The 144179-nt window shown below is 44.5% G+C and overlaps 1 protein-coding gene across 1 annotated transcript; it reads right to left on the bottom strand.

Moving 5' to 3' along the window:
• Nucleotides 1–38674: 38674 nt before the first annotated feature.
• LOC148505526 (NXPE family member 2-like) lies at nt 38675–99761 on the bottom strand. Its single transcript, XM_088448152.1, has 6 exons — nt 99703–99761; nt 74729–74834; nt 73543–74279; nt 69308–69369; nt 64532–64750; nt 38675–39849 (listed from the first exon to the last, which is right to left on the bottom strand). The coding sequence occupies exons 2-6, from the start codon at nt 74804–74806 to the stop codon at nt 39305–39307; spliced, it is 1641 nt and encodes a 546-aa protein (XP_088304278.1). The 5' UTR covers nt 74807–74834; nt 99703–99761; the 3' UTR covers nt 38675–39304.
• Between the last annotated feature and the right edge of the window lie 44418 nt (nt 99762–144179).

Genomic DNA, 144179 nt, shown 5'->3' with positions numbered 1-144179 from the left:
GGTAAGTATCGGGGTGTTAGGGTGAGGTTAGTGTTAGGTAGCAGGGTTAGGGTTAGACATTAGGGGGAGGGTTAGGGTTATTCACTGGGTAGGTTAGGCACCGGGGAGGGAGTGTCATGATTATGGTGCGGGGAGGTTAGGTTTAGGCACTAGGGGGGAGGTTAGGTTTACGCACCAGGTAGGGAATGTAAGGATTAGGGTGCGAGGAGGGGGAGGTTAGGTTTAGGCACTAGGGGGGAGGTTAGGTTTAGGCACCGGGGAGGGGGTGTTAGGTTTAGCGTGCGGGGAGGGGTAGGTTAGGTTTAGGCTCTGGAGGGGTTAGGGTTAGGCAACGGGGAGGGTGGTTAGGGTAGGGGTTAGGGTAGGGGTTAGAAAAGTATTCACCGTCACTTCCTATGGATGGCGGGATTCTGGCTATCGGGATGCCACTGTCCGCATTCTAATCAGCGGCATCCCGACAGCCGGGATTTCATACCCAACCCCTTTTTCTGTATATGTTTATTATTACATAGGTAACAGGTACACGTGCAGTTCTAAATTTGGACGCACAATGTGGGAATGCGCAATACATTACATTTGCAGCCAGATGCACCTTTATGTTGACAATATGCACTCAAGTGCAACGTTAGTTGCCCTCTCTCCCAATCCTCACATTACTCCAGCTGTGGACTGCAAACTGTCATCATGATTGAGCATCAGAGCCCTCCTGTACAGTGAGATCTGACGAGCATGCTCTTCTCCCAGATGTTGTCCCATCCATCTGTCGCATCAGTGGATGCTGTTGGCGCACACTTTGTCTCCCGCTTTGCATTATGGAGACGGGACATCCATTCACAATTATATTATAGATTATACTCAAATGTCAGATGCTCAACCAGTCAATAGGCTGAATCAGGTGCATGAAAATATAAAATGATTGGAGGAACTGGATTGGAGGAACTGCATTGTGAATCATTGTCTGAAAGGCATATATGTAATCAATAGCTGGCTGGGAGTGCTGATCCTTTTAGTGCCACATTGGAGGATTTTTGGATGTCTCTTTGTAAGTTAGCTCTCAGTTTAAAAACAAATGTATGACCCACTATAGGGACTGTCAATGGTTACCGTTAGGACCACCCTTAGCAGAAGCACCATGGATGAGCAGCATATCTGTAACTAACACACCTTCAGCTGGGCCCAGCTAGTTTGTTGTTCATAGCACGCCATTCAGGCTTCTGGGTCGCAACATGGAACGTTACGTGATGGCTGGACTTTGGCGTACCGTGGTATTCTTCAACGAATGATATGCTACAGGATGTAATACAGGGCCTGATTCAGACCCGCTCACGAGCGCACAGCATTCGGAAGCGGGTCGATGGTCCCTCACTGCGCATGCGTACGCTGGAGCCGGCTCCGGCATGCGCATGCGTGAGACCCGGCCAGTGACAGCGCTCCGTCGATATGGGTCTTGCACTAAAAGGGGGAGGCTGTCGATTTTGATTGACAGCTTGCCCCGTTTTTGGAGGCGGGCAGGGGGGATGGCTACACAAACAGAGGCGTTCCCGAAGGAACGCCTGCCGTTTGTGAGAGGCACCACTGACATCACTAGTGATGTCAGTGGATGTCAGTGGAGAGCAGTGAAGTCAGTGGTGCAGGAAGCTTTCTGGGACTTGCGATGGACGAGACCCTACCACAAGGGTCTCATCGCAAGCCCCATCACGACCATCACCTGGCCGCTTGCAAAAGCTGTGGGTGGCCACTCACAGCTCAGTGAGCGGCCAGGAGGCCGCAACAAAAAAAAAACGCCCTGATTCAGAGCGAGCGCTCTTCAAAAGCGTCCGGCTCTGAATCAGGCCCACAGTGCTTAACCGCTGGGTGGTGAGTGCTCCACTGATGTCATTTGTACTGAATACCATACTGTTAAATTGGATGGATATCACATTCACGCAGTGTATTTGCATATTGCATGTTCGCAGTAGTGTAATTGCCGTGTTCTTATGACGGTATAACTGATACTATACATTAATGAGATGCACGCACAGCTTTCAATGAGACAGGATGAATTATTCTCTAATGGTGGGGTACTGTGTATATACTGTATGTACTAGTATAATACTTTGTAAGGAAGACACATTTTGTTATTATTAAAAACAGCAGCGGGTGGGTGGAGTGCACAAGGATGAGCCCGCTATTGACAATGTACGCAGTGCCTGCTGTAATTCGCAGATGTCACATCACATACACAACAGGTGCAGCTCTTGATATGGCTGGCGTGTGGGCTAGCGGTTAGGTGATCGCCTTGCTACAGTGTTAGTCCCGCGGGTTCAAGACCTGGAAAATATATATATATATATATTCATTTTTTTTTTAAATCTTCACTACAGGATTAAAAAGACATCACTTGGTGGTGTGTGACTTCTGTCATTGATACAGATATCTGTGTTGACCAAAAAGACGCACTCCCAGCATTGCATAAAGACCAAGCTATTGAAGTTCAGTATTGTTATCCAACCCTTACTGAACTCAGGGCCTGATTCAGACCCCTTCGCTATATGCGTGCGCTCACAAGCGGCCCAATGTTCTGCATACGTGCATGCGCACGCTTCGTTCTGCGCGTGCACGAACTACTCACTGCAATCGCATACCACTCACTCGCCCTGCAAAGACAGCCCAGTGTAATAAGTGACAGGAGAGGCCGTTTGTGGGTGGTAATAGGGGCAGGACACTAATAACGGGGGGTTGGAGATGTGAACGCAGGCGTGCCAGAGTGTTTCAACGCCGTTTTAGAGGTGTGCATAATTAACAGGCAGCGTCATAGTACACGTCACTTGCCTTTATTTTACACTGATTTCCTTGCAATGCTTGCAGTAGGGCAAAGCTACCTCAAGCACTGCATTCATTTCCGATGGTGCTCGATGTACCAATGTTTTAATACACTTCCTGGAGATGACGTGGTGCTGGTGGGCGGCTCTGCCTGTGCTAATGAGCGTACGCATACACAAAGTGGCCGCTCGCTAAGACATGGTGGGCGTGCTTATGCCTTGGCGAGCTATTGCTTCCCGTGGCGTCACTTTGACAAATTTGCATACGCATCCAGCGAGCGTACGCAGATAGCGAACAGGTCTGAATCGGGCCCTCAATACATTATCCGCAACTTCCCACCACCTGGCATTTCTATGCTACTTTATGCCACTGTGTGCTCAAGAAAGTGGTGTACGGCGCTCCAATACAGTACCCACGTAGCGCCCTGCTAGCAGCGTTATGGCATTTATAGTCTCATAGTACTGCACATGCCCAGTGTGTCGGGAGTCACGCACATTGCATCCCAGACTTAGACACTACAGTTATTTCATGACTTTAGAAACTCAGTCACAGGTTGGCAGAGTAAAGGTGTCAGTATCTTTAAACATGCAGGTGACAAGCCACATAGGATTCATAGTAGAGATGCTTGCGCAACATGGAAATATTAAGCACATATTATCTTTGGAGAGATCACAGAGCTACTACTCTGAAACCACTAGTTGTCTAGATTTCCAGCGCTGACAATATGACACATGTACTGTAATTACAAATGTAATAAATAACCGATGGTAATAAATCAGACATAGGGCGGGATGCATCAAGCATCACATTTTAGTTGCGATAGGTTCCACCAATGATTGCATGCATACCGGCGTTTAATAACAATGCGCATGCACCCCGATGATTACCGTCAGCATTCGCAGATCAAATTTAGATGCAGAGTGAAGGAATGTCAGTGGGCATTTCTGGGAGGTAACAGGGGGGTGCCTAGCCAGGCGTGTGCGCGTAGCGGGCAGCAAATTTATAATTTTGCTCAGTGGCACTGGCACCAGTGACCGTGTTCAGACAGACATTCTGAGCAACCAGGGGCGTATCTATAATGGGTGCAGGGCACACGGGGCCCCCAGGTCTGGGGGGTCGGGCACCGCACACCCTGCACCCATATTATTTAAAACTCACCTGTCCGTGGTTACGCATTGGGTGTCTCCGGAAAATGGCCGCCAAGCATTCTGCGCATGCGCAGTAGACTATTGGCACACTGCCAGAGTTTACTGCCTCTGCGGTGGCCGGTCAGCCGCATCAGTCAGCTGCCTGCTGCCGGGGAGAGAGGAGGGGGCCCTGCACGGGGAATGCACATGGGCCCCCTCCTCTCTTAAAATGCCCCTGTGAGCAACTATAGGGTTGCTCTAATATCCGATGGTGCAACTGATGTGCTTACGATGGTGGTGATGTTTCAACTTGTCACACAAAGTGGAAGATTTGAGCCACAGCCGGTGGGAGTATCTGTATAACTTCCATTGGCTGCTGCATTAGCATATATTTTCAGCCACACTGAGCAAAAAGATGCAGTCACGGCTGCAGCAGTATTCACCTCTGAATCAAGCCCCGCCCCCTGATGTGTGATGTTTTGGGGGCATGGATGCATGACACATCCCTGTTCTCATCACTTCTGCAGCCCCCCGCCTTTTCCAGCACAGACATCCATCACCACTGCTACGCTGCTCAGTGACACCATCCAAGGGGGTGACAACTAATAGCAGAGCAGCTCTGCTATTTTGGTGTCACTCCCTCAGATTGTTTCACCCATTGCAGTCCGAATCACCTTCATCTACTTTGTGACTCCACTGGCTGCAGGTGATCTAGTAGTAGAGAGCCAAACCATTTATTTCATATATTTTTTATATAGAGATGAGTGCTTCTGGTTCTCAGTGCACAGGACCCACCCGAACATGGCAATTCCGAGTCGGATCCAAGTCCAGTTCGGGTTTTCCCCCCTGACGCGGATCCCAAAATGACGCAAAACGCCATCCTCCTGCTGTCGGATTCTCGCTGGTTTTGGATACTATAACGGTACCCGGTCATCGGCGCCATTTTACTCCAGCTGTGGAGAGTGTAGTGAGCTGTGTCAGTCCAGGGAAGGGGCTGCTGAGTCCATCCAGGGGCTGCTGTGTCCATCCAGGGGTGCTCTGTCTGTCCAAAGGTGCCCAGTGTAAAAAGAAAATAAAAGCTAATAATATAATTTTAAAAAATGATATTTTTTTTTGTGATGTACCCTAGTGTACTATATTATTTATTTTTTCCTGTGACGCTGCCAGTCATAGCGCAGTGTAACATTCATACACATATTGTGACACTGTAAGTGTAACCGCAGTGTAATATAGACGTATTGTGACACTGTAAGTGGAAATGCAGTGTAATATTCAACACGTATTGTGGCACTGTAAGTGGAAACAGTGTAATATACATACACATATTGTGACACTATAAGTCATAGCACAGTGTAATATACATGTATTGTGACAGTAAGTGGAAACGCAGGTTAATATTCAACACGTATTGTGACACTGTAAGTGGAAATGCAGTGGAAATTCCACTGTAAGTTGAAACACAGTGTAATATTCATACACATATTGTGACACTAAAACTCATAGTGAAGTGTACCATTCATACACGTATTGTGACACTGTAAGTAGAAATGCAGTGTAATATTCAACACGTATTGTGACACTAAGTTGTACCGCAGTGTAATATAAACATATTGTGACACTAAGTGGAAACGCAGTGTAACATTCAACACGTACTGTGACACTGTAAGTGGAAACGCAGTGTAATATTCATACACGTATTGTGACACTATAAGTCATAGCCCAAAGTAAAATTCAACACGTATTGTGACACTTTAAGTTGTAGCGCAGTGTACTCATAAAAAATATTGTGATACTGTAAGTGGTAGCGCAGTGTATTATTCATAAAAAATATTGTGACACTGTAGGTCATTGATACCACAGTGTAATACTTAAAATTATTACAAATTGATGTGTGTGCTGTACCCCACTTCATTCATGTTTGTTGATAGAATGATCAGTTGAGAGAAGAGTAGGAACCACATACTAGTGCTGGAGTTGCTGAGAGAGGCACCAGTCATGACAATACTAGTTTGTCTACGCCATCTACTAAAACCAATGCCCAAGGGCATACAGGGCTTAAGTCAGGGCATCTAAAATAAAAAATGCAATCTTTTACAGTGGTTAAGAAAAAACATCAAAGTGAAAGTGAGCTGCAGAAAGACATAAAATTGCCAATATGCCATTCACCAAACGAAGTGGAAAGGAAAGGCTAAGACCTTGGCCTTTAATTATGACTAGTGGTTCTGCCTCTTACGTTGATGTAAGCCCTTCTCCCTGTAAATGTTTGAAAAAAATTAAAATGATAAAGGCGCAGAAACCAACTGTGCACACAGAAATGTTGCAAATCCCTGAGGAGAGTCTGAGTGTGTTGGCGGGTGCCATGTGTGAGCCCGACCTTTCCAAAACTGTAGAGGAACCTCCTTCTACCACTTGGGCATCCTCTGAAAATGTGGGGATGAGCAGCACAAGTCAACATGCTGACATAGAGATCAAGGATGCTTCTGTGGAAGTGCACCAGGTTGAGGAAGATATTTGTGTAGCTGATGCTAATAAGGATGTTGATGATGAGGATGTTGTTGATGAGGAAGTTGTTTGTGTAAATCAGGCCCCAGTGTAAACCGTTGTTACCCATTGTCATGCCTGGGCATAAAACAAAAAAATCCACTTCTTCTGTGAGGAATCATTTCTACCTAAATCCGGACAACAATTGTCAAGCCATCTGTACCCATTGTCATGCAAGAGTAAGTAGAGGTAAGGACCTTAACCATCTAGGAACCTCCTCCCTGTTAAGTCATCTACAGTGCATCCATCCAAACTGTTTGCAAAATTCAGACACTTTTGCTAAAAAGTAACAAGCATTCCAGCATCAGCTAGCTCCCTTCTCTCTGCTAGATCCAAGCACCTGGCCTCTTCACCACCAACACCTTCATCAACAATATCCTCAATCATGATTGAAAGTAGCCCTGCATCCAATTTGCTAAGGGTAACTCAGTCCTCCCCTATCCTGGATTCCTAAGAAGAAACCTTGAGCGCTACACCTGCTGCTGCTGGGAGTGGATCTTCATCCCAGAAGGGGACCAGGAAGACTACTAGTAGTAGTTAAAAAAAAACAATTGACTGTTAAACAATCCTTTGCAAGGGGGAGCAAGTATGACAGCAGTCACCCATTTGCACAGTGAATCACTGACGCCATAACATCTATGCTGGTATTAGGTGTGCGTCCGATATCTGCCATTAGTGCATTGGGTTTTAAAAAGTTAATTGAGGTCCAGTGTTCCCGCTACCAAATACCATCTAGATTCCACTTCACTAGAAAATCAATTCACAGCTTGTCCAGGGATGTTAAAAAAAAACTTAATTAGTGTCCTCCAAAATACCGCTGTACCCACTGTCCACTTAACCACAGATATGTGGACAATGGGACAGGGCAAACACAAGATTACATGACTGTAACAGCCCACTGGGTGGGTGTATTGCCATCAGCGCCACCAACAGCAGCAGCAGCAGCATCTAAGAAACAGCAGCTCATGCAAAGGCAGGCTATTCTGTTTATCATTGGTTTCACTAAGAGGCATACCACTGACAACCTCTTAGAAAAACTTAGGAAAGTCATTGCAAAATGGCTTATCCCGCATCGACTCTCCTCAGGATTTGTGATTTCTGATAATGCCACCAATATTGTGAGAGCATTACAGCATGGTGAATTCCAAAACGTCTAATGTTTTGCTCACAAAATTAACTTGGTGGTGCAAAATTTTTATAACAATGATAGGGCCATGCAGGAGATGCTCTCTGTGGCTCACAAAATTTCTGGACATTTTCATCATACAGCAGGTGCATGGAGAAGATTGCAGCACCTGCAAGAAATGTTGAATTCGCCCTGTTACCAGCTAAAGCAAGAGGCAGCTACAAGGTGGAACTCCGCCTTTATATGCTTCAGCGGATGGAGGAACAGCAAAAAGCCATCCAAAGCTACACAACAAAATATGGCATAGGAAGAGCAGGGGGAATGTACCTTACTCAAGCTCAGTGGAAAATACTTTTCAAAGTAGTCACCTGTGAAGTGAGTTCAGACACTTCCAGCTTGAGTCAGGTAATTCACCTAATAAGACTATTACAAAAGAATCTTGAGAAACTGAAGGAGAAGCTGAAACAAAGCGATTCCGCTAAGAATGGTGGACTTGTAGGTCAAGTCCTTTATTCGCTTTCCAAGGGTTGTCAGGATCATACAATCGGATCAATACATTTTGGTGACCATGCTGGATCCCAGGTTTAAGTCATATGTCGTGTCTTTCTTCCCAGTGGACACAGATCTGAAGAGATGACAAGAGGTGTTTGTAAGGAAAATTTCAGCTTAAATAGCACGTGATGCAGCGATGGCTTTTCCCTCAGTTTCTCCAGCAAGTGCAGCTGTCAGGAAAAAACTAAACTTTTCCCAAAAAAAGACCCACTGGTGATGCAGATGGGTCAACACAACCAAGCTTTGACATATGGTCAGGTCTAAAATAATTGCCTACAATTAATGAGACCTCCACTGTGACTCCATCTAATATGGTCACCATTCAAAGAATGTTTGAGGACAATTGTAATGATAGCATCCAAATAGGTATGTCAGACAGTCCGTTTCACTACTGGCAGGAAAAAAAGGCAATTAGGAGGCCCTTGCACTAACACGCTTTGCTTTACTTGAGCTGCCCACCCTCCAGTGTGTACTCAGAAAGAGTTTTCAGCACAGCCTTGTCAGCGATCAGCAGCGATCGGCATAAGAGGCAACTTCCTCAAAATGTGGAAAAGATGATGTTCATCAAAATGAACTACAAATTTCACATGGAAGACCTTTATAAGCAATTACATCGAAAAATTACAGAGGCACCTCTGGCTTTAATGATGGATTCCAGTGGGGACAAATTAATATTGTGTGAAGATGATGTACACGCTGATGAGGGTGAGGTAACGTATGATGATGGAGTCAACATCTTGCCTCTGTAAAGCCAGTTTGTGCATGGAGAGATCATTGCCAGCAATGTCAGCTACCCGTTGGTAGCTTGTTTTGTGGGTGCCCAAACAAATCAATCGGTTCAGCCACAATTGGCAGTCCCTGTCATTGAGGTGATTGGTTTGTTAAACTGTGCATGTTCTGTTAACTATATAAAACATAAGTGTGGGTGGAAGAGCCCAAGGACATTTCCATCTTGCTCTGTCCCCCAACTGGACCCACAAAGCCACACCCTCAACTTTTATTAGCTCAATGGTCAGTGAATAATAAAGCAGGGATGATCATAAGTGGGCAAAACCATCCATCAATGGTTCCCTGTTGATGGTTTCGAGGTTAACCACCAATGGTATCCTCAATGTTTAACCCACTGATGGCCATCCCTATAACAAAGTCAGAATTAATACACCCCCAAGCTACCTTCTTTTTTATAGCTTTATCAGTGTTGATAAGTGTGTACTAATTAATGATGGTAAACAGAGTAAATAGTATACGCCAGCAGAATCACCAGATACACTAGGCAGTCCAAGACATAACCTGTACTTTGGTTTATTATACAGCAAGTTACATACAATTGGTATCTGTATGCAGCAGAGCTTGGGTGGAACATGCAAATCACCAGAGCCAGTGCTACGATTAGGCAACGGCCATTGGAGGGCGCCGCTGAGTCCACCAAAAAAAAATGATTGGCTTAATTCATGGCTGAGTGGCATATAATGAATTTGTGGCACAGCTGTATGGCATATTATGAATTTGAGGCAGTGTTATGAGGTACATTATGATTTTGGCGCTCTGCTGTGTGTAATATGCTGTATAGTATATTATGAATTTGGGACACTGCTGTGTGGCATGTTATTTAACTGGGGAGACTGATGCGTAGCATATTACGAATTGGAGGGAGCAGGGGCATTTGGTAAAATGTTGCCTAGGGCGCCCAGAAACCTTGCACCGGCCCTGCAAATCACCAACCGGTGATGTATGCAGGTAGCCTTCATATAAGCAGTATATGCTTATCTCTCTTTGTTCCTAATTCAAAGATGTAATCGCAGCTGCTATCTCGTACACAGCGGATGAGAGAAAATTTGCAGCCGCTGTTGAAAATCATTCGAGAATCGATGTTTGACTCTTATTTTTCTTCCAGACCATACTGCTATTGGTGTCTTGTCTTAAGGCAATTGTGGGAACAAGGTTCTTCAGATAAACTGCCTACTGCCTACAACATGCTTCTTCCCAAAATTGCATGTTTAGGCCAGCATCTTCCTGCACACATCTGGCTCTCTCCATTAATGCACAATTGGCATGCTCACGTACAGCATTCTGCTCTGGCGTGCACAGTACACGATGGTCAATTGATATTCAGTTCTATGTGTCTTTAAGAATTCCACATCTTTGTTTAGATATTCTCCTCCATTATCAGACCTCAAGACTTTAAGGGGTCTATTTACTAAGCTGTGTTAGTAGATAAAGTGAACGGTGATAAGGTATCAGCCAATCAGCTCCTAACTGCCTGTGACATGGGAGTTAGGAGCTGATTGGCTGGAACCTTATCACTGTTCACTTTATATCCTAACACAGCTTAGTAAATAGACCCCTTAGTCTGTAACTGGGTTTCATTTTTTACCAATTTCTTGTAGTCTGCATCAATTCACTCTTTTCTTCGATGAAAGAAATGTGTGTCAAACAGAAACACTGGTCTTCAGTCAACTCTCTGATCAGTTCCTTGTGTCATGCAGCCACATAGGCAGGTACAGTATCAGTGAGGCCAATTTAACAGAATTGATATAAACTGTGTATGAAATGGCTGGGTGGAGTTTACAATAGGCACAGTGACTTAAACAAAGTTGGATCCCACCAAGAAGTACAGGCAGGTAACAAGGAGATATGATGTCTAAATTTAAGATAAACTCAAAACAACTTGGACGGAAGATCAAATGAAGGTCTTTAAAGGACCGCAACCCTGTCGCACTTACTAGATGTCCCAAACTTCAAATACCTACTGAGCATCAGACAGAAAGGGGTGTTAATAACAGCCCAGGTGGGAAATCTAGGTTGCATACTAGGGGTGTAATTAACGAGGCACTTGGATTAAAAGAGGGGAGGTGTCTAAGTTTTTCCAGCACATTAGAGTAGGATCTCATGTGGAATGATGAAAATGAGGAATTATTTTAAACCATGGAATAACAGAGGAGGGACATTCAACTAAATGCTCCTCAATTAGTGGCAATTGCTTAGTGGCTTGATATTTCCACAATTCTAGCCAAATGTGACAAATGATAGTAGCTAAGAAAGTGAGGGAGTGGAAGGCCCCTCCTAGAGTGGCTTTGAATGAGCACTGCTTGTGCCAACCTGGGTCTACCATTACCTCCAAACAATCTTCCCCGCGATCACCTGCAATTCTCTATTGGGACCATAATTGTGAGTGTGTGGAAGAGGTTGAGTATTTTTGGTAGGACATTCATTTTTACTGTATTGATCCTATGTAGCCATTAGATACATAATGATGACCATTTCTGAAAATTAGCTTGAAACTTATTTCTCAAAGGGGAAAACTTAAGCTAAAATAAGAGTTATCGTTGGACAAAATTACCCCAAGATACTTAAAGTGAGATTGATGCTAGTGAAATCAAAATGTCCGCTGAAGCCCCGCCACGACAGGGCCAAGCATCGAGATATTCAAAGACACCAATTTAGTGTAATTTTATTTAAGTTAGACAAGCACGCAAATCTTTGGAACTCATGCATGAAAGCAGGGATAGAGATCATTGAGTTGGAGATGTAGTCAAGAAGATTATCGGCAAACAATGCTAATTTGTGTTCAGTATTTTCCAACTGAACCCCCTTGATATCACCATTTGCCCAGATCGCTCTCCCCAGTGCATCCATACAGAGCACAAATATTAGAGGGGACAGAGGGCAGCTTTGTCGGGTATCATTTTGAAAAGGGAAGGCACTCAAAAGGGCCCCATTGATTCACATTCTCACAGAGGGAAAACAATAAAGGGCAAGTATACGATGGAGACAATGTGGAACCAGGCTCATTCAAGTAGACACTCCATAAAATGCCAATCTATTCTATCCAATGCCTTCTCCGCATCAGTGATCAGGAGAACCACGTGGGATTCACCATGTCTGGCAAGATGGGTAAGATCGATAATTTTAGCAGTATTGTCTTTGGCCTCTCTACCAGTGACAAATCCTATCTGGTCCCCATGAACCAAACTGGAGAGGAGAGGCCCCAATCAATTGGTGAGTAGCTTAGCGAACAGCTTTAAGTCAGTGTTCAAGAGGGAGAACAGCCTGTAGCTCGAGCACTGAGCAGGATTTTTCCCATCTTTAGGGATTATAGAAATATGAGCATCAAGACTCTGGGAGGAGAAATTAGTGTCTACAGAAATGGTGTTACATGTTTTCAAGAAAAGGTAAATGAGGGAGGAACGATATGTTTTGCAGTAACTAACTAGGAAGCCATCTGAGGCCAGACTTTTTCCAGTATGCAATACCATCTCCAATTCTTCAATAGTGAATGGCTGTTTAATTGAAGCTAGGTCCTCCTCAGTAAAGTGAGGAAAATCCACAGAACAAAGATCTCTAAATGTTTCCTTAAAGGAAGTTTGTTCAGAAGAGGGGTAGTCTTTCACTGATTTGTAAAGGTTCATATATTAAGTCTAGAAGGCTTCAGCAATTTTAGGAAACCTATGGACATATCTCCCTTAAAATCTCAGATAGTGAACACATGACTGCACCCTCTGAGCCTCAATGCCCTAGCAAGCATTGAACCAGGCTTATTGTCCCATAGGTAATATTTATCTACACTTATGCATGTCAAGCTTGGTCCTGTCATGGAGGAGCCTGTTAAGAGCTATTCTCGCCTCAGTGAGTTCTTGTAAACCATCCACTGAGAGCAAAGATTTATGGAATGTTTGAACAGTTTTAAAATGAGACAGAAGTTGAAGTCTCTGGGTCATTTACTCCCTTTTTTCAACTGGGAAGCTAACTGTATACATTTACCTCTTATCACACACTTAAGCACCTCCCAAACTGCAACCACAGATGTGTCCTGCTCATTGTTGAGGGATATAAATAATAAGAGATGGCAGAGCCAAGCTTGTCTTTCAGATGGGGATCCGTAAGTAGGAGTTCATTAAATCTCCAGGTCCACAGTCAGGGAGGCACAGTGCAGTCGAACAGATGCATAAACTGGAGCATGGTCAGACCACATAATATGACCAATCCCACGGTGAGGATAAAATTGCAACAAGAAAGTTGTCACTCTGGGAGTATACCGAGAGAGGGGTTGAGTAATAAGTCTAATCTTTAACTGTGGGATGGTGTGTCCTCCATAAATCTACCAATTGGTGCTTGTGAAGGAGTTGCTGGACTCTATGATTGTCATGTAGGGGGAGGTGAGAAAAAATGAGAGAAAAATCAAGGACAGGGTCTAGAGACTAATTGAAATCACCCCCTAATATAAGACAACCATCCCTGAGTGGCTCCAAAAGTCGAAAGATCTTGCTAAAAAAAACTGCTGTTGGTTACAATTGGAAGAGTAAATATTAACAAATGTATACATCTGAGTAAATAACTTACATTTTTGGTCCTGACACCTACCTTCCTCTAAAATATGGTGGGAGACCTTAGAAAATGGCAGTCTATGGGAAAGTAAGATAGCCACACCTAGCTACTTTCCCAGAGAGTTGTCATTACTACAAAAGGGCTGTGGGTAATAGTAGTTACCTACTTTAGGAGAAGAACATGTTTCTTAAAATGTGTTTCTTGTAGAAATGTAACATCTACCCTTACTGTTCTGAGGTCCCAAAGTAAAGTGGAACATTTTTCTGGAATATTAAGCCCCTTTACATTTAGAGAGTATAATTTTATATCAGCACGAGCAGTGGAAGCCATGTGAATATTATTGGGTGGTATTATAATCAGGGAAATTGTAAGGCCACGGAAAGTTCTAACTATGAAATAATCCCAATGGAAGGTAGATATGGTGACTGTTGCAGGAGTGGGTTAGGAGAGGGGAAGAATAGTAGGAAAAAGAAAAAAGGATGAAAACTAAAGAACAAACAAAATGTATAAAACATAAAAATGTTGAACATGTCTAATAGAGCATCAAAGACAAGAAACTCTTATGGCATAAACGCTATATTTATTAAAGCCCTCTGAGGGAACTGCGTAATCATCAAAGAAACATATAAATCAACCACCATTGGAAACAAGTGCTGATCACTGAACAGATCAGTCCCTCATCCTGAGAAAAATAAGTAAGCTCACGTACAGTCAAGTACAGTCAAGTACAGTCATCAGGTACTGGCCTCTGGGTGGTCAGGATATGGAGAAGGTGCACCACGCTTGTGGCCTCATGTCAGTGTAGGTCACTGGAAAGTCAAGGCAAGAGGTTAGTTGAGTCAAGTCAGGAAGTGTTGGCATTGAGATATCAAGGGCAACACATAATTTATCCAGATCTTCATGGTCTTGTAGAGTGGTTGACGGTCATCATGAGTAGCCTGAATGATGAGTGGGAAGTCCCAACAAAATCTGATGCCCTTTTGTTTTAGAGTGTCAGTGAGTGGCTTAAAAAGGTGCCTCTGTTGGAGGGTGCTCCATGAAAGGTTAGGGAAGATATGAATTTTAGCACCTTTGAACTTGATTGCCTCCAACTTAGTATTGAGGATCTTTTTATTAACATTGTGGTAGTGTAAATGACAAATAATGTCTCTATAGAATGTAAGCATCACAGAAAACGCCTTGTGTAAAGGGTTCCCAGACTGTAGTCACCGCACACTGTAATGTGCTGGTGTTTTAGTGGGTCTTGAACTTACAAGAAAGTAAAATATCAGCCACATGCATATAGAAATTCAGTTGCAGGTATATGTGTGGGAAGTGGGATTTGAGAAAGGCCATGGTTTGAGCCTTTCCTTGCCAATACATGTGGTTTATAGCATGCTGGCAATTTTATGTTTTTCAGCAGTAAACTTTGCCTTTATTATAAGAGGTGATGTTTTCCTTAAGATTGCAAAATATTGTTTAGATTTCACTTGCCCTTTCCTAAACCTTTTTTCCCATTGGCCACCTTTAGTATATGTTGAAGTAGTATGACTGGCAGCAGCTGCAGCACTAATACAAGGTTACTGCTCCTGTTTTTCTATCGACTGATCCATGATTGATTTTATTTTTTACACCAGGACTTCCTACAGGAGCACCATAGAGACAGTGCAGCCATATTTCAACAATCAGCAGCTGAGCACTGATTACATCTGCATGTATAAAATAAACAGTTGAGAACAGTGGTTGTAATATCAAAATGACACATGTCTAACACCCCTCAAATGGATAACTAAGGGAGTTATGCTTCTCATCGATATGTTTGGTTCTAGCATTCATCATTTCACTGTTTGATTTATACATCCTTGATTGTCCTCAAACAATACTGTCAGTTTAGCTACTGACTCTCCAAAATCCTGTAGAAGCTGATGTAACCAAACACCTTAGGCTACTACAATGTATTCAGCTTCTGTTTGTGACAAAGCTACTGACATTTGCTTTTAACTGGACCATGAGATTGGACTATTCCCAAGTTTGAACAAGTGGCCACTTGTTTGCCGGCAATTCCTGCAGTCACCTCCCAATCTGCATCTACATATCCTTGCAATTCAAGTTTGCATTCTGCTGACAATAGGTCTGATATAAAGATGTACGTAAACTCAATATTTGCGTAAATCTTCTCTGTTTGTAGATCTGTGCTTGCGCCGGAGCTGCACATGTGTAGGTCTGTTTCTGTGATGTTGCTCGCAGTGCCCCAAAAGCTACAACATGATTGACATGGCATTTGGGGATGGAGACTTTGGCCTTGTTCTCTTGCTGTGCCAAAGCCGGTGGCTGCATCCATGGATGCAGCTTTACTGGCCCTGGCAGTGTGATTTCACCAGACCTCCTGAGTAACCTAATGTCGGACATGATGCATCCATTGGTGTTGTCGCATCTTTTGCTTCTAACATTTCAAACTGATTGAGAATTGTACTCATTTTAGTAGACTGATTGAGTAGAAGACTTCCATCTTATTCTCACTGTACGTGTATTCCTAGGTAGTATATCACCTCTCCCAGGTATCTAAGGGGTCTAATTACTAACCCTTGGATGGAGATAAAGTCAATGGAGATAAGGTGCCAGCCAACCAGTTCCTAACTGTCATTTTTCAAACACAGCCTGTGACATGGCAGTTAGCAGCAGATTGACTGGTAACTTATCTCCCATTCACTTTATCCCCAACCAAGGCTTAGTAAATAGACTCCTAAGTGTGACTATAGAACTAGTGTTGTGATGTCTTCTTCTTTATGGACAACAATGAAATCATTCACATATAAGAACTAGAAATGAGCGGTTCGGTTTTGCTAAAAACACGAACACACCCAAACTTTAGGGTTCCGAGTCACACTGATTCCTGATTCGGAGCACTATTTGGAATTCCTAGTACAACTGAGTCCCGCCTTGGGTCTTCCCACAAGTCAGTTCTCAGATCTAAAAGCCGGATCTCTCATGTTTTTGATTGATTGTATAAGTCACATGATTTCAGATGCCAAAATTAATAAAAAATGCCTGGTAATTAATGTACTGATGTTATTAATAGGAACAAAACAGGTCCAAGTTACATGATTTTAGTTGTTTTTATCAATTTTAAAATCCAAAACCAACACCGAAACCAAACCAAAACACTTGAGAGTGGTTTTGCCAAAACCATAACAATTGAGGGTAATTATACCAAAACCAAGTGGTAACTGAATCCAAGCAGCAAATCGCAGGCCTCAGATTCAAGACAGAGTAAAGCCTAGTCGAAGTCGATAATTATTAATTATATGATTTGATGATAGTACTCTGTGTCTATGGAGAATCTGTAGGCAATAGGCCTGTATGCTTGGATGTAAAGCTGGTGATGGATGGCATTGCAGAAGGCAAAAGAACATGAATGCCTTAGTAAAGTACAGTAATATACACTGCCTGTCAAACATGCACAAACTTGGCAAGGCACATAATGAAAAGTGGTGCACAGTGGAATTGTCCTTTGATATGTTGTATATCATAAAGGACATGCACAGTTTAACAAACCAAGCACTTCAGCGACAGGGCCTGCCACTTTTGTGGTTGAAGTGCATGGCTTTTTGGGACCCCCAAAAACCAAGCTACCAAAGGGCTTAAGGCAGTTAACAGTGTTGGTAATCATTGTCACAGTCGGAAGATGTCATTATCATCCTCACACTTATCAGTGTTAACATCATCATCACATAATAATAGCTCATCTACACTGGAAACCACTGTTACAGAAGTTTCTGTACTTTGTTGTAATTGGCAGCTAAGCTCTTCTTTATAGAATTTGGTGTTCATTTTTATGAACATGAGTTTTTTCGCATTTTTTGGAAGTAGCATCCTACGCCGATCACTCACAAGGTTCCCAGCTGAGCTAAAAACTCTTTCCAAAAACACACTGGACAGTGAGCAGCTATGGTAAAGCAAAGCTAGTTTGTGCAAGGGGCTTCAATTTTCACCATTCTATTGATGCTTACTGTATCAGATTGAGTGGTAGAGGTATCAATAATTGTGGGCAATTCTTTTAAACCTGACCAGATGTCATAATGTATAGAACCAAAAAACAACTTGGTGCCTAGTCTGACAAACACCTGTATTTAATTAATCCAATTATTGCTGCAGCTAACTGTTTAGAGGAAATTGCCACCCCTCACGGTAATATAAGATTAAAAAAGAACAATGTGACAGAATGTGCTGCAAATTGGTTAAATTAATCACACTTTTGGTTCAGATAATTCTAAGATGTTTAATAAGATTAAAAAATAAAAATTATCATAGATTGTCCAAAATAGACAATATATTGGGATATACCCCTAAAAATTACAAATACAGCTCACATACATACAGCGATGGCTCAATATAGTTGGTAATATATTTGAACTGCTATTAGTTCTTATAACCACAGCATAAATATAATAACTGCAAAATTGTTACATAACAGCTCCACACTTCTTATGCCAAAACAATGAAAAGCAAACATACAGGTTTAAATTGCCAATTAATATGTTTCCTTATTTGACTAAAGATGTCATAATGGTATTTCACTCTGGTGTGCTGAGTTGACTCATCCTTATCACCACACCTTATTTCCAAGATACAGTGGGTATCTCTGAAAAATTTCAGTTTTTTCCTGTTAGCAGTATTTGCAGGAGAAACTGAAGCAGGAGACATTGATGGGTCATGTGCTACTTGAGCTGACAACTTGCTCGCAAGGAGCTCTTTGCATCTTTTGAGATCTGTGTCAGTTGGAAAGAAAGACATTACATATGACTGAAATCTAGGAGCAAGCATGGTTTCCAAAATGTATTGATCCAATTTCAAGATGTTGCAAACCCTTTGGTATTTGTGAAGCAAATAAAGAACTAAGGGCCTGATTCATTACCGATCACAACTGTGATTATGCACACATTTGGCCAATTGTTGCATTCTGCACATGCATATGCATCACAGTGCACATGTGCAAAGACTTTACTGCGATCAGGACTGTGATCACAGTGACTACACAGAACAATCGCAGAGTGATTAACAGGAAGTGAACATTTGGGGGTGGTGATGGGGGGGTGGTTGGTGAAATGCAGATGTGCCAGTGCATTTAAATGCCATTACAGGGGTGTGCATAAATTAGCCATTGTGATGCCATATGCAACTTGGGCTTTCACTGCGCACAGTGAGGTTAGCAATTCCTGCGTAAGATCAGACCTTGTGAAAGTGTGCGTGAGGCTCCAATTGTACTTGATGTTACCTATTGTTTCACAGACTTGCTAAGTATTATGGATGTGTGTAAGGTAAAGTGGGCGTCCTTATGTTAGGCTGCGATGGCATTAGCATATTTTTGCAGTGAGCCTGCATGCGTAATCACTGCTGCGATCGCAATAGCAATCCTTAATGAATCAGGCCCTAAATCTACAAGTCCAACAAACTTAGTGGAATCGCTTAGTTTCATCTTATCCTTCATCTTCTCTAGCTGCTTTACCAGTAGTTTCATTAAGGGAATCACCTTCATTGGTGACAATTTAAAATGGTTTCAGTAGCTTGCATAAAACAGAGAGTATTATCCACTGTGCTGGACTAAACCTGGGTACATGCTACAAGATATATCATATGATATATCATTCCAATGCGGATTTAAATGATATATCGTACAGATTGTGCATTGTGTATGCCCGATTACGAGTTTACAAGGGTTATTAATCTCATTGTCCAATCTGCTGTGCTGCACAGCAGATTGTACAATGCAATAAGTGACCCAATACTGTTAGATGCACCATCCTACACCAGATTGTAAAGATTGAATGGCGCACGCGATGTATTGTGTGTACCCAGCTTAAGGTACAATGCCACTTCTCCCAGTCTCTATGTGAATGCTCATTGTGTCCATTTGGATAACTTGTTGCTGTTTCTCTAGTTGCTGGAGCACATAAAGGATGGAATTCCATCTGGTTACTACATCTTGCTTCAGTTGGTAGCATGGCAAATTGAACTGGTGTTACAGCTGCTGCATTTTTCTACACGCAGTTGCTGAATGTCAAAAATGTACAGGAATGTTTCAGGTCTCAGAAAGCATGTCCTGCATGCACCTGTCAAGCCGGTGATAGAGTAGCCTGTCTGTGGCACAAGGCTGCGTTTGTACCCCATTTGTCTCTCCAGCTCCTTTTTTAAGCTGCAGCAACAATAAATAATGTATTACTAACCATTGAATGTTATAAGTCTGTGCTGGAAAATTTATATAGAACTCATACAGAGTTCTTTACCCTACTTTTTGGAAATACCAGTAAAAATTCTTGAATACTATTTATTGAATTACTATGATTGCACACATTTATGGATAAAAGATAGGAAGTATTAACAATTGCGCAATGAACCAGTGATCTGCAGCAATTAAAACCGTATGGGAGTAAACATTGATACTCCTGGAATCTTAGAATAAAATAAAATGGATACAATTGCGCTGATGACTGGAAAGATGTAAACAATTTTTATTATAATAAAATCCACAATTTAACATGAAATAAAGTGTCAAAGTGCATCACTTCATGTAAATAAATAAATAGAAAAGTGTCAAAGTGCTATCAGAATGAAGATTGGTCCTATAATCCTTATATCGTATCATGGAGAAATGATAAAATCCATCCAATTGTAACATATATATATAGGATGGAGAAGACATACCATATGGGAATGGTGGTGTGTGAGAAAATAACTGTCCAAGGCATCCAATTAGGCCATTCATCGAAACACCACCAGACTTAGCCCAAAAATGTATCCTTTGGAAGTCCAGGTACCACAGCACGGCATGGAGCACAACGAGTTTTGGATTTGGATCCTTTTTCAGGTGCATGCCACTGTGAGTGCAAATGGTGCTATTTATTTAAGTAAAGTGGAAGTGGTCATCCTCGAGTTCCGGCGTTGATTCCCGACACTTGCGTGTCACCTGAGGTTCCCAACAACGGAAATATGCGTTCCAGTGCAGTCATCATGAAGCCGGAGGTGGATGCCGATGACGCGTATCTGCCACTCGCGCCTCACCGGAAGTTCCAAAAGCCGGAAAAACTTGTTACAATGTGGTCATCTGGAACCGGAAGTGAATGCCAATGACACGCATCTACCATTTGCATGTCACCAGCGTTTCAGTACCGGAAATACTCGTTCCATCGTGGTGACCCATAACCGGAAGTGGATAAAAGTGGCTTTTACTTGGTTTCCATAAAAACTTCTCAAATAAAAGAAATTTAAATAATTTTCTCCATAATCTTTTATTTGTATCCTCCTGACCCATTTCCAATAAAAACTACTGTGGTACTTAGTATTCCCACACAGTCCAGCCCTCACAAGGAAAAGGGTCAGTTTAAGGGGATGCCGTATTACATGTAAAATAAAAGAAACATAAAAACAATATGGTTATTATGTGACATGAGTACAATAAAAAGTGATAAAATAAATAAGCATAAAAATGTAATTAAGAAACCATTTTAACTTGAAATCTGAGTTAAGGCCATTAGGAATAAGGCTATCTACAGTATAGATCCATTCCATCTCTTTTTTTGCTAATTTGGTCTCTAAATTCCTAGATCTACATGACTCCTTCACCTGTTTAATACCTATATAGTTTCTTATCGCGGACTTAGAACTGTTATGATGTATTTTAAAATGTTCTGATAATGGCTGATTTAACAAGCCTTTTTTAATGTTATATATATGTTCCGACATGCAAGGTTTTCTTTTAGTTTTGCCTACATAAAGAAGACCGCACGTACACTCTAGTAAATATAACACATTTCGTGAGTGACAAGTTATAAAGCTATTAATATTGAATGTTTTACCATTAGCTTAAAACGTGATGATTTTTTTAGCATGTTTATGATGACTAGTTGACTGACACATTAAACATGACCCACATCTGTGGTAACCCTTAGTTCTTTCACTTGTGGGTTTTTGATCATATAAGGTGCTTTGTACTAGTTTGTCTTTTAAGGAAGGTGCTCGTCTATAAATAAACACAGGCTTATCAGGTAGAGTATCTTTTAAAATTGGATCCTTCTTCAGAATCTGCCAATTTTTTAAGATACTCCTTTCCAACTGTCTATATTGTGAGCCATATTGGCTTATAAATGCCCATTCAAAATTTGAATCTAGAACAACATCATTTTCAAATTTTTTTGTTAAATCCTTTCTCTCAATTTCTGATATCTTATCTTTTGCTTTCTGAAGAATACTTTGGGGATAGCCTTTAGCTTTAAATCGTTTTTCTGTCTTTTCGATCTCTTCTTTACAGACTGTATCTTCTGTGCAATTCCTTTTAATTCTTTTATATTGTCCTAATGGAATACCTTCCAACCATTTATAATGATATCCACTTTCCATATCTATATATGAATTGGAATCAGGTTCTTCCCTTAAAAATCTTTTGTATATATTGAATTATTTTTAATATAAATGGTTAGATCCAAAAATGATAATTCAATTGAACTAGTCTGGAAATTAAGTTGAATATTAAATTGATTTTGATTTAAAATATGGCAGAAATTATTTAAATCTTCTTGATTCCCCCTCCATAAAAAAAGACATCATCTATAAAACGGTACCAGCACACCAGGTTTGCCCCCTTACTTAAAATGGGATCTATATGTAAATGTTCCCAATATGCCATGTATAAATTTGCATAACTGGGAGCAAACCTGGTGCCCATAACTGTACCCTGTATTTGTAGATAAAAAGAATCCTTAAAATAAAAAGAATTATTATGAAGAATAAAAGCGATGGATTCAATAATAAAATCTTTTAGAGAGCTGGAATATTCACTTTGATCAAGAAAAAATGTTACTGCTTCAAGTCCTTTTGCCCATTTAATAATGGTGTAAAGACTGCTAACGTCACCACTACCTAAAATGCATTCATTATCCCATTTAATAGTTTCGATCTTTTTCAAAGTGTCCAAAGTGTCTTTTAAATAAGCATTACTTTTGACCACTTAAGGTTGTAGATAATGATCTATTAATGCCAAAAGATTTGATGTTATACTGTTTGATCCAGAGACAATTGGTTTTCCAGGAGGATCTGTGGCATGTTTATGAATTTTCGGGAGAATATACAAAGTCGGAGTGGTTGGATTAGATATATTTATATAATCTTTTTCATTTGTTGTTAAGACTCCATTTTCATGAGCTTTTTCCGTTAAAATCTTCAATTTTTCAATGATACTTGAAGTGGGATCACTTCTTAATTTTTTGTAGTTTGTTGTGTCATTTAATTGACGTTTAATTTCCTTGATGTATTTGTCCTTATCTAACACCACTACCGATCCACCCTTATCTGCAGGTTTTATTATTATTTGGTCATTATCTTTTAATGTTTTTATAGCTTAAAATTCTTTTTTTGTAAGATTATTTTTTCCTTTGTATATTAGGGTTTTAATATCCTTTTCTACTAATGTGCTAAAACAATCTATACAATTGCCTTTAACATGTTTAGGATAGAAGGTGGAGGTGGGTTTGAATTTGGAAAACTGATTCCCAAAATTATGTCATCCTTTTTTGATATAAAAAGAATTTCTTTACACGTAACTTCCTAATATATTTTTGTAGGTCTATATATGTATCAAATACTTTTATTTTAGAAGTCGGTGCAAACTTAAGGCCTTTTTGGAGAATTTTAAGTTCATCTTCAGTTAGTATGTGGGAACTAAGATTGAAAACTTTACCTATATTTTCAAGATCATCATTATTTGATTTATTAGGTTTAATTTTTGTCTTTTTCTTTTTTATACCACCTCTTTTCCCTCTATTCCTATTCTTTGCTAAACTCTCCTGTCGGTGTTCGGACCCCACTTTAAAAAAAGGTGACTCATAGTCATCCTCCTCTCTCAGAGGATTGAAACATTTTTTTGTTAAAAAAAACAGGAGATCTTCGATCTTCATGTTGATAATTTTGGGAATTTGTATTAGACCATTTGTCTGGAATGTTTCTTATTCTCCTATTCTCTAGCCTTTTTTTATTTTGGGCATTTTAACATTTGGGCAGACTTCTCACTCATTTAAATAGTCTGAATATCCTAATACTGTAGGAGGTGAAATAAAATATTAGTTTAAATTTACAACTAATTCTTTATATTTACATTCTTAAGAATGATCTCTAAAATTAATCACTTTTTTATTTGCCTAGGCTAATTTCTGTTTTGAGGATATTCTTTTCGATTCCAGGGAGCACCAGGGAGCACCATCAACTGTGTAATACTATTTAGCAGGTGCTATATGATACTATTTGTACATATTGGTTAATACAGTACACATCTGTTTTGAGACACAATCTAATCCTTTGCAGGATCAACCTCCAAAAAATCCTCCTGAATTTTATCAACTTCTTATCCAACATATTTATCATCAATATCCTTATTAACGTCAGATACATAAATATCCCGATCATCCTGTTGTATTTCCACAGTAGCATCCTCAACTTCTATGTCATCATTATTTTTACTAATACTCCTCCTTAAATTTGCAGAGGGTTCAGAAAGGATGGAAAAGGGCTTCTCTATGATAACAGTGTCAGAAATGTGAGATTAGCACATAGCAATCATGGATTCTTCTCAAAGATTTGTGAAGCTTCTGAGCACACATTTGTTCTTTAGCCTTAGTGCTCTTTTGGTCAACTAATTTGTTTGGTTTAAAGGTGACACCTCTAGACTCAAAGCAAGAAGGTATTGCATGTGAGGTTATAGAAGATACCTAACTGTGTTTGGCCTCAGCTTTCACAATAGGCATTCTAGCACATGAAACAGCAGTAGCAGGATCACCACTTGCAAATAAAGGTCATGGTCTGAGCCTATCCATGCCACTGCATGTGGTGTATGGCATGTTGACTATTTTACATTTTTCTGCTGTAAATTTTCCTTTTAAATTTAGAGGTGATATTTTCTTTAAGATTGTAAAATACTGTTTTGAGATTTGAAGTGCCCTTTCTTAAACCTTCTCTCCTCTTGACCACCTTTTGTAGATGTTGAAAAATTACTATGACTGGCAGCAGCCGCAGCACTAGTACTGGGTTGTAACTGCTCTTCTATCGACTGATCCACGATTTGTTTTATTTTTTACACCAGGACAGGAGTACAATGGGATAGGGAAAGCAGGGAATGTTACCTCTACCATGCATGGTTTTTTTTGACACCAGCAAAACATGTTTTTCTTCCACTTATGATTTATGCGTGTAGATTATGGGGTGATACCACCTCACAGAGTAGCTGCCACTGGAACATTATGCTATTTAAAAAAAAATGCCTTTGCAAAACACTGACAATTTTGGTTTATGCACCAGTAACAGAACAGGTCTCCTTTGTGAGAATTATTTTGGGGTACAGATGATGGGGATACCACCACACACAAGGCCTGCTTTAGATATGTAAACTAATGCAATTACAGCTGTGATTCTGTACACAGCTGCTGTGCAACAAAATGCAAACACATGTAGTCATCTGGAAATGTAGAAACACCCAATGGCAGCTTTGCATATCTAAGTAAGTGCATACAAACATGCAGCAGTTGTTACAGATCCTTTGATAATCAACCATCTGAGAAATTCTATTGTCATGTGGAATGGCCGTGGGAACTGAGACACTGGTGCAAAGTTTTATGCGTATGGGATCACAGTAGTAGGCTAAAGCTGGCCACACACTAGACCAACTTTCATCCAACCATCCAACTTGTTGATTGGTTGGAATGAAAATCTGGTAAGGAATGAAAGCAAATGACAATCAGCAATTTACTCCCAAATGCCGGAAAACGGACAATAACTGTTGTTTGAACAAATTGTTTAGATCAAACATTTAACAAACTTGTCTGACGACCATTTTCATCTGTTTTCTGGCAAATTGCTGATCATCATTTACTCCCATACCTTGCCAGATTTTCATTCCAACCAATCAACAGGTTGGATGGTTGGATGCAAGTTGGCCTAGTGTGTGGCCAGCTTTAGACATGCCCCAAAAACTGCTGCGACATGCCTGTGTTTTTGCTGCCACTCCCGTAACTTCCCCCAAATGGACCCTGAATGTTGATCACTGTGAAAAGAAATCCACATTGCAAGGGACATCGGTAAGTTATCTTTGTGCCTCATAGTGCGACCACAATGCATGCGTAGTCGGCCGATAATCGGTCAACTGCGTAAATAATGGGATTGTGTCCACATCTGAATTAGGCACACAGAACAGTAATACATACTGCATCTCAACTCACCACTTTTGAAATATACAATAATTTTACATTTAATTAAAAAAATACTACAGGGTTTTTTAGACAGCAGGAAAAAAATATTTTTATTATTTAATTTTTTTTATAACAGGAAAAGTAAGGCAGCTCAGACACAGCAGAGTAGTTTTGGAAATAATCTTGAAATCAACAATCTCTGCTCTCATACATAAGTGACAAAAATATACTGTAGTGCAGTGTAGATTCATTTTCTTGAAAAAATTATCAAGAGCCTATTTTTTTTTTGGGCAGGACAGATGGTGTAATGGTTAGCATTGCTGCCTCACAGCACTGAGGTCATGGGCAGGCCTGGCGACAGGGGGGGACTATGGCTACACCCATTCCTGGGACCAGATGTCCAGACGGGCACAAAGCAGGCCGCGGATGGCAGATAGCTCTGGCCGGCAGATTGCTCCAGCCAGCATGCTGCGGCCACCGGTACCCTGCACCCAACTTCCTTGTAGTCTGGCCTGGGCAGTGCTGGGCTCTTCTATGTGGCTCAGAAGCAGCCCAGGCCGGACATGTCCTCCAGCAACGTGGTGGCATGATGTCATAGGTCACGCCACTGCACATATTCCCTGCCTGTCAGGTATGCTGCGGTAGAGAGGGGAAGGGGGCAGGGGTTTAGGGCTGAAGAAAGTGAAGGAAGTTGAGGGCTGAAGTTGGTAAAAGGGGCTGAGGCCTGGGGAAGGTGAAGGGAGTCATGGGAGTGGGACTAAGGGCTGCGGAAGGTTATAGGAGTCATGAGACTAAGGGCTGGGGATGGTGATAGGAGTCATAGGACTAAGAGCTGGGAAGGTGATGGGAGTCATGGAACTAAGGGCTGGGGAAGGTTATGGGAGTCATGGAACTAAGGGATGGGAAAGGTGATACGAGTCATGGGACTAAGGGCTGGGGATGGTGATAGGAGTCATAGGACTAAGAGCTGGGAAGGTGATGGGAGTCATGGAACTAAGGACTGGGGAGGGTTATGGGAGTCATGGAACTAAGGGCTGGGAAAGGTGATGGGAGTCATGGAACTAAGGGCTGCAGAAGGTGATAGGAGTCATGGGACTAAGGGCTGGTGATGGTGATAGGAGTCATAGGACTAAGAGCTGGGAAGGTGATGGGAGTCATGGAACTAAGGGCTGGGGAAGGTTATGGGAGTCATGGAACTAAGGGCTGGGAAAGGTGATGGGAGTCATGGAACTAAGAGCTGGGAAAGGTGATGGGAGTCATGGAACTAAGGGCTGGGAAAGGTGATGGGAGTCATGGAACTAAGGGCTGGGGAAGGTGATGGGAGTCATGGAACTAAGGGCTGGGAAAGGTGATGGGAGTCATGGAACTTAGAGCTGGGGAAGGTGAAGGTGATGAGGCTGAGAAAGGTGATGGTGGTCTGATGAAGGTGCTGAGGTCTGAGGATGGCGATGAGGGTTTGAGGCTGAGGAAGGTGATGAGAAGCTTTTGGGCTGAGGATAGTGATGAGAGGCTAAACTTGAGGAAGGTGATGGCTGGCTGCAGACACCATCCCTCCTACCCCTGAGGCATCCACAGCACTATCATCAAGAAGACCATGGAAAAGATGGCAGACAAGAAATATAGCCTGCATCATCAGTGAAAGTGTGGTAAGACATAGTGTATTTTTAAGTTATTTAAAGGCTGGTATATCTGTCAGTTAACATTATCATGCTTCACATATCACCCATGCAGGGGAGGTATGTATGGGATCGGGGGTGGTTGTGAGAAGGTGGGGCCCCCAGAGACATCAGTGTACTGGGCCCCGAGATTTCTGTTGCCGGCCCTGGTTGTGGGTTCGATTCCCACTATGGCCCTAACTGAGTGGAGTTTGTATATTCTCCCTGTGCTTGCGTGAGTTTCCTCAGGGTACTCTGGTTTCCTCACACACTCCAAAAATATACTGGTAGGTTAATTTGCTCCCAACAAAATGAACCCTAGTGTGTAAGTATGTGCATGTACATGTGGTAGGGAACATAGATTGTAAGCTGGGGCGGGGACTAAATATTTTCTGTAAAGCGATGCAGAATATGTGTGCACTTTATAAATAACTGGTATTAAATAAATTACCACACACAGTAGCCTGTCTGTTTGCAGTGTGTGTGTGTGTGTGTGTTACAAACACACATACACTGACAATGATGCCTGCAATCACCCTCCCCACACCCATTGCATCTACCTACTCAATGAAAGAGAGAAAAGAAAATCTCTCTTTTGTCCTGGGGTCACATTTTTCGTTGGTCCACATATATCTGTGTGAATTAGGGCTAGACTAGATGTTCCCAAACGCAGTCCTCGAGGCTCCCCAACAGTTCAGGTTTTAGTGACATCCATGGTTGAGCACATGTGACTTAATTAGTACCTCAGTAAATTTGATTTAGCCATCTGTGCTCAACCATGGATATCTCTAAAACCTGAACTGTTGGGGAGCTTTGAGGACAAGCTTTTAGTTACCTCTGGGCTAGACACTTCTTAGCTTTGCTGTTACTGGTTTTTGGAAAACTTCCTTGTCATTTTCTCTTGCACATTTCATTACTTGGGTGCAGGGATCAATCTTTATACCATTTGCATTTGGTTCTTGGGCTAGTATTCTTACAGATTCTGGATTTCTGTGCCCTAGATGATGGTGCCATACTTAGCAGTATTAACAGCTTCATTACACTTTAACTAATACAGTTGATTTGTGATTGCTCCTTCTGCAGGGGTATCTTCCATTTGTAATAATGCATTATTCACCTTTAAATGTCATTGCTTGGTAATGCTTTTCACAGACAACAAATTTGTATCAACATTAGGTGCATATAAAACATTTCTGGTATATGTTGAAGAGACTGGTCATTAAATATAACCTTCTCTTATTCCACTGAGATGATATGGAAAAACAAAAAGAACTGAGACTGCTGAATGATACTAGTAGTGTCTAAATTTAATGTATGCAGATATAGTCATGAAATCACAAAAATACATATAATAAAATTCACATATTAAATAGACCTTAAATCAAAACTATAGATGACAAAAAGAAATAAAAATAATAAAATATATCAAAAAATATGAAAGGAACCACTGTGGCCACAGAAAAACAGACAAAAAAATCGGCATGCATAAAAAAGGGGGATATTTCCCAATGAATAAATGTTAGTATAGATATGTGAGTTTTTTCTTTTTATTTTTTTGTCTCTTTATCCAGGATTGTATGGAAATGAATCAAAAAGTCTGTTGGATTTGACTTAAATAATAAAAAATAAATTCAGTGTGCACAGCCACCGAATGATGGGATTATTCCACGAAATTAAAATCAATTTGTAGTGGGAGTGAACATTAATATAAGTCACGTCCGGGGATATATTGCTGAATCCACTAAATCGTGACTAACACAGTCTCTGTGTAACTAATAAACTGGTACCGTATTGCTGCTTTACAGTGTAGATCTTGGGAGAGGCCTCTCCTAAAAGCATCCAGCAAAAGAATCCTCAGTGCCCGACATGTGTCCAGAGACGCCGACCATGGTGCAGTTCACAGACTGCTGTAGTGCATACCGCGTGCTGGCTAGGAAATCGTCAGTCTCATCCTGTGGTGGAGCCGCAGTCAGCTGTGGATTCAGTGGGATGTAGATAGTCGTTTCTCAACCTATTAATTATTAGATGTGGCTATTCTATCTTAATTACTTTGGTCTAACTGAGTAAAGAAATTCTTATAATTTTTAATATGACTTATAAGCTCCTAAGTCATTACACCAAGCATTCATCACTGTGCATATACATAAAGCAATCATCACTGTGCATATACACCAAGCAATCATCACTGTGCATATACACCAGACATTCATCACTGTGCATATACAGTACACCAAGCATTCATCACTGTGCATATACACCAAGCATTCATCACTGTGCGTATACACCAAGCATTCATCACTGTGCATATACACCAAGCATTCATCACTGTGCATATACAGAACACCAAACATTCATCACTGTGCATATACACCAAGCATTCATCACTGTGCGTATACACCAAGCATTCATCACTGTGCATATACACCAAGCATTCATCACTGTGCATATACACCAAGCATTCATCACTGTGCATATACACCAAGCATTCATCACTGTGCGTATACACCAAGCATTCATCACTGTGCATATACACCAAGCATTCATCACTGTGCATATACACCAAACATTCATCACTGTGCATATACAGTACACCAAGCATTCATCACTGTGCATATACACCAAGCATTCATCACTGTGCATATACACCAAGCATTCATCACTGTGCATATACACCAAACATTCATCACTGTGCATAAACACCAAGCATTCATCATTGTGCATATACACCAAGCATTCATCACTGTGCATATACACCAAGCATTCATCATTGTGCATATGCACCAAGCATTCATCACTGTGCATATACACCAAGCATTCATCACTGTGCATATACAGCAAGCAATCATCACTGTGCATAAACACCAAGCATTCATCATTGTGCATATACACCAAGCATTCATCACTGTGCGTATACACCAAGCATTCATCACTGTGCATATACACCAAGCATTCATCACTGTGCATATACACCAAGCATTCATCACTGTGCATAAACACCAAGCATTCATCATTGTGCATATACACCAAGCATTCATCACTGTGCATATACACCAAGCATTCATCACTGTGCATATACACCAAGCATTCATCACTGTGCATATACAGTACACCAAGCATTCATCACTGTGCATATACACCAAGCATTCATCACTGTGCATATACACCAAACATTCATCACTGTGCATGTACACCAAACATTCATCACTGTGCATAAACACCAAGCATTCATCATTGTGCATATACACCAAGCATTCATCACTGTGCATATACACCAAGCAATCATCACTGTGCATAAACACCAAGCATTCATCATTGTGCATACACACCAAGCATATACACCAAGCATTCATCACTGTGCATATACACCAAGCATTCATCACTGTGCATATACACCAAACATTCATCACTGTGCATAAACACCAAGCATTCATCATTGTGCATATACACCAAGCATTCATCACTGTGCATATACACCAAGCAATCATCACTGTGCATATACACCAAACATTCATCACTGTTCATATACACCAAGCATTCATCATTGTGCGTATACACCAAGCATTCATCACTGTGCGTATACACCAAGCATTCATCACTGTGCATATACACCAAACATTCATCACTGTGCATAAACACCAAGCATTCATCATTGTGCATATACACCAAGCATTCATCACTGTGCATATACACCAAGCAATCATCACTGTGCATAAACACCAAGCATTCATCATTGTGCATATACACCAAGCATTCATCACTGTGCATATACACCAAGCAATCATCACTGTGCATAAACACCAAGCATTCATCACTGTGCATATACACCAAACATTCATCACTGTACATAAACACCAAGCATTCATCATTGTGCATATACACCAAGCATTCATCACTGTGCGTATACACCAAGCATTCATCACTGTGCGTATACACCAAGCATTCATCACTGTGCATATACACCAAGCAATCATCACTGTGCATAAACACCAAGCATTCATCACTGTGCATATACACCAAACATTCATCACTGTACATAAACACCAAGCATTCATCATTGTGCATATACACCAAGCATTCATCACTGTGCGTATACACCAAGCATTCATCACTGTGCATATACACCAAGCATTCATCACTGTGCATATACACCAAGCAATCATCACTGTGCATAAACACCAAGCATTCATCATTGTGCATATACACCAAGCATTCATCACTGTGCATATACACCAAGCATTCATCACTGTGCATATACACCAAGCATTCATCACTGTGCATAAACACCAAGCATTCATCACTGTGCATATACAGTACACCAAGCATTCATCACTGTGCGTATACACCAAGCATTCATCACTGTGCATATACACCAAGCAATCATCACTGTGCATATACACCAAACATTCATCACTGTGCATATACAGTACACCAAGCATTCATCACTGTGCATATACACCAAGCAATCATCACTGTGCATATACACCAAGCAATCATCACTGTGCATATACACCAAACATTCATCACTGTTTATATTCACCAAGCATTCATCATTGTGCATATACACCAAGCATTCGTCACTGTGCATATACAGTACACCAAGCATTCATCACTGTGCATATAAAGAAAACACCAAGCAATCATCACTGTGCATAAACACCAAGCATTCATCATTGTGCATATACACCAAGCATACATCACTGCGCGTATACACCAAGCATTCATCACTGTTCATATACACCAAACATTCATCACTGTGCATATACAGTACACCAAGCATTCATCACTGTGCATATACACCAAGCATTCATCACTGTGCATATACACCAAGCATTCATCACTGTGCATATACAGTACACCAAGCATTCATCACTGTGCATATGCACCAAGCATTCATCACTGTGCATATGGTTGTACTGAAAACACATTCAGCATTAGAATTATTTTCCAGCTTTTTCATAGCACTCTGCTTTTTGCTTTGCATCTGTTAGGACTACACCAGCACTATTGAGTTAATTGCAGGCAGGCTAGACAAGGCAATAATAACTGCAGACAGACTTGCCAAGGAATGATGACTGGATGAACACTGAATACACGGTAAGGAAAGGGTTAACTGCAGGAGCAATCAGGTGTATACTGGAATCTGAAGTAAGGCAAAGTGCTGACAGAATGAAATCCAGCTGCAAGGGAGACTTGCTAGATCAGTGGTTCTCAAACTCAGTCCTCAGGACCCCACACAGGTCACGTTTTCCAGGTCACCCAGCAGGTGCACAGGTGTAGTCATTACTCACTGACACATTTTAAAAGATTCACAGGTGGAACTAATTATTCAAGTAATTCTGTGAGGAGACCTGGAAAACATGCACTGTTTGGGGTCCTGAGGACTGAGTTTGAGAACCTGTGTGCTAGATGAACTGATTGACCAAGCTGCAGTCTGTAATAACAGGAGATATAACAAGGTGGCAAAGCTGTGACTTGAGTACAGGGCCAGGAAAACAGGAAACAGTAAGCTGCAGACTTGCAATTACAGACACAGCTGGGCTGAATATACTTTGCTGCAATTGACAACCACAGGCTAGATGTGTACAGAACCAATAATGCAGGATACGAACAAGGTTGTAGCAGGGCCAACTACTCAGGATTCCAGCTGGAGTATAGCAGAACCAGCTATACAGGATACGGGCTGCGTTGTAGCAGGGCCAGCTACTCAGGATGCAGGCTGGAGTTGTAGCAGGGCCAGCTATTCAGGACACAGGCTGGAGAAGTAGCAGAACCAGCAAGACAGGATACTAGCTGGAGTTGGAGCAGTGCCAGCTATTCAGGATACTGGCTGGAGTAGTAGCAGAACCAGGACTTGATATGATTGAACTGGCAGGGTGAATCCACAGGAACTCACTGGGACTAGACATAGGGCCTGATTCTGTAAGGATTGTAATTGCAAAGCTGCACTCAGACAGCTTTGCCATGGCGATCCTTTGCAGATATGGTAATGCAGCAGGAGGCATCATGCCTCCTGTGCATTACTTAACCGAGCTGTGTCGTTCAACGCAGCATCGGGTAATCTGCGTACCATCGGCCGGCTGCGGTGACCCATAGGGTCCCGCAGCTGGTTGCGGCAGTTTACAGGAAGAGGCCAGGAAATATCTGTCACCTTCTCCCCCCCCCCCTATTGGCGGCAACATGCCTAAGTTTCGGGTAACAGAGGCTGTCGCTGCCCCCTCCCCTCCCCCAAATGGCAGCAGACTGTCAATCACTGACAGTCTGCTGCCAGTTTACAAGCGGACTCGTAGACCCATTCTGCACATGCGCAGAATGGGTCTAGCACTGCACAAATTCTCAAACATCAGGAATCTGCATTTAGCAGTGCACTGCTGAATCAGGCCCACAGATTGGAGGTGACACCAAAGCTGGAGGGTCATGGCAAGGCACAAACACAGAGCTGGGATGGACACAGGGTTCTGATTCAGACTTGGGAATAGAGTGAGATATCTCTCTCAACTGTGAACCTGAACAAACCATATTGCAATGCAAAGGGTGTAAATACAGACATTTTTTTACATGTTGGGTAAATATTGGTTGCTTTTGCATGTAGCCCACAAATACTGCACAGCTTTATTATTACTCTACAATTTTGGAAACACTCCACCCAAATCTAAATCTCTCTGCACATTTTAAATCTGCCCCACCAGCAGTGCAGCATGGTTTCACCAAGATGATCAGTTGAGAGAGATATCTCTCTCAATTCCCGAGTCTAAATCAGGCCCACAGGACACGGATGCAGGGCATATTCCAGAAAGACACTGGAGCAGGACTGGCAAGGACTACATACAGAGGACTGAGGCATGAGGATGCAGGTATACAATAGCAGGATACCAGGACACAGAAACTGAAGGGGAGACTGGGAACTGTACAGTGACTGTGTGAGGAGCTCACTAGAAGCAGGAACTAGGAAACATCATCAGCAGGCAGGAACTGACCAGAATCCCTAATGAAAGGGAGACAGACCAATAACAGGCATCATCAGGCTGGAGTCGGGTAATGAGGTATCCAAACAGGTGAGCTGCTGCATGTAGCAGCCAGCATTCTAATACTTAAGAAAAAGTCAGAATAGAAGCAGAAAAGAACAGCAACGGCCACACATAACAGCATCTTGTTTCTTTAGCTGATTCATTCTGGCTTTCCAGACTGCAATCTACCTATAAGTGACTGCTTTTAATAATACAGTCCTGAACTCTCAATGTTGTATCATGCTTATTTGCACTTTATATCTTGTAATTTAATTAATCCTCAAGTTTACCTCTAAAATACTCTGTCAGTTCATCATCTAGTAGTGCATTGAGTGCTGGTACAAGTGTCTCATAGCTGTATGAAAGACAACTGAGTACATGCTAGTCTTTTATTTATTCTACTATGCAGCACAGACATACTGCCATTTCTAGTGTACATCTAATATAATCCTTCATGTGTTGGCCTTTAAGCAGTTTGTCTTGCACTACTTTCTTATTAAATACAGCATATTAATAAATCAGCTCTCTCATGCACTTTCTGCAGCACATCCCACATTTCCCCACACTAATTAATATTGTACTCTGGGATATCTAAGTTCATTCCTCTGTGACTGCATCAGGCTTAGCCACATATCTTCTCTTATGAGCAGCATCTTTATTTTTAATTTCAAGTCTGATAGTTCTGGTTAGCAGTTATTTCATCTGGGCTCTGGGCCTAATTCAGACCCACTTGCAAGCGCTGAGCGCTCGCAAGTGGGTCGATGTTGGCCAAGTGCGCCGTTATGGGTCTCTCACCAAAGGGGGCGTGCTGTCGATGGTGAGTGACAGCATGCCCCCTTTGGTGGGCGTGCCGGGGGCGTGGCTGCCCAGACGGAGGCATTCCCATGGGAATGCCTCCCGTCTGGGGCCGGCCCCACTGACATCACAAGTGATGTCAGTGGGAGTGCTTTTGGCTCTGATAGAGCCAAAAGCACTCCAGGGCTTGCGGCAATGAGACCCTACCACAAGGTTCTCATCGCAAGTCCGATGGTCGCGATGGTCTTGACCATCGCGACCATCATTTTGGCCGCTCGCTATAGCTGTGGGTGGTTACCCACAGCTATGCGAGCGGCCAGGAGGCCGCTCTTAAATTCAGAGGGACGGCCCTGATTCAGGGCGAGCGCTCTGTCAGAGCGTCCGGCTCTGAATCAGGGCCACTGTCTTTTATTTTGCTGAGGTTATAACTTTTATAACTTTTCTTTCTGCAATCCTGTTAGCAGATATGTTATGTAGGTGCAGTAGAAAGTATACTCAAACATTTCTCTACAGTATAAACAGGATCAAACACATGCAGCTTTCTTAAAATGGATGAAAGGAAAGAAGGAACACCTTCTTCAATAACATAGTCTGGATGTAAACACGCCCCCAGCTACATTTTTCTCTATCACTTTATCAACAGTTGAACACTGATGACATCTGCATGCATAATAAACACAGTTGAGAACAGTAGTTGCAGTATCAAAATGGCACATGTCTAACAAACTGGTTTGGTTTACTCTCAGGCAGTGGTGGGAAGCAGAGAAATAGTAACCAGGAGAAATGGGTGAGCAGGAGGAGCCGGGCAAGAGAAACCACCCTGTACTGACTGCGGAAAGGAGTGAGGCTCTAATGTAAGTAACATAGGAGAGATGGGGGGTTCTGATATCAGAAGACTACTGACAATAATGGGGAAAGTTATTATAATAACAGTAGCAGTATAAAAAATAAGTTGGCACAAATTATATTTTTAACTATACTAAAGGGAACATTATATTTATTATTATACTGATGTCTAAAAACTTTAGTCTAATAATAATAACCTGTGACTTGTTTTGTAGAATAATAATTTGTAATTTGTATAATAATAGCAATAATAATAATACCTTTAGTCTAAGAATAATCTTTGTTCCCATTCATTTTACAATATTAATCTGATCCCGTTTAGTAAACTAATAATAATATTTGCCCTCTTTACTATATTAAAAGTAATAATAATAATAATCTGTGCCGCTTTTAGGACCGGATTCAATTAGCTTTGATAAAATGAAAACATAATGCCAGAGAAGTTTCCGCACTACTTGTCAGTTTTGGTGCGATATTTTTGCGCCTCTCGGCAATGCGTGCTCTCATTTTTCGCTATATCGTATTACAAAAGATGCGAAAACACATACGTGCGAAACCTATGCATGGCAAAACCAGCAAAAAGTACAGCATTTTTTGAGGAAATCAGCCTGTACCCCATAAAAAGCCTAACAGACATAGGAAATCAATATTGAAGTGTATTAATAGCACTAATAAAAGTATTTTGGGTTCCTAAATTGTGTCAAATGGCTGTTATATGCATATTTGCATAAGTGTTGAAAAATTATAAAAGCTATATATTTTAGAGGAAAGAATTAGTATAGCTAATTTAGGGGTACATTAAAATGGGTGCTAGTATATTTTTATGTCTATAAAGTGCAGTTTTTAAAATAAATGTAAAATACACCTGCTGGTGCCACCAGCAATCCTAAAAACTTTAAACCCATTTTCCAAAACTTTTTTTTAAATTTTCACACCAAATTTACATTAAGGGGAATTAAGCTAATTAGTCATTAGGGGGGTGTCCCTACATTTTTAGCCAAAAAAAGGAATATTGCTAATTTATAATTTAGGGAATAGGATTGCACGATACGCATTTAGGTGCGAAAAATTTGCACATGTGAAAACCTATTGCAAAATCAGCTTTTCGCATCTAATTGAATTCCCCCATAGTCTACTAATAATATGTTTCTCCCTTTAGTAGAATAATAATAATAATATGCACTTAATATACGTGTGGTGGTTCAGCGCGCTCTTAACACAAAGCTTTAAAAATTGTAAAATGGTGATAATGAAGTTACAATGAATATCCTAATGCCGCCTCAAAATAACAGTGGCTACCCTATGCCACTCAAGACTAAATTGATAAATGATAAGCGTATATTCAAGCAGAGGAAACATTGGTTAAAGACTCAAGCCACCAAGCTTTTCTTCATCAACCACGCAATATATTAACTCTTAGTTATTCAAGACTTAATAACTGATATTTACTGAAGGATTTCAGCAACCACTTCACTGTTATTTTTAAACCACCCAAGTGCATTTTTTTTTGCTCAGTCTGGCTTTTGTGAACAATTTTTATCATTTTAATGCTACTATGTTATTTATGGTATGCATGGAGGTGTAAGTCCGCGGCAGCAGCTGTATTACACATTTTATGGATATATTCTTTATTTTATTAATGCATTGCTGAGTAAATGATTTAACAATTTTATTTTATTTTCTATTTTCATATTTTATTCTACATTAATAAAACACTTGTTCCTATTTGCGCCCTATACGCTTATCATTTATCAATAATATGCACTTACTTTATTAGAAAAGTAATGAAATGTGCAACCTTTAATAAAATAGTAATAATATGTGCCCCTTTCTTAGACTTGCAATAATATGTGCCCCCTTTAGCTTTTAATATAATGTGTATCCCAATCAGTATAATAATAAATATAATGTCCACTTTTGTATATTTATTAGGGGTGAGCGGGTTCGGTTTTACTCGGATTTACTCGGATCTTTAAACGGCATTTTATTGGCTATCGTCTATCATGTGTTTTGGGTAGCCAATATAATAAATCCGAATTTGCGGTAAAGTGGCGTTAAGAACCGAGTAAATCCGAGTAAAACCGAGCCTGCACATCCCTAATATTTATAAACATAATTTGTGCCACCTTTTGATATAATAATAATTATAGTGATCTCAAACTCACCATCCCTCTGCTTCAATTGCACTTACCTTATGGCCTCATTTCTTTCCCAAGTCTGTAGAGGGTAGCTTATTTATATTTATTCTATTTATTAAAGCCTCTTAGCCGACTACTAGTGCCACAGCGGTAATATCTTTTCACCAAACTACTGCTTGGACTGGATGTTTATCTTAGATTGAGTATGTGTGTTGTGCGGTGCAGTGGATCTTTAACACACAGACACCAGTGCATCTTGCACAGCAGTGCTGTCTCTGCGATTCTGGTGGTGCCTAATTTGATGTCCTTTGTGGGATGACTACGCCCTTCCAGTTAATGACCACATCAATAACTGGCCACCCCCTTTTAGTGGGCCTTTGCCATTGCATTCTCCTGGTAGGTCCGACACTTCATGGGTAATATATTCAAGCGTTTTAAATTGAGAGTTAAATTACCATGAGGCAACCCAAAAGCCTCCAAAATGGCACTAGAAAGACCCGCACTTCCTATCAGCCCATGATCCCACACATGCCTCACAGACAATAATACACAAAATGGACATTACTCGGTCAGTTTATAAGTGGCTGCAGGTGCTGGAAAGAGAGTGGTTATCTAGAAAAAAAATTCCCCCAGCATACAGCCACGCTTAAGCTATCAAGAGTTATAACAGTTAGTTTAGTACATGGTATACATAATAATTTAAAAGAAATATTACATTTTTGAGTGGAGTTACAATTTAATAAGTGTCAAAACCATTTCCTCATCACCGCTGGTGCTTTAGGTCTTCCTTTGCCATCCAAACATTCTCTGTCTTTAAAGGATCAGTCACATCATTATACAGTTAGTCTTTTTTAAATCAAAGCACTTACTGCCAATGTAAAAATGATTAAAACATGCAAAGCACAGTCTACTTCCTGTTACCATGAATTGTCTACGTCATGTTGCCTTGAATCACACCACCTACTTCCTGTAGCCTCGAATCACACAGTCTACATTGTGCTGCCTTAAATCACACCACTTTCTTCCTGTTGCCTTGAATTATATAGCCTATGTCCTGTTGCCTTGAATCGTACAGCCTACTTTCTGTTGCCTTGACAGTCATCTTTCCAGTAGACCAACCTTATACATTAGAGATTTCCACAGAAAGATGAAACCATGGCTCTTTGTCTTTCCGCCTTCTTGCTTTATTAGCAAGCAAATGTGAATGTCAGACTCATAATACTTGCAAACGTGGCCCCTGGAGGATGAACATTCGCTGTGGCTGAAGCCACTGTCATGTCCCAAGCATCCACAAAGCCAACATTAATCCCTTGGAAAACTTCTCTCATGACCAGATACTGAGTGTATCCATAGAAGTCTCCTCGGATTTCCACCGGGGCATATATTTCCCTGGTATTTTCTGATTTGATGATGACTTTGGTGTCGGGGCTCCTGAGGAACAGACGTTCTATGGCTCTACGGATGTTGATCGCCCGTTTGATGAAAAGTTTGAGAGGGAACTGTCTGAAGTGCTGTCCCATTGTAATAGCGATGATAGTGTCCTTTCCTCCAGCCAGCTGGTCAATCTGGCGACTCGTATACATGTCCTCCTTGAAATAGTAGGAGATAATTTGTTCCAATGGGAACCCGTGTCTCTTATAGGATACATAAATGTCTTTCTCCATATTCATAGCTTGCAGTGTCTTATCCCAATACATCCATCCACTCTGATGGTAGAGGAAATATTTCACAACTAATGGAAACAAACACATCGGTTAGTAGTGTACAGGTTAAATATGCGGTAATAAATTGTTCTTATCACCAAGAAGGCACATTTCTGATTTCATAGCACATTGGGGGCCTGATTCTCAATCAGATGCAGTGCCAATGCCGCCCGCAGTTGACCAATGTTTCAAGTCTGCACATGCATCCCGATTGTCTGCGCTCAGAGATAAACTTCAGAATTGAATGCAGGGTCTGTGAATTTAAGTGGGCATTCCTCGGAGGGAATAGGGGGAGGCAACACTGACGTGGGCATGTCACAGGTGTTGCGCTGAAAACGGCTGCAGCCAAAGACACACAGCCACTCACACAGGAGGCCCTAGTCAGTCGGAGAAACTGAACCTGCCATACAGCTGGTGCAAGTTACCATGGTGCAACCAATGGTGCATCTAAATATGTACATAGACAGAAAAGCAATATCTCAAGACTCTTCAAGTGGGCATCTCAGTTGTGCATAAGAGGCATACATGAGTACGACAAAAGAAACGGGCACTTCTGCGTCCACCATGCTGAAACATTCACTAGGCTTGGTACAGTATTTCAAGTGCTTATTTCAGTAGATGGCAGCAGTGGAGACTATCTTTAGCTCTGTGTAAAGGGCTTGAGTCAGATATGTACACTAATGCAATCACAGCTGTGATCCCGTACGTAGCTTCTGTGCAAAAATATGCTAACGCTGTAGCCGCCTGGAGATGTATTGAGATGCCGACCGGCAGCTTCCCAGATCCAAGCAAGGGCCTAGAAACACACAGTGGTGGTTGCAGATCCTTGGATAATCGACCATCTGAGTAACCCTATGGTTACACAGAATGGCCGTGGGAACTGAGACACTATCGTCAAAATTCTCTGCCTATGGGATCACAGTAGTATGCTGAGACGCCCTAAAACCTGTGTTTTTGCCGCTGCTCCCCATAGCCGCACTCAAACAGTTCCTAATTTCAATCACTTTGCAAAGAAATCCTCACTGCGAGCGGCATCGCAAAAGTACCTCAGAGCATGTGCTGATCAACTGCAATGCATGTACAGTCGGCCGATAATCGCTCATCTATGTAAATATCCATGTCTAGATCTGAATCAGGCCCAAAGAGCACATGATTCTGTGATGTGTGTTTTGGTTCCTATTGGAGATGAGCGGGTCCGGTTCACTGAGAACCGGACCCGCCCAAACTTCACGTTCCGGGCCGGGATCCGAGTCCAGCTCGGGTTTTCCTACCTAAGTCGGATCTCAAAATGAGGCAAAACGTCATCATCCTGCTGTCGGATTTTCGCGGGTTTTGGATTGTATATAAGTCCCACCCCGTGGTAATCGGCGCCATTTGCTTGCTGTGTCACGATCTGTCAGGCTGTGTTTCATCCAAGGGGGGCTGTTTTGTCCAATACAGGGGTGTGCTGGGGTGTGCTGTGCTGGGCTGTGTTGTCCAATACAGGGGTGTGCTGTACTGATCTGTATTGTCCAATACAGGCAGGCTATGCTGTGCTGTGTGCAGGGGGCTGGGTTGCCCATCAAGGGGTTTGATGTGCTGGGCTGTGTTGTCCAATCCATGCAGGGTGTGCTGTGTTCTGTCCAGGGGACTGTGTTATTTATCTTTGCTTTGATAATCTAGGTGTGTGCTGTGCTGTCCATCAAGGGATGTGCTGTGTTCTAGAGTGCTGTCCATCCAGTGTGCTGTTTGTCCACGGGTTGTAAAAAAAAGAAACTAAAAGTTTTTTAAAAATTAAAAAAATAAGTTTAAAAAACGCTGTATGCCATAACCAGTGTATCCAAAGCACTGTGATGCTGCTGGCAATGTAGGTTCATCATACTGCAGTGTATAATTCATAAAGTATTGTGTGTGACGCTGTTGGTCAGTAATACCGCAGTGTAATATTATTCATACAAGTATTGTGAAACTGTTGGTCAGTAATACCGAAGTGTAATATATTAATAAAATATATTATGACACTGTAAGGGATAGTGCGGTGTATTTATAACTATTATTGTGGCACTGTAAGTGGAAACGCAGTGTATTCATAAACAATATTGTGACACTGTAAGTGGTAGTGTTTTATAAAAAATATTGTGACACTGTAAGTGGTAGTGCTGTGTATTCATAAAAAATATTGTGACACTGTAAGTGGTAGCACAGTGTATTCATAAAAAATATTGTGGCACTGTAAGGGATAGCGCAGTGTATTATTCATAAAAAATATTGTAAACTAAGTGGAACTGCAGTGTACTATTTCTAAAAATATTGTGACACTGTAAGTGGTAGCGCAGAGTATTATTCATAAAAAATATTGTGACATTGTAAGTGGTAGTGTCACAATATTTTTTATGAATACACTGCACTAAGTGGTAGCGCAGTGTATTTTTCATAAAACATATTGTGACGTTGTAAGTGGTAGCGCAGTGCATTATTCATAAAAAATATTGTGACACTGTACTGTAAGTAGAACCGCAGTGTATTATTCCTAAAACATATTGTAACTCTGTAAGTGGTAGCACAGTGTATTCATAAAAAATACTGTGACACTAAGTGGTAGCGCAGTGTATTATTCATAAAAAATATTGTAACACTAAGTGGTAGCACAGTGTATTATTCATAATAAAAATATTGTGACACTGTAAGTGGAACTGCAGTGTATTATTCATAAAAATATTAGACACTATAGGTCATTGATTCCGCAGTGTAATATTTAAAATTGGTACAAATTGACATGTGTGCTGTACCCCAATTTGTTTGTGTTTGTTGATATAGAGAATGATCAGTTGAGAGGAGAGCAGGAACCACATACTAGTGCTGGAGCTGCTGTCAGTGTCACCAGTCATGACAATACTAGTCTGTCTACATTATCTACTAAAGCCAATGCCCAAGGGCATACAGGGCTTAAGTCAGGGCATCTAAAATCAAAGATACAATCTTTTTTATTGGTAAAGAAAAAAACATCAAAGGGAGTTAGCTGCAAAAAGACATAACATTGACAATATGCCTTTCATCACACAAAGTGGCAAGGAAATGGCCTTTATTTATGACTGATGGTTCTGCCTCTTATGATGATGAAAACCCTTCTCCCTATAGATGTTTCAAAAAAATTTAAATTGTTAAGGCACAGGAACCAACTGCATGCTCAGAAATGTCACAAATCCCTGCGGTGAGTCTAGGGGTAAATTTACTAATGTGAGAGTTTTTAGAAGTGAGTTTTAGAATAGATTTTGCCAATAGTAATTAACCAGAACATTTAACTAGCACCTTCTAGAAGTTGATAGCTAGAATCTGATTGGTTGCTACTTCTCTTCTAAAACTCACTTTTAAAAACTCTAACTTTAGTAAATTTACCCCTAAGTGTGTCGGCGTGTGTCATGTGTGAGCCTGACCTTTCCAAAACTGTACTCAAAGATAAGCCTCCTTCCACCACTTGTGCATCCTCTGCAAATGTGGGGATGAGCAGCACAAGTCAACATGCTGACATAGAGATCGAGGATGCTTCTGTGGAAGTGTACCAGGATGAGGAGGATATTTGTGTAGCTGGCGCTAATAAGGATGTTGATGAGGATGCTAATGATGAGGATGTTATTGATGAGGATGTTGTTTGTATAAATCAGGCCCCAGTGGAAACAGTTGTTGCCCATGATAAGGAAAAGCTCATTGTCATGCCTGGGCATAAATCCAAAAATCCACTTCCTATGAGTGGAATCATTTCTACCCAAATCCAGACAACAATTGCACTGCATAAGGGTCACTACTGGGGGCACTGCATAGGGGGACCACTTCTAGGGGCACTGTATAAGGGTACTCTACTGGTGGCACTTTATAAGGGGCACTACTGGGGGTACTGCATAAGGGGGACCACTACTGGAGGCACTGCATAAGGGTCACTACTCGGGGGAAACTGCATAAGGGTCACTACTGGGGGCACTGCATAGGGGGACCACTTCTAGGGGCACTGTATAAGGGGCACTACAGGTGGCACTTTATAAGGGGCACTACTAGGGTACTGTATAGGGAGGACCACTACTGGGGGCACTGTATAAGGGGCACTACTGGGGTCACTGTATAAGGCACACTACTGGGGGCACTGCAAAAGGAGCACTGTATAAGGGGCACTACAACAGGGGGCAATACTACTGGGGGCACTGCATAATGTGCACTATAACAGGAGGCACTACTACTGGGGGCACTGAATAATATGCACTACAACAGGGAGCACTGCATAAGGGGCATTACTACAGGGGGAATTGTATTAGGGGCCCTGCTACTGGGGACATTTCATAAGGGCCTCTACTACAGTGGCCATTCCAAGAGGGGCACTACTACTAGGGGCATAGCGTAATGGGCAATACTACTGGTGGCATTAAGGTGCATATGGAATAGAGAGTAATGTTCCCAGAGTGATGAGAAATGGTGGTGTCATGTTGACAGGCCCCCATTTTTCAGTGACCATGCCCCTTGTGGCATGCACACATAATTGGGGGAGGGGCTCCATTTTTTAACTCGCCCTAGCCTCCAAATACCCTAGTGACGCCACTCGCCACACCCCCTGTGACTTACGGCAGGCCCCTGCGATGAGTGGCCATGTCCACATTTTCCATGTGCAAATAGGGATGCCAGGGCTGAATTATAGCCGCAGTCCATTCCTGGCATCAGCATATTTCATTACTGGTCACAATTGCCAATAGTTTTTGGTTGCTCTTAATTACCAGGTCTTAATCATTTGTACCTGGAATTCACATCCAACATGCACAACCCTATTATTACTAATGATTAAGGTGGGACAGAATTTATGTAGAGACTTTTGCAGAAACATAAGTTAATTAAACAGTGAGTCAAATAGTGTTAAGCACCAATTTTACCTCAGGAGGGAAATTCCTATACAGAGTACCCAGACATTGACAGCCCTTAGGGCTCTATTTATTAACATTATTTTGACTAAAATAAAGTGAAAAAGGGTGTTTTCACACCCTTTTCACATTATTTTCGTATCACCTATAGTTATTACAGGGCAATTGGAGTAGAATTCGTTAAATTCTACTCCAATCCCTAAGTATCACTTATTTTTAGTAATCAGATCTCATTTCCTATAATTGTAATGGGAAATGTGATCAGTCTGGTAGTTACTAAAAATAAATTGTGAAAAAAATACCTGGGGAGGCCCTGTGACAATAACGCCACCTGGAGGTGGCATTATCCAGGGTCTCCCCCAGTTACCAGCCTCCTATTCTGCTCTAATGGGGAGAGCAGAGCCGGGAGTCGGTCCCAGTAATCAGCTGTGTGGTCTAAACAGACCACAAGCTGATTCACTGCAAAAATTTTACTTACCTGACTCCAGGGACCGGTGATTGGGGCTCCGGTTGATGTCCTCCCTCCGGTCAGCTGGTCTCCCATGCTGCACTGCGGCCCGGTCATCAGATGATCTGGTCCCAGTGCAGTATGGGAGATCACCTGACCGGAGGCATGGAGGACATCACCGAAGGCCCGGATCATGCAGGTAAGTGTAATTAAGGGAGGGGGGTCGCGGGGGTGGAGGGGTGGTCGAGGTGTGTCCGCGATTGTGGAGGGTGGGGCTTAGCACTGGGGGGCGGGGCTTAGCATCGGGGGAGGTAGTAGCGGTGGCCGGTCGGAGCAAGCACGGGCACTTTGTCACGGTAATTTTTCAAAAAATTCCGTGACTAGTGTGCGGATTGGGATTCGCAGGGACAGAGCTTTCTCACAAGCTCTGTACCTGCAAGGGATTTGTAGTAAATCCCTGTGATATTGCCTGAATTTGCAATGCAAATTCAGTCGTTAATATCACACTACAATCTGCATTCAATATGCGGATTGTAGTAAATAGAGCCCTTAGCCTGAGATTATTCAGACCTGTATCACCAAGGATGCAGTAGGACAATCCTGTCACAGGTAGAGGTACTCACAGAAGAGACTTAGAACCTGATTCAGCAAGGAATGCAGTTGCTAATACGCACGCAATCACCCAATTGTTGCATTCTGCGCATGCGTATGCAGTGTGCGAACCAGTCACTGTGATCGGGACTGCGAGAGCAGTGACCAGGCAGACTCATCGCAGAGTGGTTGACGGTAAGTGCTGTTTGTGGGTGGTCGGTGAAACGCAGGCGTGCCAGTGCGTTTGAACATCTTTGCAGGGGCGTGCATAAATTATCCACTGCGATGCCTTACGCAGCCTGAGGTCTCATAGTGTGCACTGAAGTTAGCAATGTCTGAGTAAGGTCAGAGCTTGTGCAAGTGTGCGTGAGGCTGTGATGGTACTCGATTGTACCGATGTTTTCGCAGTCTTGCTAAACATTTTGGATGTGTGTAAGGTTAGGTGGGCGTCCTTACGTAGTGCTGCAGCGGCATAGCGATCGCAATGAATTAGCATACTATTGCAGTTGAACTCCGCGCATAATCGCTATTTCATTCGCAGTTGTGAACTGTAATGAATCAGGCCCTTAGAGTAGAGATGAGCGAGCCCAGTTCTCAGAGAACTTAGCCCACCCAAACTTCAGGGATCCGAGACACAGCTCGGATTTCCCTGTCCTCCCCATATCCCTATTCAAGGCAAAACCTCGAGAGCCTGCTGTCGGCTCTTGAGGTTTTGCCCTCTCCACCCTCAATCTCCACCCTGTTACTTTTACTTTTACCACCTCCTTAGCACTGACAAATTTATGTTTTTTTTGGTATTTAACAAGTTGAATTTTGGTCTTTCTGACTTGCTCATGTTTTTTTTTTTTACCTCTGCGGGTGGTGCCGTAGAATTGATTGTTTCTACTATATTTCTGAGTGATTTATCATTCTTTTGTTTTTTCTTGGCTATATTCCCCTTTGCAGATGATTTTAAATTGTTCCCTGAATTTAGATTTGTGCATTGGTTAGGTTTCATGGTGTTGCATTGGCATTTCTTGTTTGATTGTCTGCTTTCATCTGCAGTCTTTTGGTCTTCTGTTTATTTTAATCATTCACTTGAGTTTCAGGCTGTTATGCTGCCTATTTGTCATCCGATTTGGTCCAATATCACTCCTAGGAGTGTGTGGCAAAACCTTCAATGTATGTGGCAATAAACATGGCATAGAAGTGGGTTTATTCTATGGTTGGTAATATTGGCAGGGCCATAACTAGGGTGGTGCGGCCAGTGCGCCCTCACAGAGTGCACATGCCCTGTGGGAGAAACCGGCCGCCTCCCTCAGCGATCACGACCACTACTACCCCCTACAATGTTTAATAGTAGTGGTGTGTCCGGCTCTTTAACTGCCAAGCACACCGCTACTAACATACATTACAGTGGGCTGGGCAGCGCTGCCTGCCCCTGTGGTCCGCCCCCTCCCTGTCTCTGGTAGTATCACTGTGGACTGGGAGAGATGTCACATCGTCTCTCCCAGTCCAGCTCCCCTTCATCGAGGAGCTGCTGCCATTCCTCCTACTGTGGCGGATACAGAGACTGCGGCTTCCCCATGCCCCCACACCCCGGCTCCCACAATGATCTGCTGAAAAACTTTGTTATAAAGCTAAGTGCTGTTTTATGGAGAGAGTCCCGCATGCAGGGTGGATTTTTATTGTCTGGTATAATGTGTAAGGGGGGAGGGGGGATTTTAACTGTCTGGCATAATGTGTATGGAGCATTACTACTGTGGGCATAATGTGTAAGGGGCATTACAACTGTGGGTATAATGTGTAAGGGCCATTACTACTGTGGGTATAATATGTAAGGGGCATACTACTGTGGGCATAATGTGTAAGGGGAATTACTAGTATGGGCATAATGTGTAAGTGGCATTACTATTGTGTGGTCATAATATGTAATGGGCATTACTACTGTGTGGTCATAATGTGTAAGGGGCATTACTACTGTGGGCATAAGGTATATAAGGGACACTACTATGTAGTGTAATGTGAATATGGGGCACTACTATGTCTTGTTATGTGAATTGGGGGTAGTATAGTGTGGCCACACCCTTATTTCAGACGTGCGCCCGTGATGCTGTCTTCTGGCAAGGGCACCAAAATGTCTAGTTACGGCTCTGCATATTGGTACAGATATTTGGAGTCAGTGTAGTCTGTTACCCTTTGATTCAATTTAAGTACTCCCATCTTTATCAACAAGATGGGGTCATCTCACTGTGGAGGGGCTGTTTTATTTTTTTAATCTGGTTAAGGGTATTAGAGGAGTGGCAATAGTTTGGTGTGGTGGTGACTGCATTTTCTTTCTGGTAACTTGGTAACATTGGCTGTCTTGAGGGTCTCTTCCTGCCAATACATGGGTTCAGGCTGATCCTACCCTACTGGATCAGTAGTTTTTGTGTGTCATTTGCAGGGGAGTTTGGATACATTAAGTTGTTGGCAATGGGCTGGCAGTTGGCCAGCATATAATCCTTGAGTTGTTGCCAATGGGCTGGCAGTTGTCCCCCATCTGAGCCTTGAGTTGTTTGTAATAGGTAGGCAGTTGGCCCCCATCTGAGCCTTGAGTTGTTGGTAATAGGCTGGCAGTTGGCTCCCATCTGAGCCTTGAGTTGTTGATAATAGGCTGGCAGTTGGCCACCCATCTGAGCCTTGAGTTTTGGTAATAGGTTGACAGTTGTACCCTTTTGGCAAGATGGCAATACTGTAAGGCCATTCTTTCTTTCCCAAAATATCTTTGCCCTCATGTCAATAAATAAAGAAAGCTGACCCTTTCCCCCTCCAATAGGTCTCTGTGTCTTTATTGTACATATGTTTCCTCTAGTCACCTGGTGTAGAAATGTAGGCTGAAATCAGCCGAAAGGAGGTTTAGGTCACCATTATTCTTACAAGATCTAGCATGAAACCTATTACCTGCTCTAATCCTGTGACCTCAGATAAGAACTAATGCTCTAATGCAGCTGTTCTCAACTCCAGTCCTCAGGTACCACCAGCAGGTCATGTTTTGTAGATTCCTTTAATCATGCACAGGTGAGTTAATCAATTTTCCTGGCTCAGTAATGATCCCACCTGCTTCCACATTATGAATTCCTACCTATCTATACACCCTAAATGTCGATATTTAGTGTTATAATTCAGACAATAAATAATTGCTTTCCAGACTTTGATTGTTTCCAAAGCACAAAAATATATTATTCACCAAAAAGCAGATAGTTACATGCTGTGATCTAAATACAATTAGCGCAAACAGATTATACAATCACTAGGTACAGTCGAATACATACGCATGCGCTCTGAATCCAGATTCCTGGCATCAACTATGAAACCTCCATCAACAGCAAAGAAAAGATGACTGACTAGCAGATTCAGGGTGCTTGCATATAAACCCTTGCAGAGATAGGCAATACAATAGAACAAGTTGGCATAATCCCATTGGTTCTTCTTCCTGGTTCTCCTGTTACGATGCAGTTCATAGGTCAGTTTGTATTGTAATAGTTCAGCCTTCAACAGCTTCTTTTTTGTTCTTCTTTTCCCACCGAAGAACAAGTCTAAACTGGCTAATTACATTACATGAACAGAGTACATTTCAATGCCTATCTCTCTATGATCCATAATTCCCAGACGCATGTTGCAATTTCCTTGCCAATGGAACCGGAAATCTGCAAATAAACAATGGTTCAGAATGGCACCAAACACGGTCTGCTTATCATGTACTAAACCTGAGATCTCAAATACAGTCGCTTTATTACATAATTAATATTGAATAAAACATTGGCTATTAACCTTAATGCTAGGGAACCTTCCTATGTAAGTGTGCAAAGTGTAAGTGTAAGGATATTAAGAAAAGATGCTAGTTAACGTTGTGCGACTATGTGTTTGTGGAGTACACCATGGTACGTGTTTTAGAGGGTTCATATTATATGTTTTAGTAAATGTATGTATTTATATAATGAGGACTTTTAACATTGGTCTATTGTGTGGGAATCGCACGACGCTAAAAAATAGCTTCGCCGTATGTACTTATAATGTGTTAGATTCGCTAAAATGGCGCTGGGCGGCCATTTGCAAAATGGCGTCTTGTTGCCATTCGCAAAATGGCATCATGCAGATTTTAATTTTAACAGATTCTGTCTCAGCCAATCATCCGGCTTCGACAGTCCACCCTTTGATAGCCAACAACATGATATCATACTCTAATTTTTGTAAAATTTTAATTTAGGCTTACATTATGACATATTATTTAATGTTATATTATGGGATGGCACAAGGTGGTTCTTAAACCATCAATAATGTGTCTCTGGGGGACATAAAACTACTCTAATATGCACACCGTGGATCTTGGGAGATCATGGGAAAGATCTGGGGATGCATCTAACCTATAAAGGAAGTCTTGGAGGGGATAGGGACTTACATTATTTAAGATGTTTAAAATAACATTTCATAATACATTTCATGCATGTCTAAATCTATACATCATCTGATGGTACTTTCTAGTTCTAATTTTCGCTGGCTTGCGGTCGATAGGGGGTGTGAAGTTTACTATTAATACTCATCAACTTACACATGTTTTGGAAGACATCACCTGTGAAATGAGTACCCCTATCACTTTAATAATTCTAGGGATACCATATCTGCATACAAACTCCTGAACAATCTTCTTAGCAGTAAACGCAGCAGTATTAGTGGCAGCTGGGTATGCCTCAACCCAATTCGAAAACACATCAGTGCACACTATTACATACTTGAGATTCCTGCAGGGTGGTAATTGGATTAAATCAATTTGTATTACCTGAAAAGGTCCATCAGTCGGAGAAATGTAGGATAGCTCGGTGGGGATTGTTTTCCCAATGTTTTTCCTCAAGCAGGTCAAACAGAACATTGCTCTCTTTTCCGCTTGAGAAGAAAAACCCAGTGCACACCAGTATGCTCTCACCAATTTGCACATACCTTGCTTTCCCAAGTGAGTCAGACCGTGCACTGCCTCAGCCAGGCTTGGGTAGTATGCCTTGGGGGCCACTGGCTTACCTTGTCCATCTCTCCAGAGTCCAGAAGACTCTTGCCCTCATCCCTTGGACCTCCTGACTGCCTTTTCCTGCATGGAACACAAATTTTGCATCTCAATTAATTTCTGCATGTCAATCGTTTGGAACATCATTTGGTTAATTGGCACATTCACTTTTAACCCTGCTGCCCATTTGGCAGCTTCATCTGCCTTGTTGTTGCCCAGTGACACTGGATCATCCTCACATGTATGGGCTTTACACTTAATTACCGCCACTGCCTTTGGCAATTGAATCGCTGGTAGTAGTCATTTTATATGTCTGGAATGTGCAATTGGTGTGCCTGCTGCTGTCATAAAATTTCTCAGACACCATAAAGCACCGAACTCATGTACCACCCCGAAGGCGTACCTAGAGTCAGTGTAGATATTAGCAGATTTACCTTCTGCTAATTCACAAGCTCTCCTTAATGCCACCGGCTCCGCCACTTGGGCCGATTGAGGTGGACCAAGGGGTTTGGCTTCTATGATGTCTTCGTCATTTACCACAGTAAAACCTGTACATAACTCTCCAGTGTCAGTTTGTCTATGACAACTCCCATCCGTGTAAAATGTCACATCTACATTTTCTAAAGGTGTATCCCATATGTCAGGTCTTGCTGTAAAGGTTTGATTCAGATATTCCATACAATCATGTGCATCAATATACCTGCAGAACTCACCTTCCGCCAGTGACTCACCACTCTCCACCCTTTGTGCATCCTGTTGCACATATGGTAAATATGTTGCTGAATTTAATGTACTGCACCGTTTGATGGTGATGTTTGCAGGTGCTATTAGGGCTAGTTCCCATTTTGTGAACCTAGCTGAGGAGACATGTCTGGTTTGGGCAGAATTCAGCAAAGCAGATACAGCATGGGGTGTATAAATAATCATATCATGGCCTAATACTACATCCTCACTCTTACTGACCAATAGAGCAGTTGCTGCTACACTTCTTAAACAGGTTGGGAGTGATCTTGTCACAGTATCCAATTGTGCACTGTAGTATGCTATGGGCCTACTGGCATCACCATGTTTTTGTGTGAGGACACCTGCTGCGCAAACATTAGCTTCCGTACAGTACAAATCAAAAGGTTTTTCATAATCAGGTATTCTCAATGCAGGTGCTCTTGTCAGACCATCCTTAAGATTAAGGAAAGCCTGCTCTGATTCCTCTGTATGACACGATCGGGCTTTGAGGAAGAGACTAAGTCCTGTAATGGCAAGGCCAAAATAGAAAAACATGGGATCCACATTCTGCAGTATCCACGCATTCCCAAGAAGGTACAGATTTACTGTGGGTTCTGCGGCAGTGTCATGGTCTGTATGGCTTGCATTCTGTCATTGGTCAGATGTCGTAACCCCTGGTTAGGCAATGTCCCAAGTATTAACCCTGGAATGGCATGGCTGTAGTTTGTCGTTAGCAACCTTGTGTCCTGTATGCGAGAGATGAAGCAATACAAGTTTAGCATCATTTAAACATGACATAAACAAATCCGAACACAGCAATAAATCATCCACATATTGTATTAGAACAGATCCATTGGCAGGTTGAAAAGATTGTAAACAGTCATGTAAGGCCTGGGAGAAGATACTGGGGTTGTCTATGAAGCCCTGGGGCAATCGTGTCCATGTGTATTGTACACCCCTATATGTAAAAGTGAATAGGTACTGACAGTCAGGATGAAGAGGTACAGAGAAGAAAGCAGAACAGAGGTCAATGACAGTAAAATGGGTTGCATTTGGTGGGATCTGCCTGAGAATGACAGCTGGATTCGGCACTATGGGGAATTGGCTTTCTACTACCTTATTAACCCCTCTAAGGTTCTGTACCAGCCTATAACCCCTCCCACCACTTTTCTTAACAGGAAAGATGGGACTGTTGGCTACACTTGCTGTACGGACTACAATTCCCTGTTGTAATAACCGCTCAATTATGGGATAAACCCCTATCTCTACCTCCTGTTTTAGCGGGTACTGGGGAATTTTTGGAGCTTGCCTACCGCTTTTTAAATTTACCATTATGGGAGCTACGTTTGCCATCAATCCAGTGTCCTGTCCATCTTTGGTCCAGAGGGACCACGGTATCTGAGATAACATTTGTTATCATGAGATGGATTTTTATCTGAAACAGTAGAGTGAAACATTAACCTTTGGGGAGTGTCCAATATATCCCTCACCTTGTGCGCCACTCTCTCTGTGATATCTAACAATATACCATCAGGGGTACAATATATGACACATCCCATCTTACATAACAAATCTCTTCCCAGTAGGTTAGTATGAGCCGCTGCTGCCAGGAGAAAAGAGTGCCTGGTATGCAATGGCCTGATAGTAACCTCTGTGGATTTGGTTAAAGGATAATGTTGCACTTTACCTGTTACACCCATTGCTGGTACTGTTTCGCTGGTCATCTGTAAAGTAGATGGAGATTGTATCACTGATCTGGTCACCCCTGTGTATACAAGAAAAGAATGTTTAGTACCAGCTACATCAATTATTATTACAGGTTCTTCTCTAACATCCCCAATTAACCTGACTGGCTGTAGACTACAGGTATGACCTGCCCCCTAGCATTGACTCTCACTCTCCACTATAGCATTTAAGGCCACAACTGGAGCAGGTGACTGTGGAACATTCCCTGCATTCTGCATATGTCCCTTATGTGGATATCTAGGTACTACCTGGTTAGGGGGTCCTACCCTCTTCACCTTACAGTTCCTGATTACATGTCCCACTTGGTTGCAGTTAAAACACCTTCGTGAGTGGGGTGGGGGAAAAGGTTGTTGTGTGGGTTGGGCAGTAGAGAAAGATTGTGAGTGTGGGTAAGAATTTTGAGGGTAATATGGTGGCTGCGGGTAGTATGGTATTTGTGGCTGTGTGTGATAAGTGCGGTAGGGCTGTGTTTATGGCAGTGCAGGATTGGTGAGGGTGTGTAGCTGTGCAGGTGCATGTGTGTCTGGTGGCTGTGATGGTATATTCATTCCTTCTAGAGCTTGAATGCTAACAGCCATTAGCTTCTCGCTCTGGGTCTCTCTCTTCTTGAGGATGTTTTATCGTGCTCAATAGAAGACTCCCTAAGTGTGTCTACAGTAAGTCCCTTCCAGCCAGGTAGAGATTTCTTGACTCGGGTCTTTAGATTGTCTTTAAGTACTGTGATAACCATTTTCCTATGGTGAGTGCTATCTTTAATATCTTCTATCCCAGTGTACTGGGTGATAGTCTGCAGAGCTCGGGTACAGTAATCTTCTGCAGATTCACTCTCTTTTTGTTTTATGGTGAAAATTTTACTCCAGTTAACTACTACCGGAAAATATATACCCAACTGAGTTATTATGCGGGTAATGTTACCTTGGTTATCCTCGTCTGTTAAGGGGTCGTCTCCCTCCAATATGCAATCCGTGATAAACTTTTTCATGTCGGTATTGTGCGGAAGACACGCCCTTAACACCACTCGCCAATCTTTATTGGTTGGCTCGTGAGCATTACCCAAGTTTTTCACAAATCTTTGGCATTTTGCTAATTCCTTCTTAGGGTCAGGGAAGTCGGTCATTATGGAATTTAGTTCAGCTCTTGTCCAAGGACAATGCATCACTACATCTCTTGTGGGCACCACACCATTCGCATCCGGATTCCCATTGGGAACAGTTATTGTCCGGACGGGATGTATGCCTGCCATAATGCTACCTTTGGCCAAATTACCTAGTTGAGGGTTCAGCCTACTGCTACTACGTACGGTCTTAGTAATCTCCGCTACTGTTAAAGCAGGGGTTAATACTTCCTGTACGGGTGAGGCTACCTCCATTTCTGGTACTAGTGAGGCAGCTACCTGTGCTTGCTGTGGTGGTACATTTAACATTTGTGCAACATGGGAGAGAGCAGACATCACAACAGGGTCATCATCTACATCATCAACACGTTCCTTATAATTACTTAAGAGAGAGTACAGGTTACATGTTACATTTTTATGGGTTTTTACATCAACTGTACCTTCACCACCATCCGCATAGGGCGGTGGTGGTGCGCGTGAACTACTGACATTACCTTGCGCAATGCTACCTTGCTGTGCGTTCACGCTATTTCGCGGCATGCACGCAACGCTGTTTAGCACTGCGTTTGCACTCCCCTGCATCGTGCATGTGACGCTGGTTTGCGTCGCATGCACACCCCTAAGCCACGTATACCACTCGTGCTGCCATAGCTTAAACAATCGTTATACTTTATCTTTTTCTTTCGAGAGTTCACCATATAGATGCTATCTCGGACATTGTTCAATACCTCCTTATCAAAGCTGCCAATTCTGGGAAAAGGTTTAACACTCATTCTCATCATCTTAAACCATACATCACAGTACATAGTTGCGTACGCACCATACTTAGTATGCATTTTCTACTTCAGGGTCCATAGGGTATCCACAGGATACCTTGGGGTATAGGTGATGACGTCAGGCATCGGGCACCATAGAGTTAAAGCTTTCAGCCTCCCAGGATGCACTAAGGCCCCCCTCCTATACCCCGCCCCCGAGCCAAGGCATCTCAGTTTCATTTGGTGCCCGGCCGGAGTCGGATGCACCTGTTAGAGGTGGGCTAAGAAGAGCACCTGAAGCTTTCTTCAATGCAGCTGTGGCTGCACATCTGGAAGTACAGCTTGGACAGTCAGTGCTGACGTCCATGCTGTCTTCCCTACACCCCCGCTGGTACCAGAATGCCGGTACCGATCCGGGGATGCTGGTAAGCATCTGGGGTCACAGCTAGCGGTGACCCCAGATGTTTTGGGAACATGGCCGGATCTAAGGGGGACAGCAAGGTAAGCAGTGGGGCCCCGCAGTGGGACCCTGCTGAACATGGTCCACAGTCCCCAGGCATGGGGCTCCCTGGGGACTGGCTGCAGCGTGGAGCCAGGTACTAACCTGCGCTTCCACTACCCCCCTGGGACAGCTGGACCGCGACTGAGCGGTAGCGCTGCAGCATCCCAGGGGTTAAATGCATGCCAGGAGAGCGCGCCTTCCGTGTCTCACAGCCGGCGCCTCCCCCGCTGCACACAGCCCTCTCTGCACACACCAACTGGCCCTGTGGCAGCGCTCCTCCCCCAGGCCGGCCTCCTCTATGCTCCTCGGCAGCCATCTTATCTAATGCATGGTGAACACTGCTGGAAGCCTGGAAAGGTGGCATCGTGGTCTGGGTCCCCCGGCATACCTCTCCTCCGTTAAGGTTCAGGTCAGTGTATGCAGCGCTGTGTCCTACCAGGCTCCTTGTCTGCGTAGTTGAGTAACAGCACTGATAGTGCAGGAATTCATTTTCTTTGCATTGTATGTGACTTCTGCTAGCGCTGCTGCCTGTACTTTCATTTTCTACTGTCAGCCTTTTCACTGTCCCTGATCTTTTTCTGCTAAAGCCCTTGCGGTGCGGTGATTGCAGGGTGGTCTCACGCTATACTAAAAGTATCAGTGAGAGGAGTCACATACTTACCATCATGTCTGAGAGTGACTTTCCTCTCCAGCTTCGGTGTACTACATGTAAGGTACCAATAGCGGAGGGGGAGGGTAGCGCGGAGGGGCTATGTCGGCAGTGTTATTTATTGGCGCGGCCAATTACTGTCACGGCCCCGATACAGGAGCCGCCCTGGGCTTGTTTCTCCAAAGCACCTACAACCCTGGTGGGCCAGTTAGCTCCGCAGCCTGCGCTCTCACAGATGGGATTGTCACAGCAGTCAGTGGTGTTGTCACCCATGCAGGTTTTCCCGAGACAATTGATGGTACCCCACAGTCTCCCTATTTCCCCTCCCCAAGTCTCTCAGGAGCCTGCGTGGGTTAATTCGCTGACAAGTTCTGTACAGCACTTGTCGAACGTGTTGCGGCCACATAAGCGGCCGGTGGCATCTCTGTCTGCTCCTTATGAGGATGACGACGTGACATCTGATGATGGGGAGATTCTGGATCTTTCTGACCAGGAACCTCTCCATACTAAAGAGGCGGACGCTAGGTCCAAGGTATATATTCCTGGACTTATTCGGGCAGTCCGCACAGTTTTAGTGATTGAGGATGAAGATCCTCCGGTGTCCAAGTCTAAATATGCCTTTTTTAAGGATATTAAGGGTGACGCCACAGTGTTTCCTGTTTCGGGTCAGTTAGTGGACCATTTAGAGGAGGCGTGGAAACAGCCTGGCAAACGGTATCAGCCTCAGAGGTGCTTGGCGGTGGCTTATCCATTTGCGGATAATTATTTTTCTAAGTGGGAGTCACCTCCACAGGTGGATTCTCATGTGACACGCCTGGTCCGTAGTGCTACATTGCCCATGCCCTCCATGTCTTCCTTGAAGGATGCTATGGACCGTAAGGTAGAGATCTGCCTAAAGTCTGTTTATTCCCTTGCGGGGGGGGCAGCTAGGCCGGCTATGGCCATTTGTTGGGTAGCCAGAGCTATGGAGTGCTGGGCTGATACTTTGGAGGCATCTCTCGATTCGGACTGTTCAGCTGAACAGACCGAGTTGATAGGCAATATCCGGGATTCGGCCACTTATATCAATGAAACGGCCTTGGATATCAGTACCCTGGCGTCTCGGATTTCTTCAGCTGCGGTAGCTGCTCGGCGCACCTTATGGTTGTGATCTTGGAAGGCGGCTGCTGATTCCACGAAGGGCTTGGAAGCTTTGCCTTTTAATGGAGAAGTCCTATTTGGTCCGGATCTGGACAAAATCGTAGCCACACTGGCGGCAGCCAAGTCGGCATGTCTTCCGTCTGCTGCCATCCCTTCCAGTTCTGGTAGGTCGTCCTTTCGGCCTTACAGGGCCAAGGGTAGGCCTAAGACTCAGTCCTTTCCCAGACAGGCTGGTCCCAAAAAATCGTCCAAGCCCCGGAAACAGGCCTGGAGTACCAGACGTCCGACCCCTAAGCCGGATGACAAGCCTGCAGCCTGACGGTCCGGGCCTCCCTTTGGGGATCCCAAAGTGGGAGGCCACCTGCTGCAGTTCACCCAGTGTTGGTCAGTTACCACGACAGACACTTGGGTTCACGAGGTGGTTTCTCACGGGTATGCCCTCTCCTTTCGGCACAGGCCCCATCCCGATTCTTCACCACGGGTCTTCCATCAGACTGGAACAAAGCAGTGGAACTGCGGAAAGTCTTGCACACTATGCTCCAGGCTAGAGTTATAGTGCCTGTTCCATTCTCCCAGAGGAGCCAGGGTTTCTATTCCAATCTGCTTTTGGTGCAGAAACCCAACCTCAAAGCACTCAACAAGTCTTTGCGGGTGTCGGGGTTTTGGATGGAGACCCTACGGTCCATCATGCTGGAACCTGGGGATTACATGGTGTCGTTGCACATACAGGACGGTTACCTGCATGTCCCTATTCTTTTACACCATCAACAGTTTCTCAGGTTTGCAATCTGCAACGACCACTTTCAGTTCCGGGCGTTACCTATTGGGCTGGCGACAGCACCACATGTTTTCACCAAGGTGATGGCGGTTATGGCGGCTTCTCTGCGGCTGCAGGGAGTCCGCATGTTACGTACTTGGATGACCTTCTGTTGGTGGCAGGATCTCCAGAGCTCCTTCTACGTCATTTGGACCTGACCATTGCGGTACTGCAATGGCACGGCTGGTTGATAAACTGGCAGAAGTCCACCCTGATCCCATCCCAGAAGATTCTGCACCTCAGAGCCTTATTGGACTCCGGACAGCAAAGGATCTTTGTGACGGGGGAAAAGATCTCGGTCTTGCAGTCAAGGGTGCGCAGTTGTCTGCAGAGTCGCTGTGTGTCTCTACACTCGGCGATGAGGTTACTGGGCTCCATGGTCTCAGTATTCGACATGGTGGAATATGCCCAGTTTCACTCCAGACCTCTGCAGCAGTTGATCCTGTCCAAATGGAATGGACTGCCTCAGAGTCTAAAATCACAGACAATGGTGCTCACTCCGGAGGTTCGCCTGTCTCCAACCTGGTGGTTGCAGATGACCCATCTCAACAAGGGTCATCCATTCTGGGTGGCGAATTGGGTCCTGTTGACAATGGACGCCAGTCTTCGGGGCTGGGGAGCAGTCACGGGTCCACACTTGTTCCAGGGCAGGTGGACTCTGGCAGAAACAGAGCTTCCAATAAATATCTTGGAACTCCGAGTGGGTTTCAATGCTCTCCAGCAGGCACATCGGGTTCTCCAAGGTCACCCAGTGCAGGTCCAGTCGGACAACGCTACCACCGTGGCCTACATAAATCGGCAAGGAGGAACCCGAAGTCAGGCGGCTCTCATAGAGGTGTCCCGGATCCTGGTTTGGGCAGAGCGCAATCTCCCAGCCATATCAGCAGTCTTCATCCCGGGAGTCCTAAACTGGGAGGCAGACTTTCTCAGTCGCCAGGGCGTTCATCTGGGGGAATGGTCTCTGCACCAGGACGTCTTTCAACTTCTGGTGGACAGGTGGGGTCTTCCAGAGATTGACCTCATGGTGTCACGGCACAACAACAAGTTGCCGGTGTATGGGTCTCGCACAAGAGACGAAAAAGCGTCTCTGGTGGATGCTCTGTCCATCCAGTGGATGTTCCGGTTTGCTTATCTGTTTCCTCTGGTTTCCCTTCTTCCACGGGTAATCTGGAAATTCAAACAGGAAGGAGGGACGCTCCTGTTGATAGCTTCCACGTGGCCCTGGAGGCACTGGTTCTCAGACCTCCAGGGACTGTCCGTGGACATTCCTCTGCGGTTGCTGTTACAACCGGACCTCCTGTCACAGGGTCCTTGTCTTCACCCGGACCTGACTCGGCTGTCTTTGACGGCGTGGCTGTTGAGACGGCCATGTTAAGGTCCAGGGGGTTTTCCAGCTCTGTAGTGCAAACAATGCTACGGGCTCGGAAACCATCCTCTGCAAGGATATACCATCGAGTGTGGCATACGTTCTTCCAGTGGTGTCGACCGAGAGGTTATGCCCCTCAGGAGTTCTGTCTGTCTAGAGTGTTAGCCTTCCTACAGGCGGGACTGGACCATGGGCTTCGCCTTGCAACTCTGAAGGTGCAGGTGTCTGCCCTGTCCGTCTGGTTCCATCGTAGGATTGCTGCAATCCCTGATGTGCGCACCTTTATGCAAGGTGTTCTCAGAATTCAGCCACCTTTTGTTCCACCGGTGGTGCCTTGGGATTTAGCTGTGGTCCTGAGGGCTCTCCAGGGTCCGCCATTTGAACCACTGGGCTCAGTGGATCTCAAGTGGCTGACAGCTAAGACAATTTTCCTTCTGGCCATTGCTTCGGCCAGACGTGTTTCTGACTTAGGGGTTTTCTCCTGTAGACCCCCTTTTTTGATTTTTCATAGGACCAGGGCGGTGCTGCGCACTCGTCCTGGTTTCCTTCCTAAAGTTGTTTCCAGCTTTCACATCAACGAAGAAATCGTTGTGCCGGCTTTTAACTCACCCGATCTTTCAGTGGGTGAGGCCACTTTGGATGTTGTGCGGGCCTTAAGAATCTATGTTGACCGCACTTCTTCGTTTAGGAAGTCGGACGCCTTCTTTGTCCTCTATGGCTTCTGTAAAAAGGGTTGGCCTGCTTCAAAACAAACTTTGGCGGCATGGATTCGTATGGCCATTTCAGAAGCTTATCTTCATGAAGGCCTTCCGGTTCCTTCCTCTGTGAGGGCTCATTCCACTAGGTCTGTGGGTCCTTCGTGGGCAGCTCGACGTGGTGCCTCTGCGGTCCAGATCTGCAAGGCTGCCACGTGGTCCTCTGTCCATACCTATTTGAGGTATTACGCATTTGACACCTTTGCCTCTCAGGATGCTTCCTTCGGGCAGCGGATTCTCCTTTCAGCACAGGAGCGTCCCCACCCTTAAAATATACTGCTTTGGGACATCCCCAAGTTATCCTGTGGATACCCTATGGAACCTGAAGTAGAAAATATGAGATATGGTAATACCTTACCTTTGTTATCTCTATTTCTACGAAGTCCATAGGGTTCCACAGGACTCCCGCCCTGTCGCACCTGTACTGCAGATGGGCTTTGCTCTGGTCACTGGTTTTTCCGTCTCCCTCTGGTGAGAATGTGATTCTTGTGTGGGTCCAGATCTTTTTTCTCTCTCTTCCTTCTCCTCCTCCGGCCTAGGGCTTGGTACGTAACTGAGATGCCTTGGCTCGGGGGCGGGATATAGGAGGGGGACCCTAGTGTATCCTGGGAGGCTGAAAGCTTTAACTCTATGGTGCCCGATGCCTGACGTCATCACCTATACCCCGAGGTATCCTGTGGAACCCTATGGACTTCGTAGAAATAGGGATAACAAAGGTAAGGTCTTACCATATCTCATATTATATGCCGTGCGGAATCAACCGGCGCTTCCAAGAGCAGCACATCATCTAACATCTCTACCATTTGCTTGGCTCCCATCTTGGGAAAATAACACTAAACTTTTCAATAGAGATTTAAATCGGTGAAAAAATGTCAAGGCTACTTTCACTTACCTGTGGACAATATTAACAGGATGCGCCCACACACCTATCGAAGAATAACCAGGCTGCTTTCACACACCTAAGCCCTTTTCGAGCACTTTGCATTGCTAGAATTTAAGCATTCCAATAACACTTACCCTTTTCAGTGATTTCTTCCAGCACTACTCAGTTCACAATCACAATATGCCACAACTGTGCAGTTCGATCACAATGCCCAATAACCCTAACTGATCACTGGATGCTGCGATCACACTGAGAGCCGATACCTATCACAAAACAACAACTACACCTGCTATGTGTATAGACTTTGGTATCTACTACCGAGCCACTAGGTCGACACCAGGCGCCTAGCCCCTAAGGGTCTTACGATACCCCTAGCTAGGGAACATGTTACCCCTACCAACACACGTTCACTGCTACACACCTTTTTCCTGCACAGAAAAATAAATGTTTTCCCAGATATGGCAGCACCGACTAAGATCTTTAAAACAATGCTATCACAATGCAATCTCAACGGCTTTGTTTAAACATGCGGCAGCAATACAGGAAATACGTATATGCTATTGTGCGGCTAGTCGCATACACAATAATGTGACCGCTACGCAAAACGTATTATTACCTTTACGCTATTGTGCGACTTCCTCTTATAACATGAAGTTTTATCAACGAAGGAAAACAAACTTTTTCCTTCCTGGTTCCTGGATTCTAATCAGCGCTCCTTGAACTCACACAATAACGGATAGCGGACTCTCAGCAACAAAGTGGTAGCAGGTATTCGAAGGCACAATGCGTTCTTTCCTGCGTATGGCGCCTCCACCCTTTGCTGAGAGATTGATAACCATGTGTTACCGTGTGAATGGTAGCGTGATTTCACTACAAGCCTCCAATTATGAATTCCTACCTATCTATACACCCTAAATGTCGATATTAAGCGTTATAAGTCGCACAAGAAATAATTGCTTTCCAGACTTTGATTGTGTTTCCAAAGCACAAAAAGATATTATTCACCAAAAAGCAGATAGTTACATGCTGTGATCTAAATACAATTAGCGCAAACAGATTATACAATCACTAGGTACAGTCGAATGCATACGCACGCACTCTGAATCCAGATTCCTGGCATCACCAATGAAACCTCCGTCAACAGCAAAGAAAAGATGACTGACTAGCAGATTCAGGGTGCTTGCATATAAACCCTTGCAGAGATAGGCAATACAATAGAACAAGTTGGCATAATCCCATTGGTTCTTCTTCCTGGTTCTCCTGTTACGATGCAGTTCATAGGTCAGTTTGTATTGTAATAGTTCAGCCTCCAACAGCTTCTTTGTGTCCGTTTTCCCGCCGAAGAACAAGTCTAAACTGGCTAATTACATTACATGAACAGAGTACATTTCAATGCCTATCTCTCTATGATCCATAATTCCTAGACGCATGTTGCGATTTCCTTGCCGATGGAACCGGAAATCTGCAAATAAACAGTGGTTCAGAATGGCACCAAACACGGTCTGCTTATCATGTACTAAACCTGAGATCTTAAATACAGTTGCTTTATTACATAATTAATAATGAATAAAACCTTGGATATTAACCTTAATGCTAAGGAACCTTCCTATGTAAGTGTGCAATGTGTAAGTGTAAGGATATTAAGAAAAGACGCTAGTTAGCATTGTGCAACTACATGTTTGTGGAGTACACCGTGGTACGTGTTTTGCAGGGTTGTTCATATTATATGTTTTAGTAAATGTATGTATTTATATAATGAGGACTTTTAACTTTGTTCCATTGCGTGGGAATCGCACAACGCTAAAAAATAGCATCGCCGTATTTACTTATAATGTGTGAGAGATTCGCTAAAATGGCGCTGAGCGGCCATTTCCAAAATGGCGTCTTGTTGCCATTCACAAAATGGCATCGTGCAGATTTTAATTTTAACAGATTCTGTCTCAGCCAATCATCCGGCTTCGACAACATACAAAAAACATGATCTGAAAACTTGAGTATTGAGATTGACAACCATTGCTCTAATGCATTCTCAAATAGGGATGCTGTAGCAGATACATAACACCAAACTTAAGAGGTTCTACGTGCCATCAAGAAGCTTAGAGGTGGCAGCTACTACTCTTCTGCAGGTAGTGGGCATTTGGGGGTAAATTTACTAATCATCGGTTTGAGTCTATTTCAAAACCAACTGTCCATGATGAGTAACAATGTCGGATTGCAGTCTAGGCATCGGTTTTGACTGCCATTTGCAATTCGACTTACAGTAGTTACCCACCGGATTTCAAGCCCCTATATCTGTTTCTATGCTTTTACACCTAACAAAGCCTGCACAGATCATAGTAATCTGTGCAGTGCTCCTCTCAAACTCACCTGCCTCAGGCAGGTGTATTGTTTGAATGAGTTTGCCGTAATTTTACTCTCAGGTTTTGGTCTGTTTTAAAACTGACCATTAGTAAATCTGTGGATACTAGTCTGGTTTATATTAAATCATTGGTTGTTGCTCCTATGTTCAAAAGTCTTCTAAAGACAGTATTTTGGTAGGTTTTTCATCGGTTTTGACTTAAGTAAATGGTCGGTTTCCAAAACCGTCAGTAAATCACCCAAAAACCTAAAACTGACCCAGGGTCGTAACTTGGTATTTGAAGGCCCAATAGCAAAAGATTGTAAGGGCCCCTATGTACCAACCAAAGGTGAAACATTTATTTTCAACATGTTACTTTGACAAGGAATATGGGCCCCCCTCAGCTCTGGACCTCATAGCTGCACCCCTTGCACCTATGGTAGTTATGTCCATGAACCAACCTTTAGTAAATAATACCCCTTGGTCTTAATAGTTGGTGAATGCCTGGTGGCCAAATGACACTTGGCAGAAATAAAATAAAACAGAAACCAATAGACTTCAATCCCATTCAGTGTATTGACACCCTCCCACCTTGCCTATAATGATGGCAGAGTTAAAGGTGATGTCCATTAATGGACATCATCTACTCCTTAAATTATGACTTGTATATAGATAAATGATAATAAGAACCCTTATCAGAGATCCTAAGGTTTCTCTACCAAGGTGCCAAGTTTTTTTTGTAGACCAAAATCAGAGATCACTGCATTTTACTGCTGGATGTGCAGCAATTCACTGATATCACCAAACTAGAAAGTACCACCACAATTAATTCATGGAACTTTTGATAACGTCATTGAAATGACACCACAAGGAACTGGCTCATCTGAATCCCAACTACTTGATGCAGTGATCTTTTGGCCACTAGTGCTCTATTACAGAACTATAGTTCAATTGTATAAAGTTTATTTATATGAGTGAAATAAAACTTACTTTTGATGCCCTCAGTGAAGTGCATGATATACTGCCGTAACGTTGAGTCTCCGATGAGATATAGTTTCTTCCCCTGGAGACACTTAGTGAAGTCCTCCCCGGTTGTATAGGCCGTCATGTTGCAGTACACAGGGTTCCAGATATTTTCCAAAAAGTATCCACTTGGGAAGGGAGAACCCAATCCTGTCTGACATTTTGGCTTTGGGTTTAATGTTGAATCTACAAAAGAGAGAGAATATTATGTTACATAGAGCATAAGTAAAATATATACATTTAGGTGCGAGCTACTATGGGGCAGATTGAATTAGCATGGTGTTTACCGCGTGGGTAAAGCTCTGGATTTAACGCCCAGAGCTATTCAAAATCATGCAGTAAACCTGCGGCTAACGCATAGATTCGGGGTTAGGTGCCAGGAATCTGTTGGTTATCCCATGAGCTAAGTCTCAGCGGATGCATTGAATGCAGATTTTTCTTTGTAGCTCCTGAGGCTGCGAGAAAAAAAATCCACATTACGTGCACCCTCTGGAACTTAATAGCTCAGGGCAGAGGAGTAGTGTGGAACCATAGCGCCCAGAGAAAGTGCATGTCATAGCACTCCATCCCCCCCCCCTGTACTGAACTGTACCAGTGGGGTATGGCCAGCCTGAGGTGGAATACTGAAATTATGAGAAAAACAGCAAACAGTGGCAGTATCATGCTGGGCATTGAGGTCCCACTGGGGGAATAGAATGCTTCGGTGATGCACTGACATTAAGGGGTAGCTCCTTTGGTAATGTTTTATTTATGTATAGCGCCTAGGATCTGACCTTTTATCTCTTTTGAATCATTGTTATTAGTTAATAGAGCAGATTGTATTATATATTCTGATCATTTAACTTAAATTGGCAGAATGCATGAGCTAGAGTGAGACTCCACAGGGTGCACAGCTTATTACTGCAATTACTGCCCCCAAGCAGCTATCACTGGAGTGGGAACACCTATGGGAAGTTCCCTTCTCAGCTATGCTCCTACTTCACAAATATACACTGCACCTATCTTAATGTGAGTACTACTAATCATGTTCTGTCTACCTCCATTATTTCAGGTCTCCTAATACAGTATTTTTTAAAATACCTTTCAAATAACATTTTGTGGTCATGCCTAGGAACACCTCATTACTTTACATAGCAAAGCAGTGATCTTTTTTTAAACTCATACCTGCCAATAAGAAGAGGAAAGGGGTGGTGACAGAAGCCAATAAAAAGGGAGAGGAGAGAGGTACAGTAGTGACAGAAGCCAATAAGCTCGGAGAGGGGAGAGACAAAGAGTTGATCAGAGAGGGGCAGTGACAGAAGCCAATAAGAAAAGGAGTGGGGAGGGGCAAAGAGCCAATCCCATGGTAGGGAAGGAATTAAAGAGGTGAGAAGTGTATGTAATCAATCTGACAGGAAAGTGTAGCTGACAGAAAATGATCACAGAGGAGGAAGGGCCGGCAATCTGGGCAGCTTGAGGGAACATGAAATGTAGAAACAGATCTCAGATCCGTAACTTACACTAGTGGAATTAATTCTGGACACTTTTAGGAAATTTTGAAAATTTTGCGTTTAGTCATTATTTTTACATTATAATCACTTAGAATTTATATTCTAATTGAAGTATATGTGAGTATAATCATTACTATTTATTTTTAAGTTGTCATTTGTCAAATTTCCAGTGAAAAATTCAGTAAAACCACAGTTTTACAGGTATGCTGTTAGTACGGAAAAAAAAAAATGCAATTTCAGCAATACACAAAATTAATATTTCATTGGATATCCTCTGTTTTTAAGAACAGCTTTGATTATTCGAGGCATCGAGTGAACCAGACGTCCTAGATCTTCAGGTGGAATCACATGGTACCAGGCCTGAATTATGGCTTTGACCAGCCCTCTCTTGTTACTTGGATTTTTTCGTGATACCATCACTTTAAGCCTTGACCAAAGATTTTCTATTGGATTTAAATCCGGACAATTTCCTGGCCAAGGCAAGACAGTGATTTGGTGATCACCAAACCACTTCATGGAATTGTTCGGTGGTGTGGCATGGTGCTCCATCCTGCTGAAAGATACACTTCCGTGGGTCAATTTCGAACAAATCCTCGATTGTGGGCAACAGTTTTGCCTCCAGCACTGCTTCTTGAGACTTTTTGGCATTGATATTGCCATCAACGAAAGCCAAACGTCCCACACAATGGCTGGCCATGCTGTCCCACACCATCACACTCACTGGGTGCTTCATAGTTGCCGTGGTGCACTCGGGCAAAAGATCTTCCCCAGGCCGATGCCGAACAAAATTCACTCCATCACTCTCGAAGATGCTGATTTTGGTCTCGTCACTCCAAATAATCTTGTCCCAGTCTTCTTCTGTCCACTCATTGTGTGCCAGAGCCCAATCTATACATTTCTGCCTCTGTTTCTGGTTTATATACGGCTTCATTCTCGGGGTCCTAGCTCGTAAACCATTGTCACAAAGTTTTTTTTCGTATGGTTCGATCACAAATTTGGATACCAGATGTTTTCATTATGTTGTTGATGGCTTTTGCAGACCTTCGACGGTCCTGCAGGACCAGGCGACAGATTCTGCGCTCATCTTGTTTTGTAAGCGTGGGCTTTCTCCCAGTTCTTGCGCCCAATTTTGTCGATCCACTGCTCGCAACCCTTATGCAGAGTTTCCTTACACCTGACTTCATTGCCCCACCACCCAACCTCTTTGCAATTTCTTCATAGGTATACCCTTCCTGACAAAGCATCATGGCTTTGCCTTTCTTCCCAGGCAACCAGTCAACACGTTTCAAGGTATTCAGAGCCATTTTAGTCGTTATTCACACTTTGACCAGAGCTGCAAGTAGCTTTGAGGATTGATTTTAAAGGCTGCCACAGTCTGGATGAATTGAGTGCTGAACAAAGCACATAACCCTGCATGGATGCTGTGTGGGACCTGCTCCCGGATCCTGTCAGCATGCTGCCTGGTGTGACTGGTGACAGCCTGCATCTTCACCACTGACAGTGGCTGGTAAGTGTATTTCAAAAAGTTCTCTCTCTCTCTCTTTTCTTTCTCCCACTCTATCTCTCCATCCCCTTCTCTTTGTTTCCTCTAGAAACATGATAGATTAAAATAAAAACATTAAAGTATTGATTTGGTATAGCAGAATATGAATTTGCTGCATAAATATCAAAGAAAACATTTTTTTATTAAAAGTGTCCAGAATTAATTCCACTACTGTATTTAGGATATAGAGCAAACAAACCAAGATAAAACTAACAGGCAGCCATCATACTGTGCAGCGCCCCATGAATTCTGGAAACCTGAATGGCGCCCTCTGTCCATTTTGGCGCCCGGATCTCATGCTCCACTGGAACCACCCTCGCTACTCCCCTGGCTCAGGGCAATGCAATTAGACGTGGGTAAACCTCACGACTAGTTGAATCTGCCCCTATGAGTTTTTGAACCGGAATCAAAGGACATCACTCGGATCCTGTCTTGTGCCATATGCAGCATATTTGGTTACAGATGGGTGAATTTCGGGTCGAATTTTGTCCAAATCAGATTTTGCGGCGAAACAGGCGTTTTACTGAAGTTACAGCAATGTGATCTTTATTTTTCTGTTCCACACCATGGGCATGATTTAGAGGAAGCCTTGATTTTGCAGCATACACGTAGAAATGCAGCCGCAAAATTGCAGCTTAACATTTCTACTCAAGTGCAAATTTACCAAACCGTATGGTTTGGGTGTTTTATATATGCGGTTTGCAAACTGTGTGATTTAGGAAAGGCCAAACCACACATAAACCTGCATTATTACATATCGCCATCCCGATTTTTACATTTTTCCACTTGGATTGGGGGGAATGTTGCAATGATTCTGATAAATTTGTGTAGTTAACATTGCCCATATACTGTAATAGATTGATAGATAGATAGTAGATAGATATTATTATTATTATTATGGGGCATATGTATAAAGCCCTTTTTTACTTAAATCATACAAAAACTGCAGTTTCCACATGTTTTTAGGTATCGGAACAACAGCCTAATGCAGGAGATTTCACAGAAAACTCCAGCAAAAGGCTAATTAGCACTTCAGACTGCAGTCTCCATTATTCTCATTGGGGACTGCAGTCTAACCCATACAGTATGTACCAAGCTCCATGAAAGCATAGATTTTCCAAGCTCTGTCCCAAAAACTACCTCCAGAAAGCAGTAGTCGCTTTCAGGGCTGTAGAGAGCCTTGTACAGGGGGGGCACTGTGTACTCCTCGTTATCAGTGTGATCGCTCTCCAGCCAGAGGAGCTTGCTGCTGGTGATCAGCAGCAGCAGTCTCCTTGGTCTCACCACAGCCCAACACATAGCACCATGTGTTGGGCTGGGGAGGCAAAGGCTGATGCTGATGATGGGTAAAAGAGAAAGGAGGTGGGCCAGACATCAGACCTGGACCCCGCTAGACCCCTCCATCAAGCTCAGGCCCTGCTAATTAGTACCCTCTCCCCCCTCCTTCCCTGGCCACTTTATACCCATGGTGGCTTTTTGGTCTGAGAAGGATCATCTTGCGATCTTGTAGTCCAGCAGGGTACCAACCTTGACAGGATGAAATATCTCCAGTTCACCAGTGGAGACACCAGTTATGGTAGAAAAATCTCAACCATTTGCAATATATTCATAACCTACTATGGCAGAAAAATATATTTTATTTTATTTATTTCATGTTTAGGTAATGTAATGGCAAAAGGAAGCAAGATGAAAATAAAGGGTAACACTTACTGTTGCATCTAGTAACTGTTATAGGTGCAAAGTTTGGGGGGATTTCCACAGCAACATTTGACCTTTAAAAATGATTATTAAAAAAAAGTTTATATAGTGCAATTAATATAAAAGGTATAAAGAAATGACAAACATGAGCGTAACTGTGACATCACATCCGTACATTGATAAAACACACAGAACAGGAAACCAGAACTTGGAGAATAGAGTGAGAGGCTGTAGAGGAAAGGGAAAATATTTAAGCAATATTAAAACTGTGGTGCAAATGTAGGGCTAGCGGAGATGAAAGGGGTTGGGTACGGGTTCCTGTCATTCAGAATGCCCGGGGCCAGATTAATGCTTGTGGGGGGTCTGGGGCAACTAAGTTGTGGGGGCCCCGTCAATAAAATTACCATGGCCTCACCCAGCAACTATGCCCATATGCATCATGCAGCAACTATGCCCCTTACCTTGTCTCTGGACCCTCCACTGTCATTATCAGCGCTGCTATCTACAAGATAGCAGCGCCAATAAGCTGGGCAATGCATGTATGGTCGGTTCGCCTGACCGTTCCGTCAGCTGCAGCTATCGATATCGACAGCTGCAGCTGGCATTGCCCTACCACAACAGCAGGGACAGCACTTTCTCTTGCTGTGGCAACTGCCGGCTCCGGGGGCTGCACTTGATGCTTGCAAGATCCAGCGGAATGTCCAGTGGAGCCATCCGGGAGTGAGACACAGCACATCAGAACTCCTTCATTGCCTGGACCCATGTGTACCCCAGCCAATGAGAGGCCGCTATATGTGGAGCGGCCTCTGATTGGCTGGCGGGATGTGGGAAACTCTGTGACATCCCATCAGCTGGCATTCGCGTAGTATTGGTATGTGTGACAAGACACATACCAATACTAGTCCATTTGGTTTCGGGTAAGATGTGTTATTGTTTTGCAAAGACCCCCCCCTGGATTCTATGGAGACCAGCACGAGGAAGGAGGTGAGTATAGGATCTTGGTTGCAGGTACTCCCATTGGATTCTACGGGGACAAGGGGACAGAAACATCTGGTAGAAGGTAAGTATAAGGTAAGTATGTGTGAATGAGATAGGTTTATGTAATAAACTTGTATTCTATACGGTGTGTGTGTGCTGTCTTTATTTAAGTATTTATTTTACATTGGGGGTATGGGTGCTGGCCGCCTGCTGGCACTTGTAGTTCCACAAGCACCAAAGGGCAGGCATTCTGTCACCTGTAGTTCCACTGTAAAATACAATAGTTTAATACTAATTAACACTTTATTATCCCGTACCCACCGCTCCAGGAGTGCGGGAAAGAGCCCTGGGCTTCAGTCTGGGGTTTGGGAGAGGGGGGACCCCTTTTTTGTGGGTTTCCCACTTCCCCTGAGATCCCCACTTTGGCCTGAGCAGCTTGGGTGATAATGCTTTGGCCCTGGAGACCCGGTAATAGGGTCTCCTGGCTGTGGCATTATACCCCGGTCGTTTTGGGTCCGGTGCTGGTTTTAAATATAGGGGACCCCTACGCAATACTTTCCCCATATATATTTAAAACCAGCACTGGCCCTGCAGCCTGGTGCTGGTACCTAAATTATGGTGGAACCCTACTCGTTTTGTTCCCCGTAATTTTAGGTACCAGGACAGGCTGACAAGTCCGGGGCTGGTTATGCGTTTGGGGGGGCACCCCACGTAATTTTATTATAAGAATTTAACCTGTTTTTTACAGGACTAACACACAAGCAGCCTGCACATATCTCACTGATATGTGCAGTTTGCTAGCTCGGGAGAGTTAGACAGAAAGAAAACTCTGCAATATTTGATGAGTAATCTGCAAAACGAGATACTCAGGAGAGATATCTCGTTCTGCTTCACCATCGGCCAACTCGATTTGCCTCAAATCGCCTGTTGGTAAATTTAAGAGATAAAAAGTGAATAAATCACCCGAGTTTGGGCGAGTTCCAGCGAGATTAATCTCATTGAAAATTGGGACCATCTCGAATCTTAGTAAATTTAATCCATACTTTTCAGAAAATGCATGTAGCCATAGGGATCATTGTGCCTTATAAGTATTGCAGGGAAATTATACTAATGATCCCATTTCAATGTGTATATCTGTGTTTTTTTTTTTTTATATAACAGCTTCTTACTGGGTGAGATTGCTACTATTTCAGGGAGTCTACCTGACAATCAGGGAGAGTAGGCAAGTATGGCACAAGTATACAATTGTGGGGCCGTTCCTTTGATATTGAGTCGATCCTTTGATATCGAAAGAGTGTGTACGCAGCTTTTGTTCATATTTTAAGCAGTAATTGGATAAGAGCTGTTCTTTGCAATAGCTCTGGATAGAGGGACTACCACCCCTCCTCCCTCCAGTTCATACTATGCCACATATTAGTGACGCTCATTTATAATATGCCACACAGCAGAGCCCCAAAATCATACTATGCCTCATAACACTGCTCCAATTCTTAATATGTTATGTTCCATAATTCATTACACACCACACAGCTGTATTCACGATTAATAATTATGCTACACATCAATGCCCCCAATACATAATATGACACACATTTATGCTCCCAATACATATGACACACATGTGTGCCCCAATACATTATATGCCACACATTTATGCCCCAATATATAATATGCCACACATATGTGCTCCCAATACATGTCACACAGCTGTGCACCAAAGTTATTGTATGTTACATAGCCATGAATTATGCCAAACAATGCCCCTAGTACATATGCCACATGTGCCCCAAATTCTTTATATGCCATAAAGCTGTGCCCCATTACATTATGCTACACAGCCATGCCCCAATATATTTATGCCACACATATGTGCTCAAATATATGTCAGTACCCATTATCCCCCTCCACCTACACACACACTTACCCTGCCAGCACTCATTAAACCCACACACACATACAGTAACCCTGTCAGCACTAAATAAAATCACCACCACCATCCCCACACACACTTCGCCTGTCTGGGACTGAAAGAGACATAATTTTTTTGGTGGACTCAGCGGCGCCCTCCAGTGGATGGCACCCCTAGGTAGCTGCCTAATGGTAGCACCGTCCCTGACAGGAAGACTACTGTGTACAGGAAACACAATCAGAACATTCAACTGAAATGCCTACAGTTCTCATAAGTTTCTGAAACTCTTATTTTTGCCACACAAGCTGTAAAGTATCAGGCGATGGATCGCCCCAAAAGAGCAGTGACTAAATACAGTCAAAAGAGGGCAGCTATCGTCCAGTGTGTTTGGTAATCTTTAAAATGTACTAACAGTTACCAGTTCCAAAGTATTGAATAGGGAGCATAGCTTGAGCAGTGAATGGTGGTATCTTGTCTGACATTTAACTAGCTATATAGGTGGTCAATTGGACAGTGGTCCTATCACTTGGATCTTGCACTGATCACCAGCATCAGGGCTGGCTCTAGGGGTGTTTGACCTTAGCGGTCCAACAGGGGTGCCACCCATAGAGGGCGCAACTTTCCCAGCATCCCAATTTCAGTGGGACAGTACTGTCCCGCTGTTCCACCCATGGGCCGAAGTGGCTCGCGGGTGATCAAATCAGGGGGTTGGGGACCCCGGATTCTAAATGGATGCTGCGCGCATGCACACGGCATCCATTCAGTGCCGCAAGCGGGCTGGGGGAAGTGAGGCTCCCCCTAGCCTGACATTATTTGGAGGCATGCAATGTGGGCACACCCATCAGATAACATCACGGAAGGAGGTGTGGCCTATGGTAATTAGGCCACACCCCCAATTTCGGCCACGCAAGGTGTGCAGAGCACTTGGCCGGCACAGGGTGCTATTAGCCCTGGAGCCGGCCCTGACCAGCATTGTACCATTTGTATCCAGATATACATAGCAGCTCCTATATATGAGTCATCCTGTAATTTATGTTTAGTCGTCCTTTATTGAGAGTGGAGAGAGTTAGCATTGAGCATATAAAGTGAATGGAGGTATGAAAGGAGGTCTTGGGCAGAAGCTGGCAGGTTTGGGCAGAAGCTGGTGGGCATGTGAGGTTAGCAGAGATGGAGAGGAGATGTACTTACATGAGGCTCAACAAATTCAGCAGTGTGTACACTTTCGTGTGTGCGCTAAAGGAGATATGTCTATGGCACTAAAGTAACATCTCTACTCCCTTCTATTGTCATTTGCTCACAGAATTTATGCAGAAGAAAATAAAGTTGACTGAAACATGAACATAATGAATGGATATTATACCTTTGGAAGAGTTGTTTTTCCTCGGGAGTTAGATGTGACACAGAAAGAGCAAAACCCCTCATCTCGTTCAAGCTTTCACATGTAAAGTTTGGAGCTTTGTAACAGTAGAAAGCCTCCTCGTAGGCTGGATCTAGGTACTCACAAATCTTCTTCCCTTCTTCCTCCTCCAGCTTAAATCCACACTCTGTGGTAACTTCTTTACCAAATTTTTTAAATTTCCCCTCAAAGCCAAGAACTCCTAAGCTAGAATGTCTCACTCTCCAGAGAGCTGCGGTCCCTTCACTTGGGTGGAACAAGAGAGAAGAGACTTCGGCTTTGCCCGCCCAAAACAAAGGAAAGTGGACATGGTATGACCCATTGTTGAAGTCTTCCACCCTTCCAGAAACAGCAGCTCCGAGCTCTGGGGAGAACAATCTTGGCCTAATGAAGTCTCCTCCGTAGGTCTTCCTATTACCCAAGTAATCGTACATATCAAGCTGTACCACAAAGTCCTCTCCAACACAATACCGTGTCCTGGGATTTACTATGAAAGCTTTACTGTGTCTCCCACTTGTGCTTTTGTTAAAGTGAGTGAACGTAACATTGGGGATGAGCATTTGTATTTTGTCAAACATTGCATCTATTCTTACTTGTAGCTCACTTTTGTTATGAGCAATTGCTAATCCTTTTATCCCTGGGGAAATCATTTCAGTTTGGATTGGCCCATAGCAGTTTTGGATCAAATGCCTCCCCGAATCCTGAAATTTACAATGAATTATAAATTTTTATTTGAAAAATATTTGTATAATGATCCTCAAGGTAAACAACCAAATGTAAATTGTTTCAATTATGCCAGCACCACCCTGATAATTACCTGGATCCCTAGTTCCTAGTAACTGGTTTGCTTGAACACATTCTTTTGCAAACTTAAATGTCTGGAGTTTTGGGCGCATGCATACACATGGTGTACCTAATTATATTTACAATTACTGAAAACATTTAGTTACAGTGATTTGACAAGGAATTAAAAAGAGGGAAATCAACATAAATTTGATCATAGCAATAAAGGACCTCTATTTATGTACAGTAAGTGTTCCATGCTACAGTATATGTACAAGCACTATAATATTATAAAAATAAATTAGACTCAACCTCTAGTTGTAACCTCTCCACCAGACTAACTTTACACAAAAATATAATTTCTTACCTCAAAAATGTTCCAGTACCAACCAAAACTCATCAAGAATATGGCAATGAACAGTACAAGAATATATGGTTTGGTCATAGCTGGTGATTCATAAATGGGGATCGACCTGTTGAATACACAGATAGGTAAATGTTACCATTTTTGTACAGTGTGTGTGTGACAGTTTCTACTGCTGTCAATCATCCTAGTAAGCAGTCACCTTTGGATGACCCTGCCGTCCTTTACATTAGGGAGACTAGTATCTTAGAGAATTACTTTACCCTTCAGTACCCAGCAACAAGAAAAGAGCTGGTAATTTACCTTGCTGCTGTTTAGTGAATCCGTTGTGGGGCAAATGTTTTACCCTGATCTGAGAGGGACTGACTACAATCCCCATATGCATCATTTGTCAAAGCTAAACTTTCCGGAGCTTGTACCCCATAAGCAATGCCATCAATAGCCCTATCGGCTTCTCTCCACTGCATTCCCCAAGAGAGATCCAATAGTCATAAGTCAGGGGGCTGGAGCAGGATGCTAGGCAGCTTTATGAAGAATGTTAGATTTTGTTTTGTCAAAAAGTTGCATTGAGAGATTTTGACCCTGATGCTCATGTACAGATGTCTGTCTGCCTTATGGCTTTCTCATAAAAAGATTGATTTAGCCATTTAAGGGAATTTTCAGTACTAGCTGCTAAAATGAGGTGTGTATTTAACAAAAATTGCCTTGCTGGGAGAGCTGCTCTGATAGGGAGGCCAGACCACCAGAGAGGAGGAGGAGTTACTGTCTGTGGGTGGTTCTATGCAGTCCCAGGTGCCTGGAACTACAATCTCCCATCATGCTTGAGGCAACGTGGCAGAAGTACAGTCAGAGGTGACCTGCCAGGAGAGGACGAGCGTAAATGAGGAAGAAACAGCGCAGGAGTGAGGCAGGAGGTGCCGCCATTGCAAGGAGAACTACTGAGGAATTGGATAATATATTTTATATTCTGCTGCAAAGCAAAGACGAGAGAATGCAGCGGTATCAAATGAAAGCATACTGCAGCTCAACCATCATACATGAAAATATACAAATAAAAAGTAAGGGTGGGTGACTATTAGGATGGTATTCTGAAAACAGAAGACATAAAATATAGTGCACACTGTACGTGATAAACACTAGGACACAGAATTATATATATTACACGTGAGCAGGCCCAGTTCTCAGGGAACCGAGCCCACCCGAACACAGCTCGGATCTCCGCTCCCTCCTTGGAGATCTATTTGAGGCAAAACCTTGAGATCCCACTGTCGAAACACCCCCACACTGCCGGCACCCCCGCACTGAGGACACCGCTGGCACCCCTGCACTGCCGACACTGCCAGCACCCCCGCTCTCAGAAAACCGCTGGCACCGCTCTGCTGACACCGCCGACACCCTGCACTGAGGACACTGCCAGTACCCCTGCACTGCCGGCACCCCCGCACTGAGGACACCGCCAGCTCCCTCACACTGCCGACACTGCCGGCACCCCCACACTGAGGACACCACCAGCTCCCTCACACTGCCGACACTGCTGGCACCCACGCATTGAGGACACTGCTGGCACCTCCGTTCTGCCAACACCGCTGGCACCCCTGCACTACCGACACCGTCAGCAACCCCAGACTGAGGACACTGCCAGCAGCCTGCACTGAGGATACTGCCAGCACCCCCGCACTGCCACCTCCCATACTGATGACACTGTCAGCCCCCCCTGCACTGCCGACATTCCCACACTGAGGACACTACTGACACCCCCACATTGATGACACCACCAGTACCCGCGCACTGAGGACGCTACTGGCATTCTCGACACTGCTGGCATCCCCGCTCTGCCAACACTGATGTCACAGTAAGTGGATTATTGGTATATCCAACCCACACTGTATCCGACCTGCACTATAACTAGGGGTGTGCCCTGGCCACTTTTCGTGTTTTGTGTTTTGGTTTTGGATCTGGACCTTTCTCGTGTTTTGTATCTGGATTGGTTTTGCCAAAACCACCCTTTCGTGTTTTGGGTTTTGTGTTTTGGATCTGTATTCTTATGGAAAAAAGCATAAAAACAGCTAAAATCACAGAATGTGGGGGGGGGGGTTTGTTCATATGCTATTATTAACATCAATAACATTAATTTCGACTCATTTCCAGTCTGAACACCTCACAATATTGTTTTTAGGCCTAAAGGTTCAACCGAGGTAGCTGGATGACTATGCTAAGCGACACAAGTGGGCGGCACAAACACGTGGCCTATCTAGGAGTGACACTACAGTGGCAGACAGGATGGCAGTTTGAAAAACTATGCCCCAAACAGTACATAATGCTAAGAAAAAAAAGTGGTACTAGATGGAATTGTCCTTGGGCCCTCCCACTCAACCTTATGTTGTTTAAACAGGACATGCACACTTTAACAAACCAATCATTTCAGTGCCAGGGTCTGCCACATGACTGTGGCTGAAATGATTGGTTCATTTGGGCCCCCACAAAACAAGCTGGCAATGAATCTGTCCCTGCACAAACTGGCTCTACGGAGGCAAGTTGTCGTCCTCATCCTCCTCATCCACCGATTCCTCACCCTCTTCAGTGTTGTGTACATCCTCATCCTCACAGAGTATTAGTTTGTCCACACTGGAATCCACCACCACAGGTCCCTCTGTACTTTCTGGAGGCTGGTCTCCCTGGAAGAATTGATAATTCATTTTGATGAACATCATCTTCTCCACATTTTGTGGAAGCAACCTCCTACACCTTTCGCTGACAAGGTTCCTGGCTGCACTAAAAACTCTTTCGGAGAACACACTGGAGGGGGGCAACTTAGGTAAAATAGAGCCAGTTTGTACAGGGGCCACCAACTTGCCTCTTTTTCCTGTCTGTACAGGTATGGACTGTCTGACATGCCACTTGGATGCTGTCACCGATGTAATCCTCCACCATTCTGTCAATGGTGACAGTATCATATGAAGTGACAATAGACATGACAGAAATTGTTGTCAGGTCCTTCAGTCCGGACCAGATGTCAAACTTGGTCCTGCCTGCCCTACATTACTGCCAGTGGGTTTATTAGGGTATCTAAGTTGTATCCTGGCAGCCCCAGTTGCGGGAGAAAATGAAGGAGTTGTTGATGTGTCACGTTCCGCTTCAGCTGACAGTGTTTTCACCAGCAGGTCTTTGCACCTCTGCAGGCTTGTGTCCACTGGAAAGAGAGACACCACGTAGGCTTTAAACCTAGGATCGAGCATGGTGGACAAAATGTAGTGGTCTGATTTCAACTGATTGACCACCCTCGAATCCTGGCAAATCGAATGAAGTCCCACATGCTGAGTGGAATCGCTCCATCTTAGCTCCTCCTTCACTTTCTCCAGCTGCTTCTGCAAAAGCCTGATGAGGGGAATGACCTGACTCAAGCTGGCAGTGTCTGAACTGACTTCATGTGTGGCAAGTTCAAAGGGCTGGAGAACCTTGCACAACACGGAAATCATTCTCCACTGTGCTTGAGTCAGGTGCATGCCTCCTCCTTTGCCTATGTCATAGGTGGATGAATAGGCTTGAATGGCCTTTTGCTGCTCCTCCATCCTCTGAAGCATATACAGGGTTGAGTTCCACCGCGTCACAGCCTCTTGCTTCAGGTGATGGCAGGGCAGGTTCAAGAGTGTTTGCTGGTGCTCCAATCTTCGGCACGCAGTCGCTGAATGGCGAAAGTGGGCAGAAATTTTTCGGGCCACTCAAAGCGTCTCCTGCATGCCCCTGTCGTTTTCAGAAAATTCTGCACCACCAAATTTATTGTGTGAGCAAAACATGGGACATGTTGGAATTTGCCCAGATGTAATGCCCGCACAATATTGGTGGCGTTGTCAGATATCACAAATCCCCAGGAGAGTCTAAGTGGGGTAAGCCACTGGGCGATGATTTCCTCAGTTTCTCTAAGAGGTTGTTGGCGGTGTGCCTCTTAATGAAACCGGTGATACACAGCGTAGCCTGCCTTGGAACGAGCTGGCGTTTCTGAGCTGCTGCTACTGGTGACGCTGCTGTTGTTGCTGCGTAAGGCGATACATCTACATAGTGGGCTGTCACAGTCATATAGTCCTTAGTCTGCCCTGTTCCACTTGTCCACATGGTTAAGTGGACATTGGGTACAACCGCATTTTTTAGGACACTGAGGACACTTTTTCTGACGTCTCTGTACATTCTCGGTATCGCCTGCCTAGTGAAGTGGAATCTAGATGGGATTTGGTACCGGGGACACACTACCTCCATCAATTGTCTAAATCCCACTTCACTAATGGCGGATACCGGACGCATGTCTAACACCAACATAGCAGTCAAGGCCTCAGTTATCAGTTTTGCTTCATGATGACTGCTGTCGTACTTCATCCTCCTTCGCTAAGGACTGTTGGAGGGTCAATTGTTTAGTAAAAGTGGTGGTGTTCCTACTTCCTCTCTGGGATGATGAACGACTCCCAGCAGCAACAGCAGCAGTGGCAGCAGTAGGCGTAGCAATGCAGGATCCTCCGGAGGAATCCCGGCTGGAGAGTCAGTCATGCCAGTGACATGGCCTGCAGGACTACTTCCAATCCTGATTAAGGAGGAAATTGACGAGGAGGGAGTTGATGGTGTGGTTTGCAGGCGCTTGGATACAACTGGACAAAGGGATTTAGGTGTCTCTGGACTGCTTACGGTCTTAGCCAAAGTTTCTGAACTTGACAGTAACTTTTTATGAAAGCGCTGCAGGTGACATATAAGGGAGGATGTTCCTAGGTGGTTAACGTCCCTACCCCTACTTACCGTATTTCACCTTTACATATGGTACATATGGCAAGGCAGTTGTCTGGATTTGGATAGAAACATTGCCAGACCAAAGAGGTGGAATGTTTGGTCTTCTGCCCAGGCATGACCGTGATGGGCTTTTTCATCCCACAGACAACAACTGTCTCCCACAGAGCCTGATTTAAACAAACCACATCACCATCAGAATCCTCCTCATCAACTTCCTCCTCAGCGCCAGCTACACCAGTATCCTCATCCTGTTGTACTTCAACAGTGGCATCTTCAATTTGAATATCAGCAAGTGGACTGTGGATGCTCCTTCCAGCACTTGCAGAGGGCGTGCAAATGGTGGAAAGAGCCACCTCTTCCCATCCAGTGTTGGGAAGGTCAGGCATCGCAACTGCCTCCACACTTGGACTCTCCTTGGGGATTTGTGATATCTTCTTAGAACGCATAGTTCTTTGCTGTGCTTTTGCTAGCTTAACGCATTTGATTTTTGTCATGTGAAGCTGAACCACTAGTCATGAACATAGGAAAAGACCTTACCCGTTCCTTGCCACTCCGTGTCGTAAATGGCATACTGGCAAGTTTACGTTTCTCCTCAGATGATTTAAATGTTTTTTTTAAGGTAATTTTCCTGAACTTTGGGCCTGATTCAGAGCCGGACGCTCTGACCAGAGCGCTCGCTCTGAATCAGTGCCCTCCTCCATGAAAATGGAGCGTCCTCCTGGACGCTCGTATAGCTGTGGGTCACCACCCACAGCATATACGAGCGTCCAAAAAGATGGTCGCGATGGTCTTGACCATCGCAACCATCGGACTTTCAACGGAGACCCTGCAGTAGGGTCTCCCAGCCACAAGCCCTGGAGTGATTTTGGCTCTATCAGAGCCAAAATCACTCCCACTGACATCACTAGTGATGTCAGTGGGGCCGGCTTCAGACGGTAGGCATTCCCATGGGAACGCCTCCGTCTGGCTGGCACGCCACCGGCACGCCAACCAAAGGGGGCATGCTGTCAATCAACATCGACAGCACGCCCCCTTTGGTGCGAGACCCGGAGCGATGGGAAGCCCGTCGCTCGTTGGGTCTCGCGCATGTGCACGACGGAGCTCCCTCCGTCGTGCGCATGCGCAGTGGGGAACATCGACCCACTTGCGAGCGTACTGCCGCTCGCGAGTGGGTCTGAATGACCCCCTTTGTCATTTGGGATTTTATATACCCTCTACTATGACATCGGGCATCGGCCTCGGCAGGCGACGTTGATGGCATTTTATCGTCTATTTTATGACTAGTGGCAGCAGCTTCAGCACTAGGAGGAAGTGGTTCTTGATTTTTCCCTATTTTATTTTTATCGGACAAAGGGACTGATTCAGACCCGCTCATGAGCGCTATGCGCTCACGAGCATGTCAATGTTTGGCCACTGCGCATGCCAGAGCCGGCTCCGATGTGCGCATGCGTGAGACCTGGCTAGAGATGGACACTCTGTCACTACGGGTCTCGCACCAAAAGGGGGCGGCTGTTGATGTTGATCAACAGCTCGCCCCCTTTAGGAGGCGGGCAGGGGGGGTGGCTGGCCAAATGGAGGCGTTCCCGACAGAATGCCTGCCGTTTGGGGGCGGCCCCACTGACATCATGAGTGATGTCAGTGGTGAGCTTCCGGCTCTATTAAGAGCCAGAAGCTCACTGGGGCTTGCGGGAATGAGACCCTAACGCAAGGGTCTCGTCGCAAGCCCCGATGGTCACGACGCGACCATCACCTGGCCGCTGGCAATAGCTGTGGGTGGTCAACCACAGCTATGCGAGCGCCCAGGAGGTCGCACAAAAAAAAACCAAAAATTCCCTGATTCAGAGCGAACGCTCTTTCAGAGCGTCCGACTCTGAATCAGGCCCAAAGTTTGGTCCTCCATTTATGTTATATTGATATATACGTGCGGCTACGGTGTACACAAACACAGAAAAGAAGAATTTTTTTTTTTTTGGAATGCACTTTGGGGGTTACACCACCCTTTAAGAGATGAGCCAGCTGGCCCTTTACTTATGACACAGGCGCACGCTTGGCGCTGCTCCTTTGTTGATGCACGTGCTGCTACAGCCCACACAATTCACAAACACAGAAAAGAAGAATTAAAAAAAAAATTTGGAGTGCACTTTGGGGGTTACACCACCCTTTAACAGACTTATGACACAGGCTTTGGTGATACACGTGTGGCTACAGCGCATACAACTCACAACACAGAAAAGAAAAGCGCTATGCGCTCGCGAGCGGGTCAATGTTTGGCCACTATGCATGCGCATGCCGGAGCCGGCTCCGACTTGCGCATGCGCGAGACCCGGCAAGCAACGGGCGCTCCGTCGCTCTGGGTCTCGCACCAACAGGGGGCGGCTGTCGATTTTGATCGACAGCTCGCACCGTTTTGGAGGCGGGCAGGGGGTGTGGTTGCCCAAATGGAGGCGTTCCCGACAGAATGCCTGCCGTTTGGGGGCGGCCCCACTGACATCACGAGTGATGTCAGTGGTGAGCTTCCGGCTCTAATAAGAGCCAGAAGCTCACTGGGGCTTGCGGGAACGAGACCCGCCCGCAATCACCTTTTCTCTATCAGAGCCAAAATCACTCCCACTGACATCACTAGTGATGTCAGTGGGCCGGCTTCTGACGGGAGGCGTTGCCGTGGGAACGCCCCCGTCAGGGAGGCACGCCCCCGGCACGCCCACCAAAGGGGGCGTGCTGTCAATCAACATCGACAGCACGCCCCCTTTGATCAGACACATCGAGTGAAGGACTTTCCTTCGCCCATCGCGTCTGGCGCATGCGCACGATGGAGCTCCCTCCGTCGTGTGCATGCTCAGTGCAGAACATCGACCCACTTGTGAGCGGACAGCCGCTCGCGAGAGGGTCTGAATCAGGGCCACAGTTCACAAACAGAAAAGAATTATTGTTTTTTTTGCACTTGGGGGGTAGCACCCCTGATGGACAGATCACCCCCTGGGCAACACTACAGCACCCCTTTAGGACTATAGTCTTTATGGGACACTGCACAACACAGCCCAGCTAGCCCCTATAGACTTTGGAGTGGACACAGCCCCTATGGACAACTGACTGCACAACACAGCCCAGCCAGCCCCTATGGACTTTGGAGGAGTGGACACAGCCCCTATGGACAACAGCGGCACAGCACAACACAACACAGCCCAGCCAGCCCTAACTCCCACCCTCCCTCTTCACTGTCCACAGCCGGAGTGAAAAATGGCGCCGACGCGGGGACCTTTTATACAATCCAAAACAAGTGAGATCCGACAGTGGGATGATGATGTTTTGCCTCGATTTCAGATCCGAGTCAGGCGGGAAAACTCGAGCCTGACTCGGATCTGACTCGGTTTGGGGGGGTTTGGATTTCAGAAATCCGAACCCGCTCATCCATAAAGTATACTAACCCTATTTTCCCCCCTAACCCTCCCTTAGGGGTGCCTAACCCTAACCTCCCCCCCAAGTGCTTAACCCTAACCCCCCTCTAAGTGCCTAAACCTAACCCCCCCGTCCCCGCAGCCTAAACCTAAGTCTCCCGGGGGGGGTGCCTAACCCTAACCTCCCCTTCCCCTAGCCTAACCCTAACCCTCCTGGGGGGGGCCTAACCCTAAGTCCCCTCTGGGAGACCCTAACCTAACCCTCCCCGCCGTGGCTGTCCGCGCCCGGCTTACCTTCGTTCGGTATGCCGAGTGTCGGTTTTCCAGCGTAGGTCTAATGACAGGCGTCAGGTTTTCGACTCCTGTCATTAGTACTTTGCCAGGATTAGACAGTCGGGAAGCCCTCCGGTCGGCATTTAGACCATCGGCTTCCTGACTACATCGTGTGTCACCAATACCAGATTAATTTCTACATGGGCCTGGAGCTGACATTTAAGAAGGGCCTATTGTGTGCTGTCGCAGGAAGTGTTACCAGCACAGCGGGGGTGTGACTAGTAATGTGGGGGCTAACGCTATGGGGGAGATCAGTATGAAATACCGACAGTCGGGATCCTGTCGGTCAGAATTCTGATGCTGGGATTCAGACAGGGTTAACATACAGACACTTGTTGGTCGGTATGCTAACCCTCTTCCTCTCCCTCCCCTAACCCTCCCTCTTTGGTGGCTAACCCTAACCTCCCCCCCTAGTGCCTGTACCTAACCTCCCCCTACCCGCACCCTAAACCTAACCCTCCCCACTTAGTGCCTAACCCCCTCCCCTCTAGTGCCTTGCCCTAACCCCTAAACCTAATCCTCCCCCCACCCCGCTACTTACCTTCGGCATCCCGGCGGTCGGGATGCTGGTGCTGGAATGTAAGCGGCGGCATCCTGCTATGTGGTTGTGGTCTGCACAGGTAGTGTGGTCTGTGACATGGGGTATGGATAGCACCATGGAGAGGGCATAGCTACCACCTACTTTCGACAACATACATCTCCCTCCTCCCTTTGCTTGTATGAAGCATACACCACCTGTTATATTATTGATTAATGAATAGAAAAAATATATATATATATATATAATCAAGTTGATGCATGAATGCTGCAGCGTATGAGTATGAAAACACTTTAGCGACACTCCCATAATACGCCCATGAGATGGATCAGTTTTGCCCGCATTCATAGCGACCTCCCAGGAATGCTCATAACTTTTCCATGAGATTTCTGATAGCGAGCGTCTCAATCACACAGCGCCTTTGTGCGTGTACACGATGTAACACATGCACCGTACAAGATTATAGGAATTTTCCTGCACGCCTTATAGCAGAAAATCGCTCAACTATGTGAACATCGGCATTGCGTGCGACTCTGAATTAGGCCCATATTATATCCATGTGTATTACACACAATTATCAGCCAATTGTAAACGTACTTGGGATAAGATATAGGCCCTCATTCAGAGCCGTACACTCTGAGCAGAGCGCACGCTCTGAATGAGGGCCGGGCTCCATTTTCATGGAGCGTCCTCCTGGACGCTCGTATAGCTGTGGGTCACCACCCACAGGCTATACGAGCGTGCATTGTGATGGTCGCGATGGTCGAGACCATCGCGACCATCGAATTTGCGAGCCGGAGCCTGCGGTTGAGGTTTTCAACCGCAAGCTCCGGAGTGATTTTGGCTCTATCAGAGCCAAAATCACTCCCACTGACATCACTAGTGATGTCAGTGGGCCGGCTTCTGACAGGAGGCGTTCCCGTGGGAACGCCCCCGTCAGGGAGGCACGCCCCCGGCACGCCCACCAAAGGGGGCGTGCTGTCAATCAACATTGACAGCACGCCCCCGTTGATCGGACACAACGAGCGAAGGACTTTCCTTCGCACGTCGCGTCTGGCGCATGCGCACGACGGAGCTCCCTCCGTCGTGCGCATGCTCAGTCCATAACATCGACCCACTTGCGAGCGGACAGCCGCTCGCGAGTGGGTCTGAATCAGGCCCATAGTTCACTTGTTAGTGGCCATTACCAGCCATCCATTAATGCCAGATAACCAGAAATTGTTTCCAATGGGTACTATAGAAAAGCAATACTATAGAAAAGCAATACATACACACCCATCTGGTGCGATACCACTAATACAATTCCGTAATTAATTAGCTTAATACTTAATTAGCTTAATAAAATTGGCTCACATAGCAAATAAATGTATGTATTTATCTGATAGAAGAGGGGCCCCAAGACCGAAGCGTCCTCGTATAAACCACCAATAGCATTATTAATATATATAAATGCACATTATTCTGATTGTGAACAGAATAATAAAAAACACATATTGCACATATAAAGAGTAAAACATACAATCAACAATTTGAAGAGATATTCATTTCGGTATAATTTACATATATAAACCCTATTCTGGAAAGAGCATCAGAAAACATACCACCCGTGAAATAATAATATATATATATACGGGCAGAGGAACGGCACTGCAGACACAAAACCAGCTTGGATCACGTAGGCATAGTCAACGTTGCTGTGCCGCACCTCTACCCGTCTAATCATCAAGTTTGCGAGGGCACGCAGCCAAGTATTTCAGTAATAGGAGTGCTGGACCCTGAGATAGATAGATATATATATATATATATACACGATCTAATACCTTACCAAGCAACAACTGGACCGTCCATGGTGCCGCTTTACCGAAGCGGTACCAAGGACCATCTGGTGTGGGTATTCAGCATTTCTCAGTATTAGGTTTGCGATTTACTACAAATCCCTTGCAGGGACAGATCTTGTGATAAAGCTCTGTCCCTGCGAATCCCCTTTGGAGCCTTATCACTGTATTTTCGCAAAAAATACCGTGATTAAGTGCCCGCGCATGCACCGACCGGTCGCCGCTGCTACCCCCCTCCGGTGCTAAGCCCCGCCCCCCACTATCGCGGACCCCCCGCGACCCCCCTCTCCCTTAGTTACACTTACCTGCATGCACCAGGCCTCCGGTGATGTTCTCCATTCCTCCGGTCAGGTGATCTCCCATACTGCACTGGGACCCGATCACCTGATGACCGGGCAGCAGTGCACTGTGTGAGACCAGCTGACCGGAGGGGAGTCATCACCGAAGGCCCGATCACCGGTCCCTGGAGTCAGGTAAGTAATTTTTTTTTTTACTATTTGTTTTTTTCTTTTTTTTACAGTAATCAGCTTGCGGTCTGTTTAGACCACACAGCTGATTACAGGGACCGACTCCCGGCTCTGCTCTCCCCGTTAGAGCAGGCCAGGAGTCCGGTAACCGGGGGAGACCCTGGATAACGCCACCTGGCATTATTATCACATTGCTTTCCCCGATATTTTTTTCACATTTATTTTTAGTAACTAAGGTCGGATCACATTTCTCATTACAGTTATGGGAAATGCGATCTGCTTTACTAAAAATAAGTGATACTTAGGGGTTGGAGTAGAATTTCACGAGTTCTACTCCAATTGCCCTATAGTAAGTGTAGGTGATACTAAAATAATGTGAAAAGGGTGTGAAAATGTTAATAAATAGAGCCCTATGTGAGGTATTATGTCTGACACTGTATGTTGCATATGTAGGTCACTGCACAGACAGACCACAATTCCCAGCAGTCACTGCGGCACCTCAGGAGGATGTCACATGAGCAGTGTCAGGTGGTGAGAGAGGTAGGAGGCAGCAGTTGGTCAGAGCAGAGCTATGCTGTCAGGAGGCACGCTGAGGGCGGCCATTCCAGGTTGTGCTGTGAGGTAACTGTTGGGGGCAATGGATCTGCGCTGATGAAGTGTGTGTCCCCGGACAGTGGCGGTGCAGTAACTGAGGTGATCGGAGAGGAGAGGGTAACTACCCAATCACATCCTTCCTGTGTTTGGCTGCAGTTAGGAGGCGGAGCGGGGGTGTGGACTCCAGGCGGAGCTTCTTATAAGACTGTCCGACCCACAGTGTGACAAGTCAGGGAAACTGAGTGCAGAGGCGTGGCTTTCCAGGTTGGGGTTGATCCGGAGGCGGAGAAGTGAGTACTAAAACCAGCCCTCATTTAAGTGTCCAGCCCTCCGGTACAGCGCCCGGGGATGGACAGGAGACAGCAGTTTGGGGCGCAACACTACTCATCTCTCTGGATATAGCCAGCAGAGTCTTTGGCAATGCACAGATTGCTAACCCAATATATTCATAGCCACGATATCTACATGTGAGGAGTCAGCTTGTAAACACACCCATCATACTGCAGTATCCCCGCATCAGCTTGATTAAGTTAGTAAAGTGCCACAGTACTGAAGCAGCAGGAAAGAAGTAGCCAGGATAGAAAGAGAGGAGCTGCCTAGATATAATCACCTACCCCAAGAGGTACCAAAGTCATTATTTATTACGTCTGCCAGCTCTAAAAAGAGAGAGAGGAATCACCTTTAGATATCTTCCTAAATCAGGAGTCAGCTAAACTACTACTCATAACACCTGCTGACTAACACTGTAAGGGATCAGAGGCAGGAATCACACTGCTGCAGTGTTATGAGCAGGGACGGCCCTAAGGGTGTTCGACCAGTGCAGTCGCACAGGGGCACCACCCGTAGAGGGCGCACCCCTCCCCAGCATCCCGATTTCAGCGGGACAGTATTGTCCCGCTGTTCCACCCGTGGGCCGAAGTGGCCCGTGGGTGGTCAGATTGGGAGGTTGGGGACCCCCACCGCCGCAGCTGCACGGCGGTGCTGGACCCCTGGAGTGTGAATGGAAGCCCAGCCAGTGACGGAGGTCTGGTCTTTACCCCCAGCCTGATATTATTTGGAGGCGTGCCATGCGGGCACGCCTCCAAATAACGTCACGTTGGGAACGTGACCTATGGTAATTAGGCCACGCCCCCAATTTCGGTCGAGCATGGCTTTGCCGATGTAAGGGCGCCTACTTAAGGGCCAGCGCATGGTGCCCCAACCCCTGGAGCCGGCCCTGGTTATGAGAGAACTCGTTATTAACCCTTTCTGAACTTCACAGCTGTCAGTTCTTTCAGCATCTACAATTGAGGCTGTTTAAGGAAAAGAGGGGGCAGGACACAGTGACCTTGTCATTCAGTCGGAATCAGTATGATTTACCATGGCCGGCGGTTCAAATCCCGAAAGCAGAAGCCCGTCAGGGGTGAAGATCCTGAACGTCCAAAGGTAAGTATAAACTAACCTAATTCTATCCCCTAACCCTCCCTTAGGGGTGCCTAACCCTAACCTTCCCCCCCCAAGTGCCTAACCCTAACCTCCCCCCCAAGTGCCTAACCCTAACCTCCCCCCCAAGTGCCTAAACCTAAACCCCCCTTCCCCGCTGCCTAAACCTGCGTCTGGGAATTATGGATCATAGAGAGATAGGCATTGAAATGTACTCTGTTCATGTAATGTAATTAGCCAGTTTAGACTTGTTATTCGGCGGGAAAACGGACACAAAGAAGCTGTTGGAGGCTGAACTATTACAATACAAACTGACCTATGAACTGCATCGTAACAGGAGAACCAGGAAGACGAACCAATGGGATTATGCCAACTTGTTCTAGTGTATTACCTATCTCTGCAAGGGTTTATATGCAAGCACCCTGAATCTGCTAGTCAGTCATCTTTTCTTTGCTGTTGACGGAGGTTTCATAGTTGATGCTGGGAATCTGGATTCAGAGTGCGTGCGTATGCATTCGACTGTACCTAGTGATTGTATAATCTGTTTGCGCTAATTGTATTTAGATCACAGCGTGTAACTATCTGCTTTTTGGTGAATAATATCTTTTTGTGCTTTGGAAACACAATCAAAGTCTGGAAAGCAATTATTTCTTGTGTGACTTATAACGCTAAATAGCAACATTTAGGGTGTATAGATAGGTAGGAATCAATAGTTGGGGGCTGGTAGTGAAATCACGCTACCATTCACACGGTAACACACGGTAACACATGGTTATCGATCTCTCAGCAAAGGGTGGAGGTGCCATACGCAGGAAAGAACGCATTGTGCCTTAGAATACCTGCTACCACTTTGTTGCTGAGAGACCGTTATCCGTTATTGTGTGAGTTCAAGGAGCGCTGATTAGAATCCAGGGACCAGGAAGGAAAAAGTTTGTTTTCCTTCATTGATAGAATTTCATATTAAAAGGGGAAGTCGCTCAATAGCGTAAGGGTAATAATATGTTTTATGTAGCAGTCGCATTATTGTATATGCGACTAGTTGCACAATAGCGTATACGTATTTCCTGTATTGCTGCCACGTGTTTAAACAAAGCCGTTGAGATTGCATTGTGATTTTGATAGCGTGATAGCATTGTTTTAAAGATCTTAGTCGGTGCTGCCATATCTGGGAAAACATTTATTTTTCTGTGCAGGAAAAGGTGTGTAACAGTGAATGTGTGTTTGTTAGGGGTAACATGTTCCCTAGCTAGGGGTATCAAGTATATAGGCAAATCAAATATTACAGAATATGTTATACACAGTAGTGATATATATGCTAGGTATATCTATGCTTCTCTTAAGACATAAAACTTAAACAATTAAGAAACTTAGTCAATTAATTACATGAATTATATATTTCGATTCCTACCTATCTATACACTCTAAAATTGTTGCTGTTTAGTGTTATGAGTCGCACAAGAAATAATTGCTTTCAGACTTTGATTGTGGGTCCAAAGCACAAAAAGTTATTATTCACCATAAAAGCAGATAGTTACATGCTGTGATCTAAATTACAATTAGCGCAAACAAATTATACAGTCACAAGGTATAGTCGTTACATACGCACGCGCTCTGGATCCAGATCCCGGCATCAAAGATGAAACCTCCGTCAACAGCAAAGAAAGATGACTGGCGTCTAGTTTCAGAGAGCCTGCATATATACTCTTACAGAGATAGGCAATACAATAGAACAGGTTGGCATGTTTCCATTGGTTCTTCTTCCTGGTTCTTCTGTTACAGTACAGTTCATAGGTCAATTCGTATGCTCACAGTCCAGCCTTTGTGTCCATTTTCCCGCTGCATAATAAATCTATACTGGCTGCATTACAGGATACATTTTAATGCCTAACTCTCTATGGTCCATAAATAAATGACACATGTTGCGATTTCTTCACCAATGGAACCAGAAATCTACAAAGACACAGTGGTTTAGAATGACACCAACATGGTCTGCTTATCATGCACTAAACCTTAGATATCAAATAACATGTATTTCACAACATTACTGATAATGAATGAAAACCTTAAATATTAACCTTAATGCTAGGGATCCTATTTATGTAAGTGTGCAGTGTGTAAGTATTGGGGTATTAAGAAAAGACGCTAGTTAGCGTTGTGCGACTACGTGTTTGTGGAGTACACCGTGGTACGTGTTTTGCAGGGTTGACGTGTTTTACTAACTGTCTGTATTTATATAATGAGGACTTTTAATATCTTTCTATTGCATGGGAATCGCACAACGCTAAATAGTAGCATCGCTGTATGTACTTATGCATGAGATTCGCTAAAATGGCGCTGGGCGGCCATTCGCAAAATGGCATCTTACTGCCATTCGAAAAATGGCGTCTTGCAGATTTAATTTTAAACAGATTCTGTCATATTCGCATGGCTTATTTCAAAGAGCCATAACCTGTGTGTATACTCTTTTATCTATACACATACAATACTCTCTTATTCCATTCCATTCTATTGACACCACCTTATTAACAATTTCCAAGGTTTCGTAAACAATAAGGCTTGTTGTTCCCCCCACATGTTCCCCCCAGGTGGTATTTATTCATCAGTTGTCCTCCTTTGGTTGCATTTGAGGTGTAAATAAGTATGTCATGCTTGGGGGTCTTTCACACCAATATATATACAACCTCTTATCTGCTCTTATCATGGCTCCTCTTCTGTCCCATACTGGACTAAGGACATGTCAGTTTATAATTACCAAAGGTACAATACTTTGATCTTGATTATAACTGTATCAGGGGCATTTCTAGAGAGGAGGGGGCCCGTGTGCAGTCTCCGACACTGAGCTGTGCGCGGCCAGCACCAGAGTTATAGACTCTGGGCACTAGAGTGCGCCCAGAGTCTATAGCGTATGCACAGGTCACCAGGAAAATGGCTGTGGCGGCCATTTTACCTGTACTGTGCATTCGCAAATGACGAGAAAATGGCCACCACGGCCATTCTCCAGTCGTTTCACAGCGCCGGACCCCCGCGCCGACGTGGGACTTCGGAGAGATAAGTAATATTATGGGTGCAGGGTGTGCGGTGCGGGGCCCCCCTTGACCCAGGGGCCCGTGTTCCCCGCACACCCTGCACCCATTATAGATACGCCCCTGAACTGTATGCATTCACCTATGCATACCAGTGTCTGTTGGTCTAAGCAGTAAAAACCTGTTTCTTAAGATGGGTACACACTGACAGATACATTGGCCGATCAATTGATCGGCCAAAGTATCTGCTGCCCGTCGGGCAGTGTGTACCCGCGATATGTCGGCGAAAGTCGGCGTTCACTGACATATCGCACTGGCTGTGCCACACAGCCGATGGACAAATATGTCTGCATCGGCAGGTGTGTACGGGCGGTCGGCAGACCGCCCATACACACAGAGCAGCAGCCGTAAGGAGGGTGCGGAACACCCCACTCCCCCCCGCCGGGACACGCCCTCCGGACGCCGGGGCCTGCGGGCAGACACAGATGGTGGTTGTTCAGTGTGTATGAACAACCATCATCTGCAGATATATCTGTACAGTTTGTACCCACCTTTACACAATTACTAAACCTTACATTAAAATATACATACCTAAATACCTGCTACTAAACATTTACCTTATACAGTATATCTAAAATTACAATTAATGATGTTTTAATTCTGGCAATGTCTCTAATCCTGACATTCACCAAAGTATATTATATTTTACAATTGATTTCCAGCTGCGACAACAAGCAGGAATCTCTCCCAAGGAGGTATGTATCAAACCTTAGCGACATAAAGTGGAGATGTTGCCCAAATCAACCAATCAGATTCTTCTCTCATTACATAGACTGTGCTAGATGAATGACAGGTATAAGCTGATTGGTTGCTGTGGAGAACTTCTCCACTTTATCTCTCTCTATGACTTGATACATTTCCCCCCAGCCTCTTCTTGGGATTCCACAAAGGTATGGATTGCCTAGTAGGTGTTCTAGCATCAGTTTAGAGAGGTTCTGCATTAAGTTAGACATAAAATGGGCACTCTGATTGGTTAACATTTCCATTAGGAACCCAACTCTGGAGAAATGGTTATGAGGACAGCTGCCACCTTAAAAGAAGGGGGGGATGCAGATGTGAACTATAAGCACTAAGAATTACTTTGGGCAGCACAGATGGTGTAATGGTATTACAGCACTGAGGTCATGGGTTCGATTCCCACCATGGCCCTAACTGTGTGGATGTTGTATATTCTCCCTGTGCTTGCGTGGGTTTCCTCTGGGTACTCCGGTTTCCTCCCCATACTCCAAAAATATACTGGTAGGCTAATTGGCTCCCAACATAAAATTAACCATAGTATGTATGTGTGTGAGCATGTGGTAGGGAATATTGGGCCTGATTCAGAGCCGGACGCTCTGACAAGAGCGCTCACTCTGAATCAGGGCCGTCCCAGTTAAATTTGGAGCGGCCTCCTGGCCACCCACAGCTTATGTGAGTGGCCAAACAGATGATCGCGATGGTCAAGACCATCGCAACCATCGGGCTTGCGACGAGACCCTTGTGGTAGGGTCTCGTCTGCCGCAAGCCCGGAATGCTTTTGGCTCAATCAGAGCCAAAAACACTCCCACTAACATCACTAGTGATGTCAGTGGGGCCGGACCCAGACGGTAGGCGCTCCCATGGGAACACCTCCGTCTGGGCAGACACGCCCCCGGCACACCCACCAAAGGGGGCGTGCTGTCACTCACCATCGACAGCACGCCCCCTTTGGTGCGAGACACCGAGCGACAGCTTCCCCATCGCTCGCCAGGTCTCGCGCAGGCACACGACGGAGCATTTGGGTAACATCGACCCGCTTGCGAGCGTACAGCGCTCGCGAGCGGGTCTGAATGAGACCCATAGATTGTAAGCTCCACTGGGGCAGGGACTGATGTGAATGGCCAAATATTCTCTGTAAAGCGCTGCCGAATATGTGTGCTCCATCTTAGGCTGGTAAACCAGGGCTGCGTTTGCAAGAGTGCTTATATTTGAAGTGCTTAATTGAAAGTGTAACTAGAATTTTTAAATTGAAGCTGGAGTTATTCAGGAGTTATTACTAACTATACTTCTACCTGGGAAAGACTGTGATGTGATTTTTCATTTCTTATCATCCACAGGTAATCTAACTACTGCACCTAACATATCTTGCTGCTTGGTGTTTCTATTACACAGCCTTTAAAATTGCTAGGTAATTTAACTATAGAGTATTTCATATAGTTTTAAAATCTGTACCAAGGCAGGAAATTACTCTGTATCTGTGTTTGTGGGTTGTCCTCTCACCATTTGTTTATTTGCTTGCTGACCCTTTACTGTTTGGGGAGGGGTAGAATCAGTGTGGATACCTGGTTTCAGCCATACTTATTACTTACACCTTAGGCTGCTAAGCCAGGGCTGCGTTTGCAAGAGTGCTTATATTTGAAGTGCTTAATTTAAAGTGTAACTAGAATTTTTAAATTCAAGCCAGAGTTATTCAGGTGTAAAACAGGAGGAGAACAGAAGGAGAAACTAACAAATCAACTATTCCTGCTATTAAGGACTGTTTTTAAAAACCACCACACTTCCAACATGCCTATGGATTGTGCCTGTACCTGGATCCCCAATGCTACTCACATCCCTCCTGACCTCCTTATGCAATTTGCTTATCCACTCCAACTATGCCATACCAAATGACGCAGCAAGTTTACCCCTCTAATGGACCTCGGTTGTGGCCCCCAAATCTTGAGGCTTGGTGATATTTGGATCAACTCATTGTCCTTTCCTCTTAAGTTTAAACTAACCATTCCATAAATGTTATATTACTGTCACCCTTGTATCCAGCCCATCTGTGTCACCCCTGTCTGTCTGCCCCCTCCCCTTAGAATGTAAGCTCTCACGAGCAGGGCCCTCTTCCCTCATGTGCTTCTCCTTCACTTGATTATACTTTAATATACAACTGTACCCCACCCTTGGTTGCCGACACCATGCTGCTTATCTAAGTGTTATGTAGCAATGTATTAATCATGTATCTGTCCTGTATTGTTTGTACTGTTAATAACTGTTTTCTTGTGTGCTCATTTGTTTATGTACATTGTAAGGCGCTGCGGAACCCTTGTGGCGCCATATACATAAAGGATAATAATAATATATAAATAACTGGCAACTGGCTAATAAGAATTCTAATGATCACAATAATTATAATAAACTCCAACAATGTATGGTTTCTTAGAACATGTTTGGCCAAAGATGTTTGCCCACCTACCACGTCACCTTATAAGGCTGCCACCTTGTCTGCCCGTATGGAGGAGATAGCCACAGCTTCTCAGTACCTGGTGGGATTGTGCACCAGGGTGAGGTTGTATCATTTCCCTGAGCTCCTGGGAATGGCCAATATCTACAGCAATGCACTCAAGGGGTTCTACTATAATGTGCAGGGAAGTAAGAGAGGCACGTCCTAAATCCCCAGGCTTTTCCACCATCTGACAAGCATTATAGGAGCAGCAGTAGTAGGCTATTTTATTCCGCAATCATGGCCACAAAAAAAAGGGTGTTCTAAGCGGGATTTTTATGTTTGCCCAAATATTCTGCCTTCATGAATTATCCTCAACAACCTTTCTCTACATGTCTGGGGTACTACAAGCTGTTTCTCAGTAACTCCAATGTCTTGCAAACCAGTGACTGATTTTTCTGTATACAGTCTTCCTCTTCCCAAAACAGTCTTGCTGGTCAGTCTCAATGGGAGGCAGTTCTGCTCACCCTCTCATGGTAGGATCTGTTGATTGGGCATACTGGAAAGCCTGACTTCTAGCTTGCATGTAAGTGACTACCAGAGCCGGCCCTAGCTAATTTGGTACCCTAGGCAAAATTTTGGCTGGTGCCTCCTATGAAGATGGAGCCGTGAGTCATCACTCATGGCTCTGCACCTCAAAGGCCCATGGGAGGTGTAGCCGTGGAGGATACCGCTGAGAAGGAGGTCGCAGGACCTTGCCGGAGGGGTAAGTAATGTTCAATACCAATGGCATATTCGCTAGTATCACATCGATAAATACTAAACGAAATATGCCGCTGGTAATATGGATCGTTGTTAAATTGAGCCCTTATGACTCCACACTTAGGCCCGTATTCAATATTGGAGCAAAAAAGTCCGTGCTGGACTTTTTGCTCCACATCGGAGCTTTTCTGGGGATAAAGTATGGGTCGCATGCCCGCTTTATCCCCGTATTCAATTTGGAGGCAGCGAAAACAGGAGCCTGCGGAAAGGTAAGTATCGGGAAAAATAGGGGAATTCATCCTGGGACCCCCCTAATGATGTCCAGACATGGGGTTCACTGTGGGTATCCCCGTTTAGCCCTGCAGAATGTGTTCTGCATTTTTAAATAGCCGCGGCAGGTGTTTTTTCCGACATTCACACAATCTGAGCGAGTGAGATAACCATTCACAAACGTCAATAAAGAGACAGGCTTGTGATTGGTCAATTCTGCTTACCTCGTCCCTTTCTGCATTCATTGGCTGACAGAGGTAAGCCACATGACGTCACAGTGTTAGGTTCCCCGTAAGGACTTGAGTGCCTCCAACAGTAATGCAGGACAGGGCAGAAAACCCCGCTTCCCAGCACCACTAACTTACCCTGTCCTGTCGGCACCAAGCATTGTTATGCACTGCTCTCCTTTTGATTTTTGTAAATGAGTGGTCCTATGCATACCTGGACCACCTCATAGTTTCCTCTATGGAGCTGAATGCCCCTAGACATTATAGTCGCCCTAGGCATTTGCTTAGAATGCCTATGCCTAGGGCCGGCTCTGGTGACTACTGATAGCGAGGAGCAATGCATTCTGTATATGCATTGTCTGCAAGTAGGATGTTAAATGGGGGAATTTTTATCAGTCATCCCTGCTAGTGACACTTCCCTTCCCTAACTAATGTGGAGGATTTAGCCTGTGCTGCCTGCTGTAAGGTGACCACGGCTAGCACAGTTTAGACATTCCTAATTCAGATACACACATCTTTCCCCTATCAGTCCCTTGGATCTATGAACAAACATGACTATTTGCCACAACAACAGTTGCCGATCCGTCTTTATTAATGTGGCCACTTGGAGGTCTGATCTGCGTTTTTTAGAGCCGTGTGACACAATGTTGCTGTCTGTATGTTTCCTACAGACATCTGTTATGATTATTAAAACTGATATAAGATGAATATTTAACAGTCCTAAATTATACATTATCAGGGGATGCCGGCAATAAGTAAGTATAACCAGGATTTAAAAAAGAGATATCTGCTACGAACAAAAGCAGAACCTGGTCTTGATAGCTGACACCAGCTTCAGATGGTGTTAGCCATTATAGCCTATGTTACAGTAGTTATTGTAATCAGAGGCGTCACTAGGGTTGGTGTCACCTAGTGTGGTAGCTCATGGTGTCACCCCCCACCAAAATGATCTCCTCCTGTATCACACCACACAGATTCCTTAATGTTTTGTACTAGTTTCACATGTAAATCATAATTCCTGTATATCACTAAATGCAATACAATATCATATGCACAGGTAAAATGACACAAAATTTACATAATAGTTATGCAAATTAAACTCAACGCCTAAATTATTTTTGCACACTTGCAAGGTATTACGGATGTGAGTAAAGGGAAGTGGGCATCTTTATAGTGTGCTGCGGCGATATTGCGGCCACAGTCATTTGCATAATTTTGCAGAACTGTGTGAGCAATTGCTACCACATTTGCATTAGCGATCCATGCTTAATCAGGCCCCAGGAAGGTTTCCCCACTTTTTAATTTACTTCTTGTAGGTCACATTTTGGTTTTGGCACAGGGGTAGGAGGGCAGAGTGCAAAGGAGAGCAGAAAGGGAGAGGGGAACTGGAGGCACAGGGTGGGAGAGACTACACAGGAGAGCAGAAGGGGTACAGACATGGGGAAGGGGGGTGGAAGGGCAGAGGGTAAAGGGGAGAGGGGAACAGGGGGCACAGAGGTGGAAGGGCAGGGTACATAGGAGAGCAGATGGGATATCAACATGGGGAGAGGGGAACAGAGGTGGAAGGGCAGAGTACACAGGAGAGCAGAAGGGGTATCGACATGGGGAGAGGTGAACAGAGGGCACAGAGGTGGAAGGGCAGGGTACACAGGAGAGCAGAAGGAGTATCGACATGGGGAGAGAGGAATAGGGGGCACAGAGGTAGAAGGAAAGAGTACACAGGAAAGCAGAAGGGGTATCGACATGGGGAGAGGGGAACAGGGGGCACAGAGGTGGAAGGGCAGGGTACACATGAGAGCAGAAGGGGTATCGACATGGGGAGGGGGGAACAGGGGGCAAAGGTGGGAAGGCAGGGTACATAGGAGAGCAGAAGGGGTACAGACATAGGGAGAGGGAAACAGGGGGCACAGAGGTGGGAGGGCAGAGTACACAGGAGAGCAGAAGGGGTATCAACATGGGGAGAGGGGAACAGGGGGCAAAGTTGGGAAGGCAGGGTACATAGGAGAGCAGAAGGGGTACAGACATGGGGAGAGGGGAACCAGGGGCACAGAGGTGGAAGGGCAGAGTACACAGGAGAGCAGAAGGGGTATCGACATGGGGAGGGGGGAACAGGGGGCAAAGGTGGAAGGGCAGAGTACACAGGAGAGCAGAAGGGGTACAGATATGGGGAGAGGGAAACGGGGCACAGAGGTGGAAGGGCAGGGTACACAGGAGAGCAGAAGGGGTATCGACATGGGGAGAGGGAAATGGGGCACAGAGGTGGGAGGGCAGGGTACACATGAGAGCAGAAGGGGTATCGACATGGGGAGAGGGGAACGGGGCAAAGGTGGGAAGGCAGGGTACACAGGAGAGCAGAAAGGGTATAGACATAGGGAGAGGGGAACCAGGGGCACAGAGGTGGAAGGGCAGGGTACACAGGAGAGCACAAAGGGTACAGACATAGGGAGAGAGGAACCAGGGGCACAGAGGTGGAAGGGCAGAGTACACAGGAGAGCAGAAAGGGTACAGACATAGGGAGAGGGGAACCAGGGGCACAGAGGTGGAAGGACAGAGTACACAGGAGAGCAGAAGGGGTACAGACATAGGGAGAGGGGAACCAGGGGCACAGAGGTGGAAGGGCAGAGTACACAGGAGAGCAGAAGAGGTATCAACATGGGAAGAGGTGAACAAGGGGGCACAGAGGTGTGAGGGCAGGGTACACATTAGAGCAGAAGGGGTATTGACATGGGGAGAGGGGAACAGGGGGCACAGAGGTGGGAGGGCAGGGTACACATGAGAGCAGAAGGGGTATCGACATGGGGAGAGGGGAACAGGGGGCACAGAGGTTGGAGGGCAGGGTACACAGGAGAGCAGAAGGGGTACAGACATGGGGAGAGGGAAACGGGGCACAGAGGTGGGAGGGCAGAGTACACATGAGAGCAGAAGGGGTATCGACATGGGGAGAGGGAAACAGGGGGCAAAGTTGGGAAGGCAGGGTACATAGGAGAGCAGAAGGGGTACACACATGGGGAGAGGGGAACAAGGGGCACAGAGTTGGAAGGGCAGAGTACACAGGAGAGCAGAAGAGGTAAAGACATAGGGAGAGGGGAACCAGGGGAACAGAGGTGGAAGGGCAGAGTACACAGGAGAGCAGAAGGGGTATTGACATGGGGAGAGGGGAACCAGGGGCACAGAGGTGGAAGGGCAGAGTACACAGGAGAGCAGAAGGGGTATCGACATGGGGAGAGGGGAACATGGGGCACAGAGGTAGAAGGGCAGAGTACACAGGAGAGCAAAATGGGTACAGACATGGGGAGAGGGAAACGGGGCACAGAGGTGGAAGGGCAGGGTACACAGGAGAGCAGCAGGGGTATCGACATGGGGAGAGGGAAACGGGGCACAGAGGTGGGAGGGCAGGGTACACAGGAGAGCAGAAGGGGTATCGACATGGGGAGAGGGGAACAGGGGGCAAAGGTGGGAAGGCAGGGTACACAGGAGAGCAGAAAGGGTACAGATATAGGGAGAGGGGCACCAGGGGCACAGAGGTGGAAGGGCAGAGTACACAGGAGAGCAGAAGGGGTACAGACATAGGGAGAGGGGAACCAGGGGTACAGAGGTGGAAGGGCAGAGTACACAGGAGAGCAGAAGGGGTATCGACATGGGAAGAGGTGAACAAGGGGGCACAGAGGTGGGAGGGCAGGGTACACATGAGAGCAGAAGTGGTGACATGGGAAGAGGGGAACAGGGGGCACAGGGTGGGAGGGCAGGGTACACATGAGAGCAGAAGGGGTATCGACATGGGGAGAGGGGAACATGGGGCACAGAGGTTGGAGGGCAGGGTACACAGGAAAGCAGAAGGGGTACAGACATGGGGAGAGGGAAACAGGGAGTACAAGGTCTGAAATACTATTGGATTAATATTGAAATTCATTATTTGTTTGTTACAAACAAATGGTAATTTCAATACAATCCACTTTTACTTCAGCAAAAATAAATAAATATATATATATAGGTGTAGCTGGATGGCACTCCGAGTCTTGTATACAGTATATAAATGACTGCAACCACAACAGTCAGTCCAGCGTTTCAGTATTTATTACCTTTGTCGAGGACCAAAAGATTATATGCAAAAAGCTTACCTTAAATAGAAGAACACCACTCGTGCAGAATGAGACGCAGCAGTCCACTTCAATATATATTCAACTAAAAAGACAGACAGTATAGCGTGTATATATGCAAATTGGTAAATAAACAAGTCTGTAAAATACATACTATTAGTGACTTTCAATGCACACTGGCACTGGCAGGCAGCTGAGCCAGCCAGGACTGAGCCTGCACTGGGTGGGTGCGCACTTGAATGCAGGATTGCAGGTCAGGTCCTCCTCCCTCTTGCCACAGCGCTCAGTTTCCTCTCTTCCTCCTTCTCCCTCCCAGAATGACCAGTGCGGAGCCGGCGTGTCATGTGCTTGATGACGTCATTGCGGCGTGACGTCACCGTGGCCACCATCCACACACAGGATGTACGGACCCAGCTGCGGCATTGCAAAGGCAATCACTGTGGGGCTGTCATTGCACAGTGATGAGTTGGCGGTGGTGATTGCGGCCGCGGCGCCTGGTGGCGGGCCCGAGATTGTGAAAGGGGATGCGGAAGCGTCTGTGGATGGGGGTGCAGGTGTGAATGCAGCTCTTTTTGGTGTCACCCATTGAAGAGTGACACCCGGGTGCGGGCCACACCCCCTGCACCCCCCTAGTGACGCCACTGATTGTAATGGGAACAATTTCTATTTTACTTTAGAGTGTTCAAGGCAGATAGTTCAAATAGATACGATTAGCAGCATCTCCATTACATCTTTCACTAACGAGCTGTAGAGCATTGTTACAGTGGCATTAAAGGATAAGATACAGTGAAAGGCAGTCTAGTCTTAGATAAAATCTTTCCATTTGAAATTGCAATGGACAACACAGATATTTTAGAAGTAAGCAGTATATAGGAAGGCATGTAATAGTAAAAGAACATCTAGTCTCCAATCCTTCAAGCTTTCCCTGAAAACCCACCTCTTCAGGCAAGCTTCTCAGATTCCAGAACCGCCCACATAACCTTCATAGCTTCCATGTCTAATTACATCCCCTTTCACAGTCCACACATAACCTCACACAACGTCTTTCTTTCACATCCTCCTGACATTTGGCCGACATTCCTGTGCGACTGGATCATGCAGCCCACCAAGAAACTCTGCAGTCTGGCTGGACCAAATTGCAATATACCATATAGCACCTATCCTTGTGTACAGGGCCATCCCGCCCATAACGCCAACTACGCACGTGCGTATGGCGCCAGCCAGCAGAGGGCGCTCAATCCCCAGCGCAGCCAAACTTACAGGAACCCTCCTCCCGCCGCCACACTGACTCCTTCCCGTTCCGTCGTTCCCCCGCGCCACACTCTTCCCCCCCCCCTGCGCCACACTCCTTCCTGCGGCCGCCGCAGGGAGTCTCCATTTACCACCGGGCGCTTGGCTCCCCACAGCGGCAGCCGGAGCTCACTCCTGAGCTCTGGCTAGGCTTCCCCCACGGGCACTATGTGAGAGACATCATGCGTCTCTCCCATAGTAACGAGGTGCGGTGGACGAAAGCGGACACAGGATCGGGGCTTAAGGTAAGTAAACTTTTTTTTTTTTGCCCAGCTCATTACCGGGGACATTACTACATGGGCTACTGGGGGCACTATAACAGGGGCTACTGGGGGCACTTCTACAGGGGCTGCTGGGGGCACTTCAACAGGGGCTGCTGTGGGCACTATTACAGGGGCTGCTGGGGGCACTTCAACAGGGGCTGCTGGGGGCACTATTACAGGGGCTACTGGGGGCACTTCTACAGGGGCTGCTTGGGGCACTATTACAGGGGCTACTGGGGGCACTTCTACAGGGGCTGCTTTGGGCATTACTTCAGGGGCTACTGGTGGCACTTCTACAGGGGCTGCTGGGGGCACTATTACAGGGGCTACTGGGGGCACTTCTACAGGGGCTGCTGGGGGCACTACTACAGGGGCTGCTGGGGGCACTACTTCAGGGGCTACTGGTAACACTACTACAGGGGCTACTGGGGGCACTATTACAGGGGCTACTGGGGGCACTACTACAGGGGCTGCTGGGGGCACTACTTCAGGGGCTGCTGGTAACACTACTACAGGGGCTACTGGGGGCACTATTACAGGGGCTACTGGGGCACTATTACTGGGGCTACTGGGTGCATTTCTACAGGGGATGCTGGGGGCACTATTACAGGGGCTACTGGGGGCACTTCTACAGGGGCAGCTGGGGGCACTACTTCAGGGGCTACTGGGGGCACTTCTACAGGGGATGCTGGGGGCACTTCTACAGGGGCTGCTGAGGGGAAATTCTACAGGGGCTGCTGGGGGCACTACTACAGGGGCTGCTGGGGGCACTATTACAGGGGCTACTGGGGGCACTATTACAGGGGCTGCTGGGGGCACTACTTCAGGGGCTACTGGGGGCAATTCAACAGGGGCTGCTGTGGGCACTATTACAGGGGCTGCTGGGGGCACTTTTACAGGGGCTGCGGGGGGCACTATTACAGGGGCTACTGGGGGCACTTCTACAGGGGCTGCTTGGGGCACTACTTCAGGGGCTGCTGGGGGCACTTCTACAGGGGCTGCTGGGGGCACTATTACAGGGGCTGCTGGGGGCACTTCTACAGTGACTGCTGGGGGCACTATTACAGGGGCTACTGGGGGCACTATTACAGGGGCTGCTGGGGGCACTACTTCAGGGGCTACTGGGGGCACTTCAGCAGGGGCTGCTGTGGGCACTCTTACAGGGGCTGCTGGGGGCACTTCTACAGGGGCTGCTGGGGGCACTATTACAAGGGCTACTGGGGCACTATTAGAGGGGCTACTGGGGGCACTTCTACAGGGGCTGCTTGGGGCATTACTTCAGGGGCTACTGGGGGCACTTCTACAGGGGCTGCTGGGGGCACTATTACAGGGTCTGCTGGGGGCACTTCTACGGGGGCTGCTGGGGGCACTACTACAGGGGCTGCTGGGGGCACTATTACAGGGGCTACTGGGGGCACTTCTACAGGGGCTACTTGGGGCACTACTTCAGGCGCTACTGGGGGCACTTCTACAGGGGCTGCTGGGGGCACTATTACTGGGGCTGCTGGGGGCACTTCTACAGGGGCTGCTGGGGGCACTACTACAGGGGCTGCTGGGGGCACTATTACAGGGGCTACTGGAGGCACTTCTACAGGGGCAGCTGGGGGCACTTCTACAGGGGATGCTGGGGGCACTACTACAGGGGCTGCTGAGGGGAAATTCTACAGGGGCTGCTGGGGGCACTACTACAGGGGCTGCAGGGGGCACTATTACAGGGGCTACTGGGGGCACTATTACAGGGGCTGCTGGGGGCACTACTTCAGGGGCTACTGGGGACACTACTACAGGGGCTACTGGGGGCACTATTACAGGGGCTGCTGGGGGCACTTACAGGGGCTGCTGGGGGCACTCTTACAGGGGCTACTGGGGGCACTATTACAGGGGCTTCTGGGGGCACTTACAGGGGCTGCTGGGGGCACTTCTACAGGGGCTGCTGGGGGCACTATTACAGGGGCTGCTGGGGGCATTATTACCGGGGCACTTTTACAGGGGGCAATGCTACTGGGGGCAATTTTACAGGGGGCATTACTACTGAGGCACTATTACAGGGGCATTACTACTGGGGGCACTAATACAGGGAGCATTACTTTTGAGGGCACTACTACGGGGCCACTACTAATGGGGCCATTGCAGAAGGGGCACCACTACTGACGGCACTGCTGTGGGCATTATGTATAAGTGACACTACCACTGTGGGCATTGTATTAGGGGCACTACTACTGTTGGAATTGTGTAAAAGGGGCACTACTGTGTGTCAGAACATAAATAAGAAATACTACTATGTGGTGTAATGTGAATCGGACACTGTGCGGTGTAATGTGAATAAGATCGTGCTATTTTGTGATGTAGTTTGAATTGGGAATACTATTGTGTGATTACGCCCCTTTCTTTTTAGCATTCCTCACAACTATCCCTATTTTGGCGACAAAGTGTTTGAGATGGAGGGGGGTAAATGGTGAATAGATGACATGTGCATGCATACGGCATCTATTCACTGGAGAAAGGGACTGGGAGCATGCCCAGCAGCTCCAAGAGCGCTGGGCATGTACCCAGCATGATTGGCGCTTGTGATTATGGCTTTTCCCATGAGACTACACCCCTTTCCTTTGTCGGGTGCACGCACCTTCAGAGTGTGCAAATTCAGCCAGGGGGCGCCAAAATGTATCTTCGCTTACCAAAAATATTAGGCTCGGGCCAGCCCTGCTTGTGTATCAATGCCTATTTCCCTATAGATTGTAAGCTTGTGAGCAGGGCCTTCCTACCTATATATCTGTCTGTTATTACCCTGTTTTGTTCTATTAATGTTCCAATTGTAAAGTGCAACAGAATATGCTGCGCTATATAAGAAACTGTTAATAAATAAATAATATCTAAATGACACCAAACAAGTCCATAATATATTATATATTAAGAAATGTTACAAGACTGGATACAGCCTGGAACGCCCCCTTTCTCTTTGTTGCAAGAAAAAGTATTTTATCTATCGAATGGATTGGCTGGAGGGGTCATTAGCTAAAGAATCCAGAGTGGCCAGATTTTTTGAGGTGTGGGAGAGTTACATTTATTATTCTCATACTTCAAAGGCCATGCTAACTCATTTCTTGTGTTCTAATATATTGGAAATTATTCTGTCTTCTTTGATATTTTGCTGTTGCTTGACACCCAGAACTTTTTTAAATGGGGAGTTACGTAATTATGAATGTGCAGGGTGCAGCCCATAGAAGCTACATACTTGATCTGTGAACCACATGTTACCAATGGGCTATTCATAGTTGCTAGTTGCATCCCAATTTGTGCCTCTTTACCTCCAATCTACAGATCCGTCCCAATGGCTGCCCACCTCCCACTGATCATATAGTTTGTAATGAATTCTACTAATACATTTTAATGACAGAAGTAACATCATTAAATATTGGACAAAGTTATAAGAACTTCCATTCATTTGATTGTGGTCTTATAAGAGAGAGAAACAGCTCCTCAGTACCTGGTGGGATTGTGCACCATGGGGAGGATGTATTATTTCCTTGAGCTCCTGGGAATGGCCAATATCTACAGCAATGCACTCAAGCGGTTCTACTATGAGCAGGGAAGTAAGAGAGGCACGTCCTAAATCCCCAGGCTTTTCCACCATCTGACAAGCATTATAGGAGCGGCAGTAGTAGGCTATTTCATTCTGCAATTCTGGTCAAAAGAAAAAATGTGTAGTAATCGGAATCGTTATGTATGCCCAAATATCCTGCCTTCATGAAATACCTTCAACAACCCTTCTCTAAATGTCTGGGGTACTACAAGCTGTCTCTCAGTAACTCCAATCTCTTGCAAACCAGTGACTGATTTTTCTGTATACAGTCTCTCTTTTCCACAAACAGTCTTTGCTGGTCAGTCTCAATGGGAGGCAGTTCTGCTCACCCTCTCATGGTAGGATCTGTTGATTGGGCATACTGGAAAGACTGACTTCTAGCTTGCATGTAAGTGTCTACTGATAGCGAGGAGGAATGCATTCTGTATATGCATTGTCTGCAGGTAGGGTGTTAAATGGGGGAATTTTTTCAGTCATCCCTGCTAGTGACACTTCACTTCCCTAACTAATGTGGAGGATTTAGCCCGTGCTGCCTGCTGTAAGGTGACCACCAGAGCCGTAACTAGACTTTTTGGTGCTCTGTGCCAGAAAGAGCATTGGCACCCCCCTCATTTTTCAAAGGGACATAATGCACCCAAAAAAGGGCCATGGCTTCATGGGGAAGTGCCAGGGAAGAGAGGCCAGGAGATGCTGGTGATGAAATAAGAGGAAGCTACAAGCAAGAATGATAATAAACAGAATTTTTACAAGCCCAAACAGCAGCCCAAACAGCGCCCCCTGACCTGTGGTGCCCTGTGCAATGGCACCGGCCGCACTACCCTAGCTACGGCCCTGGTGACCACGGCTAGCACAGTTTAGACATTCCTAATTCAGATACACACATCTTTCCCCTATCAGTCCCTTGCATCTATGAACAAACATGACTATTCGCGACAACAGCAGAATCAGTTGCCGATCCATCGTTATTAATGTGGCCACTTGGAGGTTTGATCTGCGGTTTTTAGAGCTGTGTGACACAATGTTTCTGTCTGTATCTGTTTCCTATAAACATTTGTTATGATCATTAAAACTGATATATACGATGCATATTTAACAGTCCTAAAATAGACAATATGAGGGGATGCCTGCAATAAGTAAGTATTACTGGATTTAAAAAAGAAATATCTACTGCGATGTCCCATTTTTATTCACAAAAGCAGAACCTGGTCTTGACAGCTGACACCAGCTTCATATATTAAAAAATGTTACAAGACTGGATACAGCCTGGAATGCCTCCTTTCTCTTTGTTGCAAGAAAAACTATTTTATCTATTTCTAATGGATTGGCTGGAGGGGTCATTAGCCAAAGAATCCAGAGTGGCCTGATTGTTTGAGGTGTGGGAGAGTTACATTTCTACGCTCCCGGCACAGACTCAGCAACTTCTCACTCAATGTTTCTAATATACCTCCTGGTATTTATTAAGGTTGGTCGACAATGATCCCCCCATTGCGTCAGAGGCTGTCTATTTTGCTCACACAATGTGTCCTTCATTTCATTACATGCTAACATTCTGTTTGTTCTATAGATCCTTTCTGTATGTTTATACTGTATATTTATAGTGTTGGATGTTTTTCTTTATACTATATCCATATGCATTTTTGTATAGTATTGAATACTGATATGCTTCTGTATCAATAAAAATATTTAAACAAAAAAAAAGAATTGTTACATGGTACAAGGAAGTATGTTTTCAATAAAAGGTAAGATCTGATGGTGCCCAAAATAGATTACACAAAGATTATATTCATACAGTATGTAAAGAACAACACAACCTTATTATAATTGTCCAGAGTTCCAAAATAGAGTATCCAGACTTCTTATTAATAGATGAAAATATTCAAACTGTTGTTGAATCGAAAGTCAGTGGGGTTTGTGAGTGAAGGTTCAAAATGCCAAGATGTGTAATATCTCTTTGGTTCAATATACTTTCATTCAGAACTGTATAACTCAAAGAGAAAACAACATAGTGCAACACCAGAGTGGCAAAAAATATTTTAAAATTTAATACTTCACTCAACTCACATAAAGGGTTTGAAACGCGTTAAGCAAGGTGGATATCGGGGACCCTGGATATGACTGGAGGCTGACATCGACAAAGATCTTTGGCTGGACTAAGACCACAGGTTCCGGGACTTGTTTGGGATTGGCCCTTTATCTTATGCCGTATACGATGTTTTGTATCCTGTCAGGGGTATCCTGTATATCCTGTATATGTATATTTACATGCACTTTAATTATCTTTTAAATGTGAGTTAAATGGAGTATTACATATTTAAATATTTAAATACTGCTGATAGGGCTGCGTACTAAAATCTGTGAGTCTGTGGCGAGATGAGGGCAAGATAAAGTGCCGCTGCCACAGATTCCAGGCAATTTTAATGACAAATTTCCCCCCACGCAGTTAATTGAATCAACCCCAAGTAGAAGGAAATGACAACTTATCTGAAGAACTTGTAACACATTTGGCTACAAAATGTAGCATTTTTTGTCATTTGAATTTGTGCTGCCCCCAAAATAACACGTCACACAGCAGAATAAATTACCCCTCGCCGCCAATACTCTATTCAGCCAATCAATTCTGCAAAATGCAAAAATACAGATTCAGTGCAGAACGACCAGGTAAACGCTAAATTCAAAGAGTGCAGCAGAACTTCGCAATTCTAAAATAAAATTAAAAAGTGCCTCGAATTTAGAACCGGGTGCCTCGAATTTAGAACCAATAGAACCGGGTCAAGGTTCGGATTCACTTTTGTGACCCGGTTCAAACCGAGTCCCGGTTCGTATCTGTTTCCAGTTCGAAATTGGGATTTAAAAACTGAACTCGGGTTTTGGATTTGGACATATTAGCTGTTTTTTTTATTATTGTAAATTTTTATTGCTTTTTTTCATAGATTTTTATTGATTTTTAACCGAAACCAAAACACTTGATGGTGGTTTTGCAAAACCAAAACATGAATCCAAAACCAAACCACGAGGGTCCGCTCTAGTTGCGATGCAAAAGCTTGATTTGTGCAAATGGTTGCTGCAGTTTTGTTCATCAAGGGCCGTATCTAGGGTAGTGTGGCCGGTGCCATCGCACAAGGCACCACAGGTCAGGGGTCGCTGTTTGGGCCTGGCAAATTTCTGTTTATTATCATTCTTGCTTGTAGCTTCCTCTTGTTTCATCCCCAGCATCTCCTGCATTATGTCCCTTTGAAAAATGAGGGAGGGCGCCAATGCTCTTTCTGGCACAGGGCACCAAAATGTCTAGTTACGGCTCTGTGTTCATCTGCAGGTTTTGCATGGAAGCAGTTCTGCCTCTACAGGTAATGAATGCAGGTACCAAACATACAGCAGTATAGGAAAGAGTTTAGGCAGCAATCTGTCACACTACCGTGCTGATGGCAGTAAGAACCCAGGTCTCAGAGGATCAGAAATCCTTACATTATTTGTACATGTACTGTCATCTTACACAGGTATAATACATAAACAAAAAGAATGTGATTACCTGCACTGCCTGCAGCCCGTTCCTCACTGTGCAGCTTCCAGTGTAGTGCGAAGGATATGAAGAGAAAACCTAAACTGGGAGGGTGGAACAGGACGAGACAGATAGAGTATTACTGACAATGCAGCCTAATGCTGTCTTCTGTGTCAGAGCAGGACAATTATAAAACTAACCCAGGACTGTTCATCCATATGAGCCCCTGCTCCAGTGACACAAGTATAACCCTCCTGGAAGCGCATATAAAATTGTAAGAAAAACAGGTAGGGCAGCAGTTGTGAAGGCTGCCTGGACCCATGCCTCAGTACTGATGGCAGCCATGGTTATTTGCAGGCCAGCTGTTCAAAGATATCTCTCCATTTTACTTTTGACTTAACCTACTGGAAAAACAAAAAGTTAATAAAAAGTTTATAAATATGTATGGATATCATTCCATTCTTGCCAAGTATTGATGGTGTCTTTATACCATTATGAATACCTAATGATCTATACACCCTAAATGTCGCTATTTAGCGTTATAAGTCGCACAAGAAATAATTGCTTTCCAGACTTAGATTGTGGTTACACGCTGTGATCTAAATACAATTAGCGCAAACAAATTATACAATCACAAGGTACAGTCGAATACATACGCATGCGCTCTGGATCCAGATTCCCGGCATCAACTATGAAACCTCCGTCAACAGCAAAGAAAGATGACTAACTAACAGATCCAGGGTGCTTGCATATAAACCCTTGCAGAGATAGGCAATACAATAGAACAAGTTGGCATAATCCCATTGGTTCTTCTTCCTGGTTCTTCTGTTACGATACAGTTCATAGGTCACTTTGTATTGTTATAGTTCAGCCTCCAACAGTTCTTGGAGTTCAGTGTCCATTTTCCCGCCAAAGAACAAGTCTAACCTGGCTACATTACAGAGTACATTTCAATGCCTAACTCTCTATGATCCATAATTTGCAGACGCATGTTGCAATTTCCTCGCCGATGGAACCGGAAATCTGCAAATAAACAGTGGTTCAGAATGGCACCAAACACGGTCTGCTTATCATGTACTAAGCCTGAGATCTTAAATACAGTCGCTTTATTACATAATTAATAATGAATAAAACCTTGGATATTAACCTTAATGCTAGGGAACCTTCCTATGTAAGTGTGCAATGTGTAAGTGTAAGGATATTAAGAAAAGACGCTAGTTAGCGTTGTGTGTCTACGTGTTTGTGGAGTACACCATGGTACGTGTTTTGCAGGATTGTTCATATTATATGTTTTAGTAAATGTATATATTTATGTAATGAGGGCTTTTAACATTGTTCTGTTGCGTGGGAATCGGACGGTGCTAAATAATAACATCGCCGTATGTACTGATATTGTGTGAGATTCACTAAAATGGCAAAATGGCGTCTTGTTGCCATTCACAAAATGGCGTCGTGCAGATTTTAATTTTAACAGATTCTGTCTCAGCCAATTATCCGGCTTCGACACCATGCACCGCACAAAACTTGCTCATCAAACAATCCAAAAACTTTTGCTCATCGAACAATCCCACTATGTAACATTCAGAGTGCCTGATACGTAACAGGGACTTAGGGGTATATTAATTAGATGTACAAATTACATAAATCCACCAAAAACTGTGGTTTTTGCCATATTTCTGCATATGTAAAAAGCCCCCAGCCCTGTGATAGCTAACGCTGGTTATTGCTGTAGATAGTCTTCATAGGGTGATGCTGTCTATAGCTTCCACATGCAAATAAGCCTACTGTATATAAGAAGCATTTTACCACCGCAATCCTCTGATCGTTGGCGCCAATCTTTACTATCGCAGCTGTTAGGCAAATAGACCCCTTAACTTCAACATGCAACATTCTCCACATTTGTTTGATCCTTTGTCTGATTATGTAGATTTGCATATGCAAATGTGATACCCTGTCAGGTGGTGTAAGGGTGTGTTAAGCTGTTCTTGTCCCTTATTGGTGAGGATGTATCTCTTGTCACTGCTTTGGTTCTCTTTGTCCTCTTAGTAGACCAGAGAGGGAAGGAGGATTACGCCATACTCAAAGAATTGTACAAGTTGTTTTCAAATAAACTTCATTTAATTCAAGAAGACTATTCTTCAGATCAATTTTGAATAGTAACAGTCACAATCGCAGCTCCTCCACAATACATAACTTCAAACAATAATTTCCCTATAGATTGTAAGCTTGCGAGCAGGGCCTTTCTACCTATATATCTGTCTGTTATTACCTAGTTTTCTTCTATTAAAGTTCCAATTGTAAAGCGTAACGGAATATGCTGCGCTATATAAGAACATGTTAATAATCATAATGTTAATAATAGCAATAACCATTGACGTATAATTCATACTTGTCATAGAAATAACACTTTATTTTACTGGGACTCTGGAGCTTGTGCTATTTTAGTAGAATAAGTTAGTATGTCATATAAATGCAAACACTGTATTATGTACATTAACTCTGTATTATTCAGAATGAAGTTCCTTTTGCAACAAATTACATCTTGCAACATTAAACATTACAATGTTCCTCAAATTAATTCCTCACTAAAGGTTTCAATTCACATCTGCCTATTTCTATACTTGACATTATATATATATATATATATATATATATATATATATACACACACAGTATATATATATATATTCTATCCCACTACCTTGACATTTAAAAAACACATCAACACTATATTAATACCCTGAAGAGACTCTGCAACTTATGGCCAAGTTTTAATTTGTTGAAGCACATATTGGGCCTGATTCAGAACAGATCGCAACTGCAACAGCGTACGCAGACGGGTGATAGTTGCATACTGCGCGAGCGTATGCATTGCAGTGTGCGTGCCCGAATGCCCCACTGCGATCGGGACTGTGATCACAGTGACTACGCAGACCCATTGCAGAGTGATTGACAGGAAGCTCCGTTTGTGGGTGGTGATGGGGGGGGGGGGTGGTAGGAAAAACGCAGGCGTGCCAGTGCGTTTGAACGCCGTTGCAGGGGGCATGCATAAATTAGCCGCTACGGTGGCATACGCAGCTTGAGTGCTCACTGTGTACAGGAAAGTTAGCAATTTATAAGCGAGGTCTGACCTGCTGAAAATCTGCGAGCGACTCCGATGTACTTCGATGTTACCGATGTTTTGGCTGGATTGCAATGATTTACGGATGTGTGAGAGGGGAAGTGGGCGCCTGCATGTTGTCCGTGCGAGTGCTTTGCGATTGCATATATTAGCATACGTTCGCAGCTGATCTGAGTACGCGATAGCATCAGCGATCCGTCCTGAATTAGGCCCATTGTTTGTTCCTTTTCCGTTTTATTAACGGTGAAGAGATTACAATTAACCAAATATACAATCTATACAACACCTGAACGCAGCTGGTAACGCAGCCAAGGTAAATTACGTGGGTCACCTTAAACCCCAAATATAATGTTATATATTGAAGCAGAGCGTGTAAAACCCAGTTAGCACCATTTTATACACTGTGGGCCTGATTCTTCAGCGTACGCAATTGCAATTACGTACGCACATCGGTCGACTGTTCACAACTGCGCATGTGTATAAGCCACTCTGTGCCTGCGCTGCAATCGCACTGCGATTTCGCATGCACAGAGGAATCCATGGCAGAGTGATTGATAGGCTGTGAGTGTCTGGGGGGTGGTGACGGGGGAGTAGTCGTAGAGACGCAGGCGTGTCTGACCGTTGGAACGCCGTTGCATGGGCGTGCATAAATTAGCCACTGCGATTGCCTACACAGCTTGAGTACTCTCGGCGAGAGACGAGTCTGGCAGTTTCTGCGGCTGGTCAGACCTGGTGTAAATTGTGCGGGCCGATGTCCGTTGATGGTACCGATGTATAAGCAGGAGTGCGAGGTATTACAGATGTGAGAAAGCAGCAGTGGGCGTCTCTCTATGCCGGATGAGCTATAGCAGACGCAGCATCCATCCGCAGCTCCATTCCGTCCCAATTTGCAGCTGCAATAGCGATCCTAACAGTTCTAGGTCCTAACAGGGAGTTATATTCACTGATCTCCTTGATATGTCGGTGAAATTCTTTGAATGTGCTCAAAACCTCAACATTTGGATTTGAATGTTTCACTAGAATGTTACTCCTACTGGAGGATATATATCTCCTATAGAGGGATGGTGTAAGTAACAACTTGGCGTGTTAGTGCTGTATGATTACGTGATATGCAGTCATCTCCTGTTACACTGATTTATTATCTCTTCTTCCTTGGGCAATTCCACTACACCTGACAGTTTAATCATATATGAGGTGTAACAACTAAATCTCTGTTTTATTTTAGAGTTTTAAAATATCACGAAAACAAAAAACAGAAATAGCAAGAATTACTGCGCTGGTACAAAAAGTATATATGGTAAAGGTTGTGCTCTCTATTATAGACAAGGAGACTTGTTTAGTATACCCAATATAGGTTTATTTCCATACACATGAAAAAATATAAATAAAAATACACTTATAAAACATCACTAAAAATACTTCTTGCACATCTCTCACCAGGATCCGAATTTGCATCATCATTCATAGATATAAGATCATGATTGTTGCTATACACATGGAGTAAATATGATTTACGAGTACCTGTGCTTGACCTGCTTGTGCGTGGTGATAAATAAGTATATATACCCCTATTTCCTATGAGAATGAAGCTAGTAGCCGAATAATTTGTGATAACCCACTTAGGCCAAGATTCAGACCCACTCGCGAGCGGCTGTCCGCTCGCAAGTGGGTCGATGTTCTGCACTGAGCATGCGCACGACGGAGGGAGCTCCGTCGTGCGCATGCGCCAGACGCGACGAGCGAAGGACTTTCCTTCGCTCGTTGTGTCTGATCAAAGGGGGCGTGCTGACGATGTTGATTGACAGCACGCCCCCTTTGGTGGGTGTGCCGGGGGCGTGCCTCCCTGATGGGGGCGTTCCTAAGGGAGCGCCTCCCGTCAGAAGCCGGCCCACTGACATCACTAGTGATGTCAGTGGGAGTGATTTTGGCTCTGATAGAGCCAAAATCACTCCGGGGCTTGCGGTTGAAAAATGAAGGCCTTAGCTGGGTTAGCTGCATACACACACAACGATTTTTTGAACGATTATCGTTAAACGATACCATTTAACGATAATCGTTTGAAAAAATCATTCACTTTCTGAGTCAAATGATGAACGATTATCGTTCATGCGCGTTCACGTTTGTAGTTTGTAGTTCAGTCAGACTTGTCAACTCAACGATTTTCATTAAGGGAATATGCAAAAATCGTTTGTAGTTCAAAAAAATCGTTCATTACACTTTAAAAAATCTGACAGATAATCTGACAGAAAATCGTTCAGAAAATCGTTGGTAACAAAATCGTTGTGTGTGTATGCAGCTTTATTGGTAAGTGTACAGGTAAGTATGTGTGAATGGTGGCCTTACCTTCGTCTGCCTTTCTCCCTACAGTTACTTCACACCAATAACACGGTCCTGGTTTGTCTGAAGGCTTCCAAATGATTCAATATAAATATCAGCAATAAATTGAATAATCGGGTGGATTTATTCACACATTATTATTTCATAAAAGATTGAAATGGAGTAAACAAGGTTACATTGCAATGCACATTACAGTAAATGCATACAAGTATATGATAACAGTAAACGGACACTTGTCCTGCGGTAACTTTATTTAACCGGAACACTTCGTTCTTGTGCTATGGATAAAAGAGTTAGTGCTATACGTACGTTCTACATACGGTACTGCACTCCTACTGCACTAGTATTATTAACCGGTTATAAATAACAGTATTTGAACTTAGGGCCTCATTCAGAGGCAGCCGTAGGATGCAAGCGGTCGTTCTGAAACAGGGCAGCCGCTTGCATCCTGAACGGCCGCCTCCATGTCGGTCGTTAGGCTGTGGGTTAACACCCACAGCTCTAACGACCGCTAAGGGTGATGGTTGCAATGGTCAAGACCATCGCGACCATCAGGGCTTACGACGAGACCCTAAGGTAGGGTCTCGTCAACCTTAAGCCCCAGGGAGCTTCCTGCTCTGTTTGAGCAGGAAGCTCCACACTGACATCACTGATGATGTCAGTGGGGCCGCCCCCAAACGGCAAGCGTTCCGACAGGAATGCCTCCGTTTGGCCAGGCACACCCCCGGCCCGCCCAGCAAATGGGGCGAGTTGTCACTCAACATCGACAGCTCGCCCCGTCTGCTACGAGACCCCTAACGACGGATCACCCGTCGTTAGCCGGGTCTCGCGCATGCGCACGATGGAGTCGGCTCCGTCGTGCGCATGCGCACTGGAGCAACATTGACCCGGTCGCAAGCTCGTAGAGCTAACGACCGGGTCTGAATAAGCTCCTTAGTCCCCAAAAGTCTGGCCAAAACCCCTTGCGTTGGTGCACTTTTTAGTAAACTATGGTTTTATATTATAGCTCCCTGACGACTCAGGGTAGTGATGACTGCTGTACTGACATTTTGTGCTGTCCCTTATGCTAACTCTGTAACTTGAACGTGGCAAACCCGGGCCTGTGAAGTCCTTTAAATATACTGTAGCTGTCACTATCTATTGATAGGTTGCAAAAGACCTTGTCATAGCGGAGAGGAAGACAAGAATCAGGACAACAGTGTAAGTTGTCAGACCGGAGGGCACGGGAAGCCGCCTCTCCAGAGCGCAACACCTGCAACTTTGTTATTTACTATCAACAGATGGTGCATGACTTAATTCTTTCTCCGGTTAGGAGCAAGTGGATATTATTTGGCTACTTTTTCTTTATACATAGGGGACAGTGCCCACACCCAGGTCTGTCCTACATTACCTCCAATCAGGAACTGAACTGATACTACCCCCTAATTCATCTCCATCCCCCCAACCTACCCCTACACCCTACATTTGTTTATTTTGCCCATCTGCAGTTGCATTAGCTATAAGGAAGCATTGTGACTGTCCTGAGAACCTAATCTTTCTGCTGCAAACACAAAAACCTGATAACAATTGTTACAATAAACATAGATTTGTTTGACACTTATGCATACAGATTTGGCCGATTTAGCCAAATCGGAACGACAAATCGGGCATATCGTGCAGTGTGTATACCCAATTTGCGCGTACCTGCGGTCACATGCGATATCGTGCGATTGGCTGTGCAGCACAGTCAATCATACGATATCGCATGTGCGCCTGTACAAGTGAATGAAGGATGGAACAGCAGTGGCGTAACTAGGGTATTTGGAGCCCAGGGCAAATTTGAAAAGGGAGCCCCCCCCCCCCCCTAACAAACCGATATGTGCGGGAAAAAATGGGCGTGGTCACTTAAAAACGGGGCGTGTCAACATGACACACCCCTTTATTTTCACGCTGAGCATTCCTATCCATATGCACCTTAACCCCAGTAGTACCCCTTATACAGTACCCCCAGTATGCAGTTGTGGTCCCTCTTATGCAGGCCCATAGTAGTGCCCCTTATACAGTATCCCCAGTAGTGGTCCCCCTTATAAAGCCCCCAATTAGTTCCCCTTACTCAGTGCCCCCAGTAGTGGACCCCCCAAATGCAGTGCCCTATGTAGTGTTCCCCCTTATGCAGTGCCCCCAGTAGCAGTCCCCACAATGCAGTGCGCCCAGTAGTGGTATCCCCTTATGCAGTGCCCTTTATATAGTGTCCCCAGTAGTAGTCCCCCCCTATGCAGTGCCCTTTATATACTGCCCCCAGCAGTAGTCCCCCCCATGCAGTTTTCCCAGTAGTGGTCCCCCTTATGCAGGCCCCAGTAATGACCCCCCTATCCAGTGGTCCCTGTAGTGGTCCTTCCTGTTATTGCCCCCAGTTGTGGTCCCCCCAGTGCAGTGCCCCTAGTAGTAGGCCCCTTTTATAATGCCCCCAGTAGTAGTTCCCCCCTCCAAGTAGTGGTCCTCAGTTGAGGTTCCCCCTCCCGATTAAGTGCCCCCAGTAATAGCCCCCCAGTAGAGGTCCTCCCAATAATGGTACCCCCAGTAATAGCCCCCCCCAGTAGAGGTCCTCCCAATAATGGTGCCCCCAGTAGTAGCCACCCCCCCGTTGTGCCCCCACCCCAGTAGAGGTCCCCCCAGTAGTAGCCAGCCCCCTCCCCTGTTGTGCCCCCAGTTGGGCTGACAGTGCTTTATATATATAAAAATTAGGGGTGAGGGGGTTCGGATTTCTGAAATCCGAACCCCCCCGAGCCCCCCCGATCCGAGTCCGATCCGAGTCAGGCTCGACTTTTCCCGCCTGACTCGGATCTGAAATCGAGGCAAAACGTCATCATCCCGCCTTCCGAGTCTCGCGGGTTTTGGATCCTATATAAGGCACCCGCGTCGGCGCCATTTTCTCACTCGGCTGTGGACAGTGAAGAGGGAGGGTGGGAGTTAGGGCTGTGTAGTGTAGTGTAGTGTAGTGCTGCTGTTGTCCACTACTTCAAAGTCCATAGGGGCTGGCTGTGTTGTGCTGTGCTGCTGTTGTTAATAGGGGCTGTGTCCACTACTTCAAAGTCCATAGGGGCTGGCTGGACTGTGTTGTGCAGTCAGTTCTCCATAGGGGCTGTGTCCACTCCAAAGTCCTGTGCAGTGTCCCAGTCCTAAAGGGGTGCTGTAGTGTTGTCCAGGGGGTGCTCTGTCCATCAGGGGTGCTCCCCCCAAGTGCTAAAAAAATAATATATTTTCTGTGTTTGTGAATTGTGTGCGCAGTAGCCGCATGTGCATCAACAAAGTAGTGCCAAGCGTGCGCCTGTGTCATAAGTAAAGGGCCGGCTGGCTTGACCGTTAAAGGGTGCTGTAACCCCCGAAAGTACACTCCAGTCCAAACCAAAAAAAAAATTATTTTCTGTGTTTGTGAATTGTGTGCGCAGTAGCCACACGTGCATCAACAAAGTAGTGCCAAGCGTGCGCCTGTGTCATAAGTAAAGGGCCGGCTCGCTTGACCGTTAAAGGGTGCTGTAACCCCCAAAGTACACTCCAGTCCAAACCAAAAAAAAAATTATTTTCTGTGTTTGTGAATTGTGTGCGCAGTAGCCGCACGTGCATCAACAAAGTAGTGCCAAGCGTGCGCCTGTGTCATTAGTAAAGGGCCGTCTGGCTTGACCGTTAAAGGGTGCTGTAACCCCCGAAAGTACACTCCAGTCCAAACCAAAAAAAAAATTATTTTCTGTGTTTGTGAATTGTGTTGCCAGTAGCCGCACGTGCATCAACAAAGTAGTGCCAAGCATGCAACTGTGTCATAAGTAAAGGGCCGGCTGGCTTGACCGTTAAGGGTACTGTAACCCCCAAATACACTCCAGTCCAAACCAAAAAAAAAATTATTTTCTGTGTTTGTGAATTGTGTGCGCAGTAGCCGCACGTGCATCAACAAAGTAGTGCCAAGCGTGCGCCTGTGTCATACGTAAAGGGCCGTCTGGCTTGACCGTTAAAGGGTTCTGTAACCCCCAAAGTACACTCCAAAACAAAAAAATATATATTTTCTGTGTTTGTGATTTGTGTGCACTGTGGCTGCACGTGCATCAACAAAGGAGCAGCGCCAAGCGTGCGCCTGTGTCCCATAAGTAAAGAGCCGGCTGGCTCATTTCTTAAAGGGTGGTGTAACCCACAAAGTGCACTACTCTCCAGCAAAAATAAAAAAATATTTTCTGTGTTTGTGTACGCTTTAGCCGCACGTATATATCAATATAACATAAATGGAGGACCAAACTTTCTCCGATAAAAATAAAATAGGGAAATATCAAGAACCACTTCCTCCTAGTGCTGTTGCTGCTGCTGGGAGTTGTTCATCATCCCAGAGAGGAAGTAGGAACATCACTACTTTTACTAAACAATTGACCCTCCAACAGTCCCTAGCGATGAGGATGAAGTACGACAGCAGTCATCCTGAAGCAAAACGTATAACTGAGGCCTTGACTGCTATGTTGGTGTTAGACGTGCGTCCGGTATCCGCCATTAGTGCAGTGGGATTTAGACAATAGATGGAGGTAGGGTGTCCTCGGTTCCAAATCCCGTCTGGCTTCCACCTGCATCCTCAAAGCAGCAGCGACAAGCGTGCGTCTGTCTGTTAAAGGGTGGTGACACCCTCAAAGTGTGCTACACAAACAATTAAAATATTGTTCTTTTTTTTTCTGTCTTTGTGAAATGTGTGGGCTGTAGCCGCACCTGCATCCTTAAAGCAGCAGCGACAAGCGTGCGTCTGTCTGTTAAAGGGTGGTGACACCCTCAAAGTGTGCTACACAAACAATTAAAATATTGTTCTTTTTTTTCTGTCTTTGTGAATTGTGTGGGCTCTAGCCGCACTTGCATCCTCAAAGCAGCAGCGACAAGCGTGCGTCTGTCTGTTAAAGGGTGTTGTAACTCTCAAAGTGCTCCAAAAAATAAAAAAATTTTTTTAATGTGTTTGTGACTTGTGTGCGATGTAGCCGCACTTGCATCCTCAAAGCAGCAGCGACAAGCGTGCGTCTGTCTGTTAAAGGGTGGTGACACCCTCAAAGTGTGCTACACAAACAATAAAAATATTCTTCTTCTTTTTTCTTTCTTTGTGAATTGTGTGGGCTGTAGCCGCACCTGCATCCTTAAAGCAGCAGCGACAAGCGTGCGTCTGTCTGTTAAAGGGTGGTGACACCCTCAAAGTGTGCTACACAAACAATTAAAATATTGTTCTTTTTTTTCGGTCTTTGTGAAATGTGTGGGCTGTAGCCGCACCTGCATCCTTAAAGCAGCAGCGACAAGCATGCGTCTGTCTGTTAAAGGGTGGTGTAACTCTCAAAGTGCTCCAAAAAATAAAAAACTATTTTTTTAATGTGTTTGTGACTTGTGTGCGATGTAGCCGCACTTGCATCCTCAAAGCAGCAGCGAAAAGCGTGCGTCTGTCTGTTAAAGGGTGGTGACACCCTCAAAGTGTGCTACACAAACAATAAAAATATTCTTCTTTTTTCTGTCTTTGTGAATTGTGTGGGCTGTAGCCGCACCTGCATCCTTAAAGCAGCAGCGACAAGCGTGCGTCTGTCTGTTAAAGGGTGGTGACACCCTCAAAGTGTGGTACACAAACAATTAAAATATTGTTCTTTTTTTTTCGGTCTTTGTGAAATGTGTGGGCTGTAGCCGCACCTGCATCCTTAAAGCAGCAGCGACAAGCGTGCGTCTGTCTGTTAAAGGGTGTTGTAACTCTCAAAGTGCTCCAAAAAATAAAAAATTTTTTAATGTGTTTGTGACTTGTGTGCGATGTAGCCGCACTTGCATCCTCAAAGCAGCAGCGACAAGCGTGCGTCTGTCTGTTAAAGGGTGGTGACACCCTCAAAGTGTGCTACACAAACAATAAAAATATTCTTCTTCTTTTTTCTGTCTTTGTGAATTGTTTGGGCTGTAGCCGCACCTGCATCCTTAAAGCAGCAGCGACAAGCGTGCGTCTGTCTGTTAAAGGGTGGTGACACCCTCAAAGTGTGCTACACAAACAATTAAAATATTGTTCTTTTTTTTTGGTCTTTGTGAAATGTGTGGGCTGTAGCCGCACCTGCATCCTTAAAGCAGCAGCGACAAGCATGCGTCTGTCTGTTAAAGGGTGGTGTAACTCTCAAAGTGCTCCAAAAAATAAAAAACTATTTTTTTAATGTGTTTGTGACTTGTGTGCGATGCAGCCGCACTTGCATCCTCAAAGCAGCAGCGACAAGCGTGCGTCTGTCTGTTAAAGGGTGGTGACACCCTCAAAGTGTGCTACACAAACAATAAAAATATTCTTCTTTTTTCTGTCTTTGTGAATTGTGTGGGCTGTAGCAGCACCTGCATCCTCAAAGCAGCAGCGACAAGCGTGCGTCTGTCTGTTAAAGGGTGGTGACACCCTCAAAGTGTGCTACACAAACAATAAAAATATTCTTCTTCTTTTTTCTGTCTTTGTGAATTGTGTGGGCTGTAGCCGCACCTGCATCCTTAAAGCAGCAGCGACAAGCGTGCGTCTGTCTTTTAAAGGGTGGTGACACCCTCAAAGTGTGCTACACAAACAATTAAAATATTGTTCTTTTTTTTCGGTCTTTGTGAAATGTGTGGGCTGTAGCCGCACCTGCATCCTTAAAGCAGCAGCGACAAGCATGCGTCTGTCTGTTAAAGGGTGGTGTAACTCTCAAAGTGCTCCAAAAAATAAAAAACTATTTTTTTAATGTGTTTGTGACTTGTGTGCGATGTAGCCGCACTTGCATCCTCAAAGCAGCAGCGACAAGCGTGCATCTGTCTGTTAAAGGGTGGTGACACCCTCAAAGTGTGCTACACAAACAATAAAAATATTCTTCTTTTTTCTGTCTTTGTGAATTGTGTGGGCTGTAGCCGCACCTGCATCCTTAAAGCAGCAGCGACAAGCGTGCGTCTGTCTGTTAAAGGGTGGTGACACCCTCAAAGTGTGGTACACAAACAATTAAAATATTGTTCCTTTTTTTTCGGTCTTTGTAAAATGTGTGGGCTGTAGCCGCACCTGCATCCTTAAAGCAGCAGCGACAAGCGTGCGTCTGTCTGTTAAAGGGTGTTGTAACTCTCAAAGTGCTCCAAAAAATAAAAAACTATTTTTTTAATGTGTTTGTGACTTGTGTGCGATGCAGCCGCACTTGCATCCTCAAAGCAGCAGCGACAAGCGTGCGTCTGTCTGTTAAAGGGTGGTGACACCCTCAAAGTGTGCTACACAAACAATAAAAATATTCTTCTTTTTTCTGTCTTTGTGAATTGTGTGGGCTGTAGCCGCACCTGCATCCTTAAAGCAGCAGCGACAAGCGTGCGTCTGTCTGTTAAAGGGTGGTGACACCCTCAAAGTGTGCTACACAAACAATAAAAATATTCTTCTTCTTTTTTCTGTCTTTGTGAATTGTGTGGGCTGTAGCCGCACCTGCATCCTTAAAGCAGCAGCGACAAGCGTGCGTCTGTCTGTTAAAGGGTGGTGACACCCTCAAAGTGTGCTACACAAACAATTAAAATATTGTTCTTTTTTTTCGGTCTTTGTGAAATGTGTGGGCTGTAGCCGCACCTGCATCCTTAAAGCAGCAGCGACAAGCATGCGTCTGTCTGTTAAAGGGTGGTGTAACTCTCAAAGTGCTCCAAAAAATAAAAAACTATTTTGTTAATGTGTTTGTGACTTGTGTGCGATGTAGCCGCACTTGCATCCTCAAAGCAGCAGCGACAAGCGTGCGTCTGTCTGTTAAAGGGTGGTGACACCCTCAAAGTGTGCTACACAAACAATAAAAATATTCTTCTTTTTTCTGTCTTTGTGAATTGTGTGGGCTGTAGCCGCACCTGCATCCTTAAAGCAGCAGCGACAAGCGTGCGTCTGTCTGTTAAAGGGTGGTGACACCCTCAAAGTGTGGTACACAAACAATTAAAATATTGTTCTTTTTTTTCGGTCTTTGTGAAATGTGTGGGCTGTAGCCGCACCTGCATCCTTAAAGCAGCAGCGACAAGCGTGCGTCTGTCTGTTAAAGGGTGGTGTAACTCTCAAAGTGCTCCAAAAAATAAAAAACTATTTTTTTTAATGTGTTTGTGACTTGTGTGCGATGTAGCCGCACTTGCATCCTCAAAGCAGCAGCGACAAGCGTGCGTCTGTCTGTTAAAGGGTGGTGACACCCTCAAAGTGTGCTACACAAACAATAAAAATATTCTTCTTTTTTCTGTCTTTGTGAATTGTGTGGGCTGTAGCCGCACCTGCATCCTTAAAGCAGCAGCGACAAGCGTGCATCTGTCTGTTAAAGGGTGGTGACACCCTCAAAGTGTGCTACACAAACAATTAAAATATTGTTCTTTTTTTTTCAGTCTTTGTGAAATGTGTGGGCTGTAGCCGCACCTGCATCCTTAAAGCAGCAGCGACAAGCGTGCGTCTGTCTGTTAAAGGGTGGTGACACCCTCAAAGTGTGCTACACAAACAATAAAAATATTCTTCTTCTTTTTTCTGTCTTTGTGAATTGTGTGGGCTGTAGCCGCACTTGATTCCTCAAAGCAGCAGTGACAAGCGTGCGTCTGTCTGTTAAAGGGTGGTGTAACCCTCAAAGTGCGCTCCACAAACAATAAAAATATTCTTTTTTCTTTCTGTCTTTGTGAATTGTTTGGGCTGTAGCCGCACTTGCATCCTCAAAGCAGCAGCGACAAGCGTGCATCTGTCTGTTAAAGGATTACATCGGTGACAGCATCCAAGTAGGCATGTCAGACAGTCCGTACCTGTACTGGCAGGAAAAAGAAGCAATTTGGAGGTCCCTGTACAAACTGGCTCTATTTTACCTGAGTTGCCCCGCCTCCAGTGTGTACTCCGAAAGAGTGTTTAGTGCAGCCGGGAACCTTGTCAGCGAAAGGCGTAGGAGGTTGCTTCCACAAAATGTGGAGAAGATGATGTTCATAAAATGAATTATCAACTCTTCCAGGGAGACCAGCCTCCAGAACGTACAGAGGGACCTGTGGTTCCAGCAGGGACGAATTAATACTCTGTGAGGATGAGGATGTACACACTGAAGAGGGTGAGGAATCGGTGGATGAGGAGGATGAGGATGACATCTTGCCTCCGTAGAGCCAGTTTGTGCAGGGACAGATTAATTGCCAGCTTGTTTTGTGGGGGCCCAAACGAACCAATCATTTCAGCCACAGTTGTGTGGCAGACCCTGGCGCTGAAATGATTGGTTTGTTAAAGTGTGCATGTCCTGTTTATACAACATAAGGGTGGGTGGGAGGGCCCAAGGACAATTCCATCTTGCACCTCTTTTTTTTCTTTGCATTATGTACAGTTTGGGGCCTAGTTTTTCAAACTGCCATCCTGTCTGCCACTGCAGTTTCACGCCTAGATGGGTCACGTGTTTGTGCCGCCCACTCGTGTCGCTTAGCATAGTCATCCAGCTACCTCGGTGCAACCTTTTGGACATAAAAACACTATTGTGAGGTGTGAGGTGTTCAGAATAGACTGGAAATGAGTGGAAATTAAGGTTATTGAGGTTAATAATAGCATAGGAGCAGAAAAACCTACAAATTCTGTGATTTTAGCTGTTTTTATGCTTTTTTTTAAAAAAATACAGATCCAAAACACAAAACCCAGAACCCAAAACACGGAAGGGTGGTTTTGGCAAAACCAATCCAGATCCAAAACACGAAGAAAGATCAAGATCCAAAACCAAAACACAAAACACGAAAAGTGGCCGGTGCACACCCCTAATAAAAATATACTTACCTGAATCCACACTGCTGCTCTGGACCGCGACACCGCTCCTCCCGCCACCTGCCAGTCCTGCCGGGCTGGCGCGCTGAGCATAATGGGAGAGACGTCATGATGTCATGACGTCTGTCCCATTACCCACTGCAGGAGCCAGACGGAAGTCCGGCTCTTGCAGTGGGTGCTGCAGCAGTCAATGAGAGTCTATCTGACTCTCATTGGCTGCTGTTTAACACACGCATCGCCAACAGCGCTGGCGGCGATGCGTGTGTTATGCACAGCCTGAGCCCGCCTCCTGGTGCTATTGGGCAAGCGCTCAGGGGGAGGGAATGGGCTCAGGTCTGCAGCACAGGACTGGCGCTGGAAGCCTAGCGCCGGTCCTGTTAAATGTGTAGCGCTGACCGCACTCACTGCGGTCGGCATTACACTTGTGGCTAACTAGTGCGGGCTGGACCGTGGCCGGCGGCGCTCCCCCGCGCCGCCGGTCCCACGGCACCCAGGGCACGCACCCTGCCCGACCCCCCCTAGTTACGCCGCTGCAGAACAGTGATTGTTCCGTCTTTCATTAAATCTTTCAAGTGTGTACCAGCAATCATGCGATGTCCAGGGTGAAGGCAAATCGCCCTGAACATCGGCACGATTGCCGGTCGTTTAGGTGTGTACTCTGCTTCTAGCTTAATTCTCTTAGGAAATATGGGTTTATATATTTATTTATCACTACGCACAAGCAGGTCAGGCGCAGGTACTCATAAATCATATTTACTCCATATTGCAAAATAGGGGATTTGGGATAGACCCCTGAGTACCAACGGCTGACACAACCAATCAACTGTGCGCAGGTTCTAAGTAACCCATTTATAGTTACTATACACATATTTGTGATATGATTATTGGGTCGCAGGTTCCTTGATTAGTTTAGCTATTATTGTGTTCTATGTGTATTGTGGGTTACAACCTCAAACAGATTTTATTCAGTATTTTTATTGATGTTTTATAAGTGTATATTTATTTATATTTTTTCATGTGTCTGGAAATAAACCTATATTGGGTATACTAAACAAGTCTCCTTGTCTATAATAGAGAGCACAACCTTTACCATACTGTATATACATTTTGTACCAGCGCAGTAATTCTTGCTATTTCTATTTTTGTTTTTGAGATCCTACTGATCTTCAGGTTTACTGGACCCTATTATTATTTGCAGCAGGTACATATCCTAAAATATATTTTGTATATAACCAACAGCGACAGGATTTTTTAGTAGTTTACTACTTATATTGTGTTTTAAAAATATCTTGCATGCTTCAATTAAAAGTGAATGAAAGGAGAGCAGTTTCTTAATGCTGTCTAAACTGCCTGTATGGCTTAGGAAAACGCAGGAGGGGTTTCCGTCTGCCTGGAAACCCCCCTTCCCAGCCCATACCATGACCACAATAAAAATAGTAATACGATAGAATTTTACAAGTGCTGCATGTTATGCTCGGTATCACAAATGAAATAAATAGCACCTCCTGTGGATCTTTTAACATGTATTAGCTAGCAATAAATATCATTTGCACCAACTAGGAGATCTGGAAAACATTCACTGTTAGGGATGTGCTGCTATAGAGCCCAATATGTACATATATGTCCAGGGCAGTGCTAGGTTATTCTGCTGCTCCCAGACTCCCAGACTTGCTCTAATGCTCTGGAATGATGCCCACATCTAAAATAAAAACATTCAGCTCAGGCAGGATGGCCATACTTCCGCATTTAATGGCTTACTGTGATCGCTGGTCCTCTATATGCTGGAATTATGACACATAATACACTTTGTATGATGCATATTAAAGCTGGTTAAGTGCTCTTCATGGACTGGCCACACTCATTCTAAAATCAAGCATTTGGAAACCCCCCTCTAGAAATCCTGCGTTTGCCACTGTATAGTACAGTGTATAGTACAGTGTATAGTACAGTGTATAGTACAGTGCTGCTTGACAAGTTCTGGCAGCTTTCTCTCCAGAAGAGTTTTTTTTCTTTTGAAGAAAGTTCCCTAGTCCAGTATTTCAGTAGCCTTTATCCTGCATTCTTCTTCTAATAATGTTAATCAGTCTTTTTTATTGCCTTAAGGTGAATGGAGACATACTGTAAATTAGCTGGAGGACACTTCTATCTGCCTTGCAGGCAAGGGCATCTTTAGAGAAAAGCGGGCATCCCCCATCACGGGCCCCCTCTTCTCAACTTAGCGGCCGGCAGCCAACTGAGGTGGCTGGCCGGCCACCGCAGTATCTGTAGACTCTGGGCACTAGAGTGTGCCCAGAGTTTACTGCGCATGTACAGATCGCCGGGGAAATGGCGCGGCCAGCTTTTTCCCAGAAATTTCATCACAGCGCATGCGCAAAGCGGCCATTTTCCTGCGTATTGAGCAGCCTTGAGAGACCAGACGCGGGACCTTGGAGAGGTAAGCTTTAGATAATATGGGTGCAGGGCGTGCTGTGCGGGGCCCCCTGGACCCGGGGTCCCGTGTGCACGGCATACCTTGTACCCATTATAGATACACCCCTGCTTGCAGGTGTAGGGTTGGATAACCCCTGACTGTCAGTTTGGTGCTCTGAACTCCCTGTACCAGCCCCGCTCCCTTTGCACATGACATCGCACATAAGGGGGCGGTGATATCGGTACCCGGAACTATTGTAATGCCAGGAGCATCTTCAATATGCTCCGGGCAGCTGTAATTATGGCAGGGTACTGGCTGGAGATAAAGTACCAACCAATCAGCTCCTGTCATTTTTCAAAGATATCCCGTAATGTGACAGTTAGGATTGGTTGGTACTTTATCTCTCACAAAGGTCTAGTACATCTCCCCCTGGTCACAATGTAAGGGAACTCCACCAATGGAGACAGTGCTGCTGGTTCACTTGCTGACTGCCGATACTCCACAGGGTAAGCTCCCTCAGACCGCTACCTCATACGACCCCAGCTGTTGAGGACAGCAGCCTTTTATTAACCCTGTCTCTCTCCCTGCACATGCCAACACCTTCCTGTTAGCCACACGCACCAATGCTCTGCCCTCAACTCTCATCTGTAGGGTCCCCCTAGACTACCAGAAATGTGGGGACATTTTGTATGAGCACATGGACTCCACAAGGGATGCAAAAGTTAATTCTGTATTGCCCATGGGTAGCACAGACTATTGAAAGTGAAGCATCCAAGTCAGTTACACTATGGCTCCTTAATACCCATTCAGTGTCACATACACAGTGCACAATGCATTTACATGTTATCTCTCTCTCTCTCCCTCTGGCACTCGCATTCCCAAAAAAGGTGTGTGGTTTTGTGTTACAGAATGCCCCTTACACTTCATGCCACACTAAGTAATGCCCCTTACAACACATTATGGTACACCGTAATGCCCTTTATAACACATTATGCCACACTGAAATGCCCCTATAACACATTAAGCCAAACTGAAATGCCCCTTACAGCACATTATGGCACACCGTAATGCCCCTTACAACACATTATGCTACATAGTAGTGCCTTTTATAACACATTATGCCACACAGTAATGCCCCTTACACATTATGCCACACAATAATGCCCCTTATAACACATTATGCCATACAGTAATGCCATTTATAACATTATGCCACACTAAGTAATAACTCTTATAGCAGATTGTGCTATATAGTAATGCCCCTTACACAATATGCCACACAGTAATGCCCATTACATCCCACCCTAAAAGATCTACCTCCCCTACCACCCTCTCCATTCCTGCCAGTCTGTCACCTCAGCTTAAGACAGGTTACACAGTTTCTATGTCCATATAGAACCAGATTATTGAAAACATAGCTTATATAACCCATAAACTCTGCATGCATCAGGTTTGTGCCCCTTATGCAGTGCCCCTATAGTTATTCCCCTTATGCAGTGCCCCCTGTAATTATGCCCCTTATGCAATGCTTCTTGTAGTAGCAATGGCATAACTAGGGTTTTCGGAGCCCAGAGCAAGATGAAAAATGGAGCTCCCACCTATATGCGCTCGCCAAAAAAAGTGGGTGTGGTCACATGTCACATGATACACCATGGTTTCTCGTCACCCTGGGAGCATTTCTTTTCATTCCATATGCACCTTAATGCCCCCAGTAGTAGTGCCCCTTATGCAATGCCCCAGTTGTAGTGCCCCCTATGCAATGCCCCAGTAGTAGTGCCCCTTATGCAATGACCACTAAAGTAGTGCCCCTTACACAGTGCCCCCAGTAGTGCCCCTTATGCAATGTCCCCAGTAGTAGTGCCCTTTATGCAGTGCCCCCTGTAATAGTGGCCCTTATGCAATGTCCCCAGTAGTAGTGCCCCTTATACAATGCCCGCTGTTGTAGTGCACACTATGCAGTGCCCCTTATGCAATGCCCACTGTTGTAGTGCACATTATGCAGTGCCCCCACTAGTGCCCCTTATTCATTTCCCACAGTAGAAGTGCCCCTTATGCATTGCCCTCTGTTGCAGTGCCCCTTATACAGTGCCCCCAGTAGTGCCCTTTATACAGTGCCCCTCATGCAGTGCCCCAGTAGTGCCCAATATATAGTGCCCCTAAAGCAGTGCCCATTATATAGTGCCCCCAGTAATACCCAATATATAGTGCACCCAGTAGTGCCCCTTATATAGTGCTCAATATACAGTTCCCCAGTAGTGCCCCTTATGCAGTGCCCCCAGTAGTGCCCATTATACAGTGCCCCCTGTAGTTGTGCCCCTTATGCAATGCTTCCTGTAGTAGTGCCCCTTATGCAATGCCCTCTGTAGTAGTGCCCATTATGCTGTACTTCCTGTAGTAGTGCCCCTTATGCAATGCCCATTATACAGTGCCCCCTGTAGTTGTGCCCCTTATGCAATGCTTCCTGTAATAGTGCCATTTATGCAATGCCCCCTGTAGTAGTGCCCATTATGCATTGCCCCCTGTAATAGTGGCCATTATGCAGTACCCCCTGTAATAGAGCCCCTTATGCAGTGGCTCCTGTAGTAATGCCCATTATGCCGTGCCCACTGTAGTAATGCCCATTATGCAATGCCCCCTGTATTAGTGCCCCATATGCTGTGTCCCCTGTAGTTGTGCCCCATATGCATTGCCCCTGTAGTTGTGCCCCTTATTCAGTGCTCCTGTAGTAACACCCCTTATGCACTGCTTCCTGTGGTAATGCCCCCTAAAGTAGTGCCCGTTATGCAGTGCCCCCAGTACTTACCGGCCCATGTTGAGCATCGCTGGCTCCACGCCATCAGGGCTTCCATTGCCGCTGACTGGATCTAACTAGATCCAGCAGGTGTGATGGCTCCTCACATCATGACGTCACCCGCGCACTGCATCACTGGGAACGCTAGCCCCTGAGTGCTTCAGAGGCCAGCGTTTACAGTTGCAGTGGTGTACACACTGGGCGATTAGGAAAGCCTGTACGATTACGACATCATAATCGTTCAGCCGTTCCTTATCCCCTGTAGTGCCTACACTGAACGATCAGTCGTTCAGTGTAGGCACCCTCCATCGTTCCAGAACATGGCCAATCTGTCGTTATCGGCAGATTGTGCTGCATGTTCAGGCGATGGACAATGTCGGGAACGACAAGCGGGAGCGCGCATCGCTGGTCGTTTACGTCACTGAGGTACATGATTTGTGCACGATTAATGAGCGATTGCATGATTACGATGTCGTAATCATGCAATCGCTCAGTAAAATCGCCCAGTGTGTACGCACCTTTATACTGTACTTTTAGATTATTTAAAATAAATATTTGCAAAACTTTTTTTTTTTAATAACCAGGTTATCGTGGAGAAAACGTATCTTTACTGTTATTTTGGAGTAATTACTTTGATTACTTACCTATAATTTAATTTTTGTAGGCCCATCACGTCCACAACCAACCAGACCATCTGTTGTTGAGGACCCCGAAGCAGCCGATGAATAAGAGATCATCTTAAAACCGATGGATCCACTGGTAAATGCAGATGAAACAGCAACAGATGTGGTAAATGATGACAACCAGCAAATATTACCACTACACACACCTACACCACAGCGAACTCCATCAGTGGAGGATTTGGCATTGTCAATGGACACTTTCCGAAATTCCCAGTTGTCATTTATGTAAAAACAAACAGAACAACTGGACAACATGAGCTGTCACATGAGAACACAAACAAATATTTGTAGAGCAGCCCAGGGTAAAAGATTTAGAGTGGGACACAACACAGATAAGGCCCAAACTGATGCCTTTGTTAATGTCCACATGGAATTAAATGCACAAAGGCAGAGATTTTGGGCCTGATTCAGACCCACTCGCAAGCGGCTGTCCGCTCGCAAGTGGGTCGATGTTGTGCTCTGCGCATGCGCTCAACGGCGGGAGCTCCGTCGTGCGCATTCGCCAGACGCGATGATCGAAGGACTTTCCTTCGCTCGTTGTGTCTGATCAAAGGGGGCGTGCTGTCGATGTTGATTGACAGCACGCCCCCTTTGGTGGGCGTGCCGGGGGCGTGCCTCCCTGACGGGGGCGTTCCCACGGGAACGCCTCCCGACAGAAGCCGGCCCACTGACATCACTAGTGATGTCAGTGGGAGTGATTTTGGCTCTGATAGAGCCAAAATCACTCTGGGGCTTGCGGTTGAAAACCTCAACCGCAGGCTCCGGCTCGCAGTTTCGATGGTCGCGATGGTCACGACCATCGCGGCCATCAAACTGCACGCTCGTATAGGCTGTGGGTGGTGACCCACAGCTATATGAGCGTCCAGGAGGACGCTCCATTTTTATGGAGGGCGGCCCTCATTCAGAGCGTGAGCTCTGCTCAGAGCGTACGGCTCTGAATGAGGGCCTTTGTTACTACCATGAGAAACATAGTATCTTAATTCCTAAGCTACATCTGGAGGTGGATACAATATTATATATAACAAGGTACTATATATGCAGATTGATAACAAGGGTATGTGATTTTTACACTCCTTAATTGGATTATATAAGAGTGTCATTATAATGCAAAGACGATATATTTATCATATTTACATGACCACATAATCAGCAGTTACATACATCTCTGCCAAGAATAGGCTGACAATATTTGATTTGTATTGGTGAGTTCCTCATACACCATAGGGTTTATATTTATTTATTTATGTGATTTCCCTATGATGTTACTTTAATAAATCCTTGTTATTAGGAAAGTATAGGAACTCAACTGCTGTACAAATAAACTGTTCACACTGATTTATTGTAATTGGGGAAAGAAACACAGAACGAGAATTGTTTTAATCACACATAGTTTATTATTATTGTCTTCAAAATTTATGTTCATATATATATATATATATATATATAATATATATATATATATATATATATATATATATATAGGAAGTTTTAATATTTTGCTGTTCTACTTTATTTTTATTTGCAAATAATAAAAGTTACTTTTTAATATTTATACTACCAATGTATTGTGCGCCCCAAACAAGACAACTACTTTTTCTCTTCACCATTTCTTGAATATCATTGCTAGTTGTCCAAAGGGCTGTACCCCCGCAGAATAGTACTTATGTGTGACATGAGACCAATATATACATGAGTTGAAAGCAGGGGTTTTTCTGGTTCTTATAAATAATAAAAAGTACTGGTGCAGTGGATATTTTGGTTTTTGTAAGGATCAAATCACTGCCAGGTGTATCACTCCGCCCCTTCATCTACAGTGCATGTGCACACACTGGGGCACATCTCCACCATGGGAGGAAGTACCAAATAAACTTATATGTTAATACCTGAAATATATAATTATATACAACCATAACCTCATAATAAGATAAATACATTAAATATATACAATTTTTACCTCATGAATTCTAAATACCTGAATTCATTTATATATATATATATATATATATATATATATACCTATACATAAATTCACTTTCAGTAACTCTTATACTGTATTTTTATACCTTTTTAGTTGTAGATATATGGATTACCACATAAATTATCATTTTATTTATGTAATATACTTCTCTAACCCTTAACCGGGGTTACATAACCATCAGATTCGGTGAACAGTAGCCACCTCCCATGGAAGTCAGAGCTGTTCTTGGACAGGGGCACCATGGTAAGGAAGCTCAAGGGGAAGCACAAAAAATACAGGGTACGTTTTGCAAAGAGGACGCTGTTCTTTGCCATGTTTGGCAGCTGGGGAGAGGTGGAAATATACACAAGGGACACACCCCCGGGGACATGGTGCTGATAATGCTTACGGTAGCTGCAATACAAATCTCTCATCCATGATCCTCCTGCCCTTCCCAGTACATCCCAGTGGCCAGGCCCCAGCCAGCTGCAGGGCAGCAGTAGTGGGGGTTGTGATGATACTGGTGAGATTCAGGGGACAGGAGTGAGATGCAGGGGGCTGTGCTGAGATGCAGGGGACCAGGGCCGGACTGGCCATCTGGCACTTCTGGCAAATGCCAGAAGGGCCGATGGTCAAATGGGCCGGTCCGGCCAAGCACGTGCTTACCCCGCACTGCAGCACCGCCTCCTGGGCGGCACCATGTTTGTTTACTATGTGCAGCGGCCGTAATGATGTCATGACGCGGCCGCGGCATGACGTCATCACGTGGCTGGTGGCTGTGTGTGGGGCATTTGCAATCTGGGCAGGCGGGCTGCCCGGTATTATGTGCAGCCGCGTCATGACGTAGTGACGTCTTTACGCAGCCGCGTAATGACGTCATGACACGGCCAGGTATGAAGATGCGCGGCAGGGGTGGGGCCCTTGGGTAATCTGGCTGGCTTTTTGAAAATGACAAGCCTACTGCGGGCGGGGCAGAATTTGAGCAAAGCCTGCTTCAGAGACACCTGATGGATGGACACCCGTTGGATGCTATCTGCAGACGCCGGCGCCGTACATGTAATGTACCAGTAATTTTAAAATATTAGCCAGATCTGGTCTTATATCTTAACAACACTGGAACTTGTTCATTTATATTTGCTCATTATACCTGATTGCGTTATTATTATTATTTACTTATGTTTTAGATCCTTCCTCTTATTGCTTTCTTTTCTCTGAAGATTATTTATAAGAATGGAACATGTACATTTCAGGCAGATATACCTGCACTCATATTTATATAAATGAACCCATTTTTATAGTGAAAATAGATTTGCTGACCAAGAGGGTGGTCTCTGCAGGGGTGCAATATGTTCTCATCTTCTATGGGAGTAGCTGGGAGGATAGGGGTTGTTTCTGGCCGAGTGCAAGCTGGGCATACAAATATGCATTATCTTGCCAATACAAGACTATTTAAGGAATGGGTATGTAATGCCGGCTGTCGGGATTCCTCCTGTCAAAATACCGACAGCGGCATCCCGATGGTTGGTATCCCAACAGGGGTCGGGTAAGTATACTTTCCCTTCTCCCCCTAAACCTCCCTTCTTGTACCAGGGCCACAACTAGGGGGGGACCAGAGGTGCACGCGCACCGGGTGCCGGAATGCAGGGGGTGAAAAAAAGCATACTCATAGTGGCTTCACAGGCTTGGGGGCTGCAGATTCAGAAAACGGCAATCCAAAAATTGCCGTCGCCAAGGAGGAGACAGATGCTAGAGGTCCTTACTGGTCCTCTAGTGTCTGTCTCCTCCTTGGCGGCGGCCATTTTTGGATGGCCATTTTCAGCAGAGTCCATGCGGACTAGCCGTCTGCATGGACTGCTGAAAATGGCCATTCAAAAATGGCCACCACCAAGGAGGAGACAGACACTAGAGATCCTACTGGACCTCTAGTGTCTGTTAGGCCAGCGCAAGTGTCGGGAGAAGATGCTGAAAGCTGCATCTTTTCCCGTGAAACCCCCTGGCAATGAGCGTGGAACCCCCTGGCAATGAGCGTGGAACCCCCTGGCAACGAGCGTGGAACCCCCTGGCAATGAGCGTGGAACCCCCTGGCAATGAGCAGGTAATTTTAAAGTAATTAGAAGCCTTACTGTGGGGCACAAAATGGTGTCGGGCAAATATGTAAGTGGCTCTTTGGTAATAGGCATTACAGTGTGTGGCATAATGTGTAATGGGCATTATGGTGTGTGGAATAATATAAGTCGCTATACCAGGGACGTTTGACTAGTGTACTGCCTTATGGAGGAGCAATGACAAAATCCAGGTACAGGAAGGGAGGGGGTGCAAAATTGATGCCTTGCACCGGGTGACAGATATCCTAGTTTCGGCCCTGCTTGTACCCTAACCCTCCCCGTTAGTGCCTAAACCTAAGTTTCCCCCCTTTCTTGCCTAAACCTAACCCTCCCCCTTTAGTATATACCCCCCCAGAGGTGCCTAAACCTAACCACCTCCCCCCTCTAGTGCCTAAACCTAACCTCCCCCTCCCCGCACCCTAATCCTAACCCTTCCCGGTGCCTAACCCTATGCCTAGTGCCTAACCCTAACTCCGTACCCTAACCCTCCCCTAACTGGCGATACTTACCTTCTTGATGCTTGCGGTGGGGATACTGCTGTTGGGATTTAGGCACCGGTATTTAGACTGTCAGCATCCCACACGCCAGGATGCCAACTACATCCAATAGGGATCATTGTGCCTTACACCCAATGCAGGGAAATGGTGTAAGGCACAATGATCCCTATTGGATGTAGTTTAATCTAATCTAATTTGAATTTATATATCTGATTTATTTATTTTCTTTATATAACAGCTACATAATGGGGATAAGGTGCAATCAGGGAGATTACTAGACTCTTCAGGGAGATTACTACTGCTTCAGGGAGTCTCCCTGACAATGAAAGAGAGCTGACAAGTATGGGTGTAATGTGATGAAGGGGCACTACTGTGTGGCATAATTTGAATTGGGGGTACTATTGTGTGATCAGGCCCCTTCGCAATGAGACCACACCAGATTTTTTTGCCACACTCTCCATGCGCCGCTATCTCTTCCCTACTTAAATTGTGAATGGGGACACCTATGCTCTTTATGTACACAAAGCACCAGAATGTGGCATTACAGCTCTGCTTTGGTGTGTACAGATGTGTCCTCCTCTGTGTTCAGCATTCCTTTTCTAAACAATTCCTACAGTGATAACCATCTAATCCTCAACAACTGCTAAGATAGGGCTTGGTCAATTGGGAAAATGCATTCCCTTGTCTTTGTGTGACTTACACCAGTGGTTCTCAAACTCGGTAGTCAGGACCCAACACAGTTGATGTTTCCCAGGTCACCAAGCATTTGCACAGCTGTATTCATTACTCACTGACACAATTTAAAAGATCCACAGGTGGAGCTAATTATTTCACTTGTGATTCTGTGTGGAGACCTGGAAAACATGCACTGTTTGGGGTCCTGAGGACCGAGTTTGAGAACCTGTGACTTGCACCAATGAAGTGCCAGCTTTACCTAACAGAACCAACCAAATGTCTGACTATGGGACATGTTTGAATCCCCTACAGGGTGAGCTCTCAGCTCTGTATGTGTATTTTAATAGAGATTGATGTACATAGTGTTCCCGCTAGGCTGTTTCAGCGGGGCGCTGCGCTCTGCTCTATTTCTGAAGGGCAGAAAGCACCCTGCCCTCCAGCACGGCGCTCCGCTGAAACAGCCTGCCGGTTCTGTCCACTGCGGCCCACGGGTGGGGAAACTGGCAGAGCAGCAGTCACCACCGCTGAATAGATGCCGGGCGCATGCGCCTGGCATCCATTCACAGTGACCGCTGCACTTGGGGACTGCCCGGCATGTCTATGTGCCGGGCAGGCCCCCAAGAGTTACTAATAGAGGATGCATCATAAAGACAAGCCCCCTTTTCATTGGCCATATCCCCTTTTCAGGCGCCCGCCTTTGGCACGCACAAAAGTGCCCTAGCTCTAGATCCGGCGCCCTGCCTGCCGCCGGCCCTAGAGTGAACACTATGTACACTTGCATGTTCTAATAATTGTATTTGTAATGGCATAAGCTAAGTGGGAGGAGTCAAGAGTAGTAAGGGGAGGAGTCTGTCAGGAGCCAGATGCTGACGTGAGGTGGGCCTGTGTGATTTAAATGCCAGGGCCTATTTTTAGTACCAGTCCGGCCCTGCAGGGGACTGTGGTAACATGGAGTAGGTTGTTATGACATGCAGGGTGCTTTGGCGAGATTAAATTGCTCCCATGCAAAGCCATGGGGGAGTCACAATTATAATATAAACAGTGTGTACGGACCCCGTATATTAGTTTTACCCAAACCACCCTCAAAGGTTTTGGTTTTGCCCAATCCACCCTCAAGTGTTTTGGTTCAAATTCAGTTTTGGTTTTGGATTTATTTAAAAATTAATAAGAACAGCTAAAATCATGTAACACGAACTTGTTGTTGTCCCTATTGTATAATTAATATCAATAGCTTTCATTTCCAGTAAATTTTGACCACCTCACAGCACCTGAAATCACGAGGAAGGGACTTAAATGCAATCCAAAGATCTGTTTTTTAAATCTGAGTTCTGAATTGCGAAAAGACCTGAGCTGGGACTCTGGGCCCGATTCAGACCCATTAGCTAGGCGGCGTTCGCACGGAGCCATCACTGGCCAAAGTATGCAAATCCCACAATCGCTAGCAAGACAATAGCACACCCACTATGTGTGTGCTGACCTTGCGACTTAATTGTGTACTCCTCTGAAATGGCGTTGAGACGCACAGACATGCCTGCATTTGAACCACCGCCCCCCGTCACCATCAACTACCCCCTGTCACCACCCACAAACGGCACGTCCTGTCACTCATGCTAGCGATGCGTCTGTATACAGGGTGCAAATGCTTCCGGATCGCATAGACTAGTTTGCGCACACGCACTGCGTATTGTATGCATTCACAGACTGCAAACATCAGCAGGCTACGTGCGAATGCACCCTAGTGAACGGGTCAGAATCAGGCCCTCTGTTCCACTTGGAACTCCAAAGTGATTCTGAACTGGGACTTGGTTTGATTCAGAACCCCAAAATTCAGGTGTGTTCGTCTTTCTCAAACACCGAACCGGTCATCTCCAGTTTACATATATACATTTCATATACAGGGTCTGGGGTACCATACAAATACAGGGGGAAAGGTATTTTTGAAAACTCAGGGCCTGATTCAGAGCCGGACGCTCTGACCAGAGCGCTCGCTCTGAATCAGTGCCCTCCTACCTAAAAATGGAGCGGCCTCTTGGACGCTCGCTTAGCTGTGGGTTACCACCCACAGCTATAGCGAGCGTCCATGATGATGGTCGCGATGGTCAAGACCATCACGACCATCGGGCTTGCGACGAGACCCTGAGGTAGGGTCTCGCTGCCGCAAGCCCTGGAGTGATTTTGGCTCTATCAGAGCCAAAATCACTCCCACTGACATCACTACTGATGTCAGTGGGGCCGGACCCAGACGGTAGGCGTTCCCATGGGAACGCCTCCGTCTGGCAGCCACGCCCCCGGCACGCCCACCAAAGGGGGCGTGCTGTCAACTACCATCGACAGCATGCCCCCTTTGGTGCAAGACCCCGAGCGACGGATTCCCCGTCGCTCGCCGGGTCTCACGCATGCGCACGACGGATCTTCCTCTGTCGTTGAGATATATAGAAAGACACACAAAAAAATGGGCGCTCCAGAAAAGTAAAACTGAGAACTGCAGATATAATTGCAGCTCACCACTTAAGGGATAGGTAAATCAACTAGTTGAAGAAAAAAACAAAACACAGGTGTGGGAGCGCTGACAATGTATCATAGAATGAATCTAATGGAATGTTGTAAATAGATAAATACACATTTAATAATACAAATACACAAATATAAATCAAAAAGAATTCTGTACATGAATAACGGATAAAAATAAAAAATAAATGCGCATGTTGTCCTAATGGAAAAAGAATATCATAACAGATAAAAAACAAATACTGAATGATGAATAAAACAATAAGTCCTCGAGATGGATACAAAAGTGCTGTATGCAGCGGAGATATTGAAGCAAAAATAATCTAAGTAATAGTCCAGAATCCAAATAGCCAGATACTGTTATAAAAATAAAGCCAAGTGAACGTGCTGGATATTTCCAGTGGCTTACCCGTTCGATGCAGTTTATAATGTGGGTATTCGGTAGCAAAGGATCTGGGTGAAGTCTCTGCTCGTAAGTCTCGGCAAGGAGAGCAGCTGATTGCGGAGTCTCGTAGTGTAGATAAGCGGTGCGGCTCTGTGACACCGAGCGGCTGGTAAGTGTGCCGCTCTTGCAGCTAGCGACGTCTCGCTAAGCTGTTATTAGCAGTCTGGAGTCATCTCTTAGTTAGCTGCGGCATGTGGAGCCGAAATCAGTAAGATTTGAACAGGGCATATGTAGAGAAAAGCCACTGGTTGGTGTAGTAACCGCTTCTTGGGGCAATCTTCTTAGCCGTGGTCAGTGGAACCTTTGAGCAGAAAAAAGTGAGTATAGATGGGAGCACCTAACGCGTTTCTCAGCACTGGTAATCTGGCCGTTTCCTCAGAGGTATTGCTCCCATACCCGGACATCCGTATTTATCTCTCCAGGTGGAAATGCTAAATTGTTGCAGGTGGACATTGCATCTGTTACTCATTAAATTACTAGCAACACTGTGTGACAGCCTTTTCATTACAAAGTGTCCTTATCTTGTTGAATATAGATGAAAACTTTTTTCTTTCTTATTTCTTGTATATAATCAAAGAAACATATCTCAGTAATAAAACAAAACAAATTGGATCTATTAACTCAAATCAATAAAATAAAAATGTGTGTATTTAAATACAAACACAATTAGAAAAGATTCAAAATAAAATTTAAAAATATATATGTATAAATATATAAAAAAAAAATACACACATAATTTTAATGAAATAATATAAAATATAAGTATACAAAAATATATATGAACGTTGAATATACTATGTACAGATAATAATATCAAACATTAATTAAGATTTAAATAACAGTGTCAAAACTCATTATTTATTCTTTACTAAAAAAATAATAAATAAATAAAAACACAGATTACATACATACTATGGCAGAGAAAGACCTACATTCTGCGTCAAACTGGTGTCACAATGCACCAATGACCAGAATGCAAGTACATCCAATCCAGGATGTACATGTAAAAGACAACTGAGCAAATATTTTAAAATAACTTATATAATATAAAGAAAAAATTGTTGGTATAAGTTGAAAACTCCTCTAAACTTCTCCTATAGATTTCTCACTGAAACCTTATATACCATATACATAAATGGTGAAAAGTGTTAGTTGGATGCGAAGCATGCGTGCCGCTACAATGGATGGTCCCAGAAATGAGATATATTTAAACTCCAATTTGAGGGGCCAGGCAGTGGTGCAACATGGATTATTCCCACTCCAAAATATGTATATCAAAAATCTTAATGAGAACAGACATGGGGTATTGTTAATAATAATGGGCTAAGTTTACTGTGAATAATGTAGAATAAAATCTATACAATATATAACTCGCTTAAGGAGACCCAATCTCTATAAGGAAATGTGAGAATAAAAGAAAAAAAGAAAGAATAAAGAACAATCATAATAATGATAATATTAATAATACTAATAATAATAATAATAACTAGATATGACTATAAATATATATGTATATGTGAGTAATAGTGTATAAAATAATATAAATGGACAAGAAAAGAATTGAATAAATATATGTGAAAAAATGCGTGTGCGTTGCAGCAGTGGTCAAACCCATACAATGAGATATATTTAAACTCAGAATCTAGGGATGGCCAGTGGTGCAACACACACATGTCTCTCAAGAAAAAAAAAAAAAAGAGAGAGGTGGAGATGATCTCTTATAGTCCCACTGAGCATCCATATGAATGATGCAAAATCCACCCCCAGGGACCTAGGGTCTGGATCAGCATAAGCACAGGGACGTCAACAGTGGTTAAGTTCAATGGTGTCATTAAGGCCTTTGGGTGAAAGGGTATCTAGATTAAATATCCAAAATGCTATATACTCTTCTTGATACTACACATTTTACTGGCACTATCACTAAAGACACATTTAAATTTTTATTTATTGATCACCCTATCACACCTATTTTTTATTATTTACCTAAAGTACACAAATCCTTAGAATGTCCACCAGGACGTCCAATTATTTCAGGGGTGGGCTCCATGAGCACCAATTTATCAGCTTTTGTTGACACATTTCTACAAATTTATGTCAGTACACTTCCTTCTTATATCAAAGACACTACTCACTTTCTTAATATGTTAGACTCTATAGTTTGGAAAGACTCATATTTATCACTTACCTGTGATGTTGAATCACTCTATACGAATATTCCACATGAACTTGGTCTGCTAGCCAGACATCACTATCTTTATTCTGATAATGATTTGGATTCAAATTTACGGGACTTTTTGTTACTTTCTATACGTTTTATTTTAGAACACAATTATTTTTCCTTTAATGCCCAATTCTATCTCCAAATGAGGGGCACGGCGATGGGCACCAGGTTCGCTCCGAGCTACGCCAATCTGTACATGGGCCTCTTTGAGGAACGCCATGTCTGGTCGGGTGAGTTCGGAGCGAACCTGGTGCTCTACAGCCGGTACATTGACGACATTTTTATCATTTGGGATGGGGGCATTGAAGAACTTGAACACTTTATTAATCACCTTAATCACAACACTTTTGGTTTAACTTTCACTCACAATTTTGATTCTACCACCATTAATTTTCTTGACATTCAGATAACTATATCAGAAGGGAAGGTACAATCAGCTACATATATTAAAGATGTAGACTGCCAAAACTATTTACATTATCAAAGCAGTCATTACAGACCATGGAAAAATAACATACCCAAGGGACAGTTTCTTCGTCTAAAAAGGAATTGTTCTACTGAATTGTCTTTTAAGAACCTGAGCCGTGATCTCTACCAGACTCTTATTCACAAGGGTTACCCCACTTCTATTCTAGATAAAGCTCTTGATGAAGTTGTCAAGATACCTAGACCTACCCTTTTTTTCAAAAAACCCAATCAAAGGGCAAATAATTCATTCACTGATAGACCATTCAATTTCATTACTCAATTCAATACAGCTGCACATGAGATTAAGAAAATTATCACCAGCAATATGACTATTCTACATCATGATAGATATCTCGGCTCCATACTTCCCTCTACTAGTACTGTGACATTCAGGAGAGCACAGACCTTGAAACATAAACTAGCCCCTAGTGCCTTCCCTACAGATATACTGATGCCTTCTGTGAATAATTGGTTACCACCTAAGCCAAAAGGTTTTTTTAAATGTGGCCGAGACAAATGCATAACTTGCAAATACATGATTAATGGCACCAATACCGTTATTTCACATAGTACTCATAGTGAATTTGCCATAAAGAGTTTTTTGAACTGCAATTCGACATACGTCATTTACGTTATTCAATGTAAATGTGGCATACAATATGTCGGGAGGACCACACGGAGCCTGAATATTAGGTTCCTAGAACACAGAAGGAATATTATGAAAGGTTTTAAACAACACAGCTTGTCAAGTCACATCAACAATTGTCAAACTAGAGAGATGAAAGATGTTATTATCATGGCTTTGGAAAAGATTCACTTCACCACTAGAGGTGGAGATAGGTATAATCTCTTATGCATACGTGAAGCATTTTGGATATTTAATCTAGATACCCTTTCACCCAAAGGCCTTAATGACACCATTGAACTTAACCACTGTTGACGTCCCTGTGCTTATGCTGATCCAGACCCTAGGTCCCTGGGGGTGGATTTTGCATCATTCACATGGATGCTCAGTGGGACTATAAGAGATCATCTCCACCTCTCTCTTTTTTTTTTTTTTTCTTGAGAGACATGTGTGTGTTGCACCACTGGCCATCCCTAGATTCTGAGTTTAAATATATCTCATTGTATGGGTTTGACCACTGCTGCAACGCACATGCATTTTTTCACATATATTTATTCAATTCTTTTCTTGTCCATTTATATTATTTTATACACTATTACTCACATATACATATATATTTATAGTCATATCTAGTTATTATTATTATTATTAGTATTATTATTAATATTATCATTATTATGATTGTTCTTTATTCTTTTTTTTTTTCTTTTATTCTCACATTTCCTTATAGAGATTGGGTCTCCTTAAGCGAGTTATATATTGTATAGATTTTATTCTACATTATTCACAGTAAACTTAGCCCATTATTATTAACAATACCCCATGTCTGTTCTCATTAAGATTTTTGATATACATATTTTGGAGTGGGAATAATCCGTGTTGCACCACTGCCTGGCCCCTCAAATTGGAGTTTAAATATATCTCATTTCTGGGACCATCCATTGTAGCGGCACGCATGCTTCGCATCCAACTAACACTTTTCACCATTTATGTATATGGTATACAAGGTTTCAGTGAGAAATCTATAGGAGAAGTTTAGAGGAGTTTTCAACTTATACCAACAATTTTTTCTTTATATTATATAAGTTATTTTAAAATATTTGCTCAGTTGTCTTTTACATGTACATCCTGGATTGGATGTACTTGCATTCTGGTCATTGGTGCATTGTGACACCAGTTTGACGCAGAATGTAGGTCTTTCTCTGCCATAGTATGTATGTAATCTGTGTTTTTATTTATTTATAATTTTTTTAGTAAAGAATAAATAATGAGTTTTGACACTGTTATTTAAATCTTAATTAATGTTTGATATTATTATCTGTACATAGTATATTCAACGTTCATATATATTTTTGTATACTTATATTTTATATTATTTCATTAAAATTATGTGTGTATTTTTTTTTTATATATTTATACATATATATTTTTTATTTTTATTTTGAATCTTTTCTAATTGTGTTTGTATTTAAATACACACATTTTTATTTTATTGATTTGAGTTAATAGATCCAATTTGTTTTGTTTTATTACTGAGATATGTTTCTTTGATTATATACAAGAAATAAGAAAGAAAAAAGTTTTCATCTATATTCAACAAGATAAGGACACTTTGTAATGAAAAGGCTGTCACACAGTGTTGCTAGTAATTTAATGAGTAACAGATGCAATGTCCACCTGCAACAATTTAGCATTTCCACCTGGAGAGATAAATACGGATGTCCGGGTATGGGAGCAATACCTCTGAGGAAACGGCCAGATTACCAGTGCCGAGAAACGCGTTAGGTGCTCCCATCTATACTCACTTTTTTCTGCTCAAAGGTCCCACTGACCACGGCTAAGAAGCTTGCCCCAAGAAGCGGTTACTACACCAACCAGTGGCTTTTCTCTACATATGCCCTGTTCAAATCTTACGGATTTCGGCTCCACATGCCGCGGCTAACTAAGAGATGACTCCAGACTGCTAATAACAGCTTAGCGAGACGTCGCTAGCTGCAAGAGCGGCACACTTACCAGCCGCTCGGTGTCACAGAGCCGCACCGCTTATCTACACTACGAGACTCCGCAATCAGCTGCTCTCCTTGCCGAGACTTACGAGCAGAGACTTCACCCAGATCCTTTGCTACCGAATACCCACATTATAAACTGCATCGAACGGGTAAGCCACTGGAAATATCCAGCACGTTCACTTGGCTTTATTTTTATAACAGTATCTGGCTATTTGGATTCTGGACTATTACTTAGATTATTTTTGCTTCAATATCTCCGCTGCATACAGCACTTTTGTATCCATCTCGAGGACTTATTGTTTTATTCATCATTCAGTATTTGTTTTTTATCTGTTATGATATTCTTTTTCCATTAGGACAACATGCGCATTTATTTTTTATTTTTATCCGTTATTCATGTACAGAATTCTTTTTGATTTATATTTGTGTATTAGTATTATTAAATGTGTATTTATCTATTTACAACATTCCATTAGATTCATTCTATGATACATTGTCAGCGCTCCCACACCTGTGTTTTGTTTTCTTCCTCTGTCGTGCGCATGCGCACTTTGGCACCATCGACTCGCTTGCGAGCGTACAGCGCTCGCAAGCGGGTCAGAATCAGGCCCTCAATGCAAGAATCAGTGTCAGGTATTTGCTTTTATTTAGTAAATTGTCATTAGAAAAAAAAAACAGACAGGGTCTGATTGGTCCTTATTGGTGAGTAGCTTTTCACAAGTGTCCATCAATGTGCGCCTACAGATTTAAAGCTGGGAGCAAGTCTAGATTACTGGATGCAACATTTGCACCTAACTAAATAATCCCCACAATGCATTTGTTCTGAACGAACCGCAGAATATACAAGAGGAGGCTGGTCACCTTTCACCCTGTCCACCAGCGTTGGCCGGAGATGTTGCTAACACAATACATGGGATCAGCACAGCTGTAAAAGAATTTTACCCAGTTGAACAAATATATATAAAAAAATGATAACACTGAATACCAGGGTGTAAAGAAGGCTTTCTAAACCAGCAAAGACTCTGCAAAAAAACATTTGCATGTGAAGTAAAGATAATTTAAATGTATGCACACAGGATGTTCTACATGAAAAAGACTGTTCAGTCTACAGTATGAACAGACGTGAATCTACATTTCTCACTCACCGTATACCACTTTTGCTCTTCCAGCATTTGATTCTAAAACTCCTGCAACTCTGTTGTCCCTCTAAAGCTAGCTACACACTGTCACATTTTTTTGATCGGGGCGAGAAACAGGGCGATTTTTCGGCAAATTGAAAGCCCCAAGATCTGA

The sequence above is a fragment of the Taudactylus pleione genome, unplaced genomic scaffold (assembly GCF_031769625.1).
Source record: "Taudactylus pleione unplaced genomic scaffold, aTauple2 ptg000451l, whole genome shotgun sequence".
Taxonomy (NCBI): Eukaryota; Metazoa; Chordata; class Amphibia; order Anura; family Myobatrachidae; genus Taudactylus; species Taudactylus pleione.
The sequence above is the reverse complement of the archived record's forward strand: the minus strand, read 5'-3'. Positions and strand labels throughout refer to the sequence as shown.

Bases quoted from the DNA above. Each gene is read 5' to 3' on its own strand.
- LOC148505526 (XM_088448152.1), bottom strand. From the start codon at position 74,806: ATGACCAAACCATATATTCTTGTACTGTTCATTGCCATATTCTTGATG. The intron at 64,751-69,307 runs GTAAGTGTTACC...TCTCTTTTGTAG, and splicing joins AACAGTTACTAGATGCAACA to ATTCAACATTAAACCCAAAG. The intron at 39,850-64,531 runs GTAAGTTTTATT...TGTTTCCATTAG, and splicing joins CTTCACTGAGGGCATCAAAA to TTGTGAAATATTTCCTCTAC.